Genomic DNA, 144,179 nt, shown 5'->3' on the forward strand with positions numbered 1-144,179 from the left:
AACTGTATTAATATTGACATTTGTATCATTATATCAGCAAACTTTAGTATAAATGGTTTCACCAAATTTTGGCAGATATTATTATAAATTCTATGTTCTGATACACTGATCATAGATTATTTCTGAGAGGAATCGTATCACACGGCGTCAGAATATCAAATTATGCAAAAATCTTTTTGCGTAAAAGCTGAAGTTTAGGATTAATTGTAGTAAAAACCAAAATAATATCTATCATAGGATGTTCTTAATATTCATGAAGTGAATAATTGTGAGAAAACTATCATGTAATTATGAGACAAATTATGATTTGTTTAATTATTAATTATGAGATTTTTTACTGTAATTACGGTAAACTTCTCTCCTAATTATAAGATCTTTTCTTGTAATTATGAAATTTATCATTTTATCACAATTGTGAGACCTTTCATATTTGTGAGATTGCTTTTTCATAATTATGAGATACTTTCTGGGAATTATCAGATGTTTTCTTGTAAAATCTTCACCTGGTATTATGATATCATTTTGCTGTAATTATGAAATTTCAACTCATAATTATGATAAGGCCTTTAATATCGTTTAATTCTTAATTTGGTTTTTTTTACATCTTTCATCCCAAACCAGACGCTTTGATCTGAAAGTGACGTCTACATATACCAGCTGTCCTTTAATAATTTTAATAATTTCCTTTTTTTCTCCCTGAAGTTGCGACATTTTCACAAACACACTGAGTCCCTTTAAATCAACATGAGAGGAAAAAAACTAACTTCAAACTGAATGAAGCCATAAATCTGGTCACTTTGCAGAATCACATTATTACACAAACTGTCTGGGTTTTATTGAGCCATAAATAACCTTAACTACACTTTACTATAATATAGATTTGTTTTTACATTATTTAAGGTTATAATCACCAGTTGATGCAATAATGTGATGCCACTTTGATGAGTTATTACATTAATCTGAAGTTATTACGTCACCAGCTGCTACAAGCCTGTAAGAGAGTCTGATGCAGGATATTTAAGACTCCGTCTGTCTGTTATTTCAGAGTTAAAGGCACCGGCTTCCCTGTTTGAACATTTTCCCTCCGATGTTTCGACCCAAATCAGAGTCAACATCCTCCTTTTTCCAACCAGGCCGTCTGGTCAAAGGTGAGAAATTGGAGGGAAAAATTAAATGTTTTAACTCTTTAAAAGTAGCATCGTGTGACTGCCGCCTCCAGATGTTCTTGTTTAGTTTGAGTAATTTTTTAGAAGCCTGCAGATTTATATCTTACAAACTAAAACAATTTCACATGAAAAAAAAAGCAAAGACTTCAGAAAACAAACAGAATTTTTGCAGCGAAATTTCAGTTTTCTCTCATGTCCAACGCCAGTGATCAGAAATACTGGACTGATTTTGGGGTTATTTCGCTTTAAACCAAATCAGCGGCGACTAACATGTCCGTCCTGTCAGTGTAATTTTCAGTAAACACAGAAGCTGTGGCAGTTAGCTTCTTATTTCTCATGTCAGTGGAAGAAATGCGTTAATTTAAGAGTTGTTATTTCTGCAAACATCTCAGCCACACCTGTCCGGGTGATCTGTGTCGAAGAAGATGTTTTTGACGAGCGATGCACAAATCTGGAACCGAGATGGGACAGATGTAGCTTCTCTAGCTTCTAACAACTCTGCAAAAACCAAACAATCCAAGATGTTTTCAGGGCAAAACAAATAAATCACTCTTCATTGGATCTGCTAAGTAACTGCTAGAGGAGACACTGCTTCATTTTAGGGGCTCACAAGACAAAAAGAGGCGGGGGGGGGGGGATTACTACCAAGAGCCTTTCAGAGCTTCTTGTTTAGTTACGCTCCAATGTCCAAAACGTTAGTGGAGAGTTAAAAGAGTTAAAACTGTCTGACAGTCTTTGTCCACCAACGAGACGTCTCAGGGAACTCCTCAGTAGCTTCACATTTAACAACAGGAGCTCTGAAACCCAACAGACAGAGGTGACAGGAAGCGGAGGGAGTGTGTGTGTGTTTGGTTGGTTTCAGTGATTTCCAGAAGATGACCAGAGCTTTCAGGGAGCTTTGGGTGTTTGACAGTGGATGTGTCCTTTCAGTACCGGCCTTCTGGAAGATTCCCAAGAAATAAGTGTGAAAGTCTCAGCTTCTTGTTTTAGATGTTTCCTCGAATCCTTAAAAAGGGGAAAAACCAGTGGAAACCTCACCACCGCCTCAATGATGGTGGGTGATAAGATAACTAAACACTAAAAAACAGCTTCACATTTAACAACAAGAGAACTGTCGCCCTTCCAGAAGACGTCCCGTAACATTTAACATCTGCACCCCCTTTTTAATGACCTTATTCCCTTTTTAAAAAAAAACCTCACTGCCTTCATCATGCTTACAACTAGTCAAACACACACAGACAAATCAGATCAGAAGTTTCTGGGGTTTTTTTGAAGTCTTCTCAAAGTCTGATGTGTTTCGTGGACGTTGGTTTTTTCACGCCAACGTCCTCCTTTGATCGCACTGCTGAGGGGTGAATCTGACATCCTGCTGACAGACGGGGCTCCTGCAGGAACTTCACTTTCATCATCTGGTTGTGTATTTTTTTTTTAAAAAACAGGGGAAAAACAAAAAAAAAAGTTCACAACGACACAGCTGATCCCTCTGGACATGCACGAACCCGTTCTCCCGCCTTCAGACGACGATGCGGACGCACGACTCCACGCCACAGACTGATGATGCATAGATCTCGGTTCGGTCGCCGCCGTCGTTGGACCGACTTTCGTTATCTTGAATGGAGACAAAGAGCTGCTGGATTCACACCGACGAGGCAAACGGAGGTACAGAGGACAGGAAGGAGCGCGGCGTCGCTCCGACATCCACCAGGAGGCAGCAGAGAGGTGAAGAAAACAAGCAGGTGAAGGCAGCAGCGATTTCGCTGTTTTCCTCTTTTTTTTTTACCCCCCCGAACGGGATGAATGTCATCAGGATATGGAGTTTGTTAAGTTTGTTCCTGGGATGATCAGCATTCGAGGGGCGGGTGGAAGCTGCGTCTGCAGTCGACGGCTTTGGGGCTGGGAGGCTGAGCTCGCTTCTTACGGAGCTCCTCGCGACCCATCGTACCGCCGAGCCGAGAGTACGCCGCCTTGTACTTCTTATCGAACGCAGCTGCCAGGAGACAGAAACGAATGAAAACAAAGATTAATTTAATATCAACGTCTACACTGAAGCCTGACTGATTGCAGGTATTTCAATTAAAGCTGCAACGATTAATTGATTAGCTGACTGACAACTACTTTGATAATCCATTTCAAGTTAAAATGCCAAACATTTGATGGATCCAGGTACTTAAAATTTAAGAATTTGCTGCTTTTCTTCATATGTAAAGTAGGCAGAGTTCAACTTTAAAGGATAATTCTGGCTAATTGTTCATCATAAATCTGTTGTATCCTCAGACTGAGTCGAGTCTTACCGACGTGGTCTTTGCCCATAGCTGCCAGAGTGAGGAAGAGGAACTCTCTGTACAAACTCCTGTCAAACACAAACACAACAAAAGATTCACTTTGACTCACAAACAAACAGTAAACAGATAAAAATATGTTTCCGAACTTAAGTTCTTTAACTCTCTGGAGTCTATTCAACAGTGAATACACTCAGTGTTTTATTTATATGACATAACTTTATTTATATATCATGACAGAGACAAACTGAGAAAACCGCAGAATTTCATTTATGTCATAAAACATTTCTGTTATTAATTTAATTAAATTCAGTGGGGATAAAATTATTTACGTTTCTTAACGTTTCTCTGCTGTATTTGTGTGTGTGAATAGTCAAACACTATTTTTACAACCTTGAACTGTTCAATAATAATAATTCTCAGTGATTATCGCTGAAGATTTGTATATTTTTATGGACACCTGTGTCATTTTTCTCGTAATCTGGGTTCTTGGCAGCTTTATACTTTGTTAAATTAACAAAATCATGAGTTAAACTTGGAGAAGGGACACATTCACATGTTGAGAGAATTTAAAATGATTTAAAGTCACAACATATAAATAAATTGGAAATGTAGGAAATAACACTTAATAACACTCTTGTGACCGTGAACTGTTCAGTGATAATATTTGGAATGATTATCATTATTTTTATAAATATGAAGTTTTACTTTTTGAGTTTGTGCTGAAAAAGGACAGTTTAAAACACGTTTAACGAAAATTAATCAAAATGAACATGAACTTCAGAGGTTTTTTAAGGATTGAAGGATTCACATTTTACTTTCTAAAATCCTGCAGAGTGATAACTCCTAAATTCCACCGGGCGCACCGCGGTGCGTTTCAGAAGCGTCCCAGAAGCGGCTCTCTGCTCCGCTGCGCTAAAGATAGACGCCTCGTCTATTTTTTACAGAAGCCGCGTCAAGCAGCACAGAGCAGATCGAGCTGGGCAGGAAGTCAGACATGGAAACAGCATTGAGCATCCGGTCAATTTTCAAAATAAAACACACCCGTGCAGACTCCTGGTCGAATATCAACAATAAACGCAATTAAAACAGATGAATAAAGAAAACATTTAACTACGTAGCCTAATTAACCACAGCAGAAGCACAAAAATCAACGAAAGCTGAGCAAGTTAACAAAATTGGGCAGTTTAGTTGCCCTGCTACTGCAGTAATTACGGTAGCCTTAAGGCACTTTATCGGCTTTGACTGGGCTGCTGTAATTACTGTAGTAGGAGTGCAGCTGACTTTAAACAGCGGAAGGCTTCCCTGCAGTGAAGACGCTCCGCTTCTGATATGCTCCCAGTGGAATAGGGCGCCGTGCAGAGGACGGAGCAAAACCGCGTCAGAGCCGGAATGCGGCGCACACGCGGCCGGTGGAATCCCGGGGTAATTAATTTATTCTGCCAAAAATGGCACGTGAACCTTTAATAAACCGCCTCCTCCTTACCTCTGTATCCTAGGTGATTCCGGCTGTTTGCCCAGCGTGTCGATGAAGAGGGTGACGGCTTTGTGCACCTCGTTCATGCCGACCCACCGCAGCACCTCCTCCAGGAAGGCCAGGGTGAATGGGTGGTTGTGTCTCCGCCAGCTGTAGCTTCGCATCGGGACGCCGCCTGGTGGAGAGAGAAGGGAGGAGCAGCAGGAGCTTTTATAGTGATTGTTGTAGGCAGGTAGGAAGGTAAGAAGTCTGTGTGTGTGTGTGTGTGTGTCTTACTGTGGATCCTCCAGAGGATGTAGAGGGGGGGCCACTGGTCTGTATCAGGGGTCAGAGTGTCCCAGAGGAGCCTCACCCTCACTGCAGAGTTCTCCGACTGGGAGACACACAGCAAACATCAGGAGAGGGGAAGAGAAAAGGTCTGTGGATCAGCATTAACTTCCAAAACCGTGATGAAAAAAACTTGGTTGACGACCTTTTTCTTCATGTAAAGCCTTCGTGAATTAAATATTCATAATACAAAGATTACCTGACCTCCCTGCTGTCTGGGGGGAAAATGCTTTTTGGGCTTCAGGGGATTTTTTTTGCTGCAATACCGCAGAGCACAGTCAAGCTGCATTCACACCAAATCATCTGTGCGGCGAAAACACCAGTCGTCCCGTTCGTTTGAATGGGGGTAGTGCGACTCAGCTGCGGTTGTTTTGGCCGCTGTGGCGCTGCACCGGACTGCGGCCGGAGAGTTGAGCCAGAGTCAACTTATGGAGAAACGCAACCTGATGTTGTTGTGGCTGAAGGCTGCGTTGGCCAATCACAGCGGGAGATCAGACTGATCAGAGTTGTGAACTCTGCCATGAGGGAGGACAAAGACGTTACTTGGACGAGGGGAGGACCTTTCTCTTCGCTTGATAACGTTAGTAAAGTTAGACTTTGCTGTCAGCTTTGCGACTCATTTTAAAAAAGACAAGAGAAAAAGGGAGAGAGAGCAGCTGTGGTTGAGCGAGCTAGAGAGTGAATGAAGAGAGGGAGCGCTGGTAGCGAGGAAGCCTGTGAATCAGATCAATAAAATGTTATTTCTGATGTATTTTCTGCTGTTTCACAGCAGTTACGTCCTAGAGCACAAATAAACACACCCACACCCCCCCCCCACACCTCCGCTTGACCCTGCAGCTGAACGCCGCACCGCCTGATTTGGTGTGAATGCAGCCTCACACTAACCTGTAACCACGGTAACTGGACACAACAAAGATGGAGACAGCTGGAAAAATAGTAAAGGGCTGCATTTATATAGTGCTTTTATCCAAAGTGCTTCACACTGTTTCTGCTGCTCATTCACATTCACAATCTCTACCAACACAGACATCAGGAGATATATGAGGGTTCAACATGTGGACACGAGGAGTCGGGGATCAAACCGCCTACTTTCTGATTGGATGACAACCTGCTCTACTGCTGCAGCTAAAGCCGCCCCAAAACGCTTAGAAGACAAGAAAATGAAGTGATACTAAAATAAGACTAAAATGTCTTTTTATTGACTAAAACTAACAAAAAAAAAACATTGAATGACGACAACATTGGCTGATTTAGATACATCTGGCTTAACACATCTGGCTATAAGGAATAGCAAACACACTGAAGAAGGGTTCGTCTCGACACATCTGTACATCAAATAATATTTCTACATACAGTAAGTAAGAGTGCAAACTTTTCAGTTTGTCCTGTATATGACAGACAAAAAAGGAATTATTATTATAACAAAAACATTTGGACAAAATCAAAAATACTGAAAATAAAATTTACTTCTAATTTTGGAAAACTTGATTCTTAAAGCTATAATATGTAATAATTCCACATTAAAATGTCTAAAAACAACTAGACCTGTGTTATATATGTTGTTGAGTTGTGTACTTACATTATCCCAAATGTTTCCAACAATGTTCAAACTCAGAGAAATCTGTAATTTAATCAAAGTAACGGACCGTTTCATTTGGTCGCCTGTCGATGGCGTCATACCTCCTCTACCAAAGAGTAAACACGCACAAGATGCATACGGCGGCGCTGTGTTTGTCCACTACAATGGCGTCTACCAAAGAGTAACTTACACACATACAAGATAATACATCAGCGTTGTGGTTGTTCCACACAAACTGTTATAAATGGACTTTTATTCAGTTTTAAGACACATTTTCATTATAAATTTAGGTGGTTTTTAACTATATCTTTTAGCCGGAAGAAGGATTTTAGTCATCGGACGTCTGGATCTTAAGTTATCAGAGAAATAAACTGGACAAACGTTAGCAGCAGCTCGGCTAACAGCCCCTCCAGGAAGTCCGGTGGTCACCAAACATCGTCGGAGAAATATTGATTTTTTAGGTGAAGCAGCTTTAATTAGTATTTTTAATGATTTTAATCTGCATGTACGTTTGTTTCTGGAGAGGAGGAGACCTCTGCGGGTAAAAACATCCTGAACGATGAACACTGGAGTAATCCTATCCCGGTGAAGCTGGTTATTTAACGACGAAGACAACAACTCCCATGATCCCTTGCTACTTCACACTGTTTTGATTGAGAAGCCTAGCGGCTGAAATTACATATTGTGTGTTTAATGAACATTTATCTGGTTTGTTTTCACAACAACAATAAGACATAAAGTTCGGGTATTCAGCTCTATAACCTGTCAGAGTGTGACAGCATCAGACTGGGCGTTACCTGCGTCAACTGGCTGACCAGTGGCGACGCCCTGACCAGCTGCAGCAGGTTGCTGGGCAGGCCGAGGCGCTGGAAGTACCAGACCAGGTTCCAGAAGATGATGGAGTGGTTGTCCAGGAACTGAGGCTGAGCCAGCACCGCCTCGCCCTCGTTCTCTAGCAGACTCTCCAGCTCCTTCCGCAGAACCAGAGGGCTCAGGTAGGCCACCGCCACCTGGGGAGCCCCGCCCACTGACGAACCCTGAAGGGGGGAGAAAGAAACTTGTCAGTGAGACACAAAACATCTAAGAGGCAGAAAAGAATAAACGAGTGCTGGTTACCGTGGTGGTTCTGCTGTTCTCTGAGTAGCTGCTGGTCTCAGAACTGGAGTCTTCACTCAGCCCGTTGCACTGGTGTCGCAGGGAGGCCTCGTGACCACTGGGTGGCCTCACAGCGCTCTCCACCTCATCCTCCAGGTTCCAGTTGCTGCGCTCTGCACTGAGGACGAAGAGGAAGAGTTCACATGGAGGAAGGCCAGCTGAGACCTCGAGTTTTATACCGACACCAAACACTCAGGGGAATAATTCCAGTTAGATTTATTTTACTAAAATCTCTCTGAAACAGCGTCCAACCTGCAGTTATTACTGTGAGCTCACTGCAATTAAACTGTAGAGCAGCAGCGAGTGATTTGAATACTTTCTAAACCCTTTTCACCTCTCAGGCAACACACACACTGTCTCTCCTCCTTGTAGAGGTCGTTGTATGCTGCCTGCAGACGCTCCTCAGGGCAGCACAAGTCATAAACCTCCACTGCAGGTCCGGGAAAAAAAAAATTGTATAAATCTCATAAAAAGACACTAGAACTGATCATCAGTCAAAGATCTCGCAATAAAAGATGGAAATAAAACATTATTTACTGAGATTAAAGGTTTATTGTTTGTTGTCTGAAATAGTAGTTTGAAATTTTTATCAAACATTTTTTATAGGGTAAAAATTAGGGATGCACAATATTATCTGCACGTCATCAGTATCGGCCGATAATAGCTCTAAAATTAAATATTTTCTGCTGATTATGAGAGGCCGATTTGTCGCCTTCTCCTCCGCCACTTGACTGTGCTTCCCTCCACGGACTGTTTCACCCTGACGGTCCTGGTGTTTCCTCCACAGGCTGCACTTCACTCAGCTGCCCGTCAGACCTGCTGCTGCTAGCGGAGGCTAGCTGGCTGTGCTTCCCTCCGGTCATGCTGCTGCTAACGTTCCGCTAGCCTCCCAGCTAACGTTAGCCCCGGCTCTCCCTGTGGATCCAACCGGAGCACTGAGCCCCGGGTTTGTTATTCAGGTTACAGTGGGAAGAAGCAGCTGAGTGAAGTGCAGCCTGCGGAGGAAACACCGGGACCGTCAGGGAGAAACAGTCTGCAGGGGAGCTGCTGTGTTTGGCTGCACAGATAGGAAACACCTCGGCTGACAGGATGTACCACTCTGTTTGGAAATTTTTTTTTTTGATTTATAACGGCAGTTATAAGATGATATATTTATATATAAGAAATTTTAAAAAAGAGAAAAGAGAAAATTCTATTAGAGCTGCAACAAACGATTATCATCATCATCAATTAATCTGCTGATTATAATTTGGCCTAAAAAAAAAACTTTCGATAACAGTTTAAATCTTCCATCACAAGAGCACGAAGTGACATCATCAGATGTCTCGTTTTGTCTGAGGAACATTTCAATATCCTAAAATTTACTATAACGTAAGACAAGAAAAAGCGGCAAATGCTGATTAATTTTCTGTTGATCAACTAATCAATTATTTGACTTATTGTTGCCACTCTTTATTGTGTCCACTTCTTAAAGCAAATCTACAAATGTTCACGTCGTCGGGTACGGATGGATTCTTTTTCTGACTGAAGCTGCCGAACCTTCTTTTCTTTTCAGTGTTAACAAAGGTTTGATAAACAGCCCCAACTCTTCATCAGAGCATCTTGTGACAGAACTGGTTTACCTGCTGACGGGTCCGAGGTCACAGATCTCAGCGTTGAGGAACGGGACGAAGGAGGCGCAGCAGAACGGACAGGACGAGTTCAGGTTGGAGTCGTCCGACGTCCAGCCGGCCATGATCTCCTCGTCATAAACCAACGAGTTACAGCTGCGACACAGAGAGCAGCTGGACATCAACACCTGGAGAGAGAGAGAGAGAGAGAGAGAGAGAGAGAGAGAGAGGGGTTAGAGAGGACACAGCTGGATATCAACACCTGGACACACAGAGAGAGAGAGAGAGAGAGAGAGGAGGGAGGGGTTAGAGAGGACACAGCTGGATATCAACACCTGGACACACAGAGAGAGAGAGAGAGAGAGAGGAGGGAGGGGTTAGAGAGGACACATCTGGATATCAACACCTGGACACACAGAGAGAGAGAGAGAGAGAGAGAGAGGAGGGAGGGGTTAGAGAGGACACAGCTGGATATCAACACCTGGACACACACACAGAGAGAGAGAGAGATAGAGGAGGGAGGGGTTAGAGAGGACACATCTGGATATCAACACCTGGACACAGAGAGAGAGAGAGATAGAGAGAGAGGAGGGAGGGGTTAGAGAGGACACATCTGGATATCAACACCTGGACACAGAGAGAGAGAGAGAGAGAGAGAGAGAGGAGGGAGGGGTTAGAGAGGACACAGCTGGATATCAACACCTGGACACACAGAGAGAGAGAGAGAGAGAGAGAGAGAGGAGGGAGGGGTTAGAGAGGACACAGCTGGATATCAACACCTGGACACAGAGAGAGAGAGAGAGAGAGAGATAGAGGAGGGAGGGGTTAGAGAGGACACAGCTGGATATAAACACCTGGACACACAGAGAGAGAGAGAGAGAGAGAGAGAGGAGGGAGGGGTTAGAGAGGACACAGCTGGATATCAACACCTGGACACAGAGAGAGAGAGATAGAGGAGGGAGGGGTTAGAGAGGACACATCTGGATATCAACACCTGGACACAGAGAGAGAGAGAGAGAGAGAGAGAGAGAGAGAGAGAGAGGGGTTAGAGAGGACACAGCTGGATATCAACACCTGGACACAGAGAGAGAGAGAGAGAGAGAGAGAGAGAGAGGAGGGAGGGGTTAGAGAGGACACAGCTGGATATCAACACCTGGACACACACACACACAGCCTCGGAGCATGATGGGAAACACCTGGCTGTCCCCTGACGGATCAGTAAGGTCTGCAGGTCTGCAGGTAGCACCAGTCTGTTATAGAGTTTAAATTTCTATTTCTATGTTTAGTAATATAATAATATAATATAGATAACAAAATAAATGTCGTCATGATTATCACAGAAAGCCTATTAGTGTCGTTTTAATAAACTGCTTTATCATACAGAAGAACATCAATAAAACAACAATTATTAGTGAGTGAATACAAGCTTGAATAGATTGATCTGATAACATTTTATTAAATCTGGATCTGATCTAAGAGGATGAATATTCTGAATATTCTTGAAGGGCTGCTGGAAACTGATCTCGTCCACTTCCCTAGGGCGAGGCGCAGTTCATCTCGAGTGAGCCTCAGATTAACGATTAAAGGGAGGTGGGAACAGTAACACACCATTAACATAAACCATTTACCTCAAGCCCCACCCCCTCTTGATTGGCGTCCCAGGACCTGCGCAGAGGATACGCTGGACTGGGCGTCTCCGTCAAGTCGAGGTCACTTCCTACCGACAACGAACTCTTTAAGAAGAGAAGGCAGATCAGGTTAGTCAGCATTAAAAAGGTGGGAAAAAAATAATTAACAAAATAATAACAATTCTTATCTTCTACAATTTAGATTTTGATTCCTTATGAAAGTAAGACGGAGATTATTCAACCAACTAACTAACTAACTAACTAATCCACCAGTCGGCCAGCAGACTACAGCCCTAAAAAACAAAGGTCTGCTTTTTTAAAAAGGAACTCGGGGGAGTTTTCAAGGTGTTTAAACAGTTTAAGGCCGTAAAAACAGGAAGTAGCTTCACCAGAGTTCTTGTGGGACTTGAGGAACTTATAAAAGGACGTCAGAGGAAGATATGAGGTGTCATCACAGGTAAACTCAACGGGTTTCAGGTAATTTCATGTCCTTAAGTAGCACATTTAGGAGAATTTGTGAACTTTCCTCTTAAGTACAAGCAAATTTACAATTTACCCGTCGTGCCAGTCATAAACAGATGATCTGACTTTCTTCACAAGGGTAAAAATACTTGTTTTATTAATAATTATGAAGCATTAATTGTAATCTTACTGTAGATGCAGTTAGAAATCCAGCATCTGAGAGGTCTGACTGGAGTCAGCCAGCAGCTCACAAATATAAGTGAAGGACTTTTTCTTGAAATAAAGCAGATGTCGGTTTAAAGAGTCAAACCTCTGAGGTAGCGTTGACCAGCCTGTCCTTGGCTTTCAGCAGAGTTTCAGCCACTTGAGCTTTCCTCGACTGCCTCTGATCCGACACCCTTCGTCCTATCCCTCCTCCTCCTCCTCCTCCTCCTCCTCCTCCCGGCCGCCGGTCGTCCACGCTGGCGGCCCGTCGGACTGACACTCGGTGTCGGGTCGGGGTGAGGAGCTGCTGCAGTTTCCCCGCCAGGCCTCCTCGGCTCGGGGACGTGACGTTGTTGTAGTTCTCGTCTACGACCTTGTTTCTGCTGGCCGAGTCACGTGACCCCGCGGGTCTGGAGGTCAAAGGGCAGAAGATGAATGACAATATAGAACAGATACTCTCCATCTATCACCACTGTTAAATCCCAGCTGAAGACCTGCCTTTAGTGTTTAATAGCATGATCGGATTGTTAACTCTGTCAGTTATCTATTTATTTTATTTTGATTGTTTAACTGTATTTTACATTTTTCTATAAAGCACTTCGACTCCTGTGGTTTTTAAAATGTGCTCTATGATGTAAACAGGAACCAGCTGCTCTGTTACATAAATTCTGCACCTGCCCAAAACTATACAGCTTTTGGAAATCCATCTTTGACAAAAAATATGTTATAAAAGAAAAATATAAAGACTCATTCATTCACGTTCATTGCATTTTTTGGCTCCAAGCAACGTTCACTTGAGTTCATCTTGAGGCCAATATGAATATATCTACTGTCTCCTTGTTACTGTGTTCTCAGACAGAACGTGAAGCGAATTTTAAACGCCGTGCGATTACATAAAAAGTCAATATAAAGACGCGAGTAGACACGAATTCGCCAGAGACGACACCAACTGACGCAAATACATGTCCGTGAGATTTGAAAACCCATATGTGTGCTGTTGGGTGATTTCTTTAATATATGACTCCTTTTAAATCAAAACCAAAGTACGTTAGGAAACCTTTAAAATATCTAAAAATGAGAAAGCAGTGAAATCTGGTATAAAACTGTACGAAAAAATTAGAAATAGAGAAAAAAAAAGCAAAAGACAACTAAAGATTCACTCATAAAACCAGCAGCACATAATTAAAAGTTAATGTAAGTTAGTTTTAAGAAACAACTGAACGGATTATTGATTGTTTTGCGTCCATGCTGACCTGCCGTCTCTCTCCGCAGGCTGGCAGCTGCAGTCCGGCTCTGAGTCGGCCGACTCCGCGCAATCTTTGTAGAAGGTGGAGAGGCAGACTTGACTCCGCCGAACCAGGACGCCACCGGAGGGCGCCGGAGGCGGGGTGGAGGTGTCTCTGCGTCCCAGAGGAGGTTTACTGGAGATGCCGTCTCCGCAGTCGTTGGTCCCGGCGTTACGGAGGATGGTCTTCTTGCAGAGTTTGACCCCTGTGGGACAGAAAGGAGAGAGAGGTTAAAACGATGCTTGTTTACGCGCACAATATGTAATTTCAGCCACTAGGGGTCTCAATCAAAACACTAACAAAAGATGGAGTGTGATGATGGTGTGAAGTAGCAAGGGATCATGGGAGTTGTTGTCTTCGTTTTTAAATAACCAGCTTCACCGGGATAGGATTACTCCAGTGTTCATCATTCAGGATGTTTTTACCCGCAGAGGTCTCCTCCTCTCCAGAACAAACATACACGCAGATTAAAATCATTAAAATACTAATTAAAGCTGTTTCACTTAAAAAATCAATATTTCTCCAACGATGTTCGGTGACCACCGGACTTCCTGGAGGGGCTGTTAGCCGAGCTGCTGCTAACGTTTGTCCAGTTTATTTCTCTGATAACTTAAGATCCAGACGTCCAATGACTAAAATCCTTCTTCCGGCTAAAAGATATAGTTAAAAACCACCTAAATTTATCATGAAAATGTGTCTTAAAACTGAATAAAAGTCCATTTATAACAGTTTGTGTGGAACAACCACAACGCCGATGTATTATCTTGTATGTGTGTAAGTTACTCTTTGGTAGACGCCATTGTAGCGGACAAACACAGCGCCACCGTATGCATCTGGTGCATGTTTACTCTTTGGTAGAGGAGGTATGACGCCATCGACAGGCGACCAAATGAAACGGTCCGTTACTTTGATTAAATTACAGATTTCTCTGAGTTTGAACATTGTTGGAAACATTTGGGATAATGTAAGTACACAACTCAACAACATATATAACATAGGTCTAGTTGTTTTTACACATTTTAATGTGGAATAATAACATGTTTTAGCTTTAACTTGTTTTAAATCCACTTTTTTTAGTTAGTACTTATTATATCCTGCTAACACTCTATGGTGTTGATCACAACAGCAGTTCTTTACCTTTATAAACCAGGAAAGATCTGTGAAATACTCTAATATCTGTGACTTTACCTTGTAGTCACGTTCACTTCATATGTTACGCAGCCAGTGTGGACATTATAACCAGAATATTGAATGTGGCAGAGTGAACCAGGCCTTTATTTGGGACGGCTTTATATCAGAGACAATCCTTTTATTTCTGATTTCTCCAGTTAAAGCAAACTTCCTCCATGTTGACATGTTGTCTTGATAAATTCAGTGTAATGTCATATTTCCACAGCATTAACTCCATCAGTACAACCAGAGTCATGTCAAGGCTTTTTCTCTGAATAATGTTCAGCTAACACAAATGAGACTAAACGCCAGAATTTCCACATTTAAAGTCTTGCAGACTTCCCTCTCCCTCTGTAAAGACTTTTAATGTCATAAAAACATCAGGAAGTGCTTAACATTGATCAGTAAAGCAAAGAAGAAATGACTGGAATTAATCAGAAATCAGTCAGAAATCATTGTTTTTGTAGAAAATGAGCGGTATATATAGTATAACATGACTCTGAATGTATCATGTGAGCTGCAGGTAACTCCATGACGCTGTTTGTGTTTTTTAACCTATTAACAACCAGCCTTTATTTGTTTGTGCTGCTATCATTGGAGACCCCGTCATTGTTTGAATACGGACTTTTACATTAGAAATTACAGTAACTACAGTTAAATTCTGGATCATAGCTAAATATACAGTATGTCTTGACAATAACATGGATGAAATGCGTCCTGTATGGATGTATGGGTGGATGGATACTAGAGATGTGCAGAGAGCCCAGTATTTGTATTTGTATCTGTATTTGTTGAGGCAGCAAAATTATTTGTATTTGTATTCAAATAAAAGTGGAAAAGAGGCTTAAAAATCCTGTTTTTGTTTTTATTGCACTTATAATTTTAGAAAATCAAAGATGAAAATTAAAGTGATGTCCAAATTAATAAATGTGCGTCATGTAGCAGGTGGATGTGACTCCCCTCATTGAGACCTGCTGATAGACGTCACAGCGGAGCAGAGGAGAGACACTGAGATAGCGACTATAACCGACCTGCTCGCTGGTATCTGACATTTTTTGTTTTTTTCTTCCCAACAACAAATTATTTTTTAAAATACTTGTATGAAACAAATATTCGTAAAAAAACCCCCACTATTTGTGCTTTGCCGAATAACGTATTTGTATTCGGGCACACCCCTGATGGATACTGTATCTGAAGACTTGCTCTGTTTCCTGACTTTTTGGAGAAGTTTGAGAGTTTATATCACTTACTGTCGGTCGCCATCTTCATGCTGTTCAGACTGTTGCTCTTCACCAGGGAGCCCGTCAGAGATTCATGACTGGAGCTTTCACTCAGACCGCTCCAACTGGACTGACGAATCAGAGCGGAGGGGGGGCGGGGCTTCTGATCGGGGTCCGTCATCGCTTCTTTAATTAAAAAAAAAGAAAGAAAAGAAACCGAAAAACACTGAATGACTTAAAACCAGTTAAACTGCCTGATATAAAGTGACCATGACAGATTCTATGACAGTGGTGGGAAAATAGTGGCCCGCGGGTCAAATCTGGCCCTCCGACTAAAATATTTGGTCCTATAACAAAAGCAGAAGTTTTCCCTCTTATAAATGATATTAAATCTTTGACATCATGTAAATCTCAATCAATATGACCTTGTAATATCTTAAATAAACTTACCAGATGAATAATAAAGGTATATAAACATAATTTTGATCTGTTTTGTGTCAATAACAGTATTTTGCTCCAACCATAAATTGTTTATTGTTGTGAGTCTGTTTTGCTCTTTTTTTAATACTTGTTTTTGCCAAATGAGTATCCGAAGCTGCTGTGAGTCTACGAAACCTCGTTTACTGATATATTATGAAATCTGCACTCAGTTACAACTCTAAAACTGAAAATCAATGTATTCTTGAATGAATGAAAGGAAATAAACACAACATATTAAAAAAATATTAGGCTTGGGGTGCCCTGGTGGCCTGATGGTCAAGGCGTATATCACATAACCGCAACATCCACGGCTCCATACTGTACTGTCTGTCAAATATATGAAAGCCAAAAGCCTGAAAACTGGCCCATAGTTGAACCTTACTGCTGATCACTGTTGCTCCCTTAAAGTCGCTCTGTATTTGATTCATTAAAGAGTTTTTTAATATATCCCCAGTTTATTCACTAATATATTATCTGGGTTTTGTCACAGTCGATATGAATTTAAATGGTTATTAAAACAACAGTGAAATTGTGGTGAAAAGCTGTCCTTCCATGAAGCCGTTTAACATCAGTTGCACTCCTACTACAGTAATTACGGCAGCCTAGTCAAAGCTGATAAAGTCCCTTAAGGCTACCGTAATTACTGCAGTAGCAGGGCAACTAAACTGCCCAATTTTGTTAACTTGCTCAGCTTTCGTTGATTTTTGTGCTTCTGCGGTTAATTAGGCTACGTAGTTAAATGGTTTCTTTATTCATCTGTTTTAATTGCGTTTATTGTTGATATATGACCAGGAGTCTGCACGGGGTGTTTTATTTTGAAAATTGAGCTGTTTCTGTGTCTGACTTCCTGTCCAGCTCGATCTGCTCTGTGCGGCTTCCGTAAAAAAATAGACGAGGCACCTATCTTTAGCGCAGCGGAGCGGAGAGCCGCTTCTGGGACACTTCTGAGACACGCTGCGACGCGCCCGGTGGAATCAGATACATTGACTAGAGTGGCCACGATCAGCTCCGGCAGCCGTGTCGGAGCCGGAACGCGGCACACACGCGTCCGGTGGAATTTAGGGGGTGAGACACCTTTGTTTTCTGAGATGAGTCATGTCTGGATTATTACCAAAGTGTTACGATCAAGCAAGGTGGGGTTTAGCAAATAAGCGCCACATTAGGAGGGGTTATGAGAGGTAGATAATTAAATGTTCCTGGGATCAAGGCCTCTGTTTGCTTTGTATTGCTCTTTATGCAGAGTAAACCTGTTCACATTGAACTCTACCAGCTTCCAGTGTATTTCTAGTTGTAGGTGACCTGAAGATTTATTGGCCCATCTGAAGATTTCCCACAACAAAATGAATGAAACTCAATCCTGCCAGAATTATTTATTGAATAATATTTTCTGACCTCCGCGTGACCCCACAGAGCCGCTCTTCTGACGCCGTTTGATTGGCTGCCTGAACTGGGCGACGGCCAATAGGACGTTCCTCAGCTTGGCCCAGCGGAGACGCCCGCCCTGATTGGTGGAGGGCCATTTGCTCTCCAGCACCGCCTGAGGAGAGAGAGAGAGAGGAAGAACATCTGATTAAAATCACAAATCTAACCTCGATCCGTTCATTATTTTATGCACCGTTCCTGCCTTCAGTGTTTTTAATGGATTTGTAATTTAATAATTTAATTCCTTAATCTTCCTACTTGTTCTTCTTTCTGTGCACTCATTCACACGTAATTATAATAATCATTATTACTGTTATTATTATATCCAGTGATTTTTGTTTTATCGTTATTTGTTTTGTGTTTATGCACCAGTAAAAACAAGCAAACAGAAAAACACATAACTGACATTTTAAAAACATAAAACTGTAATGAAGTATGGAGTAAAAGGAAAAAATAGAACCGAATACATCATTAAATAATGTTGATAGTTAAATAAGTAAAAACAAGTCATATCAAGCTTCATATTTTTTATTTAAACGCGTCCTATTTTCCTCACCACATTCATAATTTTCCTTGTGCTTATATGCTAATGAGATGGGCGTGTCCATGTGTGACTAGTGTGTGTGTGTGTGTGTGTGTGTGTGTGTGTGTGTTTGTGTGTGTGTGTGTGTGTGTGTGTGTGTGTGTGTGTGTGTGTTTGTGTGTTCAGACCTTGTTGTAGTATCCGTAGGTGATGGTGTTTGGTGTGATTCCTGCCTTCTTCATCTCCAGCAGGACTCGAACAGCGAGGACCGGCTGACCGTACTGACCGCACAGCTGCATCAGGATCCGGTAACACACCTGAAACACACACACACACACACACACACACACACACACACACACACACACAGTGATTTTCTAATATCATGTTGAACTACAGATGGTTGGATGTTTCAGTCGTCTCTGGAGTTCCTGGAACTAAATTTCACATCGTAACAAACACACAACAACAGTAACGACTGTTTTACTGCTGCATCTGTATGATGCAGAACAACCAAAGAACAACAGCGGAGAACATGTCCGGACTTCTTCAGTGTTTGTGGAGATGAGGATGTTCAGAGGGAGCTGGAGTCAGCAGGTGAGAGACTAAAAGCTGAGCTGATTATTTCTAAAAGATACAACACAGAGCCAAACAGAGCAGGAATAACTGAAAAGGCGAAATAAGACTGAAGAAAATAGGAATGAAAATAAACCAGCTGAATCTTATCAAGCACAATTAATCGCCATGAATTGTCTTATTTTGGATATCCAGGACACCAAATACCCCTCGGTTCACATCTGGTAAAGTGATACCAAGTCACTGATGAAACAGTGATGTAGGCTACTGATGAATACAATACAAAAATACTAAACACCTCGTCGAAGGCCAAGTTGAACATACGGTGAGAATAACAGTCGGTGATTTCCTGCTTGTAAAAAATGCTAAAAAAAGTATCAGCTTTCCGATAGCTGCAACCTCGGCATGTTGTCGCTAAGGAAACACATCGACAGCTGCAGGAGCACAGGTGCTGCATCAGTCGACCAGTACGGAGCTTTGCTGGTGCAGGTTTTGCAAAACTGGACCATGCAGGACTCTGATGTGAGCAGTGGAGCAAACCGAAAAACTACAATGTGGTCTGACTGCTGAGTTAGATAGATAGATAGATAGATATTACTTTATTGATCCCGTCAAGAGCTCATCAAAATATATAAACAAAAAACTATCCAGTCAATTCAGGAGGAATTGAACAGTCTTATTGCTGTGAAGGACCCACAAACTGGTTTATTGCAGCCTCATCAGTTTTTAAACGTCTGAAACATCCTGGTTTGTAAAATACAGTGGAAACACAAACAAGCACCTCATTCCAAAGACTTGCAAGGTTCAAATACAAAGCTGCAGAAGTTCCTGCCGAGAGAATACAGAGTCTACTCTGTAACCAGCTGACTGCAGGTTCAAAAGACACTCAGAGTTTAATTGTATTATTCTTTCTTTCATTGTTTCATCTTTCTTTTGCCACCATCTCTTATTTCTATCTTATCTCTATCTCTATTTCTATCTCTATTTCTCTGTTTCTTCCAATGAACAGACAGTTAATTGTGCTTTTAAATAAGCAGAACTGATGCTCTTGGGGATATCAAATTACCAAAACTCAGTCCTCTGATTGGTCAGCATGAAAACCAGTGTATGATTAACTGTAAATAACCCACAATGCAACTCTCTCATGAAAAGAAATAGAGTCACTCTGCAACTCTGTAACAGGAGCACAGCACATAAAACTATTATTATCTTACATTCAGACAGACGCTGCTCTTATTCAGACCCCCAAAAATAAACAAAACAACATCCGTGTAAGCTTTGACCTTTGACCCCGTCCGCGTCTCACCTCGTCCGGCAGCACCACCTTACGGTTCTCCATGTGTTTGAGGACGTCGTAGGCCGTGTGCAGAGCGCGGACCTTAGCGCTCTCCGCCCGCACGAAGGTGGGCAGGTAGATGAACCAGAGGCCGTAACAGTGACCCAGCAGACACTTGGACCACATGTCCGGCACCGCCGCGTACTTCTGAGCTCGCTTCTGGGCCAACTTGATCTCCTGAGAGAGAGAGAGAGAGAGAGAGAGAGAAGACGTCACAACATGTTAGATACTGTAATGTTTATGGATTATAATGCATGTGATGTTTCTCATGTTATAACTTGATAGTGTTTTATTTTGTCCACGAGGGGGCGCTCTCGGTTCATTGTTGGGAAAAGCAGCAAGACTATTAGAGGTCAGAGACGGCTGCTGGTAGCTGAGAGAGAAACACCAATCACTGAGGAATTTAAATACTACTTTGTTGTGTTGCAGTTTGATTTTGGAGCTTCATAGATATTGTAGGTTTTTAAACACGATAAATATCTTCGTCAAGGCTTAGAAGAAGAAGGAAATGTGTTCAAAGACATGTAAGAATGAAACAGTTCTATCTGTTCTGAATAAAAAATAATTGTCTGAATCTTATCATTAAATAATCAAACATACATTATTTTATATTATTTAAACACAGCAGCACAAAAGGAGTCTGCATTCATTTTTTTTTTTTCTTTGAAATTTTAATTTGAAATGTGTTTAAAGGATTTCCCCGACATCTTTCTCCGTCTGTTCCAGAGATCTGAAAATAGCTGCTGTAGTTCACGTTTTCACCCCGAACCCGCTCACACACACACACACACAGTCTGTGGCTTCTGAATATTGGATGAAGCAGTGAAATATTGATACTGATCATTAAATTAAAATGATACACACAGTAAGACTGTTTAACAAGGTTCCTCCTCCTTCATTCATTCACAGAAAACTGGGTCACAACCTCACTGCATGGAACATGGACATTTATATAGAAACTATTTAATATGGAAGTGATAACTGATACATTGATATGTTGCATAAACTTGCTTACAGACTAATTAAATATATAAATCTATTTACATCAGAAGGTTAACTTATGTTGTGTGTAGAGTTTTAGATGCGGTGTGTTGTTGTACCTGTTTGGTGCGTCTGGGGGCGGGGCTACTGGGGGCGCTGCCCTTGGCCGGGGCACGGAGCTGATCCTGAGGCCTGTCGAAGAGCTCCGTCTTTAACGTGGGGAAGGTCTCATAACTGGACACGAGAGGAAAAACATCCTGTTAAAAGCGTTTTATCACAACACAAAAGCCTCTTTCTGACCAAAAAGTTCCAGGAACTATAACTAGAACTAAATATAACAAGAGGAACAAATCTTAGGAACAAGGAGCTAAAAGTTCCTTTTTCACATTCTTGTTTGCATTTCCACTACATGTGAAGAAGTGTGTAGATTACATAGAGTTTGAAACATCATGCAGCCATCCTGTTCATTGTATTAACAGCTGATGACTCTGATGGTTGAGTTAATGAATGAATGAATGAGATGAGGAGGAAATAAAGGACTAATAGACTCCAGAGCGTCTGTCTCCTCAGTAAATCATCTGCTGAGTGTTTGATGGCCATTTATTTCTGATTTACAACTGCCATGAAATCATATTGAAATAAATCGCTTTATTTCTCTTATTCACTCACTCTGTTTGCACTCTCTCTCTCTTTCTTTCTTTTCCTTTTGCTCTTTTTTAAAATAAGCCAGGAAGTTGACCAACCAGCAGCTACACATCTTGAGGCTGAAACACCTTAAAGTGCAACAGACGGCCGCTAGCCGCTCCGACTGACTCCCGTTCAAAAAGCCTCAACTTCTCTCTAGAAATACTGAATCAATCATTGTTTTCAACGAGTTGTTCTGGTCTCAATCTGTAAATTCAGGCCCTCTAATAAGTGTGCTGGTGGACATTTTGGAAATTATTGCTCCATTAATAAGATTTGAAAACTTATAGTAGCTTTGATGTCTGCTGTGTGGGCGTTGATCGACAGCTGTGATTGACAGTTGGCTCCGGGAGTCGGACTACTGTAGCAATATTTCACTAAATTTAATTGATTACGATACCAGTGTGTGTTTCCAGAGCATGAAAGGCAACACCCCTGTACTCCTTATCTGGAAGGCTGCAACTCTGGGGTTAAACCAACGGGTGACGTCACACCTCGTTATGTCCAGCTGCATATACAGGAAATGAGCCTGACTTTGTTTTTACCATTAATAAACAACATTTAAAGTCTTCCCTGCATCCTGATATGGATACTAAAACTTTGTGTCATGAATGAAGCAGCTGTGATGTCTGTCCCCTCTGAGCGGGGACTTTTTAACACCTGGAACTAAATTTAGTCCCCGTGTTTAGTGCCTGAGTTTCTCAAAAACATCCAGTAAGATACACAAGAACGTGCGGGTTTTGTAGTTCAAAGCGTTTCTAACTTCGTGTACCTGTAGAGGGCGGGACACTCTGACCCGTCAGCTTCCTGCGGCTCTTCAGGAGGCATGATGAAGACGGTGTGTTCTCCGCTGTGAGTCTCATCCAGATCGATCAGCCTCACGTCCTCCGGCTTCTCCACATCCACCTGACAGCAGATAAATACACCCATTATGTTAACAATAATAATAATATGAGTTCTGAGAGATTCTGATGCAGGTTTTTTATGACTGAGACAATTCTTTGATTTAATCAATCAGTCAAACTTTATTTTTATTTGTACTGAAGATGATAATAAGTAAACATATAATGATGATTATGAGAAGTACGGCAATTTGAGACTAATGCACATGAGATATATAAAAGAAAAATGTAATAATAAAACCAATTAAATAGAGAAAAAGAGAGGAATGGTAAAATAAATAAAAAACAATAAATAAAATAGATAAGAGGAAGTAAAATATTAAATATGAACACAATAAAATCAATAAAATGATTAACGGCCAAAGCCAAGATAAAGACGTAGGTTTAAAGTTTACATTTAAAGGTATTAAATGTTAAACACTTTTGGCAGCTTTCAGATTTTATGGAGATTATTTTCTTCACAAATCTTTTTTTTTTTTTTTTTTTTTAAATATTTGATATCTTTTAAAAAGATCTCAATCAAAACTCAAGTCTCACTAAAAAGCTTCTCCTATAACTTTCAACTGTATCCCATGGGCTTCATCAGCAAAGTGAATTTTGTTAATGAAAGATTTAACAGAAAGCTCTGGAAACAGCCATTGAGCAGGTCTTCAGTTAAGATTATCTTAACAAACTAAGTCAACGGCGGGTTACTGTCATGTATTTAGTATTTTTTTTATCACTAACATGAGCTGAAAAAAACAAAATATGTTAAAAAACCCGAGCGGCAGACGATATATTTCTGACCTTTTGGACGCACTCGTCGAAGAACTCGAGGCAGGCGTGTCGGTCGCTAACGAAGGAGCACTCCTCGATAAACTGGGTGAACATCTGAGTCCTCGTCAGCTGGTTGTAGAACTTCTGCTGCGTTCGATCCCGAGACTTCAGGAAGCCTACAGGAGGAAGAGGAGGAAGATAAAAGTCAGACAGCCTGGGTCGGAAACCTCTGTGTCAATTCCAGTCTGATGAGTAAACTTGACTGTATGAAAAATGCTGCTTTGTTCATCTCATTGTCTGTTAGCTTCTTCTTTTGGTCCAGAACATGCAACAGTATCTCAGTAAAATCTGGCCATATCTCCATGTAATATATTGTCCATATTTGTGGTCCCAGAAGGATGAATCCTAACAATTTTGGAGTCAATCTGAGCGTTTCTGTAGCGCCACCATCACAACAAAATCTCCACTTGTTCTCGAGACATATCATCAGAATCTAACAGGCATGAGATTCACGCTCCCTAGAAGAAGAAAACCTCCCAAAACACAACTTTTAGGTCCACTTCTGTTTAGGCTCTAAGAAAAGCTAAATCATCTAAAAACAAAAAGAACACTAAAAAGAAACTAAAGAACATCGCTGCCTCCAAAAACTCCATAAATGTTAATTTATTAGGATTTCTTAAACCTGCATTAACTGATGTTTTGTCCACTAGTTTTCATCAGAAACGTGTAGTGAACAACACATCATCAGCTTTTAAGCTGATATGTTGAACTTGTTAGCAAACAGTTGTTTATTTCCACATCCAGCAGTTATGGAGCAACATTATCATTCATGTGGAGTCGTGTTTCTGTCCACCTGGTGAATGTAAGTCCAATATTCACTCTCTTTTAGCTTCTGTTTTTACTCTCTACCAACTCCTGAGGGAAATATCTGGCTCTTTAGCTGCTAAATGCTCCACTATGTTCACCAGCTAGTCTACAGCTAACTGTGTCTGTTTGCCGTTTGGTGTTGAGCAGGTAGTGTACAGTGGCTTTTTTTTTTACAGCTTTTTCTCTGAAAACGACGCTATGAGACGCTGAGAGTGAACCAGAACAGTAAAGTTGCAGCCAGACAGATAAACAATGAGCTGAAACTCACTATAAAGCTCCGTAAAGCCGAGAGGAGCTGCAGAGTCTCTGATAATTCTCTGTAGGTTCATCACTACGAGCCACAACCAACACATTACACTGATGTTAATCACCTGTTCTGCACCACGTGAGACCAAACTCTTTAAATCCTTCACTAATTGTGTTTGTCTTTAATCATAAGTTGCTCCAACTCATTATTTGGACAACACAATAACATGATAAGATCACATATCGATAACGATAAGCTGATAATATTGAACCCAATTATAATCAGTAATTTTTTTTTGTGATGTCAGCTCTGCGTCTGTGAGTGCGCACCCTGCAGGTTGAACAGGGAGCTGCAGTCGGTGGTGGTGTCCGATGGCGCCTGGGTGATGGGCAGCAGGAAGGTTCGGTATCCTCGCAGCAGGCAGCTCATGAAGCGCAGGAACGCCTCCTGGATCTCCAGCTCCAGCTGCTTCTGACGCCTGTAGATCTGATCGTAGTCCGTCAGCAGGAACTCCAGCGTCGCCTCCTCCTGACCGGGAGTGCAAACTGCAGGGAAAAAAATCAAAAAACATCCTGTAAAATGTTGCTAAAAGGAAGAAAATCTATATGAGATTCAATGATTTAAGTGTTTGTAAGGTATTTAATGTTTTTGTCCTTGAAAAAACAAACAAAACATCACTTTTACCACACTGCTGCTTATTTGAAGAGCTTTGTAACTTTATTTTGAAATTTTGGAATAAGAGTCTACACAGTTACTGTTGTTGTTGTACAGGATGAGCTTCTCATATGTTTGGAGTTCACTCACTCTTCTCCAGAGTCTTGTGGAGGTTGGTGAGGGTGTTGAACAGAGTCTTGCCGTGCTTCCTGGGTAACGATCGCCATGACAACGGCTTCTTATCCTCCGACCTGCGACACGAGAGGGAAGGAGAAGTCTTTATATAGGCCGTATTACAGTAAACAGCAACAAAGACAAGATGATGGTGAACTCACATTTTATCATAGGCTGACTTGTGTGCACATGCAACTACAGCGGCGAATCACACAACCCTAACAGATAATAAACTATGTGGATTATTACAAAGTACAGTGACAGGTTATTACAATGTCATGGAGTTGTGTGTTTGTATTGGGGTCAGTATGATGAATCTAAGACCACTTCTAGAGGTGAAATCTTCATTTTTAGTGTGTTTGACGCTGATACATCGTTGTTAAAAGTGAACTGCAGTGATGTTCCACCTCAGCGTGTTTCCGGATGTTCTTTTGTGTCTTTGTGAAATCTGACAAATTGCCTCAAGTGATGTCAGTGAGGCCATTTATCAGACTATAACACGCCTGAATTGCATTGTGGGTAATGTAGGCACCAGGTTTTGGATGATGAAGAAGAATGTTTGTGAACTTTTAAGCTATTTGATGCAGCAGAGAGTTCAGTGTAGTGATGGACTCACTGGAAGATGGTGTTGGTGTCGAGGTCGACACACACCACGTCTGTGGGGGGGTCGTACAGGTCGAAGTAGCTGGAGTGGACGCCCACGATGAAGGGCATGGGCGCCAGCAGCACGTCGGCCATCTGCAGCGGACACAGAGGGATGTAGGGACAGAGCCAGCGCAGAGGGAAACTCATCTGGAGAGAGAGAGAGAGGGAGGGACAGAGCGATTATCGTACTGACCTTAACTGACGTTATATTTAAAAAAACAGCCGGACTGTGTTTGTGTGTCTTACGGAGACGAGGGCCTCGCTGACGGAGGTGAGCACGTCGGGGCGGAGCGAGTGCAGCAGTAGTTTGTGTTCTGTGAGGACGGCGACCAGCAGCGTGCAGGCGTTCTCCGGGCCGAGGTTCTGCAGCAGCTTCAGGAAGCTCGCTCCACTGTGACACACAGAGGTTACACTTCATACACAGACTCCACCCATTCAGGACGCTCCAGGTCACAAATCAACTGCACCATGCATATCAAACAGCTTACAAGCCTGTTTTTTTTTTTTATTGAATTTGATCATTTATAAAGAGAAACATGGTAAACATACATTTTCAAGACCAACAAGACCATTTTCCAGCATGTTAGTTTTTATACATTTCCAGCCTCTATATTTATATTCTGGGGCTCTACTGGAATATCTTTGCATGATTTCCAGTTAAAAACTCCTTATTTATCTTCTACTGGTCCTTTATGCAGCCCCTCAGTTCAGCCTCTGTCTGAAACAGGCCGTTTTAGCTCCTTTCAGGAAGCTTCCTCCGGCTCCGGAGGCTACGTAAACAAACTATAGTAGCAGGATTTCACTTCTTTTTCTCCTTCTTTACTCCAAATGTCAACTTCTCAAATCCATCCGTACATGTTGGAGCTGAATCACATCCAGAATATGAGACTGAACAACGTGAAACAACCTCAGCAACAACGTTTATTGACATGCATGATGAGCTGATGTCATTTGTCTTGTTTGGAAAGTTTAAAAATAAAAACAAAAACATTACAAATGAAGCGTTAAATGCAGGTTGAAGCCTTGACTTTTGTCTTGCAGGCAGCATTTCTACATACAAGTTTTGGACCTTTGACCACGTTTAACATCCGACATGATAACAGGATATAAATAACAGAAAATCACCAAAATAAAAGCAAACAGAATATGTCCATTTGGTAGGTTTGTTTTTAAAATTTTGACATTTCACCTTCTGACTTTCTGAAAGTGAATACGTGTATTTCCTAAAATGTTGAACTGTTTCTAAAACTAATCAAGCTGCTGCTACTAGTATCATTACTACTACTGATACTACTGCAGTACTGATACTACTGATACTACTGCAGTACTGATACTACTGATACTACTGGTACTGCTGCAGTACTGCGGCAGTAAACTGACCTGATAGGGAGAGGAGAGGAGACCGGCTGGCAGAGCAGCAGGTTGTCATACGAAGAGAGCTGCAATACACAAACAGACAGTGTTATTGTTATACACACACACACACACACACACACACACACACACACACACACACACACACACAAACAGAAAAGTACCACCTTAATTGTCCCCATACTGTGATAAAATCATCCATCTGCATGCAGCTCAGCCTTCTGCTAAATAATAATCACACCTGAACCCTGAATTATCATCATCATCAATTAATTATTTATTTTTCCTAATTGAAAGAATTATATCCAGATTTCGCCCGCTGATTGGACAGGATCAATACAGTGATCGATTCTGATTGACTGCAGTTACCCATTTCAGTCTGCGAGCAGATCACCACCTACATCCTGTTGGAGGAGGAAGTTAAAGTATTAAAGTTAGAGATATGAGAATCCTGCGCTGCCTCCATTTAACACTTTTTTTTTCTTCTGCTTGTTTTACATCAAGTATATAAAACATATTAAAACTGTTAAAGCTCCGCTAGTTAATATACAAAATACTGTGTGATGTGAAAATGTCGTCCGCAATTCTGCAGCTTTATAAAACTTTTCAGGCTCCTTTTAGCTCCTAGTTTTGGTTTTGCAGCACATTTACTGTCTGGTTCAGTCAAACAAACAGTGTATTAATAGTTTTAAAGCTTTTGTAATGATTGTGTGTGGGGGAAAAAGGCTTTTATATGTAAAAACTGTGAAGCAACCACCACCTTTTTTTTTTTTTTTTTTACCGACACTGTTGTTATGGTCGTTATTGTGTTTTTCTGCTCCTGCTGGTCATCTGTCTTCTATTATTAACAATAACCGCTCACTCTCTTCCTCACCCCTCTAGTGTGTGCGTGTCTGATTGCGTGCAGGTGGTGCTCCCTGATTGGCCTGGTTGATGCCGGCTCCCGCCCCCCCAATGGAGGCCCATCCTGCTAGTCGTAGTGTGTGTAGGCATGCTCTTCTCCATTAGATGTTCTTGTACATTGTATATTTGCATTAACTTCGGTAGCAGTTTAATTCGTAGAAGTGAGAAGTCTTTTTTTTGTGTGTGAACCTTTTTCTCCTGTTTTTCTTGATTAAGAGTTGGGTTATGATTTGTCTTTTGTTCTTATTTTGTTTCTCGATAGGGAAGTTTAGGACGGGGGTTTAGTTTAGTTTGTTGTTTTGGGGCATTGCTCAACTCCAAAGTTCTGCAAAACAAACTGCTACAGTGAACTCTGATGGTTGTCGGGCTGACCATTCTTGGGCGTGGGAAGAGCGGGGGCTCTAAACATGTTATGTCCAGGTTTCCCTCAGACTGGCGACGTAACGACCGAGCGGCGACAAGCTGTGGTTTTATTGTGAAATGTGTGCTTACTACGACCTTTGGACTACCAACAGGAAAAACAAAAGGGGTTAGTTATGTTCTACCATTACTCTGGAGCTTGTTTTCTGCTCCTTTGTTGAGGAAATGATGTTGTTTTAGCTGTGTGTCATTGTGGGGGTGTTTTATTTTGAAATGTGCGGTGGTTGATGGAGGCAGCTAGCTGTCTCATTAGCTGGAGAGCTAATATCTGCAGGGGGGTTTCTAGTTGGATAGCACTGTTTTTGTTGTGTTGTTGATGTATTAGCAGGAGAAAGGCACTCAGGAATGTGCAAAAATGTCTTTTCCATTGGATTTTTGCGGAAAATCCGGCCCAGATCCTTCACATGGAAATCAGTCCACAGGGCGTCACAGACAATCGAGAAAGTTACATTACTACCGGTTCACTCATTGGCAATAAAAGAACATTAATACATGTAAATTGCTTCACAATTCTACATATAAAACCTTTAACACACTGAAATATTGTTAATATGTGGTGATGTGTTTTTAGATTTTTAGGATCGTATTGTTTAGTTGAGTGTCTTGGGATCATGTTGGATATAAATGCTTTCACTCTAACATGTTTTTGTGTCTTTAATACATAAATATATCATGACATGACACATTTTTAAATTAAAAAAAGATATGATATGACACAGCCCAGTATTCACTATCTTACTAAAGCTAAATAACATGTCATCTGCTGTCTGAGTGGTTTTATTTCTTGATGACCTGACGAAACACGTCTCAGCTTTGAGTTCAGGTCTGTCGGTCTAGTACCTGAACGAGGATGCGAGGCCGCTGGGGGGAGGGAAACGGGACGTTGTGCATGAAGCTGGAGATGTGTCTGCAGAGAGAGAAGACAGGTAACAAATCAATCAAGTATCAATCACACTTCTGTCATAAATATGATTAGTATTTAATCACCCTGAAATCCAAGATCTTTAAATCTGACATTTGGTCTGCAAAAACAAAAAAACAACTTCCCTACGGAGCTTCATGTCAGAAGGTTTTATTATTATCATTATTATTATGATCTTCCTTTACCGGATTAATACTACTAATTATAATAATCTTTATCTATGCAGCACTTTACTTTGGGAAAGTAATTAAACAAGAGCCGGCAACAAAAAGAAAAAATGAAACTGAATAAAACACCCCCCAAAAAAAGGTTTTAAAGTCTGAACCGAAGCGTGCACTGACTTCTCGAGCGGCAGCACGTGCGGTCCGGAGATGGAGTATCTGTAGACGAAGGTGAGGAACTTCTGGAAGACGGTGAAGAAGGGCCAGTGGGAGAGGACGCAGATGCTCTTCTTCACCTGCAGGCTGCGGTTGGTGATGGGCCGCCGGTCGACCACGCTGAGCAGGCCGAGCCTCACGCTCTGCCGCTCCGACAGCAGCTCCCTGGGGAACGACTCGTAGAACTGGATGGCCGCTCCATACACCTGCGGGGGGGGGGGGGGGGGGGGGGGGGGGACAGCGGGGGGCGGGGTTTAACGATATCTGGTGTTTGAAATGGGAGGAAATGTAGCTTTCAGGGATCCATACGGGACACGTCAGGATGCATGTTTATAGTTGAGCAGGTGGAGATTATGGTGGCACACTTTCATTAAGACAACAAAGACAACATGTTAGTCTTTACACACCAAGTCCGTTATTTTCATCTGAAATTGTCGCATGTTAAAAAATAAATACGACATCACGTTGTGTTTATCATGTTGACACACCGACTCCAAAAGTTTCGTCCGTCATTAAAGTTTTCAGAGATCTGCGTTTTTTTGCATCCGTCAAAAGCCTTTACAGAGTTGTTTGACTACTCAGAGCCACCGTACATGCTGGTTAGATGATGCTGGTTAGAGAGACACTAAGGCTGCATTCACACCAAATCAGGCGGTGCAGCGTTCAGCAGCAGGGTCAAGCGGTATATAATAATTTCAGGTTAAATTATTGTTTTTTCTCTTCATGTTCTTGGATCACAAACTTCATTCATACCTCAAATTCTTTTAAAATCTCTCTTATGTGCCACTTAAGAGCAAATATGTTGGTATGAGTGCATGAGGCCTATTGTGTGTGTGTGTGTGTGTTTGTGTGTTTTCGCCCCTCCCACCTTGTCCCCGGAGGCGGAGGTGAGGACGAAGGTGGAGAAAATGGGCAGCTGGTACTTTGTGTTCAGAGGCCAGCTCTCCACAGTGACGCCCATCGGCAGACAGAAGACCGGCACTGACTCTGGCAGAGGAAACGCCTCCAGATCCTCCTCCGGGTAGCGGCTGATCAGACCTACAGAGCGCGCACACACACACACACACACACACACACACACAAACACTACAGTTAACCTATCACTGGCTGCGTTACCATGGCCGTCATACACAAGCTGCAAACACAAAAATATCAACAAAGACAACTCTGAAGACACTTTTAAAACTCTTCCAGTGGACATTTAAACTGTGACGGAGCCTTGATGGAGTCATGATGCAGCCACATGTAACATCTGCCTTCTACATGTTACATTAAACACATTAGTTGAGCTTTAAATGGTCACTATGTCTAATAGCAAAATCTTTAAATATAGAATATCATTTTGTCAGTAATTTTACCTTTATTTAATAGTTGTAAGGTGTACACATTTGTGTTATTTTCATTATTTTATGCTGTTATCTTATATTTAATATTTGGCTACACAGTATCCAAGGTAATGATGCAGCTGTAAAGCATCACCGGGGCAACAAGACAGACCGGGCTTGTATGTAAACCTGTAAATAATAATGTACAGCTGACCTGAGATAGACTTTATTACTAATTATAAATATATTGACATTCAGAGTGATTATCTATGATTCATCTGTATCAATAATCTGTAATATAGTGAGTTATTGATCCTGGTCAAGTTTAGACCGTCGGCCCTGTAATTTGTTATTTAACGGTTATTTAGCTTCGTCACAGAAAACATTTATTAGTATTGTAAGTTTCCTTTGATTATGATTTTATATATTTTATACTGAGACCGGGCTGGTATCCCCCAGATCCTGAAGTGCTTGTAAGAAATGAACAGACATCATTGAATCGACATCGGAGCGTCTTCGTTGGAGTCAACTGACGTTACTAACTGTCAGCCGTTAGTCCACCATCTTCATCATCATCATCACAACACAACGCAGAGACTGTAGGCTGTCACTATTATCAGTAGGGCTGTAGTCAACCGAAGAAGAGCGACAGAGTGCACAGTGAACTTACATTTCTCCGTTTTGCCTCTTCAGGTTGGGCTAACCTATTGTTGCTAACTTTGGAGCTAACCCCATTCACTTTTCCAGCACTTGGGGAAACAACAGACGTGACTTTATTTTAGCATTTATTAACTGTTACACTGGAGTCTGTCCTGTACATTTATTGCCAGCCTGAGAACTTACCGCTAACCTTTTCTTCTGCTCCGCTCGCATCCACCGTCACTTTCCCGCCGCTCTTTCCCGCTCGCTACGCAAACATACTAAGCACTACGCTATTCCTCAACGGAGTTACGCTACCGATATTTAGCGTTAGTTTTGGCATTAAAAAAATATCTTTTGGCCTGGTGGGGGTTTGTTGATATTATTACAGGGGAAACGTTGATTCAGTAAACGTTGAGTACAGTTAGACCCAGCAGTCTCCATCAGGTTGGGCGAGTTCAAAGTTGTGAAAACAACAGGGGTGTTTTGAATACACCCCTGTTGTTTTCACAGGTAATTTGTTAGTCTGTCCCTCCCGCCGCAGGAAATAATGGATTAATCCCGGAAAGCTGTTGATGTAGCACTTTTCTCCTTATGAAAATAAAACAGAGATTATTCAACCAATGAGAATTTAGCCGGACGAGAGCATATCGACCAACTAATCGACCAGTCGACCAGCAGACTACAGCCCTAATTATCAGCAATATAAAGGAAACTTAACTGGGCGTTATAAACTGTGAAGCTAATATAGTCTCCCATTACACACATGCAGCAACGTTGATCAGCTGTTCATTTTTAAACATTTAGCAGATTCACCTGCTTCAGAGGTGCATGAAGAAGAAAGAAAAAAAAAAGTCTGAAAAGGTCAAAACTCCTGTAACACTTTATTGTGAGAAACATGCTCACAATTAGAGCTGCGACGATTAATCTATTAATTGATTAGTTGATCAACAGAAAGTTTATTGCTAACTAAGTTCTCTGCTCCCAGCTTCTCAAATGTGAATATTTTCTGGTGTCTTTAGTCCTCTGATAGTAAATTAAGAGTATTTTATGTTGTATTTTGGACTTTGAGAAGCCAAAAAACAACAAACAAACAAAAATCAACAGATAAATCGATAAGGAAAATAATCGTTAGTTGCAGCTGTAGACACAATATAGTTCTTTATACTACAAGTCTAACAGTAGTTATGACTTTTTCAAACATTTCACAAAGTTCAGATTGAATCAAAGTTCTCACAGCTGTTTAGTAACATTTCTCATTGAGAAACCAGACCATCAAAAAAACCACAGAGTGTGTAAACATTAACTTCTCTCTCAGCTTTTACACACTGACAAACGTAGTATCAGTATTTAAATTCACTGGAGTCTGATAAACATGCAGAGTGATGGATCGATGGATACTCACTGGCCTCGTACACCAGGGCGTTGGCTTTGGCCACGGCTCTCTTGTAGCACACGTACAGAGCTGGACCCCACTGCGCACACACACACACACACAAAACCTACATTAAAACTGTTCAGTCATATTTCATTAAAAACAGTTTTCTTAATAACATTGTAGAAAAGGAACTCAGAGAAAATACATAACATAAACATTTGAATATAATTGATAAGAGGATACTATTTCATTTTTATTTTCATTTCATTTTCTTTATTCATAAAAAGGACAACGTACATTTACATTTATTAATTTAGTACGATGAACAAATAATGTAGATTCAAATCAAGGAGAAGTCATTCAAATATCAATAAAGCTTTCTGTAAAGTGCCAGTGTTGACCAGCCAGCTAATGTGCTAATGCTAATGCTAATGCTAATGCTAACGCTAACTGCAGCCCTTTGACAAGATGTTTTAAATGGAAACAAGCCTTTATTTCTTCTTTCCTTCCATCTTATATTTGACATTAAACGCCTTACATTACAGTTTATAATCTATTAACTTGTTGTACTGGTGGAAAAAACGTTCTTCACTTGAGCGTTTACGGTTATTTTCCTCGTCTGTACTCACCATGCCGGTGTTGAGGTTCTTGTCGACGCGGCAGAAGGTGTGCGGGGCGACCTCGGCCTTGCTGGGCAGCAGCAGCGCGATGTCGGTGACCCCCAGCGTGTGGAGGCCTTGCGAGTCCTGAGCGCGCCGGTACATCAGGAACACGCGGTGAGCCGTCGGGGCGCCGCCGGAGCTCAGGTTGGCCGAACGGCTGTAAGGCGTCGTCTCGATGACCCACCAGCCCTGCTTCAGCTGATCCTTCCCCTCATACAGAACCCTGCAAGGGGGGGGACGGTTTACAACCTCAGACAACCTCACTGTGATGTATATTAACAATAAACCTTCACTTTACCTTCAGACAAACCGATTTGGCAACAATAAATATTAGATTTCACATCTTTGGGACCAGAGTTTATCTTCCAAAATGAATTAAATCTGATGTTTAAAACTCTACAGAGACGTCAGAGCTGCTGGTGCTGCTTCAGAAGTGACCCGTCAGTCTCGTCCAGAGCAAGTACAAGATTCATGTTTGGATATGATGCACGGGTGGTTTGTTAGGAGAATATGTGTGTCTGTATGAGGCTGATGTAGTTTTCCTTTTACTGAAAGAAAAGCATGTACAATAAAAATAAAAAATGTAAACAAAAGGAGAAAAAAAGGGAAGAGATTAAAATGTAGGATGTCAGTAATGAATTAAAAGAATGAGATGTTAGCCAGAGAGTTTGTTTAAAGGGGTCGAGGTGTAGAGGAGGCCAGCTGTCAGGATTTTTGTCCCCAGAAGAAGAAGAAGGCGGCAGCAGCACGGGGGCCTTATTTTGATAAAGTGACCAATTACTGGAAATCTAAACGGTTCATTTCTTGACTTAAAAAGCTGGAGCGTCTTGACTGCTCTTGTCTAGATGTGGCTGTGACTGATATGATGTTAATGTCTTTTAGGGAGGGGTCAGAGAGGTCAGAGGTCAGGAGCTGGAGCTGTTGTTTGATAAGCTCTTATGAAGACAAACTGGCCAGTAGAGACTTGTGACCTTAGGGGATATATAGTCAATTAGTTGATTGAAAGAAAATTAATTAGTAACTATTTTGATCATCAATTAATCGTATAAATCATTTTTCAAGTGAAAATGCCAAATATGTGATGAATCCAGGTTCTCAAAAGTTGATAATTTGCTGCTTTTCATGATCTTAAATGATTGTAAATGTAAAACAAGACATTGGATGAGGCCACTTTATGCTCTCGGATACTGTGATTTTCATTTGTCATTGCATATTAACATTTAACATTTAGCAGATGCCTTTATCCAAAGCGACATAAGCGTGAGGCAACAAGGAAACAAGAGGATCTGACCAGCTGAGGAGAAAGCTCTGAAGTGACAGATGATCATCATATCAGATATCATATCAAACATCAACAAAGTAGTGCAACTAGTGTTTATAAAGTTAAAGAGGCTCAAGTGTTAAAGTGCTCATGAAATCATTTTTTAATTGTTTTCTGATGTTTTATAGGTGATTAATTGATAATGTAAATAATCTTCAGTCTCATTTAAAGATGATTTAATGCTGCGTTTCCATAAAGTGAAGGACTCACTCACAGATTAGAAACAGGATGAATGAATCTTTAGTTGTGTTGGTCGACCTCCAAAAACACATCGGATCCTACATTTAATTACAAGTTTATTTGTTTGTTTATCACTTTTCACTCAGTGGTTGAAAAACATTAAATTAGAGATTAACAATAGGACATTAATTTCACATTTTCCATAATAGATAAAGACGAGCTGCTGAAAACTAGACTTCCAACACCTTCAGGCGTCTCCATGGGTCACATGACCCTCGTCTTGCAGGTCCGTCAAAAGCCCTTTGTGGTGACACATTAAAGTCTCCTGCTGCCCAAACAGCAATTTACCCAGAGACCCTGTTTACACCTGATATTAATATCCGTCTCGGCTGATCCGATCACAAGTGGACAAGCTCTAAATACAGGTGGAGGTGGTCTGGGCCACATGTGGCCACATTCATTCAGACATTCATTTTCAAACAAGTTGAACACGACTTTGGGCGAATAATGAACGAATCTGGTCTTTGAAAACAGAAATGATGTCTGTGTTTATTTGCATATAGAGCGGGGAAGTGAGATCCGAGGAGACGGATGTTAATACCAACTGTTGACAGGACTCCTCCAACTGCAGACAAGGTCAATTATGACTCTTTGTATTATTAATTTTTTTTTATCCATGAAGGTTTTTAATCTTTATAAAACTTTCCCAGAGGCTAGAGAAGCCGTCTGAAACCGTGTGACATCCCGACGTCGGGCCAGCAGGAGAAACACTAATGAGCATGTGCAGTGGCCTGCAAAGTAATTTTTATTCAAGTGAGTACGCGGCAGCTTTGTGTCTGCTATCCAGTTCTTATAATACGTCCATGGTTAAAAGTCCCCCCCCCCCCCCTTCCTTTTTTTGATCGCCATGTCTTTCAAACACAGACCTTCCCTTATTTCCCCTCCGCCTGGACAAAGCTCCTCCAGAGCCACACGGAACGACGTTACACAACAGTTTTCACAGGCTGAAAAAGGACCAACTGGGACCCAGTAAACTGGGACTGATGAGTAAAAAAATCAAAACCTCCTCGATGTCAGCAACACAAAATGATAAAAAGAAGGTAAAATGTAATCTGATGACTAATACAAGAGGACTTGTCTCATTATCCACTGACATGAGTGTAATCCACAGTAATTAAATAGTTCAATGTGATGAGAAAAAAAAAAAAAGACAATAGATCGATGGTGATGAGTCCAGAGCACGACATCGTCTGCCCACCACAACATTACATAATCCTCTCTGTATTATATAAGCTTAAGCTTTAATATGCAGCTCATGAACTACAAACACCGGGCTGGATTTCTGTCTCAGTAACCGTTTCTATTCATTTCTAATTAAAAACAACATGAATCCTGCCTTTATTACCACTTATAAGAACTTTAGCTTTTAGTCTTTGCACTCAAAAAGCCGTCAACGAAAGGGACAAAATCATATATATTCCCTCACTAACGTATTTAATATCACAAGAGTATAAAGTCTGAACATCTGCTGCCAACAGTGACTGTGCAGTCGGCGAGGAGCGGATTATTCTCAGAGCATCACATCATCAGAGTAAAGTTGAGCATTACAACATCAGCCAAAGTTAAAAGCATAAATGTCGGTGTCGGTTACCGGAGCTGTTAGTGGTGCCCTGTGCAGCTGAACATTTACAGCCTCTTTTACCTTCTGTAGATGTAAAATATCTAATAAACAGTCAAATCTGGGAGTTTAGAAGAATACTGACATGATGTTTTTTGGGGGGTTTTTTTTGAAGCTTGGATTTGGATTTAACCCTCAGAGGAATCTTTGGAAGTTTGTGGAGCCAAAACATTTTAATTCTGGCAGCCTGGACTCAGCCGAGAGGGACAAGAAAGGATGTTTCTGGAAACAAAAAGACCCTTTTTTTTCTTTTTTACAGCCACTGACCTCTTCCTCTGAACACTCAGTTTGGTTGTTTTGCTTCTGCTGTGGTTAAGTAGGCTACGTAGTTAAATGGTTTCTTTATTCATCTGTTTTATTTGCATTTATTGTTGATATACGACCAGGAGTCTGCACGGGGTGTTTTATTTTTAAAATTGACTGGATGCTCAATGCTATTTCTGTGTCTGACTTCCTGCCCAGCTCGATCTGCTCTGTGCTGCTTCATGCTTAATGCGTCGCAATAACAGATAGCCCTACATCGACTAGAGTGGCTGCGATCAGTTGCGGCAGCCGCGTCAGAGCTGGAACGTGGTGCACACGTTAACCTGCCCCCCCCCCCATGTGAAAGTTTCCTACTGCCAAACTCTGGAATCAAGAGTGTAAAAGAGGAAACAGTAGAGCTGCTGTTCAGACCAACACTGCTCGCTGTGTGCGTCTCACCCGATCTCCAGTATGGGCGGTTTGTCTCGTCCTCGGCGGTAGCACAGGTACAGGTGCGGGTTGTTGATGAGGCCGGCGCTCAGCTCGGCCGAGTGTCCGCCTAGTGTCCTCTCGATGCAGGTGAAGCCCTCCGGCACCTCCTCCCCGAGCCCCCGGGCGATCACCGCCAGGTCCGTCACCGGCTCCACCGCCCGGCCCGACGACGAGGAAGAGGAGGAGGAGGACGACGTCGAGGAGGAGGTGGACTTGCCGTCCTCGTCCAGAGGCTTCCAGGGCCCCGCAGGGTCGAGACCCGCCACTACAAAGTAGTCCACCAGCTGGGGACATTTCTCCTCTGTCATGCCGCCTGTCTGCCCTCCACTGAAGAGAGAGAGAGACATTTTAGATTCGTTATTTAAAAAGGTCACATGTTAGAGGAATTACATCTGTGCATTTAGAGAGACTCATGTAACACAGTTTAGTGAAATATTATTTACAACACTGCACACACTGAATTAAGCAAAAACTGATATATGACATATATATTAGATATATTAGCCACTACTAGCATAACACACCACAATTTCCCATTCAACTGCAGGCAGCTGAGTTGTGTTGTGGGTAATGTAGGCACCAGTTTTGACAATGGAATAAAAAGAGGAAATCTCTTGTTCTGCTGCATCCATTTCTTTTTTTTTTGTCCATGTTACAGGAGTGAAACCCTAAATCAGTGAAGTACGCTGCCGAAACTTGTTACACTTCTATCAAATAACACGCATGCATCCGACAGTGGTGCACGCTCATAGTCGATAATGTTTATTGAGGTGAGACTGAAGTGAAATGGAGAAGGATGAGAGACACTGAATTCACACAGGAGCTGCACAAAAGAGAGAGAGAGAGACACACACACACACACACACACACACACACACACACACACACACACACACACACACACACACACACACACACACACACACACACACACACACACACACACCATGAATCAGTGACCTGGAGATGAAAACACTGAGTCACAGTCCTGTCAGCCAATCAGAAAGCTGCCCAGAGAGGCAGAGACGGAGATGGCGGGAGACAGCTGACTCTTGTTTTTTCTTGTTCTTCTCACTTTTTATTCTTATTCCGTCTTCCGTACATTTTTTTTGCCGCGTTTCGACTGCTGCATACTTTGTGCTATAAAAACCTTTCAACCGTCAATCTGTGCAACTCATTCAGCAGATGTGTGCTTGTATTTTTCTGACATGTAACATGTTTCAGCGATTTTATATACAGTCAATGTTTCAAACTCAGACCAGTCAGAGTATGACAGGAAACCAGTTGGGACAATAAGACCTACAATTATTTAATTGCTAGTAATATCATTTGAAATGATCAATTAATGCGACCTGGATCCAGATAAATGGCACTTTTAATGGTAGTTATTAGGGTCTAGAAAAAAAAATGTTTTAAATACATAAAAATTATAAAAAAAAATATAATATCTAAAAACACTCATCTATACATTAATTAAAAATTACTTTAAGTTTTTGCTGAAAATGATGCTGTCGCTGAAACACCACAAAAAAGCTTCCTGCAGCACAATCCACTGTCGCACCGTCTCACTTGGAGTTTATAGATGTCAAACGTCTCCCGACAGCCGCAAACACACACACACACAAAAAAAAGTTAACGTTACAATCTACAGCAGGAAAGAGACGATATCCAACATCTGTACAAGACTTTTCAACACCTTCAAAGGGCTGTTTTGGAGGAATTTGGTGCCTTTTAAGACTTTTCACGCCTGGTAGATACTAGGGATGTGCAGAGGGCCCAGTATTTGTATTTGTATCTGTATTTGTTGAGGCAGCAAAATTATTTGTATTTGTATTCGAATAAAAAGTGGAAAAATCCTGTTTTTGTTTTTATTACACTTATAATTTCCAGAAAATTAAAGATGAAAATTAAAGTGATGTCCAAATTAAGAAATGTGCGTCATGTAGCAGGTGGATGTGACTCTCCTGGTTGAGACCTGCTGATAGACGTCACAGCGGAGCAGAGGAGAGACACTGAGATAGCGACTATAACTGACCTGCTTGCTGGTATTTGACATGTTTTTTTGTTTTTTTTTTCCCAAAAACAAATAATTTTAAAAATATTTGTATGAAACAAATATTTGTAAAAAAAACAAAAAACAAACCCAGTATTATAAACCCACACAAACACAGAGATAGAGACACAGAGAGAAAGAGGTCGACTGGTCATGATGGGGTTTAGTTACAAAATCAATACGTGATTAAATTGAAGAGCGGAGGACAGGTTGGTGTGTGTGTGTGTATTGTGAACAGTGAAAATAGGATGAGCAGTGATGTTGAGAGATGCTAAAAGCACTCTTATGTAACTGTGAATGTCCCTCGCCCTCTCTCTCTCTCAACCTCTATCCCTTCCTCCGGCTCTCTGTCTGATAAAACATATACAGACACAGAGGACGGAGAGACTCACAGAGAGAGAGAGAGAGAGGAGGTGACTGTGAATGAATCATCATCACAGAAAACATGAACTTTACTGAAGAAGAAATTTCAGATTTAAGGAAGATAAAGTCCTACTGAGAGAAGGGCTGGATACTGTCTGAAATGTTCAATTCTCGTAGGGCTGTAGTCTGCTGGTCGACTAGTTGGTCGATATTCTCTCGTCCGACCAAATTCTCATTGGTCAAATAATCTAAGTGTTATTTTCATACCATGCCATATTTCCAACGCCAAATATCTATTCATTCAGAAATCAATAGCGTTTGGGAGTCTCTGTGCAGCGCTGTTCCGGTATGTGAGTCAACCTCTGTCTCGTTGCCTGGGAAACTATTGGTAGCGTAACGCCATTAAGGAATCCGTCATTGCGTAGTGTGTTTGCGTAGCGAGCGGGAAAGAGCGAGGGGCAGAGAAGTGACGGTGGATGCGAGCGGGGCAGAGGAAAAGGTTAGTAGTAAGTTGTCAGTCTGGCAGTAAATGTACAGTACAGACTACAGTGTGTCAGTTAATAAATGCTAAAAAAGTCACGTCTGTTGTTTCCTCAAATGCTGGAAAAGTAAAGGCGGTTAGCTCCAAAGTTAGCAACAATGGGTTAGCATAACCTGAAGACACAAAACAGACAAGAACTTTGTCTTAAAATAACACGATGATGATTTGAATCTGGGACCATCTGAGCAACTATCTGAGAAAAGAAAATTACATATTTGACCAGACATTTGATGTCAGCTTATGTTAAAGGACAGTTTTGGATTTTTCAGTTCAACTGACACATTTCAGATGATGTAAAAAAAAGTAAAAAAGTACTGAGATTCGATACGCAGCTCAACTCAACAGCAGACAGACTCTGTAGACGTTTCTCAATATGTTTGGACATGTGTACATCGACTTTGGTAAAGTTCAAACTCTCAGGGACGGCAGGACGATCATTTGTGAACAGGACAGCAGCGTTCTTGCAGACACCTGACTGTACTGTGACATCATCATCATCTCAACTCAAAGCTCCACTTCCGGAGGAAATAAAAACAGCTATTTCTGCAGTCAGGATACATCTGTTATCTGATCTGTAAATCTGTGCGTTCAACAGTCACTGCCTGTGTTCATTTCCATTCATGTCGTTGACATTTCAGTCCACAGAGGCAGCGCTGTTGTACATTAACTGTCCCATAAAATGAATTTAAATTTACCTTCAGACACCAAAAGTTATCTTCCAAAAGGGAAATAAATCATATATCAAAACTCTTTTGAAGTTTTGAAAATAGGCCTTATTTGGATAAATTGATCACATATTTGATATCTAAATGGTTACTTTCCTGTCTGAAAGAATATCAGACCTTCATTTTATTGACATAATAACAGTTGTTAACAGCCTCAACAGTCTGGCTCAAAATCACCGCTGATAGATGCCAAATGCATTCTGGGGAAACTTTGCTCCTCCAAGTCCACACAAGTTAACTCCCAAATCATCCTCAATAAAAACAGGCGGAACAAGAACACTTTCTGTAATTTGGACTGTACTCGGCTAGATGCAGACTTTGAACTGGAACAGAACTGTGAATGACGACGTTTCACAAGAACAGACGACACAGATTGAGAAAGGCCTTGTGTCAGAATGAATGAAAAAGGGGACAATTTTTAGTCTCTTACTACAAATGGCAGTTAAGATAAATGATCTTGATGAAGGTCGCTGTCAACCAGAGAAAAGTGTGAGAAAAACACAGCTTTTTGATTTAAGAAAGTAAAAGGAGCATCTTACAGTCTTCTGCCCCTGAATGACAATAACAAAATGAAAGTTTACTCTACTGACCAACATCTCTGGTTAAATGTCTTCTGTAAAAACAGACGCTGCTCCGCTGTGTTATTAACATCACGTATCCAGCAGTGGAGAGCAGCCTCTCTGCTACACTGTTAGCTCCTGGAAAGCCATTGCTGTACTAGACGCTGAACAGGCGTTTAAGTGCCCAACCCCCGGGCCGCGGACCGGTACCGGACCGCACAGAAAGAATAAATAACTTACATTATTTCCGTTTTATTTATTATTTAAGTCTGAACAATGTTGGTACGTGATATATTAACGCTAACCCACAAGCTAGCAAAATGAGTAAAAAACAAACGTCAAGGCTCCCCACTGATTCAGCGTTATGTTGAGTTGTATTTTTCATGCACTTTATATTTGTTTTTGTGGTGTATCTTATTTTGAAGGCATGTTTAAACGTTACCATAGTGACCAGAGTGTTAGGGGGGGGGGGGCAGAGAGGATGTTACTCATGTTATGTTGTTGGCGCAATGTTACGAGGACGCTGCTAATAAAGTTTTTATGTCGGTCGTATCATTTTAGTTTGTTGTATTTATCTGCCGCACCTCAAAGGCCGGTCCAGGAAAATATTGTCTGACATTAAACCGGTCCGTGGTGAGTTCAGCCTTTTTCTTTCCATCAACATCATGTTACTAACTAACATTTAGATGAATGAAAGTTAAGAATCACTTTCACTTCATGTCAGAAAAGGAGCTCACAGTAAACTAAATAAAGACAAAGGAGACGCTTGGTGACAGCTGGAGTATCTGTTGCATCCTCAGATTTAACACCTACAGTTCAGACTGGTTCTGAAGGTCTTAGTCAGTGGTACAAAGTCACACTCCGATTAGGTTTCCTTCCCTTTCTGTAAAAAAGAACGACTCCTTCCTGCGGGAGGACGGTCCGCTCATCGCTGTCAGAGGGTGAAAGTGAGAGCGAGACGTTAAAGAGGACGAAAGAAGGAAGTGGGACGACCGATGTGGTCAAAGGTCAGCTGGAAAACAGGAAGAGAACTGCCAGCCTGTTTCCTGTTCATCGATGACTTCCTGGCACATGTGACGACATGGCAGCTGCCAGAGGTGATAAAACTCGCCATTATCCCTTCACCAAATGATTTTACTGTCTAACTCCACAGTGTGTCTCATCTCTATTGAGTTGAGTAAACAGCAGAAACATAAATTCAATCAATTATTGCCTTTAAAACAGCAGCAGTTTTTCAAGTAAACAAAAAAATCTTATTTTCACAAAAGGTGTTGAAAAATGTACTAATATTACCGAACTACACGATACTAGTGTCAAACATTTGGATCAAATCTCCCTCTGTGTGCACAACAGTTTACAGTCATTATAGCTGAGGCTGTTGTCCCGAGTGACTCATGATATATGGAAGTCGGGTCCAACATTATCAAAGGTTTAGAGGATTAAATGGAAGGATGTGAAAGGTTAAAGTCGGGTTTCTGCCAGTGTATTACAAGCCTGGGCCGAAGCATCTGGGATTTTTTTAAAAACAAAAAGTATTTTAAGATGTTTTCTAAAACTAACGTGCGTAGTAGCGCAGCTCCTTTAAGGAATAGCTCAGTGTGTGGTCGAGAGAGAGAGAGGGAGAGAGGCTGCAGCTACCGTAGCGACCCGCCTACCAACCGACAGCAGCGAAAACAAGCAGCGAGACCCGTGGAGACATGACAGCGGCTGCTCGCTAACAGCTACGTGTGTTCACAGCGGAGAGCAGGAGGGAGGACAGAAGCTCACACACACTCTCAGTTTATAACTGTAGTGTCTGTTGTCCCACTAAGTATTGATAACATGTTTACATGAAAATGATCTAAATGGGTTTATGTGTGTATCTATGTATGCCCCCCCCCCCCTCCCTTCCCAGCTGGGCAAAACAACCCTGTCTGGCGGACACGCAGTCAAAGGTCAATGCCTCAACGCCCTGAAAACGTACCAAAGTTGACAGGAAGTCGATTCAGATCTGTTCTCAAACATATCAGTCATATATAATCTAATCTTATCATCTGTCTAATCTAACATGTTCTTCTCTAAAATGCATCTAAAATTCTTTTATATTATAAAATTATCCAGAATGTGAGTTAACTTGTGTTCTTGTCTGTGTGTTCAGTTTGTGTTTGACATACAGGGAGTTGTCTGCTGAAATGTTAAACTGCACTTTTTTAGCTGAAACGGCTGTTTTCATCACAGCCACTTCCCTTTTTAATGACCAATGTGCAACAATGGAAACTGTGCACATGTACGCACACACACACACACCTTCTAAATACATACTGGAAAGCCCGGAGAAATGCACCAGATTTCCCCACTGACAGAGTTTACTACAGTCCATCAGTTAATGTTGTGTCAGCAGCGGTGAGAGAAGAATTACAATCTCTTACTTCACTAAAATGACCACAGTGTAGAAATACACACTTACATGTATCACTTAAGCAAAAAGTACAAATGTGTTAGTATCGAAATATATGAAAAGTTAAAGTACTTGTTATGCAGAATGTCCCCCGTCAACAGATTGTTATTGCTTATAATAATAATAATAGTAATAATAGCTAATAATAGAATAAAATAGTCTTTATTCATTAAGTTGTCGTTGCTTTTATCAAAACGCCAACTTTTCTGCCTCAGCCAAGCATAAAAACTTTTTTTTTTTTTTGCAATATTTCCACTTTTTTTTCTAACTTACAGATATAAAAAAAGAAAAGCAGCAAATCCTAAATGTTTGACATATCTGCTCAGCCGAAAAGACGAAAAAGTATTTGTGGCAGATTGTTTAAAACACTTGTCCTTCCCAAACCCAATACAGGAATATAATAATAAAGGACACATATTCTGCATATATCCAGCTCTATATTTATATTCTGGGACTCTACTGGAATATCTTTACATGATTTCCAGTTAAAAACTCCTTATTTATCTTCTACTGGTCCTTTATGCAGCCCCTCAGTTCAGCCTCTGTCTGAAACAGGCCTGTTTAGCTCCTGTCTCTTTAAGCCCCGCCTCCTGATGAGCCCGCTCTGTTCTGATTGGCCAGCTTCAGGAAGCTTTCACTTCCTTTTCTCCTTCTTTAATCCAAATGTCAACTTCTCAAATCCATCCGTACATGTTGGAGCTGAATCACATCTGAAATATGAGAGTGGACGACACATAGGAAACACCATAGCAACCACCATAGCAACCAAGGCTACAGAACAGACGGCCTTTCCAGATTCTACTTTGATGACGGATGATGACGTCACAAGGAGGAAGTAGAGGAAACTTGGCAAATGAAGCGTTCAGAGCAGGTTGAAGCCCTGAGTTTTGACTTGCAGGCAGCTCAAGTTTTGGAACTTTGACCATGTTTAACCTCTGACATCATAACAGGATATAAATAACAGAAAGTCATAAAAAGCAAGTCATGGCCCCTTTAACTACATAATTTAGGAGCCTATTATTACAGTAAGTAATTACAGGCTCCTAAATGTTACTGCGCCTTTCCTCAGCAGAGTTCATGATGCATCTTTTTCTCTGACTCAGTGTAACGAGCTTCAGCCTGCCAGCAGCGGTAACGAGGTCCTACAGTAAGTGGAAGAAGGGTCAAAACACGAGCAAAGTCGTGTCATTGCAGTTAACTGATGTAACGTCAGAAACTTTGTGGTTTGGAGTTTTGTTTCACTTCCACTGTTTAATTAGATTCGTTTCACGTTGCCATGGAGATGTTTTTTTTAAGTTTTTTTTCTTTTAGTGATGTGTTTTGGATTAAAACCAAGGGAGAAACTGACCTGTAATTTCCTCTGTTTGCAGGTTGAGCGTACGCAGGCGTCAGCAGCAGCGAGCTGGCTGCAGACTCTGGTGTCAGTGGTGCGTTCAAGTGCAACTTTTAGCAAAAGACACGGAGCCACTTCCTCTGTTGTGTGATACTTTATCTCTGTGACTTCTCTGACCAAAGTGTAATGGGAAGTAACAGCAAATATTTGGTTAAAATATTACTATTGGCAATAAGGGTTGGTGATAAGATCTTAAATATTGCAAGGTAACGATAATTTTGATGATATTTACAGTTAATTCATTAAATATTCAGACCCCTTAATGTTTTACACACTTTATTGTGTTGTAGATTTAATTTTAAATGGATAAAATTGCCATTTTTAGCCCATCAATCTATAATCAATAACCCATAATGACAAAGTGAAAACCTGTTTTTAGTATTTTTTTTGCAAACTTATTCTGAAATCTCTCATTTACAAAAGTATTCAGACCCTTTGCTGCGGCTCTCAGGTGCATCCTGTTTGCTTTTATTATCCTTCAGACGCATCTGTAACTTGACTGACTGGACACAGTTCACATGTCAGGACAAAAACAAAGACATGAAGACCAAAAAAACTCTCTGTAGGTAAAATACTCGGTAGTGATAAAACTGTGGAGCTTTTAGAGTTTTACTCAAGAAGAGTCAAAGCTGTGATTGCTGCCGAAGGGGGTTTCTACACAGTACTGAATTTGTCATTAGGGGGTTATTGTGTGTAGATTAATGGCCAAAAATGGCAGTTTTATCCATTTAAAATTAAATCTACAACACAATAAAGTGAATACATCCTCAGTGTTGAGTATAGTCCACAGAACTATAATATAAACACAATATAATTATAATATTTCTGCTAGTTTGGCAAGATTTATACTTTTATACAGACTTCCACCTGAAGAGCAGCTGAAACACTTCTTCATCAAACTGTTCAGTCAGGACTGTGATGAAGAGGAAGTGAGAAGCCGAAGAGGAAGCGTCTCTCTCTAAATTTTAACAAACGAAACTATTATTATTATTAATGACAACAGCCACTGAAACCTGAACCTCTCATCTGCTTACACCTGTGGTTTCCATAACACCTCTTCTCTTGGTTCTGAATAACTACCACTGGTGACACACTGGTTCTTAAATGATGGAAAGACTCAAAAAAAAAACGACTTTCTGATCAGCTGACCAGTAAAGCATCACACGTCTGCAGAGAGAAACAAAGTCAGTCTGACCTTCATTATTCAACAGATTGAAGTGAAACCGCTGGTTCCTAAGAGGAAGGGTTCTTGGACTGCGAGGGGTTTACCTTGAACTATCAACATTATATCTAATCTGAAGAATGGTTTCCTGCTGCAGAGTGACTACAGTCAGCAATATAAGCTGTAAAAGAAGAAAACCAGCTAGCAAGTCTAAAAATACAGCTTCCTCCATCAGCTGTACCATTAACGTCACCTTCCTCTTGTTCACTGTTGTGATTCTTCAGTGTGTTTTCTCTGCTAGCAGCTGAAACTATGACGTATATAACTGTAAACATGTTAAACAACAGATTAAGACAGCTGAACTCCTGATGTCACTTCCTGTCTAGCCGCCGCCCAGCTCCCTCTGCATTTCTTTCATCTGTCTTTCTAAAAATAAATAAATAAATAATAATAGAATAATAGTCTTTATTCACTAAGTTGTCGTTGCTTTTATCAAAATGCCAACTTTTCTGCCTCAGCCAAGCATAAAAACTTTTTTTTTTTTGGCAATATTTCCACTTTTTTTCTGACTAACAGATATAAAAAAACGAAAAGCAGCAAATCTTCACATCTGAGAAGCTGGAACAAGTAAATGTTTGACATATTTGTTCCACTGTAAAGACTTAAAACAGTCTGAAAAAGAAAATTGAATATCAAAATAGTTGATGATTCTTTTTCTGTCAATTAATTTACTGAAGATTCGCTTCAGCCCCACAAACAAACAAATAAATATCCAAAGGACACATATTCTGCACATTTCCAGCTCTATATTTATATTCTGGGGCTCTACTGGAATATCTTTGCATGATTTCCAGTTAAAATCTCCTTATTTATCTTCTACTGGTCCTTTATGCAGCCCCTCAGTTCAGCCTCTGTCTGAAACAGGCCGTTTTAGCTCCTGTCTCTTTAAGGCCCGCCCTCCTGATGAGCCCACTCTGTTCTGATTGGTCAGCTTTCAGGAAGCTTCCTCCGGCTCCGGAGGCTACGTAAACAAACTATAGTAGCAGGATTTCACTTCTTTTTCTCCTTCTTTACTCCAAATGTCAACTTCTCAAATCCATCGGTACATGTTGGATGAATCACATCTGAAATATGAGAGTGGACAACACATGGAAACACCATAGCAACCACCATAGCAACCACGGCTACAGAACAGATGGCCTTTCCAGATTCTACTTTGATGTCGGATGGTGACAGCGGTCTCTCTCATTAATCTGTAGTTCTCTGTGTGTGTTGAACATGTAATTTACATCCTTTAAAACGCATCATTTACATGTTGGTGATTAGTTTCTACACGTCAACGTTCTTTTACCAGTCCCCGTAGTTTGTTTAAGACTCGTCCTAGAGAAACCAGAGACCATGACAATCGGCTTTTCCTCCATTTTTGCGTAGTTATTTCACATAGCAGAGTTGGGTAGTAAACACTGGGTGTCACTCACGCAAAGCGTCAGAGGACTTTTACGCAAAGTTGAGCCTCCACTGCAGCTACTACGCTCACTATCACTATAAGAAACCTTTGTGATTTTAATCTTCACACAATTTTTTCTGCACAAAAACAACTTCAGCCCCCCCATGAACATCTGCCAGCATAGCAGCAGCGGCGCAGGTGCACAGAATCACAAACTGCTGCTCAATTAACTGACTTAAGCAGAAAACTACAAACTCTTTTAAAAACAGCGTCCGACCAACCTGTCAACACGTGTCCATCTGATACTCAGAAGAGTTAATAGGCTAGAAAATAAGTGTTTGTGGTTGCCAGCGTTAAGAAAAGAGTCACCACCGCCAACACATTTTTTCTGACTAAACATTCATGTGGCTGGTGCCAGATCCTCTCACTCTGTTGTGTTCACTGTCAACGTATTCTCATCGTAAATAAATGACATATAATCATTTGTTTTGTTTTCTTGCTGCAAACCTTTTCCGCCTTCAGTCACTTCACTTTCTTCACAACTGCTCCTTGTCTTTTAGTGTGTCATATAGTTTCTCCTTCCTGAGAGGCTGTCAGAAGTGTCAGGTCTACAGTTTCGACAGTTATTTTTTGAAAAGCTGCCACAGGAAGTCAGCGGTGCTGCGAGGGGGAGAAAAAATAGAGCTTTCATTTCCAGTTTCTCAGCGAGTGAAAAGTGCAGCTGAGTGAGACGCAGCTGAGGAGGAAGGAAGGTATGAAAAGAGGGTTTTTCTTCTTCTTTTTTTTTGTCCAAAGACGTAGAGGTGACATCTCCATCACAGACACACTGTGTGGATGTGTGTTTATCTGTGTGTGTGTGTCAGAGATGCTGACGTGTTGCCGTGACACCCAGAGGAGACAAAGAGCCGTTGTGGTCCATGACCCCCCCCCCCCCGTACCAGCTCACACACATCTCTGACACACACACACACACACACACACCAGTGAGGAGCATCGTCCAGTCAACAACACTGTCAGTGCACAGATAATGAATGACATCACCACGGCCAGGGTCACATGATCAGTTCCTCCTGCACACAAGTGTTGACATTATAACAGAAACACAATCCAGTACAACAACAACCCTGCACACTGTAGCTGACTGACTCTCATCAAGTGATGGAGGCGCCGTATGTAGGTCACATGACGACGACTTAACACCAACATAAAGACTGTTTCCACCAACCGGCTCTCATCTTTAGTCTTGTCTGAGCGATATGGACAAAATACAGGATTTAAACATGTTATTTTAAACGCACAATATGTAATTTCAGCCGCTAGGCGTCTCAATCAAAACAATAACAAAAGACGGAGTGTGATGATGGTGTGAAGTAGCAAGGGATCATGGGAGTTCGTTGTTAAATAACCAGCTTCACCGGGATAGGATTACTCCAGCGTTCATCATTCGGGATGTTTTTACCCGCAGAGGTCTCCTCCTCTCCAGAACAAACGTACACGCAGATTAAAATCGTTAAAAAATACTAATTAAAGCAGTTTTACCTAAAAAATCAATATTTCTCAGACGATGTTTGGTGACCACCGGACTTCCTGGAGGGGCTGTTAGCCGAGCTGCTGCTAACGTTTGTCCAGTTTATTTCTCTGATAACTTAAGATCCAGACGTCCAATGACTAAAATCCTTCTTCCGGCTAAAAGATATAGTTAAAAACCACCTAAATTTATCATGAAAATGTGTCTTAAAACTGAATAAAAGTCCATTTATAACAGTTTGTGTGGAACAACCACAACGCCGATGTATTATCTTGTATGTGTGTAAGTTACTCTTTGGTAGACGCCATTGTAGCGGACAAACACAGCGCCGCCGTATGCATCTGGTGCGTGTTTACTCTTTGGTAGAGGAGGTATGACGCCATCGACAGGCGACCAAATGAAACGGTCCGTTACTTTGATTAAATTACAGATTTCTCTGAGTTTGAAAACTGTTGGAAACATTTGGGATAATGTAAGTACACAACTCAACAACATATATAACATAGGTCTAGTTGTTTTTAGGCATTTTAATGTGGAATTATTACATGTTATAGCTTTAAGACAGTTGTACAATAATAATAAAAGAGCTGCACCCGATCTATCAGCTGTTTGGTCTATAAAATCTGTTTCCAAAATGTCGATCAAATGTCTTGTTTTGTCCACAACTCAAAGATCTTCAGTTTACTGTCAAAGAGACCAGAAAATATTCACATTAAAGAAGCTGAATAAGAGAGTTCAGACATATTATTTTCTTAAAAACTGACTCCAAATGATTAATCGATTAAAAATAGTTGGTGATTATTTTAATAGTTGAATCAATTAATGAATTGATTCATCTTTGTGACTCTACTGTAGACATAATGTTATTAACTAAAGTTATTTTATCGTAGAGAAATAAAAACTGTGATTCTAATAGTTACTATTAATTACAGCCAATCGTATGATGAAGTTCTTATAATAATAATTTAATAAACTGTGTAAAGAGAAAAAAAAACACCTTCAAACTTCTGTTGTGGAATAAAAAGTCAATATGTTTTTTCTAGTAACTAGTTGAACTTTTCATTTATGTCTCAGATGAATTTGAGACATTTTCTGTTCAGATAATGTTTGTAAAAAAGACCAGAAACAGAGAATAAAGTGTATTTCTCCTCAGTTCTGAAAGCAGGAAGAATATTCAGCAGGCGTCTTTCTGGCTGTAACAGGTGAATAAGAGAAACCCTCATAGAGGAATAGAAAGTCCTAAAACGACTTCTTGTGAATAATAAACAGCTGTGATTAACGTTTCTGGTGAGTTCAGGTGCAGAAATGAAATTAGACTCGTCTCACCTCAAAATGCAAAAACAAGAGAAAACAAGACGAGAACGACTTCCTTCTCAAGCCGACGTCTTTCAGTTTCGATTTCTCTCATCACTCGTGTGTCGTTGTTGTCGTTCAGTCAACTGTGTCTTTAACAGACATGGATCCACCACACAATGATGCATTCAGGGCCTCGCCCAGACCGCACGGAAAACAGAGCTAATGTTTTCATTTTAATGAACGTCTTCCTCGGCTTCCTCCGGTGTTTATCTACCAGATTCAACATTCTGTTCTTTCACTTCATCGAGACGTTTATAATCCCAACAAACCTCAAACAGATGATTTTGAACCTCGAGGCCTTCATGCACCTCGTGTTTACGTCCCTTCAAGCAAAGACTAATGATGAAGACATTCCTGTGCAGGCTGATGAAGACGTGGTCGGGTTGTTTAAGGAGATTCAGTGAGCCGAAACTAAACTCTTTCTAATTTCTGATTCTTTTAACAAACAACAACAACTTTCTTCTTCTTGTCATGAAAACTGAAGGCAGCAGTAAAGTCTACTGACGAAGGAACAAACTTCATATTTGAGACAAAAAGTGACAAATTGTGAGAGAAACGTGATGAAATCTTTGCTCATCCGGCTGATTGATCGATTAGTTGATCTAAAGATGTATATATATATATATATATATATATGTATACCAAAAATATGATATAAAATACCAAACAATCACTGGTCACTCCATAAAGTAAATATGTTCTGGTTTTCATTCTCCTCTATGATAATAAACTGATTATCTTTATATTTTAGACTCTTGGTTGGACAAAAGAAGAGTAACGTCAGGCTCCGGGGACGATATGTTATCATGTTGTGACATTTTATGAACCACACGAATAATCAATCAACCAAGAAAATAATCCTTCAGTTAATCAATAATGAAAACGATCCACATCTACAAACCAACCAAACAACACAGAACAAACTTAATGACGCCAATCTGTTGCCAAAAAGTAGTTGTTATTTACATTATCAATTAATTTAGTCAATGAAGTGTCAAATTTAAGAGCTGATGACGTTTCTTTGTTTGCATATTTTCTTTCCTACATCCATCGAAGCGCCAGAATTCATCAATCATTGAACGATCTGACAGCCTCATATTCATTTATTTACACTTTTATTAAAATCAATCAGTCCACACAGACTCAGAGACACGTACGCGTGACGCGTCTCGTTTAGTGAAGCGTAATCTGCACAAACAGCTGTTTACTTCACATAAACATCCAGCTGTTTGTGTTCTGAGTCTCAGTCTATCTGTGAATCTCCTGTTTCACTGCAGCCGGAGGAGAAATAAGATCAATGAATCAACAAATACAAACACTATCGATTTCTTCCTCCGTGGAGCCGAGACATGAATTACGCTTCAGTACATTTCTGCTGTCAGTCAGTCGGTCGGCGGCTGAACGCAGTCGCACGCCGCTCAACGTCTCACCTGCTACGAGGATCCTGAGAGAGAGAGAGAGTTTGGGCTTTGAGGGATGAAAGTGTGACGCTGTGAAGGAAAAACGGTGCGTTTGATTTATAACACGAGACAAAACAAGAGAATCACTGAGAAACGGAATAATTGTTTTATCTCGATTATCTTGTTTTTATAATCGTTGGAAGTTTTATGCCACTAATTAAAGTCATTTAAAACTGAATATGAATAAAACAAACAATAATTAAAGGATCAGCAATTGATTAGGTCACTAAATTAAGTCTGTATTCAACTGTATGAGAAGCTCTTTGTTTAGAGCTGCAAAGATTAGTCAGAAAATTAATCTGCAACGATTCTGACAATTGAATAAAGCAATTTTTTAAGCAAAAATGTCAAAAATTTACTGGTTCTATCTTCCCAAATGTCAATATTTTAGTATTAGTTCAACAAGCCTCTCTGATTAGGAACCATGGTCCCCGATCACATGAATAATCGATCAGTGAGGTAACTGATCAAAAACAATCATTAATTGACGCTCTACTCTACAGTTCAGAGGATGAATCACTGACAACATTTACAACTCAGGCAGCGTCTGGAGGCCCCGGGGCCCTGATGCAGACCGCCTTCAGAAGTGGTAACACCACCACCTTCAGCTATTTAAAGCTTCCTGAGAAAACACAGAAGCTCCCTGCTGCTCAGACACACACAGAGAGAGAGAGAGAGAGAAGTCCTGAGAGAAAACAGCTCCGACAGCAACACTAAACAGTAATTATAACATCTGAGAGGGAAGATTATTATTATTATTATTACAGACGGACGGACGGACGGACGGACGGACGGACGGACGGAGAGCAGAAAGCTGAAAGTGGAGGAACTGAGACGACTCCTGAAGAGAGATTTAAATATCTGGAGTCTATATTTAGTCCGTCCGCGGAGCGCCGGCTCACTTTAGAGGCAGAGAGGACGACACACAAGACGCTTTCCAAAATAAAAGTCACATGTGATGATGTCACGTTCATGATGTAAACAAGAAGAGGAATAAACAAACACACAGAGAGGAAACTGATAACAGACTCATAATGCTCTTTGAGCTTTTTATATGTTAAATCTGCACATTTCATTCATTTCATTCATAAACTGTGAATGAAATGAATGAAATGTGTCACACTGCTCGTTAATCTCTACAGTAAAGCTGCAGCGATACTGGCTGAGAGTCATTTCAACCACTAAATGATTCATCGGTTTACTGGCAGGTTAATCAATAGTGAGAGAATATAACAGATGGATGGAAAGTGGTTTGAATAACAATGATTTTACAGATTTCTCCATATATGTCAAGACATAAAGTAAAAAGGAGATCATTAAAAGGAAATAATCTGCATTATTTAGACAATAATCTGCAAAGAGAGAATCACAAGTGTCTGTTTCTAATTCACCAGAAGCATCATCTAAAATCACACTCAGGGTTTCCTGCAGCATCCTTCTAGTGGAGGAAGGTATAAGAAGGCGACATGCTCAGAGTAAAATAACAGAAAGCAGCAGCCGACACAAGAGAGTAACGCTAGCATTTGTAGCTAATGCTAATACTGGCTCCAACCAAATACAGAACTGAGAACTGGAACGCTGATCCTGGAAGCCACGTTCACTATCAGTCTTCAGGGTGAATATTCATCCTGGATGAGCAGCCGCCCAACATGACTGACAACTGGATGTTAAAATAAAAATTAGAAGCTGAAATTATACATGAACTTTAAAGCCGATACTGATCATTTAAAACATGCACGGATCAGCTCAGGACATCTTTAATTCATATGTGTGTGTATATATACATATATATATATATATATATATGTATATATATATATATATATATATATATACTGTATGTGTGTATTGGCTTGTTATAAACTCTAAGATACTAAAAGCAATTCATCTGTTTCTATATTCGACTGTTTGAACTCCAGTGAGAGTCAAAGGAAAAACTGAAGAGTTGAGTATTAATCTGCGTAGATGTTGTATAGTGTGTGTGTGTGTGTGTGTGTGTGTGTGTGCGTGCGTGTGTGTGTGTGTGTGTGTGTGTGTAGTTTTGTAACATCAGCTGTAAGTGAAAAAAACATGAGCAGGGAAGCTGCGACTAACAATTATTTTCATTATTAATTGATCTTCTTGATTAATCGATTAGTCGTTTGGTCCGTAAAAAGCGGATCAGTGTTTCCATGACGACGTCTTCAAATGTTTTGTTTTGTCAACACAAAGATGTTCAGTTTACTGTCAACTGGACATTTATTTCTTAAGAAATGACTCAAAACGATCAATTATCAAAAATAGTTGACATTTAATTTATCTGTCTTATTTTATTTTAACTTATTTTTGATTTAATTGTATTTAAATGTATTTTTATATTTCCTTTTACATTTTACATTCTGTCTTGATGTCTTTTAAGTGAAACACTTTGCAGTTGGCTTGTTGTTGAAATGTTCTCTACTAATAGACTGATTGATTAATCAACTAATCACTGCAGCTCTGAACACAAGAGGAGAGGAAGAAGAAGAAGATGAGGGAGGAAGGACAGCTGGGAGACAAACTGTCAACAACAACAACACTTATTATTTACAGAAGCCTGCGACAACATTATCAATCAATCAGCTGATTATTTTCTCGATTAATATTTTAGTTTATGAAACTGCGTTAACTTTGCTGGTTTGGCTAAAACCTTCAGATATTAAATTCACTATAAAACAGGACAAATATTAAATATTATAATATTAATCAGGTATTTTAGCCTGAAAAAAGAATTTTCTGTTGATCAACTAATTGATTTTGCTTTATAAGCTATAAGTGTTCAGTATTCAGAGTTTAACCAAAGAACATTAAACCCTTTTAAGGCAGTTTCTGTTTCATTTATGGCAAAGTTTTATCAATAATATTATCAAATGTATCAATAATATATTCAAATCCCAAAATCACCTCTAACCTCAGCTTTACGCTCTTCTCTGACAGGAAACTGAATCTCTTTTGGACTGTTGGTCGGACAAGACAAGACATTTAAAAGACGTCACTTTGGACTCTAAATAAACAAACAAACAACAACAAACGGAACAATATTGTGGTCTGAGCAGAGCAGGAACAAAACACGGAGCAATATTCTCTCACAGATGGTGACGAAGGATGGAGGCCGGCGACGGGCCAACATGACCGAGGGCTGCTGAACACACACGCACACACATGCACGCGCACACACACACACACACACACACACACACACACACAGACACACACACACACACGCACGCACGCACGCACGCACGCACGCACACACGCACACACACACACACACACACACACACATACAAACAGATCAACAACAGAGTCCATTTAAAATCCTGCATCAACAACAGTACAAATAACTGACAGTAAAGGTCAGAGGTCACTGTGCACTGACACGTAACAACGGACAAAATCCTAAAATCCTGTCCCCCTTTTTCATGCTTCTGCTCAGTCAGAAGATGCATTTTCTTTTAGTTTATTTATTATAGTTTATCTGACTAAGTCCCACACACACCCTCCTGCTGCCACAAATACTCACAAGAGCACCAAATGTGGATCCATCCGCCGCTTAAAACAGTCCCCAACAAATGCGCCACAGTATTTCCTGTTGTTTGTTTGTTAAAAACCACAGTGGCCAGCTGTTTTAGGAAAATACTTAGACTTAAATTAGGTAAATAACATAAATAAACATAGTCTCTAATGTGTTTTGCTGTTATTTATTATTATTTATGGTCGCGCTGCTCTGCTCCGTGTGTTTGTGCTGCACACAGCGCAGCAGAGGAGAGGCGGTGAACACTCGTTACATTACTGTAAGTACAATAACAGCTCCACGATTAAAAAAAACAAAAAAAAAGTAATTTATTAATGTAAACCGCTCAGATGGACAGACTCCAAACGACAAAAAATATTGTGATTTGCGACTCAACAAAGTAAACGATAGAGCATAATATGAAACGACAGACGTTTTCCTATCGTCATATCGCACAGCAACCCTAACCCTTAATAAAAAGACAATCGGTGGATGTGACTAACTCAGACTGCTGGAGCTGAATAGAAGCTTCACACAGACTTTTAAATGACTGTGTGGACAAACTGTGGATTTTATCCTCCATCACTTCCATTGAAAGCACATTTGAAGGATCTTTTAATATCCAGTATGAACAGGAGGAATGATTACAGACACCTGACTGCTGGTTTAACACACTGGGAATACTGGGAACTGTCCTTTGAGGAGGACAAGTGTCCCAGTGAAGAGAAGGGCTGGATATCACTGGATTATTCTAGATAGAGTTTTGGTGCTGATAATAAATAATACTTCTTTCACACCTTGAATGATTAAAAACAAGCAGACAAACGACGTATTTGTGGTTTTAAAGATTATAACAAAGATTAACACCAGACTGTTAATACTCCACTTTACAAACAAAAGACTGATGATGTGATAAAAAACTGAACAGTTTCAGTTATATAACTTTGTGTGCACACCCTTCAGGAAATATCCATAAATGCTAGAAATATTTGTCCTCAGAGAGTTATGAATTTTGAGGGGCCTCTATTTGTCCGAATGGATAATGTTCGAGGGCAGCGAGGATGTTACATAATCTCCTGAAAACAAAAGTCATGTGTGTGTGTCGTGTTCAGACGGCGAGAGGCGGCGAACCAACGGGAGGAGGAATGCTGAGGAGCGAGTCTGCAGAGAGATGAACAGTTGATTTTACAGTTTGCAGAGAAAACTGCAGACTGTAAACTCGAAACTGTTTAAGTGTTTGTGTCCCCCGGTGCATGCTGGGACACGCTCCAGCCCCCCCCCCCGCAACTCCCAACAGGATCATCTGGTGCAGAAAATGAACCGGATAGACACTGAGTCGGATTGTGATTCATCATATTCTGAAGAATTTTACACACAAACATCACAAAGACCTCACCTCTGTAAATGCTTTCAAACTGAACATTTCTCAGACAGACAGAATATTGATCAAATGCAACTATTCTGATAATCAATTAACTGGTTTGAGACATTTTTTAAGAAAAAAATAAAGCTAGAAATCTCTTCTTACAGCTTCTCAAACGACAGCAAACTGAATAATCAATCAGTCGCCAACTATTAAATTAATCGGCAACTATTTCGATAATCGATTAATTGTTTTGAGTTATTTTTTAAGAATAAAACGTCCAAATTATCTGATTCCAGCTTCTCAAATGTGAATATTTCCTGGTTTCTTTAGTCTCTATGACAGTAAACTGAAGATCTTTGAGTTGTGCTCATTTAAACAGACCAAACAACTAATTCATTAATCGACAGCTGACACAATAATATGAATATACATAATGAAATGCTTTTGGCACATTTCATTATGTGCATTGAAAACTAGTTTATTTATTCTTTGATCACATGATTATTGATTTAAATCAAAATGTTGCCAATTTTAGGAATATTTCTTGTTCGGCTGATTGAGCTATAATCTATATTTCTATAACTCCTCAGTCTGATCTATACAGTGAGTAACGTGTTTGGCTCGTAGTGATGAACCTACAGAGAATTATCAGAGACTCTGCAGCTCCTCTCGGCTTTACGGAGCTTTATAGTGAGTTTCAGCTCATTGTTTATCTGTCCGGCTGCAACTTTACTGTTTTGGTTCACTCTCAGCGTCTCATAGCGTCGTTTTCAGAGAGAAAAAGCTGTAAAAAGCCGCTGTACACTACCTGCTCAGCACCAAACTGCAAACAGACACAGTTAGCTGTAGACTAGCTGGTGAACATAGTGGAGCATTTAGCAGCTAAAGAGCCAGATATTTCCCTCAGGAGTTGGTAGAGAGTAAAAACAGAAGCTAAAAGAGAGAGAATATTGGACTTACATTCACCAGGTGGACAGAAACACGACTCCACATGAATGATGATGTTGCTTCGTAACTGCTGGATGTGGAAATGAGCAACTGTTTGCTAACAAGTTCAACATATTTGCTCAAGAGCTGATGATGCTTCAGTGTTCGCTGCTTGTTTCTGATCAAAACAAAGTATTTTTGCAGGTTTTAACAAATTAATTTGTTTCAATTCCTCCAGGTTAAAGTATGTTTTGTTTTCCCATCGTTCTGTGGGTGAAGAGGAGGCAATCATCAAACTCAAAGTGCAAACCTGATGGAAAATAACAACCACAGTTACAATTTTTCCATAAAGTATTGCTGAAGGGTCTTTGTACCCTGACACAGCCCTCCTGTACACAGTCTTCTCTCTGCAGCGACAAATTCTTTGCAAGAGGCGACACGTCCTGACAGACTGTTATCTCAGGTATCCTGCTGTCTGCCAACACAAATATGTTTTACAGCCTTCATCTGCAACGCGGTGTGTTATTATTCTCATGAGTGTCACTGTGTATTCTGCTGCTGCTGCTGCTGCTGCAAACCAGCCTGCAGCCTCTTAACTCTGATCTGAATGACAGAGAAGCAAAGTTCAATTCATGCAGACTTTCTACACTAGTAAATGAGAGTATGAACAGATCAGAGTCTCTCCGGATCAGAGCAGATATTATATTTAGCCGGAGAGTAAAGTAGGACTGCGTGTGGAAAGAACCCTGCAGCAACATGTTACCGTCCCAAATCCACCAAACACACCAAACAACACGCAGCAGCAACGACCGAAACGTCTCCGATTGAAATCACTCGTATCTGCTGATCACTAGAGGACTCGGCAGGTTCACTGCCTTGCTCACAGACACTCAAAACGGGAATATAAAAGCCCCTTTTTAAGACACTGAATATATAACAAGTGGTGGCTTTTTATCATTTAGACAGCGGTGACTTTTATGTTCATGTTCCTTACAGCTTCATTCAGACATTTATGGAAACATGGTGAGTTACAAATGCTGTGATCAGGAGGTGAAGAAGAAGAAGTTTTCTGTTCTCCGTCAGGTGGCATCACTGACTGATGTCTTAACCCTCCTGTTGTCCTATCGGGTCAATTTTGACCCGTATCCTGACTAAGAAATTATGAATTATTTTAACTATAGTTGAGATCAGAGGAAGCTATGTTGATGGATTATGGTAGACTGGTATGTAAAAGTTTAGTCAGGATACTATTTTAAAACCATTTAGAATTTTTTTGATGACAGCACGTAATGACACCTGTTGTCCTATCGGGTCAAAATTGACCCGTATCCTGACTGTTAGTATGACTTTTATCTGACCCTATGTATTTTACTGATTTTGGATGTTGGACAGATGACCTAAATATTCCATAATTTGCGTGTCATTTTAGGTAATATGATATAGCCCTTCTTGGGGGGACCTTTAAATACGAATAATGGGTTTATGGTCAAGTTTGGAACTGTTCCTGATGTGGTATGTAATGATACATAATATGTTGTAAGGTAGCTGTCAACCACTTGATTGGATGGCTCCCAACTGAATTAATGCCCATGGGGAACCTATGTTATTCATGTGATAAGATACAGATGTGTAACCCTATATAAGTTATGCACCGACAGTGGTACGGTGCCCAGACCATCTTTGTACATGGAATGGACCCGATGGCCTTCGTCTAATAAACGTCTTCAAAATAAGAACTTCACCAGCTCCTCCGTTGAACGATACATCATCACACATCCTTCCTTTCACTGACTAAGAAATTATGAATTATTTTAACTATAGTTGACATCAGAGGAAGCTATGTTGATGGATTATGGCAGACTGGTTTATGTAAAAGTTTAGTCAGGATACTGTTTTAAAACCATTTCATTTAAATTTTTTTGATGACAGCACATAATGACACCTGTTGGGTCAAAATTGACCCGAGAGGACAACAGGAGGGTTAAAAGAACGAGCGTCACTCTGCAGCTCCTAACGCTGAATCAGCTGATACGGTTTCACATTGCTTTCATGGTTTAATGTATTAGAGAGTTTTATAAAGTCCAACATGGACAAGCATTGAATGACAGGACGCTCAGCTCACACGCTGGATTAAAAAGCAGATTATTCATTCATTCATCTGTGCAGTTACATGAATGAAAGTATAGATTATTATTGTGGTTGTTTGACGGGTTTTTATAGAGAAGAATCTCTTTCACAGTGTTTGCAACTGTGAGTTGGGACAGTTTTTTTTAAAAAGCATAACTACAATCGTCCTCTAACCTTTAACCTTGTGGTTATTATTGATGCCATGATGACGAAGGTGGCCTAACTTTAAGGAAGTAGTAACGTAAACCCCCAGTACATGTTCCTCTAACCTGAACAAAGTGATCATTATAACATAAACCATCATCTTCCTCTAAACCTCCAACCAGACCTGAACCACAGCGTCGTCACATCATACAACATCTTTATTGTTCAACAGCGTTAAACAGTCGAGTCTTTACAGTCATTGTTAGTGAAATATAAATTCTGTTACGACCCGTTAAACTAATTATTTCATAGATTTAATGATATTTTTTCACTTTACTTAAAGCAAACAATAAGCACTTGGAGTAATTTATAATCAGATTATAAAATATTATAAAATGATTTGAATATATTACAACTATAAGAATTATAACACACTTTGATCCTTGCAAATAATGTCAGTGATTGACCTGCAATTATGAAGGATTATGACATTTGACCTTATAAATCATTATAAAATGCTTCATGATGTGTTATGATTATTGTCATAAAGCATTATGAATATTTATGATGCTTATAACTATAATTATACAGAGCTGTAATCAGATTATAATGTGTTATAGACATAAAAAGTTAACATCTATCTTGATATCTTGTGCTGTTTTTCACAGAGTCTCTTGTGCCCCGCCGACAGCTGACTGGTCACACTGACACTGAACAACAACAACAACAACAACAACAACAACGCAGAAACCAGCTGACGGTTTATCTTCCATCTGCTGACAGTTCGAACGGCTTCAAACTCATCGATAAAAGTCAACGACGGACGTCTCTGTGGACGGCGAACGCGAGACGTAAAACCTTTGAAATGGAGACTGTACTTCCTGTTTGTTATCTGTTGTCCTCAAAAGCATCACGTTAGTTTGGTTTTAAAGGTGTAAACGATTTCCTGTAGTTGTGACCAGAAAGTGAGCAGGAAGTGGCCCTCAGATGGAAATTACAGAAAAGAAAACGCAAATGAATGCTTGTTTCCATCCACTGCTGTCGTGTAGGGCTGACACGATTAGTCGATTCATCAATTAGATGATTGTCAGAAAAACAATCGGCAACTATTTTGGTAATCGATTCATCGTTTATCAAGTTCAACTCTCTGAAATATGAGAATCAGCTGTTTTTCTTTGTCATATATGACTGTAAACAGAATCTCTTTGTGTTTTGGACTCTTATTCTGACAAAACAAGACGTCTGAAGACGTCACCTTCGTCTCTGGGATGTTGACATTTATTTTATATATTTATTTATATTTAACGATTAGTGCTACCCCTTAAAAATCAATCAGTCACATCATTATACAGAGTAAGGCTGTGTATAACATTATTTACTTTATCAAAATAACTGAAATATACATATAAAATGTCATATTTTTCTTTTCCTAACAGAAGAACAACACATGTCTCGAGCTGAGGAGCTTTTTCACACTGTTGATGTTGTCACAGAGATTTTATGAAATAAAAGTGACTGAGATCGTATTTATTTTGCTTTGGTTCATTTTAACAGTTTATCACTTCTTTTTGGAAGGAGTTGATTTTTATTTTTCAGTTGAAAAATATGTTTATTTTGATTTTCCTTTAATAAAATCTACTTTATTCTTGTTTTGGTTTTTATAAAACTACATCAGCGTTGATCTGAGACACGTTGAGCCTGGAGAAGCTCCTGAAACCACCTCACAGTCAGTTCATGTGGCGATAAAAATGTTTCATCCTCAAGCAAAACAGACAAACAAACAGTCAGACAGGCAGGTTAACAAACAAACAGTCAGACAGTCAGACAGACAGACAGACAGAGCAGCTGTAACATCCACTGAAACAGCTCAGAGTCTGCAGGAATCCGCTGCAGCTGATGCAGAAAGCTGCACTGCAACAAACAGGCCCGAGCAGCTGCTGGAGATTTAAACCTGGACCACCTTCACCTCGGCTGGTTCCATTATCGGACATTGGTTTTACTTTCTTTTTAGGGGTATAAATACGAAAACGCGGATTATTTTAAATGATCCGGAGACGAACTACTTATAAAAACTGTCTCTTCTTTGAACTCTCCGTCCGCTTTTGTCTCCTGCGTCAGTTAATCGTGTGACAGACGATGGTCGCCGCCGCTGCAACGCAATGTTTCCCCCCAATCACACAGTTTCATTATCGGACGCGCTGTGTACTCCTGCTTATATTTGATATCTTGTGCTGTTTTTCACATTTATTGATATAACACGACTTTAAATCGCTTTTATTGATCACCCGGAGTCTCGTCCTGCGGTTGCACTGTTGCAAAATTGATTTTAATTTCACAATCGCGCGTCAGTTGATATCTTACGCTGCCGATACAAACAAACACACTAAAACCGGCTAAAAAATGTTCATATTTAATAATTAAAACGCTCAAGTCCGATGTTAAAATGTTTCAGGGACAAATTTAGAAGAAGCTTTTCGGACGGAGGCGTGTCCGATAATGGGCGCACAGATAAGCGATATGCTTTTTAACGTTTGCTAGCTCCCCCCGCGTTAGCTAACGGCTAACCGGGCGGCTGCTTTCAAACGTCACCGTTAACCGCGTCCGTTTACCGGACACACTAACAGGGTAAAGGTGTAATAATACGTGTCGTACCTTGTTGTCTCTGCTGGTTTTTCCCACAGAAAGCTGGAAGGATCATGTTTAGGTCATTCTCCCACATGTGACGTCCATGTTTGCTCTGTGAAGCTGCAGCATGTGGTCAAGCTAGCCGAAACAACATGTGCAGCTTCCGGATACAGCGTTCAGAATAAAAGTCTGGTTAAGCAGCTTTTAGCTTGTGGTCCTTCCTGTATTTTTATTTTATTTTATTTTATTTCTTATTTTGAGGGGGACATGTGTTTGCTTTTGTCTTAAAAAAACAAATAAAATTTAAAAAAAACAACTGAGTGAACTTGAAGAGCTGCTGCTGTTTTATCTTTTTTCTGTGTTAAAATATAACTTAAACAGCAAAAACTCATTGTCATTAAAGATATTAAACTAACTGCATCACCCCCAGTACCCCTCATGTATGTTAATGGAGTGGACAAAATATTAGGAACACCTTTCAATATAAAGCACTCCAGTTCACCACCACCCACTACGACCTCAATAATGAACATGAAGTCAAATTATCACCTTTCTGACAATGTCAACAAAAACTGAAAATGTATAAGCTTTTATGGCAGAGCTGTTGTGTTGGATTGCATTAGATTGCACAGGTGTTCCTGTGTAAAAGTTAAGTTAGGATGCTTTCAATGAATAGTATTTTCCATGAATATTTTTTATTGATCAGTTAACTTGATCAAGTTGAGTAAACAGCAGAAAGTAAATCAATATGTTGCTGTGAGCAGCTTTGCCTTTAAAACAGCAGCAGTTCTCCTCAGTGTTTCAGGTACTCGGCAGGTCGGTTGTTCCTGCGTCTTGGAGAAGTTTCCACAGTTCTTCTTCTTCTGTGGATTTCGTCGTCTCAGCTGCTCCTGTCTCTTCATGTTAATCCCAGACTGACTCCATGATGTTGAGATCAGAGACCATCTGTTGCAGGACTCCCTGTTCTTTATGACTCTGGCTGGATGTTTGGGCTCGTTGTCCTGCTGCAGATGATCAGACACCTCCTGATGGTGTTACATTATGGAGAAGAATGAAACATCTAAAGTGCCTAAAACCTTTTCACAGTACTGTATATAAATTCACAATTATATATATATATTACTGCTATAGTAATAGAATATTATTTTGTCAGCAATTTATCAGAAATGAACTCTGAAACTCAAAAGTAGAGAATTATTATCATCAAAATGTATTAGAAGTGCAGAAAATCCCCTCTCAGAGTGTTTTTTCTTTTAATGTTTATTACACAGTTTCATTTTTATTACTGATGTATTAAAATGTTGTAGCTGCAGAAATTGGAGTTTCTATATATACTGTTGGCTAATTTAATCAAAAGATCTTTTTTGTTTTTTAGGCAAATAAATAAATATATTAAGTCTTCTTCACCCTTTATGTACCCGCCGCTGCAGTTAATGCTTTGAAACAACATTAATACCAAAATGTAAGAAGATAAACTTTACAGAAAACATAAAAATGAGCAGTGAAATTAATCAAAAACACAGAGGAAATGATGCTGATATCTTCAGCAGTGAGATACAAGTAATCAATATGCTTCATTTTTTTCTGCTACGTCCTGCTGGATCAATCAAAACCTGCTGCTGCTGAAAGGCTGTGATGAACCAGGGAGGATCCTGTTATGTTTCATGTAGGTTCAATCAACAAAGAAGAAGAACAAACTGAAACAGTCGATCGCTCTTTTTTAAACTGTGACAGACTTTATGCTTTTATTCTGAAGCAGCAGCTCTTGGTTTCCTGCTCTTATTGGTGCAGCTTGACGCAGCTGCAGCTGTCAAATAAACTGAACTGGGAGAGTAAATTATTGGTGTTCTGGATGTTTAAATACAGACTGTCTGCTGGAGGATCTTCATTATCATTAAAGCAACATAACCAGCTGTAAGAGCTAAAACTGGCAGACAACTGCAACCCTGCGTCTATAAACTATAATATTTTACTGCAACAGAGAAATTTAATTTTGACAATCAATTAATCTTTTTTCAACCAAAAATGCTAAAAAATGATTTGTTCCCAGCTTCTAAAATGTGACAATTTGTTGTTTTTCTTTGTAAAATTTAACAGTAAATTGAACATCTGAAGGTTTTTTTTTGTTGCTCAAACAAAATAAGCAAACTGAAAACATCCCCGAGGCCTCTGAGTCATTCTGAGTGTCATTTTTTCACTTTTTGGAGTGAAAAATGGACTAAACGGTTGAGATAAGAGATCTTTATTGTCATTATATTTTGCATATAATGAGATTTAGTATCTCTCTCAAAGCAACAACATGTCACAGCGCTGTTTATTTGTATCAGACTATTTTGCAGTTTTTGTAAATCTGAACATTTTTCTCACCTCTCAGGTTGATCTGTTTATCTTGTGTGTTTTTTATTCATCTATTTATCGCTTTGTGACTCTGTTTGTCTGTTTTGTGTCATGTGTTTATACACCCAGTGATTTCATGCAATCCGTAACGACAGCCATGTTAATGAAGTTTATAGATTTACAGCTTTTGTTGACATCGTCAGAAAGATAATTCTACTTTGTGTTTATTATTGAGGTCGTATTGGCTGGTGGTGAACTGGAGTACATTATATTGAAAAGTGTTCCTAATATTTTGGATGGTGCAATTTTGTACAAATTGTAAGAAACTAGAAATATCCTCCCAACCAATCAAGTTCCAGTTTACATCCATGTCTGTCCAGACTCGTATAATATTTGTAGTGACTTTGAAGGAATTTAATAAAAGGTAATAAGTATATTTTTTTGGTGAAATGGAAGTTATCACTATATTAACATGTATGATTCCAGTGAGAAACATGTTGTCTTCACTGAAGCTCAATATCAGCAAAACCGATGAGCTTGTGTTGGACTTCCTGGTTGACGTCCAGGTAGAGGAAGGAAGTGAAGGACTCATACAAGTACCTCAGGAAAGCAAAATGCAAAGAAGCTACAAATTCTAACACGTGTACGCTTCACATACAGAGGATTAGTGTCACCACAACAGTATCCAACCAAATGTGAAATATGATCACAATCTCCCCTTCTGTTCCTGAGTTATGGCCGGAAACGTGTTTCTGCAGAACATTGTGATGTCACAGTGAAGTTGACCTTTGACCTTTTGGATATAAAATGTCACCACTTCATCATTTATTCATTCATGGCCAGATCATCAAAAAAGACCGAAACGTTGTAGATATTAAAATATTTTTATTAAGCAAGTAAAGACAGTGTGCTTTAATGGCCAAAAACATGTTTTGTGAGGTCACAGTGACCTTTGACCTTTGACCATCATCCTTCTAATCAGTTCATCCTCGAGTCAAAACGGTCGTTTGTGCAAAATTTGAGGAAATTCCCTCCAGGTGTTCCTGAGAAAATGGGACGAACAGACAACCTGAAAACATAAAACCTCCTGTGTATGTGATTGGCTGCAGGTGAGCTGTGCATGTGATTGGCTGCAGGTGAGCTGTGCATGTGATTGGCTGCAGGTGAGCTGTGCGTGTGATTGGCTGCAGGTGAGCTGTGTGTGTGTAATTGGCTGCAGGTAAGCTGTGCATGTGATTGGCTGCAGGTGAGCTGTGTGTGTGATTGGCTGCAGGTGAGCTGTGTGTGTGATGGGCTGCAGGTGAGCTGTGTTTAATTGGCTGCAGGTGAGCTGACGTTTAGTAGAGCTGGGCAGCATTTTTGTTTAATTCTGTTTTTGTTTTGCTAGGAGTTAAGTTAGTAGTTTGTCTTTGTATATTTTGCTGTTATTCCACCTTGAAGCTTTGAAGATTTCAAATAAAACCTTTAAAGGGCTGCAAATCCTCTGTTGCTGTTGGTTCTTTGAAGGTGGGAAAGTTTATTCATGTAGCACCTTTCACAGACAAGAGGACGGGTTTCCTCTGGGCCAGGTCCCAACGCTCACTCAGTGTATTTGGGTTCATACATAGTTGTTAATTTGCACAAATTCTTTAACTGACAGAAAATAATCAGTTTTCAGTGTCTAGTTTTGTGTGTCAAGTGATAAAGCAGCATATAAGGTCGCTAGAATATATTTCCTGAAAGTAGCTGCTGTGTAAATGTTCATTCAGACGACGTTTCTTAGAAAGGAGGAAGTAATGTGGTAGCAAACAGGAAACGTCCTCACTGTAGAGTCTTTGAGAAACAATCTATTATGCTGATAGATGGTTTGACACAAAACTACACACTGAAAATGGAAGTATTTTCTATCAGTAGAGTCTAATTCATTCAGAAGGAACCTAAATGTAATGATTTACCAACTAAATCAATTGAACACTTTTATTTTTTTTCTAATAATATGTACCAAACGGCACCAACGACTCTGAAAACATCCTAAAGTTTAACCATTAAATACCTGCAAATTACTCCTTTTATTACTTATTTCTAGGAAATTTGTATAAAATAAAGAGCCCTTTGAAACCATTAATACTTCACTGCAGTATATCTATATGTAAATATAATAACAATAATAATATGAGTCATATATAAGACAGAAGCAGCAGGTGATCCAGGTTTCATTTGTTTATTTTCTGGAAAATAATGTGAAGGTACAGTCTCTTTAAAAATCTCTCCTGTTAGCTTCAGAAGCACCTCTGGTTTGAAAACATATTAATATGTACAACACACACAACATTCCCTGGTTATTACAAATAAAAATCTGAATAGAACAATGTCAATTTATTATTCAAATACAAAGCAAAGACGCAAGAGCGCTCGTTTTACCCTCCGGAGCCTAAAACGTGACGACAATAAACATTAATAATATGAGAGCAATTAATATCATACATCAATAAAAAATATGAAAAAATATGAAATATGGCCTTTAACTGATCCCTAGTCTGCACACACGCGCACACACACGCACCGCACACGCACACACACACAAACTCTACCTCGCTGGTCAACAGCTCCCCCTACTGGCAGAGTCTGGAACTGCGTGTTAACAGGTTTATTGCATAATGGCAAAGATGCTACGCACACGCACACACACACACACACGCACACACACACACACAGGCGGAGAGGATGAAGTCAGTCTACAAACACAGATGAGTGAATGTCGCTTGATTCTTTTTTTTTTTTAACCAATAATCAACATTTCATCTTTGACCTTCTGACACAAACGTGTGTTCTTGTAAAAAAAAATGGACTCAGTGTAGAAAAAAAAAAAAAAGGTTCGTTTGAAACAAATATCAGCTCATTTTAAAGGAAATAAATCACCTTAAAAAAAACTATTTTAACTGTTAACAAAAACATCCTGGATCCTCTTTTCCTCTCCTGATTTGATCTTTTCCTGTTTTTTTCTGTCTCTGTCCAGTAAAAAACCTTCCTCAACGTTCAGCTGGACTTCTTCTCTTCGTCCACGCCTGCTTTGATCTGACGGGTTTTTAATATTCAGTCTGAATCCTGAAAATTTTAATTCTAATCTTCTACTATCTGAACTTGCAGAAAAGTGCCATCATGTGACCACCAGAACAAATATGAGTTTAATACATTTCACTGCAAAAAAAAAAATCATTTAACAAGCCGTTTAGTCTGATATGAATCTGTAGAATAAAGAAAATGTTGAACGTGAGGTCGTCTGCTTGTCTGTGATGTCCTGGGTACGTTTTGGGTATTTCTATTAATATGTGATTAAAATACAGACAAGTATGGTTAAAGAGAGGAACAGAGAATGGGAGGAAGTCAGGAAAAGGAAGAAATTAATGAAAGATAAAAAAAAGTGAAGAAGGGAAAATCTGTCTCAGTCGGTCTTAAAACCTCAATTCAAGAAAAATGTTGATTTGTTTTGGAAGTTCACAGTTTTCACTTCCTGTTTCTTTTAAGGCTCAAAAAACAGATGAAATGACTTGTTATGGAGATTTTTTTTTTGGCAGTGTTCTAAACTCATAAAAATCTGAAAAATAAACAACCAAATCAATATTTGTGTGCAGAGGACAGAGAGGAAACCTCACAATAACCTCAGTGCTTCAGCGTCTAACTGCATTTAAACAACAGAAACAAACAAAACAGCTGAAAACAAACTGATGGTGTTAAATCTCTTCACGCTGTAACATTTCATCCCACAACAACAACAACAACATGGCTGCACTTTGTTTTTTTTGTTTTTTTTTAAAAATCACCTCCTGGTTTCCCCCCAAAAAATCAGACAAAAAACTCCTCGCTTTGTTTTTTAAACTCTGTCTTAAAAACATCTTTTCTTTTATCGGCTGCCAGCGCCGAAACTACACGCGTGACCCCCCCAAACCCCCCCCGACAACCCCCCCCATAACTCCCCAATAATCATCATCTTACTTTAAACTCTCTCCTCCGACCTCGACTGTGATCACAAGCTTCATCTTTCACTTCTGAATTTTCATCTGAACGTAACAAACTAAAACAGTGCAAGCAGGAAATCCCAAAACATCCGAAACAAACAGCTGAGAGGAAAATAAATCAGCTGTTTTTAATATTTTTAACAAATTTGACGGATTTGATTTTTTTACGACAGAAAAGGACAAAAACGTTTCTCGAGTTTTACTTCTTTCTGCAGCTCAGATGTTCGGCTCGCTGGTTCGATCCCCGTCACGTCTACGTTTGTACAGCTGCAACGATGAGTCGACTGACTGCAAACTATTTTAACAACTGATTAATCGTTTTAATTTTCTGATTCCAGCTTCTTAAATGTGAATATTTCCTGGTTTCTTTCATCTCTATGGCAGTAAACTGAATATCTTTGGGTTTTGGGAAACACTGATTGACATTTTTCACCATTTTATGGACCAAAGAACTAATCAATTAGTCAAGAAAATAATAAATAAAATAATGGTTTCCTCTCGCTGTGACATGGCTGCAGCTTCCAAAGTTCAGGCACACGAGTTATTCTGTCTGATAAATACGACGTCTCGGGTTAAAGCTAAAAGTTAATCTGATAAACTCTCAGTTCTGCTGTTTTCCTTTTTTTTTTTTTTTACAAACTCCAGACTTTCAACAGACTTTACACACAAATTGTTTTCTTTCACCTCATACAGTCACACGATAACATTTCCAGACCTGCACGGGAAACTGCATTATGGCACCGCTGACAGTCAGAGTAACGTTTATCAGTTTGATCTGACGTTTATACGACATGAATTAAATTCAATTGATAGAATAGAAAATTGGAAAACTGAATTAAGTTTTCTGAAACTGTTACTTTCGGTTGGTTGGATCATCTTGAGGTTTTGGGAAACTGTGATTTTTTCAGCATTATTCTATCGATTATTTGAGAAAATAATACACAGATTGATTGATAATGAAAAGCACAAATGAACATCTACAATTCCTTGACAACTGAGGAACTGATGAAGATCATGTGGCACAACTGAAAGTGCGAGAACGAGTTCTCATGAGATGGAATAAATGAAGACTGTGATGCGTCGATGTCCCAAAAAATGTTGAACTGTTCCTTTAAACTGAAACGTTACACTGTGTTTTCCTGGCAGGTCGAATCAAGGCTCTCGTCTCTAAAAAAAAACAACAAAAAAACAACAAAAAAACAAAACTGCCTGGATGTTCTGACAAAATAACAACAACTTCCTGTGAGGTTGGAGGTTGGGGGGTGAAAAGGTTGGCGGGACACTTTCAAAGCGACGTGTAAATAAACGCTCAATCAAGACACATGCGGCTAATTTTAACGTTTCATCCACACAAACCGACAGAGACGTTGTTCAGAAACTCTCCGACTGACTTCAAAACATCTACAAGCTGTTTTTTTCTTTTTTCTTCTTCTTCTCTCTTCTTAAATATACTGTTTGTTTTTTTTTATTTTTAAGCTATTATCTGAGAAATTATATACATACAGGTTTAGATTCAAAAATAAAACTTCTTTTTATAATCGTAATAACAATAATAATTACCGTTGTTACATAAAAATACGTTACTTTGCTCTGGCTGAGGCCCTCCTCGCCGGGCCAAAAAAACACATGCAGCGAGTGCAGGCGGAGAGGGCGGGGCTAAGGGGCTGTCAATCACAGTGACTGGGGTTAAAGGGCAATACCAACAAAAACATCAAAGTTGTTTCTTTATAGTTTTCACACAAAATCTCTTTCATTTTGCGGTAGATGATATCCAATCACATCGTTTTCATTGTTTTCTAGGAAGTGACACCTCCTGAAAATCCTGTCTTACCCTGTACCGTAGTACACCATGACATCACTGTGTACCGGAGTACACCACGACATCACGGTGTACCGGAGTACACCACGACATCACTGTGTACCGGAGTACACCACGACATCACTGTGTACCGGAATACACCACGACATCACTGTGTACCGGAGTACACCGTGACATCACTGTGTACCGGAGTACACCACAACATCACTGTGTACCTGAGTGCACCATGACATCACTGTGTACCGGAGAACACCACGACATCACTGTGTATCGTAGTACACCGTGACATCACTGTGTATTGTAGTACACCGTGACATCACTGGAGGGGGGAAAACAGGCTTGAAAACACAGAAAATGTTCACGGAAACCTCAAAAAAACACATCGACGTGTTCTGTACGGAGCCCTCAAAGTCCCCAAATATATTGACGAATACATTTGTGCGCACAAGAAAATATTTGTGCAAATTACTTTTCATCTTTTGTGCACAAAATATGGATCCGATGTCATGTGTGTACAAGTTAAAACCTGCTACACACAACTTATTATATTGTGCGCATAAGAGATTAGATCCATAAAGAGCTGAAATGATTTGTCGATTAATCGATTAGATGATCAACAGAAAATTAATTAGCAACTATTTATTAATGAATTAGTAATTTAAGTTGTTTTTTTTGAGCAAATTCATCAGCTTCAGCTTCTGTTCTGGTTCAAAAAGTGACTATTTTCTGGTTTTCTTTGTCTTTTATAATAATATATCTTCAGACGTTTGAAGACGCGTCTTGTACTCTGCTAAACTAAAATTTTTCTTTTTTTTTCTGCCATTTTTTTGTTTGTTTAATCAATCATCTACTGAAGCCTTTACTTGAAGCCCTGGATTCATATAAAAAAAAACAGCTTTTTGTGAGCAGATGATTATAAGTTATTATCTTCCGGGACTTCAGGGTGGGGGGGTTTGAAGTTTTGTGAAAACATCTGTTTAGATCAAATATCAACATCAATGTGTATGTTAGTGGAACTGCCCTTTAAAAACCTGACCTGAAAGGGAAATAAAGCTCTGAGCCTGACAGGCGACTGCAGCTCTCGTACAAACATTTCATCAGGAGGACGATGCAGATGTTCCTGCACACTTCAAGACTTCAAGAGGATTTTAGTTTGCGCTCAGTGACAAATTACTGAAAGAATATTCTTCATAACATGTGACGTCACCTTATTATTTTATTTCTTAATCTCTCTTCCTTTTCCCGAGGTGTGCAGGAACCCCCCCGCTTCTCATTCCTCTTACTGATTCATCTGACATCTCATTCAAGCGTTGGGTTTCATCATTAAAATGCATAATTTTCTTTACAGGCAAGTGCGTCAGGATGTGTTGTCAGCACATCCTTCTTTAGCAAGACACTCATTTCACTCTGTTAGAGGGAATGTGGAGGAGAGTAAAAAATCTAACAGGCAGATCGACAAGACAGCAGGCACACGAGGCTGAAACGCAACAAGCTCACAGCTGCACATCAGAAACATCGACCGCAGTCCGACGCCTGAAACACGACGCTGCAAAGCTGCACGGAAACCAGATGTTTGAGGGGAAATTTGTTTTAACAAGTGCTGGACCACTGAGATGAAACCATCTTTATCAAACATGTTGGCATAAATAAATGACTTTCTTTGCCTCCGCTTACTGCACTTCCTGTTACGTGTACATACGTTGACAGTAGGGATGAATTCTGATATCCAGGTTCCATTTTGGATCCGGTTCCGAGTTGGTTTCCCTGATTCGTTAAACTTGAGTCTGAGTTTATTTAAGCTGCGCTGCCAACAAATCCGCCATCGAATCTTTCATTCATGATCTTGCTTAGTCAGCTAATCAATTAGCTGAACAACTGAAAATTAATTTACAACTATTTTTAATGATCGAATAATAGTTTTAGTGATTCTTTAAGCTGCTTGTAGCTTCTAAAATGTGAGCATTTGAAGATTTTCTGTGTCATACATGACAATAAACTTAATTTCTTTGGGTTTTGGACTGTTGGTTGCACAAAACAAGCAAACTGAAGACATCACCGTGGGCTCTGAGAAATTGTGAATGTCATTTTTTCACTATTTTTTTAAGATAATTAATCGATTATTCGAGAAAATCAAGAAATTTGCTGGTTGCAGTTCATCGTCTGTGGTACAGCAGTTGTGAAAAGGGGCAAAACTTATTGTTGTAGTCCTTTAAAATGTCTGAATATCTTTGAATATTAAGTTACTTAATATTCAATATGTATCAGTTATGTCTGGAGGATCAAACAAACTAAAACTAAGAAGATTCAATAAGGGATTCAAAATGATTCAGATTCAGAGTTTCATCCCTCGTTGGCATCAGATGCAGCTGCATGTTTCAGGCTGATGAACTGTGGCTCAGTTGCTAAAGATTTAAAATCTGCTGCAGTTGTCTGATCAGGAGGAACATCAAGAACATTATGAGACTTGAACAGAAGCAGCAATTTGGGTTTTCTTTTTTTTTTTTTTTTATGCGCTGACCGCACTGTGAGAGGGTTCCAACCCGAACCTGCTTTTCATTAATCAACTGGTTGTTTCTCTTGTCAGGGGTGATAAATCGCCACTTGCTTCTATTAGAGCAGGAAAACCTATTTTATCCACATGTATAAACCTCTAAAATCATGGCTAAGTTCCTGTCAAAGTGGCTGATAAAGCAAAGAAAAGCCAAATGTTTGCAGTTTTGGCTTCTGGTTGGTGGTTATTTCCTAACCGAATGGCAGTTTGGGGTAAAATAATCCAAACCAAGCACACAAAGTCTTTCCTGTGGAGACAAAGATGGCCGACGTGGCTGCAGGATGGAAACCTCCAGACAGGAAACAGCCAGAAAGCGCGAGGGGAAGGTCCACGCGTATCGAGATGCATAATAATGCTTTTTCAAGATCTTCCAAGCGCTGCTGCTGGTTTTTACAGACGGTTTCTTACATAAAGCTGACGTCACGTGTGAGCGGTTTATTCCTGCGTGTTTGCATTGACGCAAGTGCATTTTTTCATTAACATGCAGATACGACTCGTACAAGCTAATGCCTAAAAAGAGAAGCATCTTGGGTTTTACTTGACTTCAAGCATTTGTGAGAGCATTTTTCAGTTAAGTGCCTTCGATGAAAAAGCCCCCCCTCCTTCCGACAGAAATATCAGGTCCTTCTCTCCAAGACTTCCATCGCCGCCGTCGTGAAGAGATTCCCAAGTTACTTCCACACCTCGCTCTGTAAACCGTCTGCTTGGGGGGGGGGGTGGGGGTCGGGGAGTGGTGAGTGGGCGGCGAAGCGGCGCTGATCCCGGTCTTCTCCGCCTCCGACCGGTTGGCCGTCAGCTCGCTGGTTCCACCGAGCTCCTGGAGCAGAAGGAGGGGGAGGGGGGGTAAGCGGGATCACTTCAGCCGGTCGGATCGGAAGGAGTCCTCCACAGCCGGGTCGGCGAGCATCAGGTCGCCGTCCAGCATGTCCAGAGCCATGGGGTCCATCCTGAGCGTGTCGTCCAGGGAGAAGGGGTCCATCTCAAAGCCGGGGACGTGGGACAGAGCGCTGGCGATCTCCTTGGACAGACCTGGCGGTGAGTCACCTGGAGAAAAGGAAGGAGGGAGGAGGGGAAGAGCAAAGAAACAACAGATCAAAACAGCCCTGAAAACAAGACTGAATGACTTCTTTCTGCTTCCAAAAAGCACCATCTGTGGAAAACCAAAATTAAGTAGTATCCATGGTGACAACGTTGAGATTGTTGACACATATAAGTATTTAGGAACTGATTGATGTTAACACTGAGAGTATCGTGAAGTGAGGCCAACAGAGGATTCAGCTGCTAATTCTTTTAATGTGTGTAAGGACATCTTATGTGTTTTCCATAGACTTAAAAATAAAAATATGGACGTAGTTACCGTGATGTCACCCGTTGGTTTCTGAGGAGCAGTTTTGAAGCTCAAAGCGAGCCGCTCTGGCCGTCGCCATCTTGGCAGTGCGTGACTCTGCTTAACTTCCAGCCAATCAAAAATGGGCAAAGAGGCGGGCCGAATGGCTGAAACAAGCCACCTAGTGGCTGGCGGAGCTGTCACTCAAAGCAGCCATGTCCTTCATTATGCAGAACTTTACGGCTTAATAAAATTTAAACGGGTGAGTTATAAAAAAATTCACCTCCCGTACAGTTGTCATGAAAGGAGAAATTAGCTACAGAGACCAAAACCGTTGTTTGTACCAGACTGTAAACATGTTTATTTCTGCTGTAAAGTTGGGCATTTTAACATGGGGGTCTATGGGGATTGACTCGCTTTTGGAGCCTCAAGTGGCCGTTCAAGGAACTGCAGTTTTTGGCACTAACGCGTTGGCTTCATTTTACAGCCCCGGAGGTTGCTGCTTGGTTTTACACTGGTACTGTATCCATTCAAAAAGAAAATCCAATGTTGGTAACGAGAAAGCCGGTGAATCAGATCAATAAAATGTTATTTTGTGATTGTTTCACAGCAGTTATGTTCTAAAGCACAAATAAACATGCCCACACACCCCCCCCCCACACCTCCGCTCGACCCTGCGGCGGCTGCACTGCCTGATTTAGTCGGCCTAAGAGGATGGAAAAAGTGACGCTACTCTTGATAGACGAGGATCAAACTGGGTTTATAAGAAACAGGTAAACTCATGATAATATACAGAGACTCTCCATGTTATTGATTATTAATACAGGGAAAAACAGTGCAGGCTTTTGACTCTGACAGCTAAATATTCCTATACCAAGTAATGGACAGATTTGGGTTCAGTAAAGGATTTAAACAATGCACAAAGACACTACGTTCAAGGGCAAGAACTGCCTCTACAATACTGTGAAGGTCTGTTCTAAGATAATTGGTATCCGGCAAAGAGACTTGCGTTCTCTGTGGGAGAGGCAGGTGGTCAAAAACAGCTTCCCGACCCGACCACATCCTGTCCTCCGACTTCATTTTAATGCCCTCAGGCCGTCGTTTCTCAAATCATCTCTAAAAATCTTTAATTCCTTCTGCCATCAGGCTGTTAAACCTTGATAGCAGTATGTGGAATGAATAATATTTCCATACTTGTGGAGTTTTATTGTCTTAACTAATCATTCTGGGGCTTGTTATTGCTGGGACTAGGATTTATTTACATGTCTGTGAGTACCTGTGTACTGACTGTCTCTGGCATAGATCTGTCTGTTACTTGTTTGTTTGTTTTTTTGTTTCTTATGCATGGTCTGGGTACACTGCTAAACTGAATTGCCCTTTTGGGATAAATAAAGTTGTCTGAGTCTGATTCCATCAGTAGAGCTCCAGTTATCAGGTCAGCTTCAGCTCTGCTCAGTGTTTGTTAGCAGTGATGTGGAGACGGTGTGCAGACTGCTGGCTGGTGCTCAATAAAACTCTGCTGCAGTCCATCATTCATATATTTGAATGTTCTGCCTTTTAACTATTAACACTTCCTGCACAGTTCTTACACTCCACACACTTCAGTTCATTTTAACGGCCACAGTCATTTATCTTCATTACAGAGTGGAAACTGAGCTGCATTTAAAGACATTTTCCAGTCAACTGTATCAAACTTCAAAACAACAAACCTGCTTTTGTTTCTAGTGTTTTTTTATTTAAACTGGTTTCCACCTCTTTACTGGAATGAACTGCAACACAGCTTGAAGTTAGAGACACTTGTTTTACTCGCTGATATCCTTCATAATGTTAACAGTGTGTATGATGATTGTGACGTGTATATGTAACCTGTTCTCTCTCTTAATGAGATTCCCGGAATAAATAAAGATTAATAAGCTGCAGTATAAACTTCACTGGTCAGTTTCACTCAGGTTTGATGGTGTTAACAGCACTAACGTAGGCAGACATAACATGTTACACCATAAATAATGATCACAGTATTTCTGGACAATGAAGAGCTGCATGTAACACAATGGAAGATGTAGGAATCTGCACTACTGAACTGGTATGTGCCCCCTCGACCCTTCAGATCCGCAGATGAAGCCCTGTTGGTCATTCCCGGGTCACAGCTTGTGATAAAGGGCGGTCGGGCTTTTGCTGTCGACTCTCTGGAACTCAGACACACTAGGTCTCTAAAACTCTTTTAAAACTTGTCTTAAAACTTTTTTCTTTGTGAAAGCTTTTGGAAATGTTTGATATGTTTTAATTACTGTTATTTTTTATCATTATTTTACTCCAATGCATTCTATTGTCCTATTATTACTATTATTATAGTGCATCTTCTATTGTTACTATGCACTTCTGCCTCTTTGTGAAGCACTTTGTGACATTGTTAAGAAAAGTGCTATATAAATAAAATGTATTATTATTATATTATTACAGATTAAGAGTCATTATTGCAACAGGAAACTGTTCTTCAACCTGTTTGTTTTGGTGGACAAAGACCTACAGCGCCTCCCAGAGGACACTAGTTAAAACACATATTATCTTTACTTGCTGTATTGATTATAAATTTGTTGTACAGTGATTCAGTTGAGCCTGTTGATTTTTGGAGGATCGAACAATAGTTTGAGTGTTAAAGCTGCCGTAACAAACTGTTACAGATGAGAGGATCGTTTCAGGGACGTCTGTATAAAACTGTAGGAGGAAAATTCTCTTTATGAAGGTCGTGAAACACTGCAGATAAAGTGAGAACGAGCGATCGTCTGTGCAGGACTCGTTGGGGAGGAAAGAAATCAGAACGTGTGTGAAAACGTGAATGAGTGAACAGACGCTTCAGTTTTAATTTGAAACAACCGACCTGATCTGTTTGTGGTGTTTTTTTAGTTTATTTAATGTTAGTCAGACTGTTATATTTGATTCATGTTGAGTAATTTGACTATAAAACTATCTTCAGTGATAGTGATATGACTCCAGCGGGGTTTGGCTCATCTCTCCTTACCTTCATTCTCATGCCAGAAATCTTGCTGTTATTTTTGATTCTGCTCTAAAATTTGATAAAAAAAATTAATTCTGTTGTCAAAGGTTGTTATTTCCACCTACGAAACATCGCCACACTGAAACCGCTCCTCTCATTCAACGACTTGAAGACCGTCACAACCGCTCTGATTTCCTCCCGTCTGAACTACTGCGTTAGCCGGTCATCTCTGTCTCGCTCGCGACTAGTGCAGAACGCTGCTGCTCGGCTAATAACCGGCACAAGGAAGAGAGACAGCATCACACCTGTACCGGCCTCCCTGCATCGGTTACCAGTCAAGTACAGGAGTGAGTTTAAGGTACTTTTATTTGTTTTTAAGGCCTCTACACGGCCTCGGAGCTCATCTGCCCCCATTTCACAACACCAGATCTCTTAGATCCTCTGGCCAACTGTTGCTCGCTGTCCCTCCATCGCGGCTGAGGGGTGACCGGAACAGCTGACCTCTTGGAATTAAGTGTTCCCCTTCCCGAGACATTTTTAAAGGCCAAACTAAAGACTCACTTGTTGGCTCGGACCTTTGACTCTCGTTAAAACCCAGTGTTCTACTATTATTTGTTTTGTATTTGTTCTTGCTGTTACCCTGTCGTGTTGTTTTAATTTATTCCTCATATCTTATTGTACAGCACTTTGGTCAACTGTGGTTGTTTTTAAATGTGCTTTATAAATAAATTTGATTTGATTTGATATATTTTAGCACTAATAGCAGTATTTCAGTTTGATATTTGATAATAATCACAGCAGGAAAATGTGATATCAACACATTCTCATCATAATTTTGGCAGTTTTAAGCTGCATCTCATTTAGGCAAAGTTTTCTTTATGGCTGCTTTAATGTTTGAAAGATCTGAGCTCATTTGTTCAATGAAAAATAAAAGAAGATTTTATAGGAAAGGGTATAAATTCCACCAAACAAGCTACTGTTAAAAGTCAGTACAGATGTGGTTATTCTGACACATTAAAACGCCAGCTGTCACCCACCGGTGAGGATGATGTTGGGCACGTTGTGTCGTCCGTCGCCGCCGCTGTAGTTCTGGTTCTGGTTGTTGAGGAGCTGCTGGTCTCCGGGGTCCTGCAGGTCCAGCTGCCCCTGCGTGTTGGAGGGGAACTGGTTCTTGTCGGAGCCGCCGCAGCTCAGACCGCTGTGGTTCAGGGACAAACCGTCGCTCTGGTTTTCTGCCGTGAACTGGAGCTGGAAGAGAAAAGTAAGACGAGGGTATGAACGGCTGTGTGTGTGAGTCAATAATATGTTTATATGTAATAAAACAGGAAAAAATAAAAGCAAAGAATTCCGCAATTGGACCTGGAAATTTACCAGATGAAGAACGAAAACATTGTTAATAAAGTGAGAACAAGTTGTTGACAGAGAGCTGAATGTCAATAAATCAATGGAGCCTATTTCACTATCTGTGACACACACACACACACACACACACACACACACACACACACACGTAAACCTCTGTCATCACCTCGATTTACTGTTTCAAACATTTCTCAACAAAAATAGTGAAAAAATGTAAAATATTCTAAAATGTGAGGGTTTTGTTTCATCTTTCATTATAAACTGAATTTCTTTGGGGTTTTTTGGACAGCTGGGCTGAAGACATCACTGTGGTCTCTGGGATGTTATGATGAGCATTTTTTTCACTATTTTTGACATTTAATAGACTAACAATCAATCTAATAAACTGCAGAACAATCGATTAGTTAGTTTCAGCCCTCGTCTCTCTGTTGACCTGCGGATGAATTATTTTATGACACCGTCAGACAAAATAAACAGCAGCTGTGATGTGAGATCTGCATTTTATACCTGTGATACGTTCAAGTACAGCGAGAAAGAATCTGTTTCCAGAACGCAGAAGCAGCATAAACACACATTTACAGTTAATTGATCTAGATGCTTTGTTGCTGAACCTTTTGTTTACTTCTAACTTTCAGCTGCTGTCATTTACTTACTTGTATTTTTATTCATTTTGTCTCATGATGTTAAAATATGATTCATAACATAATGACAGTCTGCAGCTCAGCAGCTTCGTTAATGACTGCTGGTCAATATATTCTGGTATTTATGAGCCACAGTCACATTTCATTCTGTTATCTGACAAAAGAAACAGAAAAAAATTGTAAATGAGAACAATTCTATTGTGAATTTGGATGTATTATACATAGAATAGGTGATAGGTGAACAGGTAGGAGGAGGTTTAATCACCTGTCAGCTGTTAAACTGACAGATTACTAAACCGAGAGCTTGACTTACTGATTCATTCTCCTGCTTTATTAATCTGTTTGTTGGATGGATATTGTCTGTAAGTAGTCATCATTTTAATTTCCACAAAAACACAATTAAACCACCACCAACAACAACAACAACGCTCTGCCTGCCTCTAGTCTGGTTTCAAAGGAAAGTGAGCAGCTGTAAGCACATCCTGTGTGACATCATGCTGCCATCAGCTGGTGTTATTTACGGTGTAAGATGACATCATGTGAAAGCGCTCCGCTGGTTGTTACCTGCTGGTTGGATTTGCCCGTGAGCTGCAGACTCAGGTATGGATCGTCCAGCAGAGAGTTGAACAAGGCATCCTGGGAGAAACAGAAAGTCCTGGTTACATGATTATATAGTGTTCCAATGTTTTTTCCTTTTCCCATTTCTATTTCTATATTAAACTAGGTTGCTGTAATCGTTCCTCCTGTTCATACTGACCATTAGAAGATCCCTTCATAATGACCTTACAATGGAAGTGATGGAGGACAAAATCCACAGTCCTCCTTCTGTGCAAAAATGTATTTAAAAGTTTATCTGAAGCTAATATGAAGCTTCAGCGTCCAAATGAGTCAAATCAAGTAGATATCTTTCAACGTTACAGTCTTTTTAGTGCCAAAGTTCCTCTTTTTGTTACTATACTTCCACCTGCAGCTCAACAGGGAAACACTGTCTGAGGAAACACAAAGAGGGAATTTGATGCTAAAAAGACTGTAAATGTGTCAGATATCCACTTGATGTGACTAACTCAGACTGCTGAAGCTGAATAGAAGCTTCACACAGACTTTTAAATGACTGTGTGGACACACTGTGGATTTTTTGGCCTCCATCACTTCCATTGAAAGCACATTTGAAGGATCTTTTAATATCCAGTATGAACAGGAGGAATGATTACAGCGAGGAAAACCTCTTTCACTGCTCATATGAACACCTGAGTTATGCTTTCTCATGTGGATGTAGAATAAAAGACGACTAGGGAACGAGACAGTATTGTGTGGGATTTTTTTCATCTTTTTGTGCAATCCGACGCTCATCATAACACACTAATCTCAGTGCTTGAATGTAAAATGTCACTTTAAATTCTCAGTAAACCCCTGAGGCAGCGACATTAGGAGCCAGGGACGCGTCCTGGTGTCCCGTGTGTTTGCTGAACGGATGATCAGATGTCACCGTCTCTCAGCACACAATGACTTCTACTCAGCAGACTTCCAGAAATAGAACCAGACGTCGTTTCTCTTTCATTTCACCTCAACATTACATCAGACGCCGTGAACACGACACCTGCAGCCCTGAGAGAGACGAGGACGGACGAATCTGTGCCCGTTCATTGTTGTATTTTCAAAATAGAAGCATGAAAAAACATAAATAAAATGATTGTTTTTTATGGGGAAGTGTCACTCAATAACACATAATTATGTAAATATGGGTCAATATATGTTTATGATATTGATTGTAACGCTTCAGGAAGGCAACACATCAAAGTTTAAATTAAAGGAAAACTGATGATCTCTGACTGGGTTTCACAGCTGAACTGGTTTGTACTTCTTCAACAGAGAGCATTACCCAAATTAATAAACGAATGACTCAGACTCTGAATCAGCTAAATCCAATAAAAGGTCTTCAGTTGCTAAAAATAGTGTTTTCATAAGCGACAGAAACAGACAGCTCATGCAAAGTTATGAGGTTGAATTGATCTTGTTGAATCATGAGTCAAACTGTCAGTTTGTATTAACAAAGAGTTTGTTTGTAATAAATAATAAGTGTGTTTTCTCACATTTTCCCCCCAAACACAGAAAGCGTACTTAATGCTAATTATTTAAATGGATGATTATAAAGTCTGTCGTCATGGAGACCTGTGTATCAACAGGCCCGTATGAAGACTTAAAGTTTCAATTTAAAACACCAAGGAATTTACAGAACTGAAATATTTTACTTTTAAAACTACATATCTGAGTTTATGTCATTTGATTTCCCTTTCTTTGAAATCTCCAGTCAATAATTAAGTCATGAAATTTGAAAGTATTTGCTAATCGATTAATTATTTTAATAATTTTTGCTAAACATTTGCTGGTTCCAGCTTCTTAAATGTGAATATTTTCTGGTTTCTTTAATCCTTTATGACATCTGAGGACGTCATCTTGGACTTTTTGGAAACACTGATTCACATTTTTCAACATTTTATGGACCAAACAACTAATCAACAGATTAGTGAAAATAATAGTTTGTTGCAGCTCCAGAGAATATATTCAGCAGATTAATGGACAATGAAAATTAGTTAGTTGCAGCTTTTGTTTACATTTTGACATCCAGATAACAGTAAAAAAAAAAAAAAAAAAGAGTTGCAGGAATGAATTAACCCAGAAGAACCCATTTCTCCTTAAAGGAGAATTATGGGGAATATAAAACAGACCAAATGGAACACATTTCTGAATTTTATTTTGAAATTCTACCTTTAGTGTCAAAGATCTGTAATCTGACATATATGTCATAACAATATTTTAACTTGTTTTATATCAATTCGTTCAAGAAATGTGGTCAGAACAGGTTAAATGTAAAACAGGACGTCTTATTAAAGCATCAGAATTGTTAAATGGGTTGAAACCTACCTTTAGTAACAAAAAACAAGCTTTTTAAAATTAGCTAGTTCTGTCACATTTGCTGACCAAGCACACTGCCATTTTGGAAGTGATGTCATGGGTACACAGATTCACACATTGTCACATGACTGCACCAGGATATTCAGTAGATGTCACTTAGGGACTTCATGAGTTAAAGTCAAGGATAAAAGCTGTATAAGGAATTTTCCAGAACATTGAAAGGGTTGGTGACACCTGTGTCACCATGGGTTCTTATGGGTTAATAACTGTTATATTAACTGTTTAATCAGATTATGGACCCTGTCATACTGTTTACCTTAAAAATTCATAGAGAATGATGTAACTTTGATGACTTTACTATGGTATATTGGTGAGATATTGAAAAAAGGTTGGTCTCATTACATTTTATCACGTTATAATTTTGATAAGGTTAGAAATATAGGTTTGAATAATCTCACTTGAATTTTATATCATGACATAAAAGTTAATGAGTGTTTACTGACGATGATGATGATGATACGTTTTGGCATTCTAGTGATATAAGTTGTGAGAACTAAAATAAAAACTGACGTCACCTGAAAGAATATTAAATCTTCTCTGAGAATATTTTCAGCAGATTAATGGACAATGAAAATTAGTTAGTTGCAGCCTTTGTTCACATTTTGACATCAAGTCAAACCCTTTAAGTCAAGTGTAAAAATCAGGTTACTGATGTTCTATCAAGTCATCTAAAATACAGTATAAGACAAAAAAACTATTCTTGGTAATTTAGAATTTTTATAAAATGAGAAAGGAATGTAAAAGAAATAACGAACATTATTGTCCAAAAAATGAAATTTAAGACTTAAAAAACTTCTAAAACCTTCTAAAGCAAGAGACAGGAATCAAAAGCTTTTCAAGATTTCCTGTTTACTCAGCTGAAACATAAACCAGCCTGTGATTACATTAGTCAATAATAAATATATATAACAGGAATTTCTCAGAGACGCAGCTGTTTGTTCCAACTAACTCTTTTGTACGTTTAGGTGTACTGTGTGCTGCGTCCTCTAGGGGGCACTAGAGCGGCTTGAATCAGTTAATGTTTCAGTGGGACGGTGAGACCTGGTGTAGTTTACTCACGTTGTATAGGCCCAGGTCTGTGGCCAAGTTGTGACTGATCTGTTGGAGCTGAGGCAGGCCGCCGGCTCTCTGCTGCTGCTGCTGCTGCTCCACCACCTGCTGCTCTGTTTCCTGTTTGACCTGACAATGAGAGGAGGAGGAGGAGCCGCACTGGTCCAACGCGCTCTCGTTCTTTATGAGCGGCGTGTTTGACGTGTTCACCTGCTGCTGCTGCTGCTGTCCCACCGGCCTCTGCTGCTGCTACAAAAACAAAACAGCTGGTTATAAACACGCTGAGCTGCACGTTCATCAATCTAATCGGTTATATCTATTAATCTACCGTTCCAAAGTGCTGCTGCATGTGGTGCTGGTTGCGAAGGTTCTGCAGGTGGAGCTGCTGCTGCTGCTGCTGCTGCTGCTGCTGCTGTTGCTGCTGCTGCTGCTGTTGCTGCTGCTGCTGCTGCTGGGTGTTGGGCCGTGGCTGCTGGAGGCGATGTAGCTGTTGGAGGTGGTGCTGGCCCAGCAGAGGGGGCTGCTGGCCGGGCTGGGAGCCGGGTAGACCTGGGAGAGGCTGGTGCTGGTGGGACTGGCTAAGCGGGTACGGAGGCAGCCTCTGGTCCAGAGGCAGTTTGCTGGTGTCCAGAGGGACGCCCTGCAGGGAGGCAACAGACTCAAACTCAAACTCTGAAGCTTTTTTCTCTTTAGTTTACTTTGTTTGGAGGTGAAACAGCAGCGGGACATCAATCAAATCTCATATTATAATATATGTTCTCAAAATTTGATTTAGAAAACTTTTATAGATCAAATATCCAGCTGGGAATGTTTGTGGTTAATCAAGCCACATAAATGCTTCTTCATATTAATACAAAACTCTTGTAAATCCAATATTACTAAGATATTAAATTAGGGCTGAAATGATTAGTCGATTAATCCCTTATTTGATCAACAGATAAATAATTAGCAGCCGTTTTAGTGATCGATTTATCGTTTCAATCAAGCAAAGATAGTGAAGAAATGTCAAATATTGTCCAGTTCCACCGCTCCGATGTGAGGATCTGCTGCTTTTCTTTGTCATAGATCACTATGAGCCATGAGCACAATGATTAAACTGCTGATGAATCAATAATGGAAATAATCATTAGTTGCAGAACTATATTCAGTATAACAAAATCTATAGAGAAAAATTATAATACAGTTTAATATTTCTTTCTCTGTGCTAAATTTTGACATTGAAAACTGAATAAAAGGAATGATTTAATTGATTTTGGTGTGTAAAACCTTTTTATACTTTTCACATTGACCTCGTTTTACTTGAAAAAGATCCACTTCCAGGCAAACCAACAGACGGTTACGAACAACAATATAATGATACATTATGAAAATACAGCAGAGCATAAAGGCACTTAGAAGGGAAGTGTGCCTTTACACACACACACACACACACACACACACACTCTGGTGTATCTTTACAGGAAAAGAATTAAATTGTCTGAAGAAACTTCTCAGGACGACTTCTGCTTTACAATCAACCTCTCTACTGCTGATCCATACGTTTAAATTTCCTTAAATGTTCTCCTTATGTGTCCTCGCAGCTCTGACGCTCTGCTGGAAATAGTTGTATTTCGTGTTTTATTGGCAGTGCGACAGTTTGTCTGGGACACAATGAACCTTCAGAGGTGGATTACGCTGCAGTAAGGTTTGAGAAGTTTCTGCCGACTTTTTTGGCACTTTGACTCCATGTGAATCCGACGTTAACTCCGAGCCAAAATATTTATAGACTCTCTTTCTCTCTTGACGGAGGGGTAAATCTGTCTGCTGAAGAACAGGCTGGAAAGCTGCGTCTCATACAGTACAGATGTCTCTCTCATGTCTGAAATGTTTCTTTTCCAACACAATCGATATTTTGCAGCATGCGGCTCTTTGTGACTTTGATAAATGGATGTTTTTTCATGGAAGAGAACATATGTGAGTGATTGTATGCTGCTTTAAATTATTGAATTATAATTTATTTTTTCCAGGCGTGTGTGCTTTACCTGTGTGATGGAGGACAGGGTGGGGGAGATGGTGGGGGAGAACTGTTTGGAGTGATGCCTCCGGGACTCTCCTCCCATGGGCAGGATGAGCGGGGAGAGCTGTGCTCGTCTCCGTGGCGACGTGCTGAGTGACGGCTGGCCCTGCCCGCTGAGCAGCGGCGAGTAGGAGGAAGAGCAGGAGCTGGAGCCGCCCACGCCGCTGCTGTAGCTGGGGTTACCGCTGGAGGCCGACTGGAGGGAGGAGTTGCTGAGGGACGAGTGCAGCGATTGGCTGCTGAGGGAGGACGGCAGGGAGGGGGAGGAGCTGAGGGACGACTGCAGCGACGGGTTGCTGAGCGACGAGTGCAGGGAGGCGGAGCTCAGAGAGTTGGAAAAGGAGTGGCTGCTGAGCGATGACTGGATGTTCGGGTTACTAAGGGACGACTGCAGGGAGGGGTTACTGAGCGTGCTCTGTAGAGACGCCAGGAGACCTTAGGAAGGAAAGAGAGAGAGAGAAAAAAAATGAACAAAACTGCACTTTCAACATCCACCAAAACTGAAAAGAGACAAACACTTAAATGAAAGAAAAAGTAAAATAATAATTAAAGCTGCAAGCAGCGCTGAACGAGCCTTCGCACCCTTGCGCACGTCGGGGAGCGGTGCAGTCCAAGGGCTTCTGTCACGGGCATGTAGATGTCTCCAGACCTGGGCTGACAGGTCTGACTTTACAAACATGTACAATGAAGTTAACTGAATATCTTGTCTAATTGTTTTGAACAATGAAATTGAACACGCCACAATCTGCTCTGAGAAACTGTGAATGACATTTTTTTTTAGCATTTCATAAACTAATCGAATTTTTTTTTACTACTTTCTGACATTTTACAAACCAGAAAAAAAATCAACAGATTCATCAATAATTAAAATATTTGTTAGTTGCAGCTCTACACTGTGCGCACAATTGTTAGGCAAGTGAGTATTCTGACCATATCATCGCTTTTATGCATATTTTCCAACTCCAAGCTGTATAAACTTGAATGCTTATTGGATTTAAGCATATCAGGTGATGTGTGTTTGTGTAATGAGGGAGGGTGTGGCCAAAGGAGATCAACACCCGATATCAAGGTGTGTATAATTATTAGGCAGCTTCTTTTCCTCAGGCAAAATGGGCCAAAAAAAGAGATTTAACTGACTCTGAAAAGATCATCAGATCATTTAGCTTTTGAAAAATGAGGGATATTTATTACAAGTGTGGTGTGCTTTTATTTTGAAAGATTGACAGGATGAGAATTTTCTGCAGGGTGAGACATGTCTGTCTTGCTCACACCTGTGTCATCAAAATGATGCAAGTTTTGGGCCCATTCACTTTAATTTCAATTAGTAAACAAAACTCTTGGTGAGTTTGTGTGTAAAAGAAATGAACTTTTTAGAAAAGTAAAGACTTTTAACCCACATGACCTGGTCAAAGTTTGATTGACATGTGTGCTGTCAGGTGTGTAGAGACAATAAGTAACTGCAGCTGGACACAGAAAAATACTGTGTGTAGATGTTGTCAGACCTGGGCTGACAGGTCTGACTTTACCCATCCCCCCCTTTCTTCCCTCCTTCTCCCTCTCAGTTGGAGAGCAGGATTTTAATAGTCTTCTTGTGAAATATCCTCATAAATATCAGGACTTTGGCCAAATTTTACATTAAAAATCACATTTTTTGTAGGAAATTTTGTTGTGAATCCATTTAAACAGGTTTGAAAGTGGTCAGACTTATAGTTTAGACACCAAGCCATTTGTTTGACACAAAGTCCATGCCCAGAGATTGCCTCCCCATTGGTTTACATTGTAAGGTGTGATGCGGCACTACAACTTTCAGGGCTTATAATATCTAAACCGTTCGAGTTATTACAAAGTTTTTAACAACTTTTGTTCAGCACAGTGTGATAAGTCATGTATTAAAGTTTGAAGCTGATACCATTAACGCCCTCGGAGGAGATAGTGTTTGTTCGGGGTCCAAAATTGGGGAAAAGTCATACTTTAATATGTATATTGTGGACTTCCTGTTGGATTTAGGTCAGGGGTGTCAGCGTATGATTTGTAGGTCTTGATGAGACGAATAATTGAGTTTTGGTTCAATCTCTATGTCGTGGAAAGCCATATTAGCCCTATTGGCGGCCATATTAGTTACATAGGTGGCGCTCTCGAGCACATTTTGGCACTTTGGGGTTAATTTTTACATTTTATCAAATTTTTCCACCAGGCCTGATGTGCATGCCAAATTTGGTGAGTTTTTGAACATGTTTAGGGGGTCAAATTTAGGTCTGAAGAGGCGTAATAATAAAGAAAGAAGAAGAAGAAGAAGAAGAAAGAAACAACAGATACAAGAGGGTCTTTGCCCCTTTGGGGCTCAGGCTCTGATGAGATCCAGAATAGGTGAAAAGATCACAGATTGGATCCACAAGTCCAACCTGTGGACGAACATAAAGTGCCACACACAACTAAAGCATACGAGGCGCTAAGCTACAAGAAACATAGCTCACTGCAGTCACTTTCTTCTGCAGTTGCTTCACCTGGCAGCTACAATTATCTAGTGCAGCTCCAGAGAAACAGACAAAAGAAATAAGTGACATCTGTAGGTGAAAACTTTGACCTACTGGTGGCCCTGGAGGAAAAGTCAGAGCATCACCAAAGTAATGTGGATTTATCCTCTGGGGAACATGAATGTCTGAATAAAATTTCATGGGAATCCATCCAAGAGATGTTTAGATATTTCAGTCTGAACCAAAGCAAACTGACTGACACTGCTAAAAACTAAAGCAGTTTACAATCATAAAGTAAATCAATGATTTTATTTATCTGCGACTGTTTATCCAGACAGTAAGCAGCTCACAGTGACAATAATAATGTGCCTGATTGTTTTACAATAATGTATTTTGAAAAGGGCGATCCATTAGTCACCTTTAATTGCAGCTAAACCGCCATTAATGGTAAAATATCACAAGCCTCAACTGTGGAAAACACAGAAACAAAAAAATACTTGTGACATTATTAATTATGAAAACAGGTTTCCAAATACACAAAAGAATACGGATGATGTATCATAAAAACTATAATTATTTGGAACAAAAATCTTAACTAAGCAACAAGCACTACAGGAATAAAGTCTCCTCTGTTCCAGCACACAGACTTCACCTCAGTTTGAAATAGATCATCTGTTCGGGGAATCGACCCCTCAGAGAGACGACTGGCCTGATTTCACCTGAGCTCCTCCCCAGCGGATCACAGCAGGTGAAAACATCAGCTCTGTCCTCAAACACACCGTCTTACTTCTTTTTATATCCACAGAGTAGGTCAGGTTCATCCAACAATCTACATTTTCTGACCTGGTTTAAGTGTAAAACCAGGAAAAAGACACAAGGCTCAAAGCTTCCTGCTGAAAAATGACAACTGTGATCTGTATTACTGGCAACAGTCGATGACATTAAAGATCAATTACTTTAGTTTTACAACCAAAATATGAGCCTATAAATGTCCAAAGACTTGATTTTGTACACAAAACACTTGAAAACTGTTATTTCACAGTAACAAAGCAGCAAAGGGTCCACGTGATGATAATTTTTGTCAGTTGCAACAGATACAGAGACGCTCGTCCACATGAGACCCCAACTTTTATTTATCTTTTATTTTTTCCCCTCTTGTGTGTTAAATGAAGCATATTCTCTGAACTTATTACTATATAACTTGTGAACTTGTAGCTATATCCATAATGATCAATTATGGATACTGACACATTTAGAGCTACAGTGGGTCTAAACTGTTCATTATTCATAGTATTGGACAAACTGAAAATTTTAACTGATGACGGCAATAGATAAAAGCAAAAAGTTCACAAAGATGACATGATGGTATCAAATGGCATTAATTATGAATTAGAGCTGCAACAATTAGTGGATTGATCGATTAGTCAATCAACAGATTTAACTATTTTGATAATCCAATAATTGCTTTCGTAACTTTTTAAGCAAAAATACCAAACATTTGCTGGTTGCAGCTTCTCCAGTGTGAGGGTTTGAAGATTTTATATGTCATATGTGATAGTAAAACAAATTAGGGCTGCAAGTGACGAGCTGCTCGGTCCATAAAATGTCAGAAAATGGTGAAAAATGTTGATCGCTGTCATCTTATGGATCTTGGACTGGTGGACAAAACCAGACGTATGACTTTTTCACTATTTTCTTACATTTTATAGAGAAAATGATTGATTGATTCATCAAGAAATTAAAATAATGTAGCCCTATTGTGAAAAATAGGTGCAACTTTTTGATGCATGTTATATACTGCTGGACTTCAGCTGGACCGAAGTATTTCTCCAAATTTGATCAGTTTTTCAAAAATATCATTTCTCCTTATGACAAATAAATGAGGAAGCTCTTCTTGGATGTGACACAAAACAGGTGCTCTTGATGCAAAGGCAATCCTTCAAGACATTTCACTCTGAACACCAAACGTTAACGTCATGGAGGCGCTAGAGAAAAAGTCAGATCACCAAAGTCAGTAAGATTCATTCTCTGGCCACCGGGCATGTCTGTACCAAATTTCATGGCTGCCCCTCCGATAGATGTTGAGACATTTCAATCTGGACCAAAAAAAACAAACATTTGAGGACGACTCCCCTAAATCTATATCCAGGTTTCCAGCCAAATGTAGAGAAAATTTCAATCGAATTTCCAGATTATCGGCATTTCCATCCACTGCTGTTTTGTGCATATTAACATAAACAGTTGGCGACATTGGACCATTGCAGAAGGAAAGCGAGACAGTTAATCTCAAACGGTGAAAAACAATGTGGAAACATGTTGGAAATATAACAGTCCTGTTTGTTCCATGTGTTCACATTTAAATGCGGGGGTTCGTCTCTGTGCACAAATCATGTGTTTTGGTTCAGGCGTAATCTCTGTTTACATGTTTGTCCAAAACACAACAAAAGCCTCATTTCCTCATTAGAAAATAAATGATAAAATAGCGAGGAAGACAGAGCGAGGGGCGAGGAAGAGACAAGAAAAGAAAAAAAACGTTTATGACAATCTGGTCAGTGTTGTATAAAGTAGATGATTTGGTTTGCATCCTCTGGTGATCATCAATATTAACAGCTGTTTTCTTTGAACCAAAGTGATGGATAAACAGACCAACTCCTCCCTGAGCGCTGTGGATTCCATATTTTGGTGTGGGAAAAACTTCTTGGCAGATAATTCTTTTTTCTTGGATCTCATTTTGACAGTTTTTTGGACTGATTGAAACTGAAATTCAATTGTAATTCCTCAAACTACCATGTAGAACTAATAGAAATTCTAACAGCTTCAACTTTTGTTTTTCACTTTGAAACTAACTGAGTTTTCATCGTCCTTGTGGCTCCAGGCAATTGTCTGCCTGATTTACAGCCTTGTACAGACAACATGCTTACAGCTTAGATGATGATGAAATGATGATCCAGATTATGATGAACAGGTTTGGAGAGGCAGGCTGCAGCCTGAGGACGAGCTGACAGCAGCTTCCTGCCTGCGGTTGGTACAGTCACCTCACCAACGATAAGACACAGCTACATTTTCCGACTGCACTTCCACCCCTGAAAAAAAAAATCTCCCCTTTCTCTCTCTGCGTGAAGCTAAATTTAGTGCACCGCCCCACTGTACATCCCCCTTCGTTTCATCTTGTCCGCTCTCACCCACATACTTCCTCTGCTAACCTTCACATTAGTCATTTAGCTGAAGCTGTCATTCAGACAGATTTACAACTGAGCCCGGCAGGCAGCTCAGAGTCTTTCCCCGAGAACGATTCAGCAGAACTACAGCTGCTGCCGGAGGGTCAAAACCATCAATATCTGCTTATAGGACAGTTTCTCTTGAACAAGACCAAGTGCATAAGTGACCTGACCTTATTTTATGAGTGAACACAGAAATAGAGAACTAAATGTAAAGAGGTCAGTCCTTTAAGGCTGGAGTAATTTTATGTTTTTATTTTTGTTAAAAAATAACATTAAAAAGATAAAAACCAGCACTGTGCTTATAAAAACAAAGCGTCTGTGGAGCCAAAGTCGGATAGAGAATCTGTCTTTGTGCCACAGAACTTACAAACATGTATTTTAGATATACTGTTAGCTCACTGTGAATTAGAGCTGCAACGATTAGTCGATTAATTGTTTCGTCGATCGACAAAAAATTAAATTGGCAACTTTTTTGATAATCCAATAATCACTTTAGAATTTTTTTAAGCAAAAATGCCAAACATTTGCAGGTTGTAGCTTCTTGAATGTGAGGATTTGAAGCTGTTATGTGTCATACATGATAGTAAACCAAATTAGGGCTGCAATTAACGAGTTGTTTGGTCCATAATACGTCAGAAAATGGTGAAAAATGCTGATCACTGTTTCCCAAAGCCCAAGATGACATCCACAAATTTCTTTTTTTGTCCACAATAGTCCGCAACCCAAAGATATTTAAGTATATTTTCATAGAAACCAGAAAAACATATTTGAGAGACTGGAAACAGAGAATTTGGACATTTTTTTTCTTATAGAGCGACCTCAAACAATTAATCAATTATCAAAATAGCTGGTGATTAATGTAACAGTTGGCAACAGATAATGGACTAATCGCTGCAGCTATAAACTGAATATCTTTGGATCTGCTGATCAGACAAAACAAGTCATTTGAAGATGCCACTATTGGCTTTTCCACTATTTTTAAGATTATTATTGATTAATTGAGAAATTATCAGCAGATTAATCGATAATGAAAATTAAAACATTAGTTTCAGCCCTGGAGAAAACTTCAGAGTGAGGTGGACTTTAGCTGAAGTGTTGCTCTGACCTCAAACCTCATCAACTGGTTTAGGAAATATTACTCTCAAGGTACACCAAAGTTTTTTTTGAAGTCACAATTTGAGTCTTAAAAATCAAACATGTGACAGGTAGCGACTGACTCAGACGCCAGATAATTATATATTATCTCCGGGCTTTCAGCAACAACTGAACCAGACTTGAATCAACTCTGTCCAACTTGGTCTGATCAGTCAAGACGCCCAAATCAGAGCTAGGTGTAACATGTGGCCTCACCTTAAGTAATCAATAAGACTGGTCCAGGTCTATACCTTTCTGAAACACACACACTCCTGCAGCCTGTACATACCGTGTGTGTGGTGGTGGTGGTGGAGGCTGCCGTTGCCTCCCGGTGCGTTGGCGGCGTTGATGCCCAGCTGGGTCAGCGTGGAGGCCAGGTTCCCCGTGCTGCTGCCCCCGCTCAGAGAGGATCCTGGGTAACCGGGCTCATCCTGGTCCAGTGGCGTGGGCAGCGGAGACGGGAAGTGGAGGCTGGACAGGTCCGGCAGTGAGCCGCCAGTGTTGAGGGCTGAAGGGACGCCGTGGGTCGGAGCGGACGGCTGCTCCGGGGACGTAAAGATACTGAGAGGAAACAGGAAGTTTAGATCTCACTCACAGCATGTTGGAAAGTCATGATTTAGATAAGATATAATTCAGCAATTTCAATAAAAACATCAGTGAAATATAATTCATTGCTCCATAAATATCAAACATTCAACTTTCAGCGGCTGAAAGCTGATGAGAACATTTGATATTTGATGCTGTTTGGTTTTCTGGTGACTTAATAGTTTGACTTTATAGAAACACAAAAGCAACAGAAGCAGTAGAGGAACTGATTACTGCCTGCAGGGAGCAAAGTGGAAAATAATCCCCATCTTTGATACATCCCTTGTTCCAGGGACTAATCAAATTTCAGGCCACACTAAAGCAATGTACAAAAGTTGCTATGACATAATGCGGTGTGTGATGTGTGTTCAGTGGTGTCAAACTTACTTGATGCCAGGAACTTCACAGGACTTGGGTCTGGACGACAACAGAGGCAACTACAAGGATAAAATATGATAAAATAAACAAAATCAGTTCTACCTCAATTTGTTCAATCAGTGTGAAGAACACTGCTAATTAATTATCTTTATCTCTAAAGCTTCTAAATCAGTCATCAATCTTTTTGGTTTGTTTTTTTACACTGGGTAAAGGGAGATATTACAGCTATTTTGAGTACTAGTTGAGTAAATATAAAAAAATATGTTCAGGCACAGTAAAAGATGAATTTAAAGAAATAAAAAATATGAGAATAAATAAGGAAAATGCAGGAAACAACATTAGATTTTCATGTTTTTACCTTCTTGGTGTCCCAGGGTTTGAGCAGTTTCCCCTCATCCAGCACATTCTCTTCAATGGGGGGAACAGGATAAGGAAACACTGAGGGACAAAACAACACATTAATGATTAATCTATCAATTGTTTTTTTTTTGATTGATCGCTTAGTTTATAAAATATCAGAAAATAGTAAAAAATGTTCCTAGAGTCCAAAGTGACATCTGAAGATGTCACTGAAGATGAAGATGAAACCCAAAGATATTCAGTTTACAAGATTACATTAGCCACTACTAGCATAAAACACCACAATCTCAAACCGGTGTGCGGTCCAGTTAAGATAAGATATGCTGTACTGTCCCCTTAGGAAAATTCCCTTGTTTTGACAAGGAAGACGAATACATGCAATAAAAAGATGATATCTCTGGTTCTGCCGCATTGATTTAGATCTACTTTAAAAAAAAATGTCCATCGTGAGTTAAATCAGTGGAGGACTCTTTTAGGGCAAAAATGCCCTCCCAAAAAATAGCCCCCTCCCCCCCAGTGTGAGACAGTGAAGTTACAGTGATGGAATCCTGGTCAGATATAAAGTAGAAACAATAAGCTGATTAATTCATCGATTTGATCTTTTCTATACAATTGTTTTGATAATTGAATAATTATAAAAAGTTCTTTTTCAAGCAAAATTACCGTCTCAGATGTCAGGATTTTCTTCTTTTCCTTACCTTACATTATAGTAAACTAATATTTAACTTATTTTAACTGTTGGGCAGCTATCTGACGATGGCACCTTGGGCTGAGATTGTGATGGCATTTTTCACAATTTTCTGGCATCTCATAGAACAAACAATTCATCAGAGTAATCGATAATGAGAATAATCATCATCTGTTGCAGCCCTACTCAGATGTTCACAAAAGCAGTTGTTTTTTTCTCAGTGACAGCTGATGTAATTTGTGCACTTCCACAAATTACCTTGTGCACAAATTTTATTTAGACATTCTCGATTTTTCCTGTATTTTTTCCCTACATATTCACAAACTTTGAATAACTCAAGAGAGACAAAGAGTAAGAGTTTTTTCACAGGTCTATGAAGGATGACATACAAACATAGGCTTTCATTAGTTTAGAATCTTATGACAAATATTTAAGCCCACACATTTTCTACCAAAACTTGAAAATAACTACCATAAAAACATTCTTATAGATAAAAAAAGAAGAAAAACAAATTCTGTTCAGTTCAAATGTTCTGAAACCTGACAGCAGTGTGTGTGTGTGTGTGTGTGTGAGTGAAGGTATTTGTATAAAACTCACTTCTTCTGCCCTCTCCATCGCTCTGACCTGTAGGGTTATACAGAAAGACAGACAAAACAAGGTTTTCTGAGTTGAAAATTTTAGCTTCAGTTTATATTCAGAACTTCCTGATTCTGCTGGCAGCCAGAGGAAAACCTGTTTAGACTGAGATCTTTATCCTGAGGAACTGTGTGAGCCGTTCAGTCAGGCCAGGAAAGTCAGTTTAACAAAGAACAGGTCACTGCATTATTTAAAAATAAAAGCTGAGTTCACCAAGTGCTCTCGCCAGACAACCAGACAGACATCACACCATTTTCACTTCTCTCATTCTGGTCGAATAGCCTCAAACGAATCAGTTCAAGACAGACATAATAAATTGACTCCCCTTCGACTCTTCCGCTAATTGATTGGATGAACAAGCCACCTGCTGGGCTGCCCATAGTCTTTGCTTCTGATTTTCAAACTAGAAAAACATGGTGGCAGTTCTGCACCTTGTAGTTGCTGATTTATACTTTATATTTTATACATATAACATGTAATCTTAATAGTCTTAAACAAAGTTTGTGAATTTGAAGTAGCAGCAAGTAATAGCCTAAAGCCTAAAAACTGGCTGTGGCGTCCCACAGGGATCAATACTTGGACCACTTTTGTTCTCTGTGTACATGCTGATAGTTGGTCATATCATAAAAAATCAATCATAAATCATTATTTTTATACTGCTGAGACACAAATTTATCTTCCTGCAACAGTCAATGATTCCTCCCAGCTTTTGAAACTGGAGAAATACTTGCTGGAAGCCTTATTGTTACACATGTAAAAACCCTGAAGACTTGCTTGTTTCTCCACTTTCCATGTATTTCCCGTAATTACAGCACAATTTCTCAGAGCCACACAGTCTACAATTTGGGAATAGTTTTTGATTCTTTCACATATCAATTTTTAATGTACTTAATATAGCAAATATTTGTCCCATTTTGTCCATGTTTTTAGGACATCCTGAATGTATTAATATTAATTGGGATGTTTTTGGCCCCACCCCAATCCGAATCCTTTAATTCTGATTATCTGCCAATATTGCATTTTGATTGGATGCTTATATTTACATACATGGTAGCAGAAGATATGCAATGTTGAATGATTCTAACATTGCTTAAGCTTAATAAATTTGGCACACTTTATTTTTCACAAGCTACCAAAAATATAAAATAAAAATATTGAAGGCATTGTTCAAAAATAAGGCCTGATGAACCCTAAAAGGTCCTGGTTCAAAACTATGTAACTGATCAGCTGAAATTACGTGAAATGATCAGATAAATTGTTGTACTAGAGAAACAGAATGAACAGTTACAAGTGATCTTTGGAGCTAAGACACACAAACCCAACAACAGCAAAGTTTTATTTTGACCTCCCATCAAGTTACTCTCAGAATTAACATTAATTAGTGACAGTTGATATGATCAGTCAACAGCACTGTTTAACCTTTTTTACTGGTGAAAGTAATGAGAAAAATGAGAAGCTGTAAGCTGAATGTTTTGTACACTGCTTCTTTGCCAATGAGAAAGAGAGTCTGACTTTAGTGAATCTGTGTATTTTTGCCAACGTGGACATCATAACTCAAGAGTCACTTGTACTGGTGCGCCCCAAATAATTTTTCACATTCACACATACTCATTTTCACTCATTCATGGAGTGAATTGCTGCACTGTAGACTGTTTTAAAGAAGAGCAGTGCTCAACAATAGCAGGCAGAGGTAGTCGAAACACAGTGGAGTAAAGAAAGGATTGGCATGAGTCATTAAGATTGGCTTGGGACATTTCTAATCCAAACATTACTCCATTATGTCTTGACGCTCTTTAGATGCTGGTTATTCCAACTGTTCCTAGAATAAGCAAAACATCTCTTGGAGATAAAACTTTTCTCACTGAGTTCCTCCCTCTTGGAATAAACACAACAAATAAACTGAAGATAAAGAGTATCAATGAGGCATTTTTGGTATTAGAGTCCTTCTGGTTATAATAATAACACAACTGAAGTTTGATTGCCTGTGTTTGTGTATTTTATCCCATGGTGGAAAGTAACAGAGTGCATTTACTCAAGCACTGTACTTAAGTACAATTTTGAGGTACTTGTACTTTGAGTATTTCCATGTGATGCTACTTTATACTTCCACTCCACTACATCTCAGAGGGAAATATTGTACTTTCTACTCCACTACATTTATTTGACAGCTTTAGTTACTTTTCAGATGAAGATTTGACACAATGGATAATATAACAAGCTTTTAAAATACAACACATTGTTAAAGATGAAACCAGTGGTTTCCAACCTTTTTGGCTTTTGACGTCTTACAAAAAGCAGTGTGTAGTCGGTGTCACATTTCACATGTCTATGAGTTGTTAACAGCTCCACCAAATAGTGATTTTTCCCTCTAAACTTCTCACATGCTTTCATTTCAATAAATGTTCAAATGATCCAATATTTCAGCAAAAATCAAAGATTAGAGAAAGTTCATGCAGGACTTTAACTTGTAATGGAGTATTAAATAAAGGATCTGAATGCTTCTTTCAACACTGATTTTATCTTGACTTTTTGTGTTTCAGTTGTGAATGTTTTGTTTGGGTTTTGAATTGCTGCCTCACCGGTGCGTCTGGAGCTCTGGGGGGTGAGGGTGGGTCCTCCAGTGGTGAAGGGATCTCCTGTGGGAGGGTTCATCACACTGGTATGGAGGGCTGAGTCAGAGTTTGTCCTGAGGGGAGAGAGACACACATGTAGTGTTAATGGACATAGGGAAAGAGAGAGAGAGAAAAAAAGATGATAAAACGGCAGAGAAAAAAAAAAGGATTTCGGGGGGTCTCCATTCTCCAAAACATTGAGATATCAAGATAAAAACCACCATCACAACTAAGAGCACTAACATTTAGAGCTGTACGTCAGAAATAAAAGCCATCTGGCTCCATTTTCTGTTTATTTTCACACAAGATGACATTTTTACAGAAAGTCAGGTGTGATTTCAAGGTATTAACCTCCTTAATTAAGCCCAAAACACACACCAAAAGCAAATCCAATGCACAGCTTTTTTTTTTAGCATTAGTTCAGACATTAAAATGCCTCGTTGCTCCAACTCCAAACTCCAGAAAAGCTGGGATCTTTGGCAGAGGACCTGGTGACTAAAAACACAGCTGTTTCTGGTTGGGTTCTGCTGCAGAAAATTACCTCTTTGGTCATTTGCAGCGACCCGATGACTCTGAATTTACTTTCAGTGTGTTCTGGACTTTACAGATGTATTTACTTAACAGGAGCTCAGGTAGTGCAGATAAAAGAGCATGGACTAAACAAGCTAACACACTAACAATACAAATTCCCACAATGATGTAAAAGGGCAAATCAAGTGAAGGATGAAAGATGAAAGTGAAAAGGAGAAAAAGAAGGATATAACAGACGATGAGGGAAGAATGACAAAGATTTAGAAAGTTATAGGACAGATCGAGGATTTTTGTGGTAAAAAAAAAAAGGCAGAAAAGTTTTAATCTTTTAAGTAAGTCAGCCAAAGAAAGAAGAAATAAAACAACATCTTGCAAAGTAACGTTTGCTAGGACACACTGTCATTTGATTCACCCACATGTTTTCATGTTGTACAAGACTCGCTTCCTCTCTCGAGGTGGGAGAGAGAGCTGGAGGATGTCCAGCAGAGAGAGGAAAAGAAGTAAAGAGAGGAAGATGAAGAGGAGGATTCACCTGTTGAGTGCAGTGGTGGGGAGACGAAACAACTGGCTTTTATCCCCAGGGAAGTTTCCGGACCAATTCCTTTTCATGATCGACAAGAACAAAAAGTTATTTTTCCTCCACCGAGCAAGAACATCGAAAAAGAGAAAAATAAAAAAAAGAGGGGGAGAAGAAGAAGAAGAAGAAGAGTGTGGGCTCAGAAAGCAAACGCAAGCGAAGGAAGGAAGAGATGGAGGCAGCGAGCGGAGGACAGAGGGAGGCTGGCGGATCACCTAACGCAACACAAGAAGACTAGTTTCAGTGTCCAAACAGGTGAAAAGCTCCAAAAACAAACCGGTGGCACTTTACTTTAGAGCTGCAACAATAAGTCAATCAATCTACTAATGTTTTGATAATCAATTAATAGTTTAAGTAGGTTTTCAAGCAAAAATGCCATTTACATTTGCTGCTATTCATGGTCTTCTGTTATATTAAACTGAATATTTGGGGGTTCTAATCTGTTGGTTGGACAAAACTAGACATTTCAACATGTTACACTGGACATTTTTCTATGTTTTTCTGTTTTCTGGTGTTTTATAGACCAAACGATGAATTGCTTAATTGAGAAAATAATCGGCAGATTAATCACTGATGAAAATAATAATTAGTTGCAACCCCACTTTACTTCAACCACCCCTTTTTAGCATTTAGAAGCAATATATAAACAGTTAATAAATGACACACTAGAGCTGCAATAATTAGTTCATCATCAGAACATTAATCAACAACAATTTTGATAACTGATTAATAATTTTTCAAGCAAAAATGTGTTCCAGCTTCTTAAATGTGTGTATTTTCTAGTTTTTGAAAGTCTCCTACGATAGTAAACTGAGTATCTTTATCTTTTGGACTGCTGGTCAGAAAAAAATAAAACATTTGAAGATGTCACCTTGGACTCAGTTGATTGAGAAAATAATTGGTAGATAACTACAATGTAGTTATAAGCAGATATAAGTGTTTATGTATTGTTTTAAAGACTGTAACTCCTCCTATCTGCACCCAGAAGTGTTTGCTGCTGTATAAACACATAATTAATGACAATAGAGTAAAAGTTGATTGTTGAAAATATGGTAACGCTTTATTTTACAGGTCCCTTAATTTTATACTAATTTCATGAGTAATTTGAAAGTATTTAAAGGTTATATTTTAGGACATTTTACAGAAAGAGTGGTACAATTTGGTCCACATTTTAATAAAAAATGGGGAAAAAAGTTGTTGAGTTGTAGTTTCTTCAATATTTTTTAGTATGAAAGTATAGTATTTATTTTGTATTTTAGGTAGTATATGGGAAGTGCACTAATTAGAGAGACAACACTAATACAAACTTAGTATTTTCTGTCAATCAAAGAATTCTTAAGAGTCTAATTCATTAAGAATTTTTACAAATTAACAACTAGGAACCCAAATATAATGAGTGGGTACTTTCCAACTAAACCAACTTAACACTTTTTTGTTTTTTTTATTATAATTTGTAGCAAATTGCACCACCGTTTCTGTAACATGATCTAGAAATTAACCGTGAAATACTTGCAAATTACATCGTAAAATTCCCGGAATTCTTCATAAAATGAAAGGACCTGTAAAATTAAGTGTTACCACAAATATTTTAAATGACCTCATATCTGCTGTTGCGGCCTGAAAACTGAGATTGTGCTCTGATTAAAATCTGTACATCATGTACAAGATCAGTAAACATGAACAGTGTCTGCCTCTATATAATTCCTAATTTTTTGGAGGTTCATCATGAAATTCTTTCTGTATTTACCTAGTTTGATTAATCTTGGTGTTAATTTTGGATTTTTGTAAGGTATTATTGTAAAAAAAAAAAGAAAAGAAAAGAAAGAGATGCCTTACTTCATTTAAATTTCTTTAAAATCTACTTTAGAATTCACCACTTATTTTTGGACTATATTGTATGTTTATTCCTTTTTTTTGGCTTGAGGCTAATTGCCAGAAACAGAAAGTATTAAGAGACAAAAACATTGTTGGTTTGGTTCTTTTTATGGGATTCGTTGACTATAAGAACATATAGAATAAACTTCTATCCTTTAACTGGCACAAGCACTACAGAAGACAAACACAGACATCATCATGTTGAGCTGCAGTTACAAGAACTGGTCTCAAATTTTTTTTTTTTTTTACCAAAACCTCCAACATGGGAGGATGACTAGGTTACCAAATATCTGTTGAATAAACACACACTTTCCACCTTGTTTTTTGTTGCAGTTGATTTCAACAGCCTCAACGAACCAGAAACAAAAATGTGAAAAAAAAAAGAAATCTACGCAGACCAAACGAAGACAAAGTGCAGGTGGGATCGAACTTTCCAACAACTCTTGACTGTTTTACCAGAAAACTCGGTGTTTAGAAAGACTCTAATTGGTGGTTGGCGACATGACAAAATGGCGGCTGGAGGAGTCGAACCTAAACAGTCTTGACTTGTCAGACTGTAGGAAATGGCTGGAGTTCATTTGCCAGCCTAAAGTAAGTGTGTGTGTGTGTGTGTGTGTGTGTGTACTGTTAAGTGCAGTGGACCTTCTGTGACAATGGACTGAGGCCAGTCTCTCTCTGAAGGGTAGTTGTTGTCTTGTTAGAAGAAAACCAGAAAGAACGCAAGCAGGCAGGCAAACATCAAACGTCTGGAACGTTGCAAAGAACAGAAGAAAAAGCCAAAAAAAGAAAAAAAAAAAGGCAGATTCCCAGAAGGAAGAAGGGCAAAAAAGAAGAAGAAGAAAAAAAAAAGAACAGAGCTCTTCAAAACCAACTCAGGTTTGGAGAGACGCCGGCTAAAGTCAACTCTGCTTCCTGTTAGTCGTCTAGAGGTCGTTGTTAGTGCTGGACAGGCAAACGAACTGAAGCAGCAGCCTCAGTAGAATCCATGAAAACCTTTGTGAAGCCTCAGTGTCATCTCATGTGTGATTCTGATCAGGGTTTTCTTGTACAACATGGATAGATTCAGTCAGGTCAGAGAGAGAGAGAGAGGAGGCAGCTCTGAGGCTGGTGGGGAGTCAATGTCGTGCTCAAGGACGCTTCAGGGGGGTCGGGAAGGGGGGACGGACAAGGACAGTCTTTCTAGTTACTGCACCACTCTGCCAAAAAGGCCAAAATATACTTGTTTTTTTTCTCTGCAGCTTTTATACTGTATAATATTTTACTCTGTAAATTCTTACATTCAAAAGACTATAAATTAGGTGTGTTTCCATCCTCCCTCCCTTTTTTATGCGCTTTTTCAATTTGTGCATGAAAAACGTGAGTGGAAATGCTGCAATTTTGAGAAAAAAAACTAGAGTTTTTAAACTTGGATGAAATGGAAAATTTGATGTATCCATAAAAGCAAAATGAGACAATGTGTGACGGAAGAAGATTTGGTGAATAAATGATACAGGAAGCATGTGACTTAGATGGCTCTAAGCTCTTCTTCTTCTTCTTCTTCTTCTTCTTGTTTGTCTCTGGGCAGCATTCAACACGTGTCTGTATAACTGACACAGGGCTGTTATCAAAAACGCTTCCAAAAGCAAGAAGCTGTGATGTCAGCTGTTTGTCCATCATACTCTCCATCACCAGGATGTGTATCACGCTTTCCATCACTTCAGCCTTGACTGACGCTCAATTATTAACGTCTTCACGCTGCACCATCTTCTATTTGTGGTTTACTGCACTCGGTAGGAGAATCAGCGCCAGCGACGGTTTATTTCCATGCGCTCGATTATTAATATTCACAAAACAGTAGTGGATGGAAACACATATTAATTCACATTTACTTTTATCGATTTTCTGAAATTTTGGTTAGAATTTGCGCTACTTTGGATGGAAAGTTACATGTTCACAAAATTAGATATTCTTTTTAAAAGTACTGCTGTAACATGGATTGTTTGTGAAGGCATCTTCAAACCCACATGGTTCAGTCTGGTTGAATCAGACCGGTTGGTTTTCCTTCTGGGTTAGGGTTAGGGTTAGGGTTAGATTAGAGGTACGATTCGTTTGGGGCAGATCTGAACTGAGCAGTCGTACTCGGAGCAAAACAACCGCACAGAGACCCTTCAGAGGAAGAGGTCTTGGTTCATTTGTGGTGGGAAGGAAAGGCTTTTAGTGATGCATTTTGGTTCTTGTTAAGTATTTCTGTGTGAAAACAAGCCTAACCAAGATGAAAATGAACACATTTACCTGCTAATCCAATGATTCAGATCAGAGTAAACCAACATTAGGTTTGAAAACACCCTTAGTTTATTGTTGCTAAGCTAAAGAGTGTCTTCAAGTCTCTTTATAGTGAGTCTGTTAGAGTCAGTCAGCACTAAAAGTATTCGGTAAGCTCAGTTTAACCTGCAGGAGTTTCTGAAGGCTTGTGTAATGTGTTTTTCTCTCACGACGGAAATAAATTCATGACCAGTCAAAGAGTCTTCTGACATCTTTACTGAAACATCTGTCAAGCAGCCAAGGATTACCGCTGTCACAGATGATGAGGCACTGCCAGGTAAAATAATTCTGACTGCTTCAGAGCGCAAGCCTGTGACTGACAGACTTTAATAGAAATATTTAACTTTTATGAGAGAAAAGACTACATGGATGAGGGTCCTCTTCTTCTTTAACGTTTAACAATATCTCAGGGAAACTTTCCCAACAGCACAAGTGTGAAAATGTGTTTTATAATTGGACCTATAAAATATTTTGATGCTGCTTCTCAAGACAAGCCCCTTTTTTGATTTACTGTAGATCTTTAGTGAGAATGTCAGGATAAATAAAGATGATCATGTTTAATACACAGTCAGATTCAATTATTATTAATGTGATATAATAATCCCAACTATACGTCCACTTACTAGCCTTTTTTGAGCTTTCAGCATTTTAAAATCTTTACCAGCAAATGGTTCAAGTTCTATCAAGTGATCAAAAAGTGCAGAAGTTTGGTCACATGATAAGACGTGTTCAAAGATGGCCTTCTGTGTTGGATGTGAAATGCATAACATGTGGTTTAAAACAGTGGTCCCCAACCCCCGGGCCGTGGACCGGTACTGGTCCGTAGGTCATTTGGTACCGGACCGCACAGAAAGAATAAATAACTCACATTATTTCCGTTTTATTTATTATCTAAGTCTGAACGATGTTTTATTTTGAAAAATGACTGGATGGATGCCTGTTGCCATTTCCAACATCCTATCTGTGTGAAGCAGGGTTTTCTGCAGTGACAGCAACCAAAACAAAATTACGGAGTAGACTGGACAGAAGCAACACACTTCGGGTGTCATTGTCTCCCGTTAACCCCTTGATGGGACCGTCTCATTGCAGAGAAACAAGCTCGGGGCTCCCACTGATTCAGCGTTATGTCGAGTTGTATTTTTCATGCACTTTATATTTGTTTTTGTGGTGTATCTTATTTTGAAGGCATGTTTAAACGTTACCATAGCGACCATAGAGCGTTAAAGGGGGCAGAGAGGATGTTACTCATGTTATGTTGTTGGTGCAATGTTACGAGGACGTTGGATTGAGGTTTATTATTATATTTAGAAAATAGCACAGTTTTTATGCCGGTCGTATCATTTTAGTTTGTTGTATTTATCCGCCGCACCTCAAAGGCCGGTCCTTGAAAATACTGTCTGACATTAAACCGGTCCGTGGCGCAAAAAAGGTTGGGGGCCTCTGGTTTAAAAGATCAGAAAAAGCTAGTAAATGGATCCTGAGGTTATTATTTTGTCACACATATACTGATCCCAAACTGAAGAATGGATTTCTGTGCTCAAAACAGCTGATCTAATGGACTTCTAGGGACTAAAATGTACAAAATAAAGACAAAGGATGAGGATATTCAGTTAATATGTGGTGAATTTAGTTTGTTTTTTTGTTATTTTCACACTTGTCTCTCGAGTAGCGATGTATTCATACACCTTCTAAACCATCTGAGGCATCACAAAGGCTTCAGAAAGGCTCTGGAGGAGGAGGGAGCAGAGGAGACTCAAGACAAGATGCTTTGGAAATAACAAACAAGCATCCCGGCGGACAGCAACGTGTCCACGGAGACGCAGACAGACAGACAGACAGACAGACAGACAAGGAGAGAGGGAGCGAGGTTAGGAAGACGGTACCTTCTCCAGCTGGGGCCGGGGGGCGGGGACAGGTAGGCGGGGTTATACGGAGAGCTGTCCACCTGAGAGACGACTGGTTAAGGAAACAACAATCAAACACGACAACAAAAGCCAACATGTCACCACTTCAAATACTGAATATATTAAAAAAAATGCAAAATATTGTTATATATTAAGTCTTGTCATAATCTGAGAGAAATGAGCTCTGTAGTAAATGTTTCTGTGTGATTACATCTGTAAAAATGCCTTTTATTATATTGTATTTAATATTATTGTTTATATTTACATATTATTGTATAATTATTAATCATCTGTCAATGTTTATAATTTTCTGTACTGCTTTGGCAATGTAAATTTCTGATCTGTCATGCCAATAAAGCTTATTTGAATTTGAATATTGGCACAGATATCAAAAATGTAAGTGATACCTGATGAGAAACTCCTCTAAGGTCAAAGGTCAATAGCAGAATGAGCTCCAATTTCTCAACCACAAACCTTTTAAAAAGAATTACGTATAAACTGAAACAATCTGTACAAAATTGGGACTTTTTTTGCCCTCACTGAACGCATTATTGTGGTCACAAATTTTCTTTTTTTTTCACTTCCTGTTTCTGCTTAACATGTTGACAAGCTGTTTCATTATGATTAAAACTTCTCTTTTCTTCTATTTTTACACATTTTACACATGGAATTCTTGAGAAAAATAAATATTTTCTGACAATATGAATCTCTACTATGGAGTTAAATAGAACGGGTCAAAGTTTGAAGGTAAATATGGAAACCGCTCAGACAAAATGAGACAAACTTCTCCAGAAAGAAGAAGGTTTCAACACCCTGACCAACATATGACACACACAACTTTACTTCCCCCCTTTTGTATATGTGTATATTATCTTTTTTTTTTACTATGCTTTTCTGTTGTCTCTCATCTTCAGGTATTTAATCTTATTTTTAGATTTATGTCTTTCATTTTGCTCTTCAGACAACTGCACAAACTTTTACCACTGACCGCACTGATTCACACTAAGAAAACGTTTCCAGCTTTTTACTTTCACACTTTGTACACTGCAGTTCTGAAGAAAACCACCCGGGTGGTCAAAGGAAGTGCAAGAATGATTTCAGCTTTTTGCTTTCTGCTTTCCGTCCCTTTGACGGTTTTCACATGCATGATGCAGATATCTTTATATTGCAGGCACACTCATCTGATGGTTTCATCTCTTCAGAGGAGCGGAAACATAAGTAGACTTTTAAGTCACATGCTTCATATATGTGATGATTTATTATCTATATTTGCCTTTGCGTTTATCAACTCATTGACTTTTCTTTTTCACGCTGTCTTCAGGCGCTAACCTGTAATCATTAGCTGGTTTCAGAATGTGTAGTTTAATAAATAACATTAGGCTGAGAAAAAAAAACATCTCCTAATGTGGTTAAAGTTTGAAAGACAGTAGCGTGGACTGAACTACGCCGACGCTGCCCTACCGTATATGTGCCTTGCTCATGGGCATCAACAAGCTTCCACTGTGTGATAAACATAGCAGTTGGTTTAACACAGGAAATAAAGTCCAGACTGATGTTCAGCCTGCAGAGGAACGTTGGAACAAAAGCATGTTGTGTTGCTGCTGCTGCTGACCTTGAAACAGATAATAACTGTTCTACTAACAGCGTGAAATAAAACAAACTTCACACCATGATAAAATAATCTCTCTGCATCATGTTTCACAGCGGTGCATGTTTGATGATTTAAAAAGGTCCAGTGTGTAGAGTTTAGTAACATCTAGCGGAACAGACTTGGGTAAAAATGGAATATAATATGTTTTAATTAACGTATAATCACCTGAAAATAAGAATAGTTGTCTTTTCGTTAGCTTAAAATGAGCCCTTTATATCTACAGAGGGAGCGGGTCCACGGAGGCCGCCATGTTTCTACAGTAGCCCAGAACGGACAAACCAAACATCTGGCTCTAGAGTTTCTCAGCCATTGTAGGTTCACCTACACACTTGAAAGGGAGGGACATTCAGTTGGATGCAATCTGAAGCCTCACTGCTAGATGCCACTAAATCTGACACACTGGTCCTTTAAAAACACCTGACAGGGGAATTCACAGAAAACACACTCAAGCTGTTGGACTTTGAAAGCTCCGGTTATTTGAGGGTTGAATGAGGTACAAATCTACTTCCTGTTGAGGTTAAATGATGTTTATATTTGTTAAATGGGGACGAAAACTAGAGGATAATTCTGAGGATATATTGTATATTTTTATTATCGTCAATAAATCCAATGAATATAACCAAAGCAACAATAACTAACAAGTATTGTGTGTATTATCTTACCAAGAACACACACTGTAGTTTATTTTGACTCAATCCGACACACGCTGTCCTGCTGCCAGAAATACTCAGTAGAGGACCAAATGTGGATTCATCCTCTGCAGTAGTCCCCAACAAATGCCCTGTTTCCACCTGTTTATTTGTCAAAAATTACAATGACCAGCTGTTTTTGGAGAGCCTCTTTTGTTTGTTTTCACATTCATCTGCTGAAGGAGGAAAGTTTCTCTGAGCTCACCTTAAATGAAAGCAGGATTTGTGACATCACTAGTTTGGAGCCAATTGTGGTCCAGTATATTTACATATTCACAGGCAGAGGAGGGAGATGCCATTTTAAGGATTTTATTGAGGTAATTCTACTTTTTTAACCATATCAGACACAAATTATTATTCAGAGCAGAGTATTATTATGTATCTTAAAACATGTCTGAAGGGGATCTTTATAGATTTATGTCTTCAGTAGTAATTGACGGGTTTGGAGCTGAGAGTTTGGAAGTCAGACACGTCGTAGGTTTTGGTCTTTTCATTGGATTTGTTGACAATAAAAAGAAACAGAAAAACACCAGATTTATCCTTTAAAGAGCCTGTAGATTACTATTTCTACAGTAAACTGAAGGATACTTGTCGGTTGCGGTACGGTCGGACCGGCGAGATGAAACGGCGGTCCCTCTGGACTCGCTCCACCAGACCGTGATGCCGAGTCGACCGGTTGGACTCGAGAGTGGAGGGGAAGGAGCCCTGAGAGAGAAGGACAGAGACTGAAATTAGGTTCTTTTAAAAAACATTAGTGTGCATTTATTCAACATGTCTTTGCACCCAACGACAAAACAGGAAATAGCAAAAACAAAGAAAGAGTGAAATACAATTAGCAACCTGCTTATCAGAGCTCCCAATCAGTTTTCAGAGACATGCTGTAGGTGCAGAAACTTTGCAAATCTGATGTTAAATCATCAAAAGTTGTTGTTGTTTCAAACATCATGAGCTGGTTTGTTGCAGTTGTCTTCAGACATCGGTTCAGGAGGCGTTCAAGAGCTTGTTGAGACAAAACAGAGCTGCTGCTGCTAATATGATTTATATTTTGTGCCTCAACGCAGCCCCTAATTTAAGCTGCCAGCTGCTGCAGGGACGTCGGACAAAGAATCGATTTGGTGAGCTTGTGAAAATAACGCCAAATATCCAGTCATTAGGAAATCAATAATCATTTGTGTTTGGGAGCCTCTGTGCGGCATTATTCTGAAATGTGTCTTTGCCTGGGAAATGATGTGAGTGCTTCGTCTCTTTAGGGTTTTTCGGTGCGTACCACCAGGCCTGAAAAAAATTCTAGGGGGGGAAACACTGAATGCATATTTAAAAACCTTCCTCACAACAACAATCTTCTTTCTGAAGGAGTCAAATTCCTTGTTTGCATAAACATACTTGGCCAATAAAGATGATTCCGAGTCTACGACAACTCAATTTTGTCTTCTTCCAGACCTTTATCAATACTAGAAAAGCTGAATTCAATTCAATGTTTTCCATTTTTACTGTTAATTAGCAACATTTTTAAAATTTTGAAAGATTTGGAGGAAGTTTTTCTTTAAAAAAAAAAAACCCATTTGTGTTTACATGCTGTCTATAAAGCTGACATCCAGAGCTTCCTCTCAACTCTTCTCTGTCACGGTGTCACTTTGACAAACTATTTTCTTGGAAAGTCAAAACCTGGAAGAAACATGATACACATTACAGAGGCTTCAACCTCCCAAAAATTCCTCCCAACTCCCTGCGGAGCTGAAAGCGGAGCAGCCAAAAAACATCCCGCTACCTGCTGCCAAATTAATTTCATCTTGGTCTGACCTCAGAGACGAAAAAGGAGGAGGAGGAAGAAGAAGAGGAGGAGGAGGGAGGTGAGGTTGCAAGTCTGCGGTGATATCAGCGGAGGAGAGGAAGGAAGAGGCGATGATATTGATGAAAAACTTCCATTACAGAATGAGTTTGGCTCTGCAGAGCTGATGGGAAACACTGATGACTCAGAGAGGAAGAGCTGAAGGCTGCAGCTCCTCTGACACAGCACAAACTGAGTCCTCAAACCGCCACAACACACCTCCGAACAAACACGTCTGTCCTCTGATAACTACATTAAGTAATACATGATAAGTCTTTTTTTTTTAACCCTAACCCTGACAGACAAACTAAATGACATGAAGAAGTTAGCGCGGTGGTTGTCAGTCACCTGGAAGTCCTGAGGGTTCCTGCCGATCTGGTTGACGTTGGGCAGCGAGCCGCCGTAGTACGGACCCTGACTCCTGGCGAGACGGAGCTTCTGGGCCTGAAGCTGGTAGGACAAAAAAACAACAGAAGCCATTAACACTTAGAAGATAAAGAAGATGATCACAAGCAGTTCTGTGTCAAAATCAAACCAAAAACTGAGGTGTTGTTTGATATTTTTACTGCATAAAGTTTTAACAACATGTCAAACTCAAACTCCAAAATCAGCCACAATACAGAAGAAGGTCAAACTATCAAACTAATTTAACTTAAAAAAAACTAAACAGCTGCTTTTCTTTGTGTTTTCTGAGATTCTTTTACAAGACTTTTAGTATAAACATCATAACATTCAAAGGCGTCTCAATGCAGGACTTCTATTTTCTCTCTGTCAATATAGATTATGTAATTAAATATGTTTTTTAAAAACGTGTGTTACATTTTCAAGGCTTCATTTTCTTAGATGAACTCCAGGAAACAGATAACAGCTGTATCAGATCCTGAATCACTATAAACCATCACACTGGGCCAGCTCGCAGCATCTAATCTGCAAAGTTTGGTAGCTTTGTTGTAGAGCTGCAACTAAGGATTATTTTCATTATCAATTAATCTGTTGATTATTTTCTCGATTAATTGATTCGTTGTTCGGCCCATAAAATGTCAGGAAATGGTGAAAATAATCATTTTTTCCAGAAGCTAAAGATGACGTCCTCAAATGTCTCGTTTTGTCCACAACTCAAAGATATTCAGTTTACTGTCATAGAGACTAAAGAAACCAGAAAATATTCACATTTAAGAAGCTGGAATCATACAATTTAACCTTTCTTCTTAAAAAAATGACTCAAAACGATCACTCAGTTATCAAAATAGTTGATGATTAATTTAAGAACCTACAACCCTGCTAGTAGCGCTGTGATTCTTTGAGCTGAATGCTAACATCAGCTCTGTTATGTTGATGTTTGGCAAAAACGTTTATGATGTCAACCAACTTAGTTTAGAGTGTTAGCATGCTAATATGCTAATTAGCACACAAGTATCACAGAGTACAGCTGAGGCTGATGGGAATGTTGTTAGTTTTTTTTAGACATTTGGACATAAAACCAAAGTGTTGGACAAATTGGAATTTTGACCACATGATGATCAAAGTTATCAAAATTCATCCTAAAGGGGGAAAATGAATATGTGAACCAAATTCAATGGCAATCCATTGAATAGTTGTCAAAATATTTCAGTCAAACCTCATGGTGGCGCTAGAGGAAACGTCCTGTGATCACCAGAGTCAGTCGGATTCATCTACATGAACTTCTGAACCAAATTTTATTAGAATCCACCTGATAGTTGCTGAGATATTTGACATACAAGCCAGTGATGGACCGACCAACAGACCAGTACCTTCATCCACAGAACCATCTCACTAGCATGGCTAAAAATATATAGTGTTATTGAGATAAATATGATCATTTATCTTTAGAATTTTACATGTATAAAATTGGAGATAATCAATCAATCAATCAATTAGTGGTAGAACCCAACATCTTAATCACTACAAACAGTGTCCTAACCTCACTGCTCACTGCCGGACCTGCTTTGTCCTTGAAGGAAAACTCCCAGCATGCACTCTGTCTCCTCTGACCGACATGCAAATGATTATACGACAATCATTCACTTTTTTAGTCTTTTGATGAAGTCTCAGAGCGACTAACAGCAGCAGCATCAGATCAGCTGTCGCTGCAGGCTAATCGTACACAGATCACACAACGGTCAGTAACCAGCGGTAAGGATGCCAAGGGTCAGAGGTCACAGTGCTGTGATATAAGTCAGCAACTAGGAAATAAAAATCATCTTCAATTCTCATCGTTTTGTGTATAAAATGTCAGAAAAAGGTGAAAAATCAATCAGTGTTTCCCAAAGAGATGCAACCTAAAATGTACAAAGATATTCAGTTTACTGTCATAAAAGACTAAAAACACAGAAAATATTAACATTTAAGAGGATTTTTCTTTAAAAATGTCTCAAAACGATTAACTGATTATCAAGATAGTTGGTGATTAATTTTCTGTCGACTGAGTAATTGTTCAAGCTCTAAATCGGAGTCTACTGAATATTTTCAGGTTTCTTTAGCGAGTCAGTGAAGATGGTTCACTGAGAGCAAGACTCAAACAAGTAACAGTCAATAATGAACGAAGAAGAGCTGCAACGACATTTTTCAAGCTAAAATACCAAACATGCTCTGGTTCCAGCTTCTCAAATTAGACAATTTGCTGATTTTATTCGTGATATTTGAACCTAAAGATATTCAATTTACTGTTTCTCAAACAAAACGAGAAAAACTGGAACATTTCATTGACTAAACGATTAAATCAGTTAATTGAGAAAATAGCTGATTAATAGATAATGGAAATAATTGTTAGTTGCAGCTTTGGGTCTCAGATTTGGTTTAATACCAGTTGGTTTCACTCAGGTCGCATCTTAAAGACGTGGTTACGAAACAGGATTGTTTCTTCTTTTAAGACCCAAGCAGAACTCTGCACCGTAAACGAGAACTTTATAAAATGAAAGTGAAATTATGCAGCCAATCATGACTGTCAGCTGTATGTTGTGGCTGATAAGTTTATGGAGCATTCACATCCAGCTGCTCTGATTGTCTTTTAAATCTATTTCCTGTTTTCACTGGATTGTTTTGACCTGTGAAGAAAAGTACAACTCAAACACAGAAGAAACTTATTCTACGGCTTTATTGTGTTATTTGCAACATGTTCATGTCACAAAATTGGACAAAAAAAGATGGAAAAAGTCTCCTGATAGCACAGAGATTTAAAAATTAACCATACTTTTTTTCTGTGCCTCTGACCTTTGACCTCTCTCTACGACATACGGAGCACAATCCTGCATAACGAACTCACGCTGTCTGTAAACGACGGTCATTTAATGCTGTGTGGTTTATTTTAAACCTCCTTCAGGAACATTAAATGGACTGAAAATCAAACACAAGAGAAACTGTTGAGGTTTGCAAACATATAAATATAAGTATATATTTACAATATGTGGTCACACACACACACACACAGAGTCTCTGGCCTCGTTTCTTAGAGTGTGATGATGAATCTCGGGTCTCTGCTGTCCTTGTTCTCTATCTGCGTTTGTGTCCTTGGTTCTTTCTGTGTGTTTCAAAGCATTTTACACACAATCTTCATCTGAACTTAAACTAAGCTCTCCGGCTTTAAAGCAGTTTTTGATGTCAAAGTTAAAAGGAAAGTTCTGGATTTTTCAACCTGGACTCTATTTTCCCATCATTCTGTGATTAAGTGACTAACGGGGACAACAATTTTTGAAACTGGTCCAGTATTGAGCGAGAACGCTTCTGCCAGCAGCCGACAAACCGGCTGCAATGAAATCCTTTGGGGCAACAGCACTCTGTCAATGTTTTTACCACTGACAGACTTGGATTGTTATTATAAGTAGTCACTTAAACAGAGAATAATAGGAAAATAGGTTCCAGGTTGAAAAATCTTGAACTTTCCCTTTAATGTTGCAGCTATCATAACAGAGCAGAGGCCTGCTGTTGAAACACTGCTGCCGCCGCCGCCGCCAGTCAACTAATTATTGTCCAGAGAGGAGAATCATTCCCAAAGTAAACTGGTGGACGAATGATGAGGCTCGGTTTGCGGTTTAATCATTCTCTGCAGAGTTTTTGGCCGTGGCGTCGCTCTGAGACGGTACGTAGGACTCAGAAAGTGCCAACTCAGAGCTGTGATATGACGGAGGAGACTGACGAATCACAGGAGCTGAGTCATTTACTGAGGAGCTCCATCGTTTATGCTAAAGGCTGCTCTGCCTCAAACTGTCATGAACCCAGGCAGAAGGCCAAAGTATAATTTCTTAGCTGCAAATACAAGCAAACTTCCAACAGCTGATGAAGTTTAAAGGTGCCTCGATGCAGGAATTCTATTTTCTATTTCTCTCTTCATGTAGATTATGTAATTAAATATGTTGTTAAAACATGTGTTACGTATGAGTTTAAAACATTTTCAAGGCTTCAACTCCAGGAAACAGATAACAGCTGTATCAGATCCTGAATCACTCTGATCCATCACACTGGGCCAGCTCGCAGCATCTAATCTGCAAAGTTTGGTAGCTTTGTTGTAGAGCTGCAACTTAGGATTACTTTCATTATCAATTAATCTGTTGATTATTTTCTCGATTAGTTATTTGGTCTATAAAATGTGAGAAAATGGTACAAAAAACTCAGATCAACTCAAAGATATTCAGTTTAATGTCATAAAGGACTAAAAAAAACAGAAAATATTCACATGTGAGATGCAGGAATCAGATAATTTGTGTGAGAACATCTCAAAACTGGATCCTGAATCAATGAGTCAGCCTGCAGCATCTAACTTTCAGAGTTTGGTAGCTTTGTTTAAAGCTTAAACACCAACAGCTTAAACAACATCATTATCAATCAATCCAGTGTTTCCCCCTATAACTGTCCAGGTCTGGTGGGCCACCGGGCCAAAAAAAACGTTTTCTTTAATGCTAAAAATAATGCCAAATATCCATCCATTCAGAAATCAATAATCATTCTGTGCGGCATTATTCTGAAACGTGAGTCAACCTCTGTGTCGTTTCCTGGGAAACTATTGACGCGATGTGAGTGCGTCGTCTCTGTAGGGTTTTTTCAGTGCCAGTACCAACCATGGATGTATTATAAGAGCTGGATACCGGACTAAAAATGACGCCCATTCAGTCCTACAGGAACGCCAAAAAAAGTTTCTAGCTTCCTGGTTTGCTTCCGCGTTGTGCGGCCCATTGAATATACGCAGTAGCGTTTCCTCCGCTGGCCCCGCCCACGAGTTCCCGCTCGGCCTGTGGACTTTACATTGTGATGATGTCACGGATTTTTAAAATCGCTTTTCTCGGCTCGAGGAAAGTTTTACAAACATAAAACCTCCATGGATCAAAAGTTCATAACAGAAAGAGTCATAATTGACGTTGTTTGCAGTTCGAGGCCCCAGCTTTACAGGCGTCTCTTTTACAGTGGTGGTCTGTGGGGGAAATCCTTGTCGGGCCGCAGGGGGATTTTTCGCTGCAATACCGCGAGTGTTCACTGGGAAAAACTGGCTGCAAGGCTGAGCGGCGGCGCCCTATCCAGCTCTTATTATACATCCATGGTACCACCAGGCCTGAAAAAAATTCTAGGGGAAACACTGCAATCTGACTATTTTCACGATTGATTGGCTATTTGTTTGATCTATAATATCCTACAGCACAAGGTGGCAACAGTCCAAAATCTTACACAGTTTATTATCATGTAAGACCAAGAAAAGCAGCAATTTCCCACATTTAAGAAACTGGAAAATCAAATATTTGGCATTTTTTTCTTACAAAATTACCTAAGTGATTAATCAATCATCAAAATAATTGTAGATGAATTGTCTTTCCGATCGACTAATCGTTGCAGTTCTAGTTGAAAACAACCGCAGCGGTGAGATGATGAAGAAATACTGAACTTTTTCTTGGAGCGTCTTCCTTTAAAGAAAACAAAAAACAAAACTCCAGATGACTCAGACAAACCCCGACAGTCAACACAGTGCTCAGTTCACTCCAAAACGCAGACAATAACCACTGTTTGCATGCAGCACTTCACCTGTAAATGCAGCAACACGATACTTACAAAGTGACAAACAAAGAAGCAAATGACAGATTATACAGACAAACAGTGACAACAGCAGCTTCACCCATCAACAACAACAATAACAGCAGCAGCTACCGTCTCTTACGGAGCAAGTTACTCATTTGATGTTTTTGTCTTCGGTGACTCACATCTTTTCCCATACGCATACTTCGGGTGCAACTTAGAGGTCATTGTCTTGCTCAAGGACAGTTCAACATGCGGTCAGAAGGAGCAGGGAATAAAAAACCTTTGAGGAACGGCTGCATCTCTTTAAATACTGAGCTATATGCTGCTGTCCAGGTCAACATGAACAACAACTATTTGATTAAATTGGTCAAATTAAGAGAATAACTTCAAATATCTGTAACCAGGTTGTGATACAAAGATTAAAGATACAAAATAAGAGCTGCGAGGATTGGTTGATTAATCGATTAGTTGGCAACTATTTTGATAATTGAATAATCGTTTTGAGTCCAAATTCTCTGATTCCAGCTTCTTAAATGTGAATATTTACTGGTTTCTTCAGTCATCTATCACTATAAACTGAATATCTTTGGGTTGTGGACAAAAAGGAAACAGGAAACAGTGAGAAACATTTTTCGCCATTTTATAAACCAAACGACTAATTGGTTAACTGAGAAAAGGCTCAAAAGATTAATAAAAATCATCTTTAGTTGCCCTAGCAGTGGATTACTCATTAGTCTTTTACACCAGGGTTGTAAAAACATTTATTTTCAGCAAAACCACTTTCATAGCAATACTCAGAGCTGCGATAATTAATCAATTACTCGCTCAAAAAAAAGAATGAATCTGTAATTAGTTTGATAACTGATAAGTCTTTTTTCAAGGAAAGAAGCCAAATGTGAGATTTTGTCTGCTTTTCCTCATCTTAGATTATATAGGGCAGCAACCTACGCCTACGTTACCCACAATGCAACTTCACACAGCTCACTCGGGGGCAACAAAAGGCTTTATACAACTTTTTTGTACACATGCACAGTAGAACTCCCCAACACATGCTGATGGAAACTCTGTGGAGTTTCCCCTTCAATGCATTTATTCTTTGATCTGGTAGAAAGGTTGCGGTCGCGCTGGTCAGCTCTCACAGTGAAGATGTTCCTGGATCAATAAAAGGTTTTATTATTGATAATGATGTATTTACCCATGAGTATCAAAGGGTTTACAGCCATGAGACATGAAATCCAAGCTAACCGAACCAGTGCAACCTCTGAAAGTCCCTGTACCCGCTTCAGGCTGCAGAAGTCAGTATTCTGCCCTGAAGCTGCAATTATCACCATCCTGTGAGAAGAAAAACATCTAAAAATACTCTTAGTTTGAGTTTGCTGACATGAGTCTGTGTCAACACATACAGGAGCATCTTCAACTCATCGAAAAACAGGAGATAAATAGTTTGAATTGGACAGCAATGATTAATAAAAGGTTTTGAGATCACTATCTAGGTTTCAATAAGTAAGAAACCAAAGCAGCACACAACGGTACATCTGACTACAACTAGTCAGAATATTAATATCAAGCTTCCTACACGGTTTCCATTCCAACTATGACAACATGTGACCTGACAGCTGGTCTGCAGCGTGTCTGTTTATCAGGCCGGTTATGTGATATTAGATGTCACATCTGCAGCAGAGCCTGATCAATACTGAAGACTGATTAAACCAATATTTATAGTCTGATGGCAACAAATCAGCTGTTTTCCATAAGCACATAAATATTTTGTTGTTTAGATATTTGTGAGTTAAGATATTTTACAGCTGAACAATAAAAATCACCATCAAAAAAATGACAATGACAAGAAAATTATACATTTTGAACCACAAAATTTACATTATTTCAAATAATACCTGTAAAGATATAAAAACTAGGGCTGCAACTAAATATTATTTTCATTATCGATTAATCTCAATTATTTTCGGTCTGTGAAATGCTGCCATTTATACTTTCATAAAGCCCTCTGTAACATCTTCAACTCGTTTGTTTCGTCCAGAAGCTAAAAGATTTTCAAATGACGGAAAGAAAAATAGCAAATCCTCACATCTACGAAGCTGGAACCAGAGAATTTTGGGGCATTTTTTCTTGAAAGTCGCATTCTGGCTCTGACGCGGCTGCCGGAGCTGATCGCGGCCACTTTAGTCAATGTATCCGATTCCACCGGGCGCACAGCGGCGCGTTTCAGAAGCGTCCCGGAAGCGGCTCTCCGCTGCGCTGCGCTAAAGATAGGCGCCTCGTCTATTTTTTACGGAAGCCACGTCAAGCAGCACAGAGCAGATCGAGCTGGGCAGGAAGTCAGAAACAGCATTGAGCATCCGGTCAATTTTCAAAATAAAACACCCTGTGCAGACTCCTGGTCATATATCAACAATAAACACAATTAAAACAGACGAATAAAGAAACCATTTAACTACGTAGCCTACTTAACCAATGACCAACCAAAATGACCAAATCAATGAAAGCTGAGCAAGTTAACAAAATTGGGCAGTTTAGTTGCCCTGCTACTGCAGTAATTACGGTGGCCTTAAGGCACTTTATCAGCTTTGACAAGGCTGCTGTAATTACTGTAGTAGGAGTGCAACTGACTTTAAACGGTGGAAGGCTTCCCTGCAGTGAAGACGCTCCGCTTCTGAAACGTTCCCGGTGGAATAGGGCGCTGTGCAGAGGACGGAGCAAAACCGCGTCGGAGCCGGAAGGCGGTGCACACGCGCCCGGTGGAATCCCGGGGTTACGCTCCGTCGACTGACTTATCATTGCAGCTCTAATAAAAACATTATATGGACCTTAAACAGAGAAAATTCAAGTCAAGTATGCATAACATGGCGGCCAATGATACGAACTACTGAGTTCACCCACCAACATATCTGCTGATAGGGCTGCAACTAACAATTATTTTCTTTATTGATTATTTTTCCATTAATGGTTTGGTCTACAGAGCGTCAGAAAATAGAGACAAATCATAATTTACTATCATATACGTCAGGAGTCAGAGATCAGGTTCAAACGTTGGCTGGTTTTTCCAGGATTATTCATTGAGGGCGTTACAAAGGAAACACAAGCCTACATGTTCTTTTCTTTTCATCCATTTAAGAGTAAAATGTATTTATAAGAATGTTTAGGTTTAATAAGTTCCAACTTATTTCATACTCATTTGGCTAAAAATGACTCATATGTGAATAAATGTTCTGTGTTGCACTTCTTTATTGTTTATCCACACATGATAAACAGACGCCTGCTTCTTTTATGGTTGACTGAAAGTATTGTTGTTGTTGTTGTTGTTGTTGTTGTTGTTGTTGTCGTCTTGAAAAAAAAAAAAAAGGCATCAACACACAAATGTTCGACCGCCACCTGTTTGTGTTTGTGGATCTGCTCCGATCCAACAAAGTTGTGGAATTAAAACTGTGTTACGATTCACACATTAAACTTTAAACACTGTGATAGGTTTATGAGATTTAATTTCAGTGCAGTTTTTATTACCTCTCCTTGTGTTTGGTCGCTATCAGATACAACGAGATTATATTCACAGAGATTTACAAAAAGCCTTTTGTTTATTCTGTTTGCTACAGAAGATTCTTGGAAAAAAATGATGTAAAAAGTTTCGATGTTAAAGCTGTTAAACTGATATACGACGAAGAAAAGCAGAAAATCTTCACAATTAAACTGGAAACAATGAATGTTTGTGATGTTTGTGCCACAGAAAAAAAAAATGAAACGAGTAAATCAATCATCAGAATAACTGCAGATTAATTTTCTGTTGACTGACTAATCAATTGGATAAAATGACGATAATCAAAGTTATCAACTGCATCGGTTATTTTAACACATCATGTAAATAAAGCGGAGATCTTTTCTCTTTATGTTCATCTTCATGAACTTTAGTAAAGTGCAGACACGCTGTGAAGGTTGTGCAACAAATTCATGTTTGAAAAGCTGCAACGTCTCTGATTTCTGTTCTTTTTCAAGCAGAAAAATAAAAACTGTCAGTGATGTTTCAGTTAGAGACAGAAGAAGCATAAAGACTGCTGCTACCAACACACACACACACACACACACCCTGATGCTATTAGCTGATTGGACCACCCACGCATTCCTGCAGCAGAGTGTGTGTGTGTGTGTGTGTGTGTGGGTGTGTATAAAAAGGACAGGCGCTAAAGGAATTCCCAGAAAAGACAGAATTCAAAGGGGTGGTATTGTCAGTAAATGAAGGAGGAGGAGGTGGTGGTGTGTTTGTCAGAAGCCCCTTTCAGACACTTAACGAGCTGCAACAATCTGCATTCACCGTCAGTATCAATAAACTACAGATAGTGAACTGATACTGGATTTTGAAGGCCATTACTGATTGATATTTGGGTGTTCCAATAAAGGTAATCAGCTGACAGTAGTTATTTTTAAATATTTTTAATATTAATACAAAACATGTAAAGTCAATTTTAACTGTATAGATCTCACAGATCACAAATTAAGACTCTTCAGAGACGACTACCAGCATCTCATCTTCAATAAAAGTTCATCTTATCAATCAATAATTACCTTTGCAAGTCGAATGTAAAGTCTACTGAATGATATCTTCTCCGCCGTCACTCAGAGGCTAATGTTAGCGTAGCAGAGTAGATCGTCTGTCTCCAACTCTGGTGCAAAGAATAAAACTCAATAACTCAAACATCCTGCGTCCGTTCAGCGTCTCACAGCAGACACACCAACTTCTGATGTTGGTCAGTAAATTACAGTTTCATTTTGTTATTCTCATACAGACAGAAGACTGTAAGAAGCTTTCAAATTTATGAATTAATGCAGTTAAAAATTTTCAAAATAAAAAAACTGTTCTTTCACACTGCTGGTTCTCTGCTGACAGCAATCTTCATCAAGATCATTTATCTTAACTGCCAGTTATGTTTCATACTGCGGTTCAGTGAACTGAGAACAGCAGTTCACAGTCTACCGGAGTAAGAGACTAAAAACCTCCTTTTCTATTCATTCAATCGAATCAGACACCAAAGAATCTGAGAGAAAAACTGTGAGATTCCCAAAGATTCCCTCCTCTAATATCTGCATGAACTAATATCTGCTGATCACAAGTTTCTACACATCATGACAACGTCTTCAAATGTTTTGTTTAGTCCGAATCAACAGACCAAAAACCCCCAAATATTAAATTTACAACAATAGAAAAAAACAGAGAAAAGCTGAATGTTTGAGAGGTATGCATTGTGGCTGGATGAATAACTGTTATTTGTCTGAATTAATTTATTATCAAAACTGTCGCTGAGTAAGTTTCAAATCGCTTAGTTCACTTATTATTTTAGCAGTGATCTGTATCTGATGTATATGAGCCTTTATGATGCAGAAGTTCCCTGCTGACTTTGTCAAACATGACACGTCTACAACTCAAGTCACACGTTCCTTAGTAAAACTGAAAATATGATGATGATGATGATGACGATCTATATGTTAAAGTTCACCTCTTCCATCTTACATTACTGCTCATCCGATGCAGACTATAAAACACCTGGATAATAATGTTAGAATCATGTATAAATCACCACGTATGATCCTTCAAAATAAAAGATCCTATAGCAAAACAACACCTGTTAAAATGATCAAAACTGCTAAAAAAACACTATTATATTAATACTATTAACAATATGTACAAAATTAAGTGTGAAAAGTGAAGCAACAGTGAGGTGGAGGCGACGGTAACGTTACTGTAGAGTTGGCAGCAGGTTGACCGGAAGTAAACAGACGTGCGGTTCATAAAACGGATATAAGTCACACTCCATTGTGCAAGTGGAGAGAAAAAAGGCTGGCACGCTGTATGGTGGAAGCTGTGGTTAATCATCCAACCCACCCAGGATGATAAACATCTCAAATCAACCAAAAGATTCACTCTAGGTACATCTCAAAGAGTACAAATACAGAGATGACGCATCAAAATATGTGTATAAAAAATAGTTAGAAGCTGCAGACAAAAAAAAAAAGGACGACCTTTAAAAGCATCCTTGAAGATACACATGCTGCCCAAAATAATCTCAACATATGCATAGTATTATTCTAGAAGTTACAGCTGAATTAATTATAATAGTGTTCTTGATTCAGATCAGTTTAAAGATATAAAAGCTTAAACTGCACCTTCATGATGTGCGTATAATAATAAATAAAAGCTCCTAAAAAAATCATCAAAACCAGGACGAGACTCCGAATGAGTCTGCGTGGAAACGTCCTGATTTATTAGATATGACATCTACTGTTTTCAACTTTACAGTCTTATAAAATCTATTAATTTAGATTTTGTTAAGTGTTTTCGCTGGATATTTCATCCTCTCAGCGGTGAGACATGAATGGAAGTCGGTTAATAATCTGATGAATGTGACTTTCTGGAGGGAGATTTTCTGCTTTGTTGCACAAGAAGCGAGGAAAGAAAAATCCACAATGAAAAGAAAACACGGCGTTACAGAAACGCTCACATGACAGCTCTCCTTTCTATCAGTCAGTATCTCGTTTAGAAGGCGGTTTATTACGCAGATTTAATTTAGTTATGCGTACAATCTGATAATTGGTAACTGGGCGGCTGACAGGAAATTTATTACACCGCCTTCAGACATTTCAAGCTGAATAAAACACTTCATGTATCTGTACTATTCAGCAGAATTGTATTGTGATATGATTATATTTAACTGCTTTGAATATCAGATTGATTGTTTTACATGTGACTTTGCAAACATTTGTAATATTGTGATATATACTGGAGAAGATCATGTCTGTAAGAGGTTGTAGACTAGAGATGCAACAATTCGTCAATTAATTGAAAGAAACTTAATTGGTAACTATTCTGATAATCAATTAATTGTTTTAAGTCGTTTTTTTTTTTTTAAGCAAAAACACCAAACATTTGATGGTTCCAGCTTCTGAAATGTGAGAATTCACTGCTTTTCTTGGTCTTACGTTATAGTAAATTGAATATTTTCTGGGTTTACATCAGTTAATTAAACATTATTGGATAGAATAACCAGACAGGGACGTCAGTTTGTGTTTAATCATGTGAAATAATCACTAACAAATCATCACATTGTGGACAAATCATTAAAAAAAAAAGTCCTCCTCCATCTGCAAGATTGTACACAGTAATTAAATACACCCAGAGAATAATTATAATAATCATAATACAAATATGCCTGCAGCCACATCGCTGTTTGGGAAGCAGACAGCAGGTAATCGCAGCGAGCTAGAAGTAAACACACGCTGTGATTGGTCAGACAATTCATCTGTCAACGAGCAGCGCTCGACACGATGCACCAGAGCAAAACAAAACCACACAACATCCCACCTGATAGAGTCTGTGGATTTAATTATGATTAATTGTGCTGCAACTTATTTAATAAAACACCACAACAGCAGCTTCGCTTTGTACCGTCACACAGACCCAAACACACCGAGACATCCCATCATGCTCCACAAAAATCACGGACAAAAACACCAGAAACTCCATCGCACGTAAAAACAACAGCAGCCTAAACGGAGAGGGAATTCAATCTCATGTCTAAGTGATGGTTAGACTCCGTTTAGGCTGGAACTTGACACCAGTCTTTCAAGTGTTTTGTGCAACTGTTTCATCACTTTCTCTTTAACTCCCCCACCCCTCCCCTCCCCTCCCCGCCTCCCTACCAAAGACCCATTTTTGTCCTTTTTTGCGGCGGGAGGCAGGGAATCTTTAGGGGGAGATAGCAGGTCAACAGTATCTGCCACATACATGTGCTTTACATCATCTGAAAGCTGGAAGCCTGAAGATTAATTAGAGATGCAGCTCAGCACCTGTGTGTCAAGTTTTTCTAGTCATAAATCTGTAAATATACATTGTGTTTTGGTTAGGCGCCTATTCAAATTTTGAGAGTTTAGAGTGTATAAGAGCTTATAACATTATGATGGAAGTATATGATGGACATTCACATGCTCAATTATGTCTCATAAGTTGTTGCAGCAATTTTCAGGTTGCTACCATTTGTTACACAGATTTGGTGCAAAATCTGTTTTTGACCAGTCAAGAATCGATAAAAACGGTCAAAAATCCCTAAAACATCACATTATGACACCAAGACCTTGAGGAACAGCATTAAAAAAATTCATGCTGTGATTTGGTATCAAAAACTTTTGACATTTGGAGATTTCTGTAAGAATTGCATTTTTATGTGACCAGATGGCGAGCACTTCTGTTCTGAAAATTGCTCCAGAAACCCCCTTATTGTCAGTATACCTTGGAAAGCCATACATCCTCTGAATGCTCTCAGTCTCTAGTTTGTGGTTGTAAAGTTTCATGAGGCTGTAATTATCCTAGAGGTCACAATAGGTCATTTTATACAGTGAGATCAAGTTTCAAAACGATGGTCTCACTACAATAAAATAGCTACTGTGGGTACTAACATCATCACACATGAATACGACTTGGCTCAATGAAGCCACAAGAGTCTCAGCTTTCCAGTCAGACCAAATTTATGCAACTCCAAGACTGTTTTGGGACCCCAGTATGCAGAAATATTCAAATACACCATTTTTAGAATAGGTGAAAGTAAAACAATATTACTGCATGCAAAAAACTGCATGGTTTTTGGCCTAAGGTCATCTTGTCTCATATGATACCTCTAGGTATAAAACCGAGCTTCAAAACCAAGTCCGCTCCAGCCTCTGAAAGACAGTAATGTTGGCCAAGGATGTCATTGCCTTGTGGAGTTTAAGAGGTTAAGATGTAAAGAAATACTGACAAAATGTTCAGAGCTCAAAGTATCACCTGAACACCCAAACAAACCTATTAAAATGAGAAACAAGCAGAAACCTGTTGCATTTATGAAGCTGTAACCAGCAACGGTTTGTTGTTTTTATTTGATGAATGACCTAAAAAACACCACACATCAAGCCTTACACCACAAACCCCAAAATTTTCTACACCAAAGACCTAAGATAGTGAGCATAACACCAAAAACCATATCTGGTCAAGGTTTAGTCCAAGGAGCAACCATTTGTGGAGCTCTCCTGCTAGTCCTAACTTAACCTTTTACAACCTTTTACTTTGACAATCAAGATTCAACATATCTCCTTGTGACAGGTTAAAAGACATAAATTAGTTAATCAAATAAGTTATAATCAGTTTGTTTGTTGCCCACTGACAGCTCCTGCAGAAGTCCACAAGTTGGGAACAAACTTTCCTAATAACCAGCTAGCATCTGTCTGAGTATAAATTAATACCAGGGGGAAAAAAGCTGAAATGTAAGGGGCCCTTTTATGCTCATTTCTAGCTCTATATTTTTATTCTGGAACTCCACTACAGTAGCTTTGCATTATTTACAGTTTAAAAACTCCTTATTTATCCTATACTGGCCCTTTATGCAGCCCCTCATTTCAGCCTCTGTCTCTAACAGGCAGTCTTAGCTCTTATTTCTTTAAGCTTTCTGAAAGCCTGCTGAGGGGCAGCTGTATCAGAGTTGTGTTAAGTTACTGCCGATGCAAACCCAACATCTGCTGCTTTACTGCTTCATATTAAAAGCTTTTAAATGACTAAATAATGGGAGACTTTTATTGTGAAGAATTTACAGGAAACTAAATGTGATCCTCACCGAATTAGCAGAGCTTCGTTAGGAGCACTAAAAATCAGTCAACACAAGAACATCTGGAGATATTTGGAGCTCTTTGTTCAGTGGATCAGTTATAAACAACGCAGGGAGGAAGAGTACAAGCAGAAACAGTCACAGTGATGATGATGTTTGATGAAGAGCTGCAGATGACCAGCACACCTCCAACAGGTAAACTACTTATTTTACTTTGCTGTGCTGTGTAATGAGTCATGGCTTGGAGTGACTTCCCCCAAAACAATGAAAAAACACCACAATGTTAACGGAGCAGAGCAGTGACGTGGCGCGCTGTGTGTGGAGCAGATAATCATATAAAGAAATACATCACGAGCCGATGTCGGCTCAGGCTGAAAGTAGAAAAAAACGTTGGAAAACGAGCGTTCAGAGCAGTCTGAAGCTGGTGCTTTTTGCTCACAGGGATTACTTCTATTTTACTATATTAGTTCTATGTGGCACTTTGGCCACATTTAATATGAACATCCAACATGATAACATTATATATAAGACTGGAAATAAGGAAAAGCATAATAGGTTCCCTTTAACCTTTTTCAAGGACAATCAAGATTCAACATATCTCCTTGTGATAAGTTAAAAGACATGAATTAGTTAATTAAATAAGTTATAATCAGTTTGTTAATTCCTCCTTCTGCTGCGGACACTGACAGCTCCAGCGGGAGTTGGGAACAAACTAAACTGAAAACCAGCTAGCGTTTATTGGGAGTGTTCATTTATTCCAGGAGAGAAAAAGCTGAAAATGTATCGTTTACAGTACAAACTACCTACCTAATATGTGTTGACTGATGACTGGTAAGGCAAAAGCCCCCATAATCGTGCTATAACCTGCATGTGACAACCGTCACGCCAAATTCCGTTCAAAAAACGAGGGAATATAGTGTTAGCATTCATGATACGGACGTACGACAGACAAATCATGACTTTAAGTCATCAAAATGCATCGTTTGGTCCCACTGAACAAAACGGCATTGCTTTAACACCTTTTTTCTGTCTGGTTTGCCTGTTATTACAACAATCTTACAACTACCAACGACCTTAACAGTTAACGTTACACAGGGGATGTGTGTGGCAAGAGGCGTGAAAAGTTAAGATTTTCACTAGATTAAGAGCTAATTTGTGTCTCAATTGAATGCCGAATTTACGAGAAGAATCATGACTTGCAAAATGTCTTTAATGATTTACTACTTGTTCATTATATGAGTGGAAACAAGCAAAGTGTTATTGAACTGCCAGATTTTGAACGGGGTTCGGCGGGACGTCCAGGGTGACAGCGACGTTCACGCAATATAGTAAACAAGCCAAGTTAGCGCTCTGAGCTAATGCTTGCTAACTAGGCTAACGACGGATCGGAAATGGGCACCAACATTTTTTTTGCTGACACTAGATATCAAACAAAAGCCAGAGACTACTTCGTGTTAAGCTGCTGTGAGCTGTAAATTCACCACTTCTGAGCAGAAGATAGAAGATAACGTTATCTCGGAGTCTAACAAGCCCGGGCAAGGCCTCTCTTCCTCCGGGCAGCTCTCCTCCTCCTGTCTCCGTCTCAGACTCACCCTGGTCGAGGTGATGTCCATCATGACCTCCTGGAAGGCGGCTGTCTCCTCCGCCTGCCGCTGGGTGTGCAGCGCTATCTTCTCGCTAAACTTTCGGGGGTTGGAAGCCCCGGACCCGGCACCCGGGGAGGGTCCGGGTCCGGGTCCGCAGCCGCCTGTACCCGTCGCAGACATCTTCACCGAGCGGACGGGACGACTTGACGTAGTGGAATGATTTTCCCCCGGAGAGCAGCGTGAAGGAGAAGAGCGCTCACTCTGCAGCTACTTCTGGGGACCTAAAGGTGTCACTATTTTAAAGCACAATTACTCATACACCACACATACACTTGCAGTGGTGGAAAATAACCAAGTAAATTTACTCAAGCACTGTACCTAAGTACAGCTTTGAAGTACTTGTACTTTACTTGAGTATTTCCATGTGATGCTACTTTATACTTCCACTCCACTACATTTCAGAGGGAAATATTGTACTTTCTACTCCACTACATTTATTTTACAGCTTTAATTACGTTTCAGATGAAGATTTGACACAGTATTAATAATCTAATGATGTCATATATAAAAATATATCAGTCAGAGGGACCAAACCACTACTTTTACTGCAATACTTTAACTACATCAAGCTCATAATACTTACTGTAGGAGGATTTTTCAAGCAGGACTTTTACTTGCAATGTATTTTACATCGTATACATGTTAAATATAAAAATTTGTCTAACTTTATTGAATAAAGTTAATAAAAGTGAATAAAATAAAGCTGTTATCTAAGACAAATTGAGTTACACAGAAAAATAATAATTAATAAAATAAATAAATAAAAATGAAATAAAAATAAATGAGACAAAAATATATAAAATAATAAAATAGTCAAATGAGTAAAATAAAAATTAATAAAACTAAATAAATAAAAATACTTGATAAAAATAAACGATTATACAAATATAATAAAACATAATCTATAATTACACTTTTCCAAGCTTTTTATTTGAATTTTTTAAACTGGCAGAAGTCCCAAAGTGCATACCTTACATCATTCCTTGTAAGAAATAACAATTTCTTGCCAAAATAGTTCAGCATCAATATTAATTATCAGTTTAATTTATGGTGGTTTTAGAACAATTTAAACCAAAAATACGATCAGGATATAGTTAAAATAAAATAAAATCATAAAACATGTTATGGGAGAGTACGTTTGTTTCAGGTCTGTATAGTTTGGTTTCTATGGTAACGTCTCTCTATGGTGACGGTTTCTATGGTAACATCTTTCCAACTGCAGAGTGTGACTGAGGTCAATGACTAAAGGTGTGAACGCCCACCTGCTGACACAGAGCGTGGATCCGTTTATGACTTTAACCTACAGAGTGAGTCATCCTGTCAGAACACAGACAAGCTTCGGTGTTCTGGTGCAGGTGGCAGCGCCCCCTGCAGGCAGAGTCCCGCTGCTGCACGGCGCAGAGTTTAAACCGCAGATGTTTGAACTTCCTGAGTTAATTATAGTGTCGTGATTAAAATACGAGGCTTTAATCCAAGTTGGCGGTTTCTCTTTCTCGTCACCTGCTTCAGTTTTATTATAATAATGTCAGAGGTCAAAGGTCAGTTGGTAGGAGTTCACCTTCTTGCTCAAGGACAACAACCACGCGTATGTTAATATGTGGTTAAGATAGAGAAATACAAATCAGTTTCCTAGAAAAAAATCTGATTCAACCTGAAAGTAAAAGAGGACTGTGAGTAAAAACAGTAAAAGGGTTTAAAATAAAGGGGCACTGTGTGAAGAAAAAGTAGGGCCGAGACTAAACAACTCATTTGTGGAACATAACATAACAACAATAATCAAACTATATTTGAATAGCACTTTTCATGCAGGTCAGTGCAATTCAAAGTGCTTTACAGATGACTGACAAGCTGGTGATAAACAATAAATATGCAAACAAGTTGAGACTAATACACACAGGAAATAAAAATGATAAAAAGCATTTAGAGGGAGTAAAACACGAACAATAGACAAACAACAATAAAATAACTTATATAAAATGAATAACGGCTATAAAATATTCAAATCAAAAGCCAGGCTGAGGAGGTTTCAGCTGCTCTTAGATCTTCACAGAGCGTAAAAACTAAATGCTGCCTCACCAAATGTTTTTGGAACAACATGTCAGACAAGTTGGCTGCTGCAAGTATACAGGTACATGTAGATAGGTGGATGATTATATGTTTAGACATGCATGCTTATTAGGAACACCTGTACATCTTCTTATTCCTGCAATTATCCAATCAGCCAATCGGGTGGCAGCAGTGCAATGCATAAAATCCTGCAGATACAAGTCAGGAGCTTCAGTTAATGTTCACATCAAACATCAGAATGGGGGAAAACAAACTGATGTCCGTGACTTTTACTGTGGCGTCATTGTTGGTGCCAGACGGGCTGGTTGGTTTGAGTATTTCTGAAACTGCTGATCTCCTTCACACACAACAGTCTCTGGAGTTTGCTCAGAAGTGAGCGGCAGTTCTGCGGACGGAAACGCTTTGTTGTTGATGAGAGAGGTCAGTGGAGGATGGCCAGACTGGTTGAGGGCTGACAGAAAGGCTCCGGTGACTCAGATGACCACTCTTTACAACTGTGGTGAGCACAAAAGACCACGGCGGGCTCCACTCCTGTCTTCATCACAGCTGGAGTTTGCTAAGTTGTCTTTAAATGATCGTAACACCGTATGGAATTTGGTACACATGTTAACAAGTGGTCATATATGCTATATATATGTATATTTTAGATATAAACAGTGGTGGAAGAAGTACTGAGATCCTTTACTTAAGTTAAATTACAAATACAGCAATGTAAAAATACTGTAATAGATAGATGCTTTATTAATCCCAAAGGGAAATTAAAATGTTTCAGCAGCCAACAATGAGATAAAAAAGGTAAAGAAACAAATTCAATTTAATTCTAAATTGTATACAATAACTAAATAAACTAACTCAAATATATATAAAAAGAAATATAACAGAAAGAACAGAATGTTGAGGTGGATTTTGCTATGCTAGTAAAGTGCCTGATTGTCCAGGGATGTCAGAATTGAGTGTACTTAATATTATTACCTAAATAATTTAGAAAAAATACAGTATATACATGTGATAACAGCAGTATATACAGACATTACAAGTAAAAGTTCTGCATCCTACTTGTGTAAAATCCTACTTAAGTAAAAGTACATAAGTATTATGAGCTTGATGTAGTTAAAGTATTGCAGTAAAAGTAGTGGTTTGGTCCCTCTGACTGATATATTATTATATATGACATCATTAGATTATTAATAGTGAAGCATCAGTGTTAGAGCAGCATGTTACTGTTGTAGCTGCTGGAGGTGGAGCTAGTTTACACTACTTTATATACAGTTAGCTAGTTTAGTCCTGTGGTTCCCAACCTAGGGGTCGGGCCCCTCCAAAGGGTCAGCAGATAAATCTGAGGGGTCGTGAGATGATTAATGGGAGAGGAAAGAAGAAAAAACAAAGTTCTGATACACAAATCTGTTTTCAGTTTTTGGACTTTTTCTGTAATCTTTGATTTTTGCTGAAATATTGGATCATTTGAACATTTATTGAAATGAAAGCATGTGAGAAGTTTAGAGGGAAAAATCACTATTTGGTGGAGCTGTTAACAACTCATAGACATGTGAAATGTGACCCCGACTACACACTGCTTTTTGTAAGACGTCAAAAGACAAAAAGGTTGGAAACCACTGGTTTCATCTTTAACAATGTGTTGTATTTTAAAAGCTTGTTATATTATCCATTGTGTCAAATCTTCATCTGAAAAGTAACTAAAGCTGTCAAATAAATGTAGTGGAGTAGAAAGTACAATATATCCCTCTGAAATGTAGAAAGTAGCATCACATGGAAATACTGAAGTAAGGTACAAGTACTTCAAAACTGTACTTAAGTACAGTACTTGAGTAAATGTACTTAGTTGCTTTCCACCTTTGGATATAAACACACAGTGAAATTAATAAAAAAGTAAACCATCAGGAAATAAGGATGTTATTAAAAGAGAAACAAGAAATTGGCAGCTTCTTACATTAAAGCATCAAGTTACTGCTCATATTCACACAGAAAATAATTGAACTCCAATATGTTCCTTTAAAGTGTTTACTCTCCATTAATCATGATGAATTTTGGGATTCTTTCCTTGCAAATAAAAAAAACTGCTCCCATTTTTATACATAAAGTTCAGTTTACTTGTTAGGATGAGGGTTAAAGCTGCAGCAATAAGTCGATTAATCGATTAGTCAATCAGGAGAAAAATAATTACCAACTATTTTGATCATCGATAAATCATTCTTTGTCATTTTTTAAGAAAAAAAAGACAAAATTCAGCCTTTCAGAAGAATACAAATGAATATTTTCTGGTTTCTTTAGTCCTCTATGACAGTAAAGTGAGTATCTTTTGATTGTGGACATTTGAGGACATCATCTTGGACACTGATCAACATTTTTCACCATTTTCTAACATTTTATGGACCAAAAAAAAAAATACAACCAGTGAAAAAAGGCTGTATAATGTCATCTGTGTCTCTAGAGGATGTTTGTCAAGTCTGTGAAAATATCCCTGTTGATGTCATAGTGATGTCATCAGGAGGCCACACATTTATGATTCAAAAGTCTGTGTTATAAACTGAACATGTGAGTGTTTACCAGGCAGGAAGGGTTTAAAGAAAAGATGATCTCCAGTTGCATTATGAGAAATGTAGGATCCACTCATCGACGGATATCCTGGTCTCTCATGAGAAGAAATTTATTTTAAAAAAAATTTTCATCAACTTTTCTGTAGCATGGATGTTTTTTATGGGTTGGAGTCGCTAACCCCAAGCCCAGTCTTCCATTATTTCTGGTTTATGGTGTGTTTCTGAGTTGATTTGTTGGTCCCCTCTTCTAACCTGTTGTCTTACTGGTAATGGATTACAGTCTCACACCACATGAGACCAGACAGGTTTAGGGTCGTGCACAAGCTGTTTCAGCACATCAAGCCCAACCAACTCCTGCTACTGTGTACTGAAACCTGCAATGGAAGGTGCTAAATAAATTAAATGTATTATTATTATTATTATTAAAACAAGCAGCAATGTTATAGTAATCATTTCAAAATGATGTTTCCAGATCTTAAAAAAAACAAAAAACCAAATAAAAAAACACTAAAAAGACAAAAAAAATTGTGATCTTAACATCCACTTTCTAGAGTAAAGTTTGTTTGTTTTTTATGGCAAAGTAGTTTCCAAGATCAAGAATTAACTTTACAGTTTTTCCATTAAGAAAATAATAATAGTAAATTGATTCATAAAAATGTGTATGTGTGTTTTTGTTTTTTTTTTGAAAATGTTGTCAAAAGCACATCAAAACTATTTGAAACCAATAAATTGAGAATCTCAGTCACAGTATGATCTGTAAATTTCTTTAATGTCATGTATTGTCACAATACAAAATCTAACACATACAGTATTTCATACATTCAACACAATGATTCAAATTGTCATGACTTTGGTGTTATAATTATAAAAAAATACATTTCCAAGTGCCATTGTCTAAAACATCACTATCATCACACCAACAGCTCATTTTCTGTATTTCTTCAGCTCATAAAGCTGAATGAAGTCAAAAATAAACCAGATCTGCTCTTCTTCCCGCCAGCGCTGACATTTCAGTGTTGAGCCCTGTAGTAAATTCTCTCTGACTGAACTATGTGAACAACAACAACCAGCTTATTGTGTTTGTTCAGCACAGCGTTTCTCTGCAGAGCCTCCGCTAAATAAAAGACTTCTTTTCAACAAAAGTGAAAGGGAGGAAAAAATCTGGAGTTCTTCCCGTTAAACAGGACACAAAGTGTTATCTGTTTCGGCCTTGTTCGTTTGAAGAAAATCTGTCTGTTTTCTCAGCTGCAAACTGTAATTTTTGGTTTGAGAAGCAGATTCTTTGCTGTTTTTGGAACAATTAACCGGAGATGATTAAAAAATATATCACATCACATGACATCAGGTCTTGTGGATAGATTTGTAAATATTCAGTTTGACTGTGATCATGCGAGATGATTGTTGACAGGTATGAGTCGTCACATGTCATACTGAAGCTTTTTGCCCCAAACTCAATGGTCTGATAGTGACAAATAGGGTTAGGGTCGGGGTCTGGGGTCCGTTCATGATCCATGTAGCAGTAAAAGCAGCAGAATTAAGGAAGGAAAACAAAATAAAGGCTTTAGGCAGTAAAAACAAAAGTTAAACAGGATTACTGTCGTTATAATCTCTGAAATTGAAGCAAAAAATTAAACATTTGCTGCTTTTCTCTGTTATATATCACTAAAAATTCAATATCTTTCCTGGCTCCTGGAAATTACATTTATATATTACAAAAGTCTTCTCCCAATTACGTTGTTTTGGCAAATGTAAAAGCAGCCCGGATTATGTTCGAAATGTATGTATAAAGAGCAGAACTCTGACACCAGAGGCCGAGGTTCACATCTAGGCCTACAGGAACTTAACTTAAAGCATCAGGCTGGCGATTTTCTTTATTTTTCTTCTTGTTAACAAATCTCATGTTTGGATCCAAACCAACAATGAACTGATCTACTAACAAGTATTGTGTGTGCATCCAAAGCCTGATATATCTTATTCCTCTGTGCTGTAGACCTCTGTTGTTGTTCAAAAACTATTAAAAACACGTCAGTGAGTCACACCGCTGCACTGGGTGACATGTTCCTTCATTATGAAGAGTTTGGTCACGTTAGTTTGTTTAGAAACGGCTCCAAAGACTAATAACAGCATCATGTTTTCAGTCTCCGGAGAGTAGTTCAGTGTAAGGCAAACGCCACTGAGCATGTGTGGGAACAGTTTACAGCTTCACTAGCTATTTGTGCTACATATCACAACCTCTTGACTTTGTACTCCATTATAAATTTCTCAAATAACTTTACCCTCAAACAGGGGCTGAAACATTGATACTCAAAAGAAAGGTGGTCACACCATGAAGTGACATTTGCTTGTTTGTGTGAAACAGTGGAGCCAGAAGCTAACTGCTAACAAGCTTACTAATGTTCAGTTAGGAAACTTTTTGGCTTAGCTCTGTTGCTAAAGGGAAAATAATTTCTAGCAATTAACTTCACCACTTTACCAATAACGCAATAACTTTATGCAAAAGACGAATATGTACCATCGACTCCTGTTCTCATAACTGTCTGCAAACCTTTAGAGGAGCAGTTTAACTCTGACAGAGGGGGTTACATAAAAGTGAGTTGTGCAACACAGCCAATAAGCAACGATAGCTTCCTCCATTTTGGACTCTCTGTATCCTTGATGATCAGCACTGTCAAGATGGCTTGCTATTGTTCAACGGCGCAAATTCACAAAGTTTAACTCAATGCCAAAAATCCACTCTGATTTACATCATGTTGTGAGCAAATCTACTCATCACTGTGATTCCACTGGACTGAATCAAAAATCCATTTTAAAGCCTGGTGTTTCGCACCCTTAACACCAACAGAATTTACACGATGATAGTTTAAAACTAAATAAAGTTTATGATTCTATTATTTCCAAAACATTATAAAGATCTACAAAGGGCTTATTTCACACATATTCTGAATGTAGTTTGTAACCAGACGCGCTGAGGTGCTGAACATGTGAACTCTTGTCAAGAATTCTCACTTGCCAAGGGGTCATGTTGCTATGGTTACAGTTTGATGAAGAGCAAGGCGGTGATATTTCACTCTGATTCAGCTCCAACATGTACAGATGGATTTGAGAAGTTGACATTCAAGTAAAGAATGAGAAAAAACAGTGAAATCTTGCTACTATAGTTTGTTTCATGGTTTGTTGACGTTGCCTCCCGAGCTGCTGGAAGTTGGTCAAGACACAACTTCCTGAAGCTGACCAATCAGAACCAATCAGGCTGAACTGAGGGGCTGCATAAAGGGCCAGTATTAGATAAATAAGGAGTTTTTTACTATAAATCATGCCAAGATATTCTAGGAAGGTTCCTGAATATAAATATACACCTGGAAATGTGCAGAATTTCTTTAAATGTTCAGCCACGATGGCTGCAGTTTGAGTAAAATGTACAAAAAGAAATTTCAGATGTTGATGACTCCAAGTGAAAGCAAGATAAACAGTTCCTCAGCTGTTAATGAACTTTGTAAAACAGTCTAATAGTTTAAACCAAAATGACAAGAGGGGAATACTGTGATATGATGGGATGCTGCATCATTGTAATTATGTAATAAACAAACTAGAAACTGACATATTTTCTGAAAGAAGTTAAGTGTTCTCATGTCCAATGAAACACTGGAGACATCAAACATGTCTTAAATTGTTATTTGTCCTCGGAGCCTCTGATTTTAAACATAAAAGAACTGAAGTTGGACATGAAGTTGAAGCTCTGAAAGAAGTCAAAGTGGGATTTGAAACAGAATCATTGAAATGAAATTAATTGACTGTTAAACGGAAGCGCTGAAAAGGAGTTCATGTTTCAGTTCTTAAAGTGAATGTGCTGAAAGGAGCTGAAATATTAATATTTGTATGAAATATTGAAATTAAAATATTAATATTGAAATAAAGGGACTGATAGAGATTTGTGTCAGATGAAGTGTCTTTCAAAGTATAAACTATGAAAGGGGTTGTAGAGTCAAAATTTTAAGAAATAATACACATTTCTAAAGATGTCCCACGATAAAGACTCTTTATAAATTGGCTTTTGATTTATCTTTTTATTCTTGTTTTTAAATAATTTTTAAATACTATTATTATTTTTTTATTGTATTTCTGGATTTCACTGTCTTTATTCTATTCTGTAATAGCGCTGTGTATTTTCTGTTATGTGAAGCACTTTGTAACCTTGTTTTTGAAATATTCTCCATACATATCAATTAATATTAATATAATATTCTATATAATATACAAATATCTTTTTATTATATTTGTTTAACTTAAATTATAAGTATGTAATGAAAAATACAACTTAAGTAAGGCAGAGAAAATAGTGAATTTCCCCCTAAATGATTCACCATAAGCTGCAAAACATTCTTCAGTGTCACTTTCTGAAATATGGAAAAATATAAAATAGTAAATTGTGGTTTTACGAATTTACAACTCAAATGTCTGTAAATTTGCAGAAACTGATCTGCTGTCACCATCTCTGTCAACACAGGATGACAAAACTGCTGAAGAGTTAAACCAGCGGATGTGGAGAAGATTCAGATCACAGATAAGAATGAAGAAAAAACCCTGACAGAAAGAAACAGTCTGTTTGTACTCATGTGTTGTCTTATTGCCCAACAATATGAACATACACCACAAGTACAGGATATAAGGAGGCTTGTAGCTCTGGGAATAGTAAAAGAACAGTTTCTTGCAGGGTGAATATATCAGCAAACTATCGTCACTTGGCTTTTTATTATCATTTTTCATCATTAATATGCATTCCTTTTTCCATCATATGTTTTTGAGGAGCATATAATAATCACTATACAATTGTATAATAAAGTTCTGAAGTTAAATATTCCTCATAATTACAATTTGCATGAATTACTGTTTGTGAAATACTGTATGTGAACTACTGGACTGTGAAATATTTTATGCATTACATTTTAAATGCAATGCTTTTGAATTTTAAAGTCAGACATTTTGAAATTCAGTTAAATATAAACTGCCTTTTGTACAGATTTCAAGATGTTTATATGATATAATAAACAGAATATTGAAAATCCCATAGGAATACTATATAAAATGTCTCTATGGTCTGCAACATGTCAAGACTGGAACAAGAAAAAGCAACAGATTATCATTTTTCTTTTTGAATCTATATTGTAAGAGTCCAGACTATTTGTGTATTTAAAATTATGAAGATCTGAAATTCCTAACTTATTGTTCTAGAGGTGTTTTCGTGGAAAATCAAAAAACAGCAACCCCTTGTGACTAACGACTCAAAAAAAGATGTTAAGAAAAACTTGTACTGTAGCCTCATACTTTGACCAATTTAAAAACTTTCAATGGATTTGTGTTTAGCTCGGTTAGTACTTTAAGTACTGTAAAGGAACTTTACTGAAAAGGAAATTCCCGGCTCCCTTACAGTCAAGATGGTGGCGAGGCTAACAAAAACAGAGATTTATTCATCTTGTATTGTGCCTAACTTTAGTGGATCATAACATATTGGATATGGAATTAATCTGCAGATGCTCTGGTTCAAGATGAGACCAAACCTTTCTATAGATGTCAGTATTTGAGCCATGACAAAGACCAAAATGTGGCCTGCAACAAACTAGGTAAGGCTTGTTTTTAGCGTAGCTGATTGCCAGAAATGCCTTTTGCTGCAGTTGTTGATCATTTGCAGCCCCGACCAGCTGGTTAAGAGGAGTGAGGAGTCAGCTGTCAATAGCGGTATAAAACATGTTATAAAATAGGTTTTTCAACAATTGTGAATCACTGCAATGAGAGGTCCTTTAGCATACAGTCATAAATGTGCACAAAAATATTAGGCTGACACACAGACACATGATAAAAATTAATGTTTAAAGTTCTAACCCTTCAGATTTCAGTCCTGGTTGATTTGGTGACACCTGGTGGTTACAGATGGTAACAGCAGCCATGTCTCAAACATTAATTGAGCCGCTACTCTGTCAGAAATACAAGAGAGGAAGAGCAACTGGTGTATCTGTTTACAGAACAGCCAAACAATACAAGAGCCAAGAGGCCTTGTGTCATGAGTGTTTAATAAAGAAGAGGATTTCACATTTGAGTCTTGATGTCTAGTTCTGGATTTTTGCTTGTGTCTGATGTTTTGTTGCCTGTTTTTGTACATTATAAATTCTGTGGTGTCGTCACATCACTGGGTGTGGGCTGCTTCTTTCTGTGTACAGACAGTTTGCATGTGTGCGGGATTCCTCCCACAGTCCAAACACCTGAAGGTTCATTGGAGACTCTGAAATCCTGTTTTCACTGCAGGAACTCAACATCCTGTAACCTGGAGCTTCCCAACCAAACCTTTTAACAACCTGTGAGTCTGTACTGTGAGGTACAAGGTACTTTCAGTTGCTCTGCTGTTGCCGTCATTGTGTAAACACTAGTGTACTTTTTCCAAGGTAAAAAGCATTTTGTAATTCTTTGACTGATTTGTTCAAAGTTTGTTTTATAAGCTCTTTATTTGTATCATGAACTGAACCTTGTTCTTGGTGTTCAATGAATCCTGTTGGTTTATGCTTTATTGTTTTCTGCACTTCATGTTATTTTTGTTTCACATGTAGGTCAGAACTAAAACTTGCTGCTTGTCTCATGTGTTTACAGCATTTTTCAAATGATTCTCATGGTATAAAATGTAGCTTTTGAAGAAGAAGTTTTATTTTACAAGGAGTCATCAAAGTCAGAAATGTTCAAATGCTACACACCAAAGTTTTTAGAGTGTAAATATGATGATGATATGACTGATGAAGATGACGATGGCTGTGGTGTAACAACGATGTAATGATGATGTTGATGAAAAGATTTTAGAAGCAGCAGTTTTGCACTAAGGTTACTTTTTAAAGCCCGGACCACCGAAAAATGAAAAGTTATGAAATTAGATTAGAAGCGATTTGAGGGTTAAAATACTACTGCTAATGTCAAACAGACACCGTCTTCTGTTTTAGTTCCAGTTTGTTCCTGTATTCTCAATGTAAAGGTTCTATAATTACCCTGGCACCACAAAATCTGTGCACTAATTTACTCTGTGTATAACTTGAACTCAAAAATCTTTCTCAAAAGGGATCTGTTGTTTTTCAGTCCTTCATTTCTCTCAGGTGGTGCAGCCTCTTTGTTTGTCAATAATGTTCTGTATCCATCTAGTGGTGGAAACAAGGAACAACATTCAAACTCTGACCTGCTGATATGTTTTCTTTCCTCTTTCTTCATTTGACATCAGACCACATCATCTTCAGTTTGGCGCAATCCAGAATACATTCAATAAATTGAGATAAATGTGTCTAAGACAGGTCAATCTGGTTGAGAGGAAAGTTTTTAATATAATCAATAAAAGACTGCTCTATGTTGTAAAAGGATTTACTCTTGTTTCTACCATTCTCACATCACACATATTCGGCAATAATAAATAAGATTTCTGTGAGCTTAACAGCTTTGTCATGATGACCAAGGTTGAAGCTGGTGAAGTTACCTGACAAGCAAATTTCAGGGTCCACTTGGAAATTAAGCCCATGGATGTGTAAAAAAAATACTGCATACATTTGTCCAAAAACTGTATATTTGGGGGAAAAGAACAGGTGGAAAGTAAGAATTTACCTTCATTTAAGCCAAATCTGAAGCAGAGAGGTGAGAGATTTGAGTTTTTTATTTGTGTAATTTAGGTGGAGTGATGTAGAGCTGATGTAAAAAGTTAACCCCATCTCTGCACAGATCTTGAACTTGAACACAGAACCACCAAAGTTAACTCTACATGTCAAATTAATGTGTTACATATGCTACTTAAGAATGTACCTTCTTAAAGCTCTAAAAAAGCGGCAGAGATCTAGAAAGGTGATCATTCTCGTTGTTTGAGAGGGATAAGTAACTACTCAGTTAAGGCTTTTATATTGAATTAGAAAAAGGTCTGACTGCACTTTTAATTATAATTATTGCATTAGACCAATAGCTTTACTCACAAACCTTCTGTTTGAGTCTTTTGTTTGAGGTCTCATTTAACAGCAGCAGCATCTGTTTTAGTTCATATTTGCAGACACAACCTCTAAGTGGAATTGTTCTCTGCTCAAAATCTATCCAATGTAGTCCAAGTTTTGTTGGATCTCTTTCTAAAGGCCCTTTTTACAACCTGAGTGAAAGTCCCCTTATTAAAAACACAGCTTTTAAGGTCAAAACATCTCATTTAAAGATAACAATAAGTAACCTGAGACTGTAAAAGAGCCAGCTATTATACATGTTTATCATCACACTCAGCTTAATTTGAGCAGTCTGGAAAGGTTTCGATCCACTTTATGGAGGGCGACAATAAAAATTGAGCTGGCTTCAGTTCCCTTTCTTCGCACCATGTCGATCACTTCTCGAGCTTTGTTTCCTCCTGTTTGTGTTCTGACTGCATTTCATCATCATTTATAATACCACACTCAAAAAGTTTATCCAGAAGCGTGTTTAGATTAGGTTCAGACACACTGCTAACAAACTGTCTCCGAACTAAGCGTAGCCTCTCCTCTGCTGGGATGCTGTCCCCTGCTGGGAGATTCAGCTGTAGATTTTCCCTTCTTGGACCTGGAAGATAACCAGAGAAAAGAAGAAAAGACTGTTGTTTAATAACTCAACAGTCACTTTTAAACAGAGATCTTTTAGAAATTATGAACATTTTAACAAAATCTCCATATGGCAAGAGAAGGGAAGGGGCTATCCAAGTAGCTGGCAATTCAAAAACAACTTCTTTACAAAAAACATGTCAAAGAAAAATCCTCATTTAAGCCATTAGGTGTAAGAGTTTGCACAAAATCAATCCAAAAAGCTTCTGTCTGGAGCAACAGTCTGTACCTATTCCCTCCATGTTTGAGCATATTAACCACATGTATGCCCATATATCTGAGATGACTAACGTCATGCTTAAGTTCATTAAAATGCAATGCAACACTGCCACTTTTCACATAAACAGGTACAGAGATAACCATCAGTTTCTCTAAAAGATAATTAATCTGTGATGTTTGAGAAACCATCATCGTTTATAACATACCTTTTTTCTAAAATGCATTTCAAGAATCCTTAAACACTCCTCTAACCATCTGGATGAAAAAACATTTAATCCACTGAATGATAAAAAAGATTTTTAACCATTTTCCAAAATTTTGACTAAATTTGTTCTCCGGGTAGCTGGTGGGCTGCCATCTATGTTTTGAGTCAGAAAGGAAATGTGTTAAAAATCTTTTCCATCATTCAGTGGAACAAATATTTTTTCATCCAGATAGATGTATCTAAAATACATCTTTTTGCTTTCTTAAATACAACCCTTCGGAATTCTGTAACATTGTCTGAAGGCTGCATGACAAATCCAGAAGTGGATCTTTGATTCATTGTTAGAGCAATAATATCTTGTGGATTGTGAATTGCAACTGGGGTCTTAACTATGACATGGGGTGAAGTTCTGCTGCAGCAGGGTGAAAGCTTTACCTGTCAGACACACGACACATTTCCACACTTGTGTTCCCTCTTGGTCTTGGACCATCAAAGTCACTCTCTCTTGGTTTGTAGTGAGGAAAACCTCAAATGTTGGGAAGAAATTTGGTCCATATTTTGTGTGAAATGGTACATGCTGAAAACCAGAGGAAAAGTGTAATTTTCATACCTGTTGTAATTTTTTTTTTATCTAGCACTCTGATCATAAATCTATTTTTTCCAAACCTGTACATATAATAATTAAGTTTGTAACCATTAGAAGTTTATCAGAACTGACTCACCTCAGGCTGTACTGTGGAGGCCTCAGGTTCACAGTGAACACTGTAAATTTGATCAGTGCTGAGATGACAGTCAGAAGCGATCTTGATGTACTCAGCTTCTCCTTGCTGGACTTTAACCTTCAGTGATAGGACATTTTTACTATGGTGTTTATTCTCAGATATATAGACAATGACTTCTCTGTACTATTCATATTCTGTTATTGTACATGCTGGATAGCTATAGACAAATCTAGATGAGTTACAGGTGGAATTAAACAAGCCTCCATCACTGCAGTGGCAGCATGTAACACTGTAATGTTTTTAAAGGAGATCCTGTGGAAGCAGTTCTATGTTGAAAATATAGACAAAGTTTTATGTTGTTAAATATAACAAGAAAAGTTTATTTTAAAAAATGTATTCTGGGAGAATATCTTGGAATAACATGAAAAATGTCTTGTTAAAACTTGAAAAGTTTATAACAAGAAACTGAACAAACTTTTTTTTTTTCATGGTGGCAGCATCACGCTGCCATATGGAATACCTAGATATTTAATTTTATATTAATTTAGCCCACTATTCAACATTTACACAACCTAGTGGTGATATCACAAGTGACACTGTGAGAGACAATAATGCACTCTAGAGATAACCCAGAAAAAAACAACTAAAAACGTAAGAGTATTCTGACGATTTCCAGGTCAGATTAGACAATCATTCTTTTCTTACCACAGCTTGAGAAGGTTTGATAACAGGTATAGAGGAGTGAGACGTTAGTATAAAAGTAGTGGCCTAGTATAGAAATAGCTGCGGTTTAAAACACAAGTTCAGGCTGATGGTAAGCACATACTGTATGACAGATAGTTTTACCTCACTCAGAGGAATGTTGTCCTGCAGCAGAAATACATCAAGTATTCGATCATGTGTGTCCGGAGGTCGGAGGAACAGCAGAACCTGGCCATTAATTGTCCGTGTGATGTTGGCAAACCTCATGACAAAATCCCAGACCAGGCCAAAAGCAGAGAGGTGAGGGACATTCACAACCACATGAGTGTCTGTAATCTCCAGCGGCTCCAGGATGCTCATTCCATCATCAGTGATGTGGACAACAGACAGCACACCTTCAGGGAGTGGAGCTGTGAAAACACAGATTATTTTACTAACACCAATTTCATAATGTTAATTTTATTATGTTCATTGCGTTTATTTATGTTCTAATTTTATTTGATTTCTAGGACACTCAGTCTGGTCAGTGAAGAATGAAACAGTTTCCCATGTTGGGCAAACACCACAACTCTAAACCTGGACAAATGCTGTGGAAAAGGACTGATTCTTTGAATGTTTTTTAATCTCTGTTTTTGTCCCAACACAACATGCTATGGAACAGTGTTAAAGAAAAAGTATTTAAATGTACTAATTTCTAGATAAATAAAATTACAGGCTAAACTGTGTGTCAAAATACAAACATACACAGTGTATGTACAAAGTAAAATGTGCAGTCCTCTTTCACAGTCCCAGAGTATGTCAGTGCCTCTCTCTTGTGCCACCATCAGGTCAAATACTCCACTAATATACAAGATATCGTATAATATCATATTTCCCTGAAATTTACTGAACACATTCATGTTCCCCAGATGATGAACCCTTTTTATTTTCCTCTAGGGCCACCCTCAGAACAAAGTTTACATGTTTAGCTCCACTGTTATTAAGACTAAGAACAGATAAACAGATAAGTCATCTGAGTGTTCATCTTGTGGCTGTAATGAAGTCTGCAGCCTGTAGGGGGCACCAACAGGCGTCTTATTGTTGTTTTAATAAAACTCAAAAAGCACAATAATCAGCTTACCATCCATGGTTTCACAGTGTGGCAGGTGGAGCTGACTGACAGCACCGTCAGGACTCTGGATGTTGAACAGCGGCCCTGCAGCCATCTTGCCAGCTGGATGTAGGAGGCTCTCATCCCATTGGACAGTCCTGTACTGCAGCTCTGCCTCCTGAGCCATAACAAACACCAGTCCAGTAAAAGTGCAACGGAACACACCTGGACCAGGACACCTGAACCTGTATGACACAGAGGAGCTGTTTACACAACACAAACACAAGCTCATCCAGCCTTTTTTCTGGTTTGAATGAATAAAAACTAAAGAATGAATTTGCTGAAGAAAATGTGCTGTGTCTGCTGCAGTGTTTAAAGAGCTGGAGACGAAACTGAACTGCTGGACAAGATGTGAGTGAAGCAGCAGCTGCAGGAGTTTGAAGAGTATTAAAAGTGTTAAAAGTCAAGTGTCATCTCTGAAAGGAGTGGACGAGTTTGATGGTTGAAATATTCTGCATCTTATGTTTTGGTTACCTGTATGAAATGTTTGCAGACTCTGCCCGCACTATGGGTTTGAAGACCTAAAATGTAGAGAGTGACATCATTAGTTACAGAAACCGACCACCTTGCTCTCACAGTTGTACAGCTGACAGGATCCTCACGGCTTCAGTTTCTACTCCAC

The 144,179-nt window shown here is 39.2% G+C and overlaps 3 protein-coding genes across 8 annotated transcripts in view; all 3 read right to left on the bottom strand.

The window, feature by feature from the left end:
- Positions 1 to 447: 447 nt before the first annotated feature.
- Positions 448 to 63,609, bottom strand: LOC121905347 (DENN domain-containing protein 4B-like). Of its 4 annotated transcripts, XM_042423542.1 has the most exons (29): positions 63,498 to 63,609; positions 37,692 to 38,051; positions 33,778 to 34,033; positions 33,176 to 33,245; positions 30,675 to 30,844; positions 29,771 to 30,012; positions 29,348 to 29,414; positions 27,191 to 27,249; positions 26,057 to 26,201; positions 25,782 to 25,957; positions 25,142 to 25,242; positions 24,667 to 24,882; positions 23,254 to 23,399; positions 22,338 to 22,471; positions 21,001 to 21,115; positions 19,871 to 20,077; positions 18,177 to 18,305; positions 17,436 to 17,580; positions 15,594 to 15,749; positions 13,141 to 13,378; positions 11,994 to 12,297; positions 11,222 to 11,326; positions 9,606 to 9,781; positions 7,945 to 8,101; positions 7,626 to 7,865; positions 5,199 to 5,295; positions 4,932 to 5,097; positions 3,458 to 3,516; positions 448 to 3,153 (listed from the first exon to the last, which is right to left on the bottom strand). In XM_042423542.1, the coding sequence occupies exons 2-29, from the start codon at positions 38,030 to 38,032 to the stop codon at positions 3,008 to 3,010; spliced, it is 4,563 nt and encodes a 1,520-aa protein (XP_042279476.1). In that variant the 5' UTR covers positions 38,033 to 38,051; positions 63,498 to 63,609; the 3' UTR covers positions 448 to 3,007. The 4 variants fall into 4 exon arrangements, with proteins under 4 accessions (XP_042279476.1, XP_042279480.1, XP_042279478.1 ...); XM_042423546.1 differs by lacking the exons at positions 33,176 to 33,245; positions 33,778 to 34,033; positions 37,692 to 38,051; positions 63,498 to 63,609 and adding an exon at positions 31,982 to 32,203; XM_042423544.1 differs by lacking the exons at positions 33,176 to 33,245; positions 33,778 to 34,033; positions 37,692 to 38,051; positions 63,498 to 63,609 and adding an exon at positions 31,975 to 32,203.
- A 10,127-nt stretch (positions 63,610 to 73,736) lies between these two features.
- Positions 73,737 to 127,492, bottom strand: LOC121905603 (CREB-regulated transcription coactivator 2). 3 transcript variants are annotated; one of them, XM_042423972.1, is made up of 16 exons: positions 127,263 to 127,492; positions 110,369 to 110,470; positions 108,781 to 108,897; positions 105,832 to 105,893; positions 99,728 to 99,796; positions 98,632 to 98,738; positions 96,014 to 96,040; positions 94,727 to 94,806; positions 94,378 to 94,427; positions 93,695 to 93,966; positions 86,542 to 87,011; positions 84,849 to 85,160; positions 84,530 to 84,766; positions 81,062 to 81,133; positions 79,532 to 79,742; positions 73,737 to 75,216 (listed from the first exon to the last, which is right to left on the bottom strand). In XM_042423972.1, exons 1-16 carry the CDS (start codon positions 127,434 to 127,436, stop codon positions 75,026 to 75,028), a joined length of 2,553 nt encoding a protein of 850 aa, XP_042279906.1. In that variant the 5' UTR covers positions 127,437 to 127,492; the 3' UTR covers positions 73,737 to 75,025. The 3 variants fall into 3 exon arrangements, with proteins under 3 accessions (XP_042279906.1, XP_042279905.1, XP_042279907.1); XM_042423971.1 differs by having other exon boundaries at positions 84,530 to 84,769; XM_042423973.1 differs by lacking the exon at positions 99,728 to 99,796 and having other exon boundaries at positions 84,530 to 84,769.
- A 10,494-nt stretch (positions 127,493 to 137,986) lies between these two features.
- LOC121905381 (NACHT, LRR and PYD domains-containing protein 12-like) overlaps positions 137,987 to 144,179 on the bottom strand; it is a 33,554-nt gene continuing 27,361 nt past the window's right edge. The window contains exons 12-17 of the mRNA XM_042423591.1: positions 144,032 to 144,078; positions 143,528 to 143,742; positions 142,552 to 142,817; positions 141,706 to 141,822; positions 141,419 to 141,560; positions 137,987 to 140,521 (exon numbers count right to left, since the gene is read on the bottom strand). Coding sequence (XP_042279525.1) covers positions 140,310 to 140,521; positions 141,419 to 141,560; positions 141,706 to 141,822; positions 142,552 to 142,817; positions 143,528 to 143,742; positions 144,032 to 144,078 — 999 coding nt within the window. The 3' untranslated portion in view covers positions 137,987 to 140,309. The remainder of the gene's footprint in view (positions 140,522 to 141,418; positions 141,561 to 141,705; positions 141,823 to 142,551; positions 142,818 to 143,527; positions 143,743 to 144,031; positions 144,079 to 144,179) is intronic.

The sequence above is a fragment of the Thunnus maccoyii genome, chromosome 10 (assembly GCF_910596095.1).
Source record: "Thunnus maccoyii chromosome 10, fThuMac1.1, whole genome shotgun sequence".
NCBI classification, from domain to species: Eukaryota; Metazoa; Chordata; class Actinopteri; order Scombriformes; family Scombridae; genus Thunnus; species Thunnus maccoyii.

Bases quoted from the DNA above. Each gene is read 5' to 3' on its own strand.
- LOC121905347 (XM_042423542.1), bottom strand. From the start codon at position 38,032: ATGACAGAGGAGAAATGTCCCCAGCTGGTGGACTACTTTGTAGTGGCG. The intron at 27,250-29,347 runs GTACTAGACCGA...TGTGTATTGCAG, and splicing joins GGCCTCGCATCCTCGTTCAG to CTCTCTTCGTATGACAACCT. The intron at 9,782-11,221 runs GTAAATGGTTTA...CTCTCTCTCCAG, and splicing joins AAGAGGGGGTGGGGCTTGAG to GTGTTGATGTCCAGCTGCTC.
- LOC121905603 (XM_042423971.1), bottom strand. From the start codon at position 127,436: ATGTCTGCGACGGGTACAGGCGGCTGCGGACCCGGACCCGGACCCTCC. The intron at 110,471-127,262 runs GTGAGTCTGAGA...TTGTCCTACCAG, and splicing joins TGGACATCACCTCGACCAGG to CTTCAGGCCCAGAAGCTCCG. The intron at 93,967-94,377 runs GTAAGTTTGACA...GTTTCCTCTCAG, and splicing joins TGTGAAGTTCCTGGCATCAA to TATCTTTACGTCCCCGGAGC.